Genomic DNA, 121,896 nt, shown 5'->3' with positions numbered 1-121,896 from the left:
ATAAAGTGAGGTGCATGGCATGTGCATGCCATCATGTACTGTGCTTGTGCCAAGTTTGAACAAAATCGGTTCATGCATGTCGATAAATGGTTGGGGACATGCTAAAGTAATAAAATGGCTGCCAGTCAGCCATATTGGATCTGATCTTGAAAAGAAATGACGTACATATGTAAGCCTTCATTCTTTATCTATGTACAAAGTTTCATCAAGACCAGTAAATGCATGTACCGAGAAATGGTTGAGGACATGTTCGATATTGGGTTTTTTACAACTAAATTGGCTGTCAGTCTACCAGTCGGCCATCTTTGATCAGATCCCAAAATAAAGTGAATTGCACTTGTATGCCATCACGTACTGTGCTTGTGCGAAGGTTGAACGGAATCAGACAATGCATGTTCAATAAATTGTTGGGAACATGTTTAAGTAACAAAATGGCCGCCAGTCAGCCATCTTGGATCTGATCTCTAAAGAAAATGAGGTGCATATGTCATTAGTTATCCATCATTTGTCCCATCATTAGTTATCTGTGTGCCAAGTTTGAGCATCAGTAAATGCATGTCCGAGAAATGATTGAGGACATGTTTAACATCGAATTTTTTACAACCAAAATGGCTGCCAGTCGGCCATCTTTGATCGCATCACGAAACAAAATGATGTGCATATGTATACCGTCATGCATTGTCTTTATGCCAATTATGAACAAAATTGGTCCATACATGTCTGATATTTGTTTGTGGAAGCACGGACCGACGAGACACAAGTCCAACTTTTTTTTTTTTTTTTTTTTTTTTTTTTTTTTTTGGTATACAAGATCGAGGCTCGTGAAAGAGCAAACATTAATCACACAAAAAGACAAACCGACACACAAAACACAAAAAACAAGGGGAGCGGCAGACAAGATGGGGAGAGAGGGGGGAGGACACAAAAGAGAGGGGGAAGAAGGGGAAGGACACAAACACAACATTTGAGAGCAGGGACATCGGGAGGACTTGGGGGGAGGTGGGAGAGGATTAAAACATATGAACACTGCAAGGACTCTGGGGTGAATTACCGGGGGTAGAAAAGATCAAGGTTATTGATGGGGGAAGATAAGAGATGGTGGTGAACAGCTGTTTTAAAGACCTGGAGGGAGGAGTGGGATTGAAGGGAGTGGGGGAGTTTGTTCCAGAGGCGGGAGAAAAGGGGAATGAAAGAGTGAAGGTGAGCAGAGAGCCTAGACTTTGGCAGTTTAACCATAAGAGGATTGCAGGCAGATCTTGTGCGACCTGAAGGAATATTGGGGGGACAGAGCACAGAGAGAGCTGGGGGAGCAAGGCCGGAGAGGAGTCGGTAGAAGACAGAAAGACCACCAACCTGCCTGCGGTGAGTGAGTGAAAGGCCCTCGGCGTTGACTACATCGCAGGAGATTCCAATGATTCTGAAAGCTTTGGCCTCAACAGCGTGAAGCCGAGCAAGGTGTGAGGCAGGAGCACCAGCCCAGAGGGGGGAACAGTATTCCATTGAGCTGCGGATGAAAGCCTTGTATGTGGTGAGGAGCTCAGGTGTGCCAAGGAAGGACTTCGCACGATGGAGGATGCCCAGTCGGCGACTGGCTTTGGAGGCCAGCTTGGAAATGTGGTTTTCCCAAGAAAGATCATGGCAGATAGTGAGACCCAAAAGCTTGAGCGACAGAACTTCTTGGAGAGGATTGTTGAGAAAGTAGATGGGAGGGTTGTCCAGTCGGTCCTTTCGGAGAGACATTGTAAGAGTGTGAGATTTGTCAGGATTGAAAGACATGTTCCACTTGTTTGACCAGTCTGTGATTTTGTCCAGGTCTGCAGAGAGTGAGGAGGCTGCAGACTGCCGATCTGAGGGATGAGGAATGGAGCGACAGAGAGTAGAGTCGTCAGCAAAGAGATAGAGAGGATTTTCAAGAGAGTCAGAGAGATCATTGATGAAGACCAGAAAAAGCACAGGGCCCAGAACACTACCTTGGGGAACTCCAGCCTGAACAGGAAGAGGAGATGAGAGAAACCCATTCAGGGCCACACGTTGACTACGACCAGAGAGGAAGTCCGCCAGCCATGCGTGGAGATTTCCATGGATACCAAAGGAGGAGAGTTTGGAGAGCAGAGCAGGGTGCCAGACCGTATCGAAGGCACGTGAAATGTCAAGGGAGACAGCTCTAATTTCCTGTTTGGCGTTGAGGACCTCCATCCATTGTTGAGAAAGCAGAAGCAGCATGTCCAGAGTAGAGTGACCAGGTCTGAAACCAAATTGATGATCAGAGATCAAGCCATTGGAGAAGAGGAAAGATTTAATATCTGAAGCAATGATGGATTCCATGACTTTGCTGATAATTGGGAGAAGGCTGATTGGTCTGTAGTTGCTGGGATCTGTTTTTGCACCTTTTTTGTGCAAAGCGGTGATGTTGGCTGATTTCCAAGCAGATGGCAGATGACCTTGAGCAAAAGAGAGGGTGAAGAGAACAGAAAGAGGGAGTGAAAGAGCAGAAGAACATGATTTTAGGACCCGTGGGCTGATGCCGTCAGGACCAGTTGCAGAATCAGAGTCGAGGGTTGACAGAAACTTTTCCACCTTGTCAGGAGGAAAGGACACAGAGTCCAGGAGCAGCTGGGTACGACTGGGTACGGTGGGTACAGAGAGGGATGGGTTTGGGACACAAGATTTAGAGGCAAACACAGAGTTGAGGCATTCAGCTTTTTCACGTGCGGAGTCAGCCGTTAAGCCGTTTGAGGTGAGGGAGGGGATGGAGGGGGAACAAACACCAGAAACAGATTTGACCAGACGCCACCAGGATTTGGAAGAGGGAGACAGATAAGAGAGTTCGGTCTTGAGAATGGTGAGATATTGTTTCCTGGCTCTCCTGAGGGTGGACACACACTTGTTTCGGGCTTTGTGAAAGGAAATGAGATTTCCTTCCGTTGGATTTGCTTTCCAGGCTAAAAAGGGAATAACTCTGTGAATAATTGTCGAAACGCCCCGAAACTCGAACTTATTCTGTAACTTATGATAATAGCGGGTGAAGCCGGTGTTGTGAATGAACGCGTACATATTATGTTGAAAAGCCAGATTTTGCTGGATCCCTTGAGAATTTCGAAGCTTTGACGCACCAAATCGCTCAATGGAGGCCGCCATCTTGCGGATGCGGAAGTATGCATTAAAAAATTGCGAAAAAGTTCAATTGGAGGTTGTTTCACCCGTCTTTGTTTGATTCACATTCTTATGCACCTCTAATTTGTAATTAAAATACTTTAAGACCAACCTCGTTCCCTGGGCCCACACGGGCTCTTGTTACCTTCAACGAAAATCGTCACCAATAACCGGAACCAATGAGATTCGAGCATTTGAAAAAATATTTCAAAAAAGCTTTTTACCACATTTCGGACGCTGAAAACGACGTCAAATATTCTAAAATTGACGAAGAATTATTTATTAGAAATCTCGCGGCCATAGGGGATAGTTTTTCACGGCCGGAAATATCCGAAGTTGAGACGGAATTCACCGAATTAATCAAGATGGAAATTTTATAAATTTTAATCTCATCCAGAATGCAAATGGTGTCATTTTGAACTAGGTACGGTACCTACTACACCTACCTAATACCAACTACCTAACCTACTGATGCCATAGTGATGGGTAAAATAGTGGCAAGAGGCTTTGGCTTCGCCGGCTCATTGCGGCTTTGCAGTCGGGTACGAGTAAAGCCATGTACCAAATTTCAGTTGAATATGTTAAAGGGTAAGGGCGGGAAGTCTGGAAAACCACAGGTGGGATGAACGGCTGGACAGACCGGTAGGGCACCAATTAATAACCACGGAAACGAAAAGAGCGCGAACACAAACACACGAACACACACACACACACACACACACACACACACACACACACACACACACACACACACACACACACACACACACTACAGTTGGTTGCCAGAGGATGTTATTGTACAGTGCACCGGAAAAGGAAGTACAATAAGCAATGAGTACAATAAACTTAACTGTTGCAAATAATTACCTGAGTTAATCTTAAATAAGTTATTGTCGTACAGAATTATTGTTAATAATTTGAGCGTTTTAAAACAAGCAAGCCGCTTGGCGAGCGGAAAGCAAGCCGCTTGCTAACGGAACACACCCTGGGTCTCGAAGTATCCACCTATGTTTCAGGACAGGATCATGATTATCATGGAACAAGCAATGAACAAGCAATGATGAAATGATGTTTCAGGACAGGATCATGATTATCATGGAACAAGCAATGATGTTTTCTTCTTCTCAAAGGTTTGGTACGCACGTGTTCGTTCTGCCTGGGTCATATTGGGCGGTGTATAGAAACGGCTCGCCTACCTCCATTCACATGACGAATAGTTTTTCAATAATTGTGTGTGAATCGCATAGATTCTTGTGTTTTGTTTCAGCACTTGATGGGTAAACGAAAGGAGGAAAGGTCGGCGGGATGATGTGCCCTTATGGCTTTCCGCGCGTATTTTCGATCTTCGTCATCTGATTGCGTCTTTACGGTGTGGAAGGGTTAGGCGGTGTATGCTCCAGCGCCCTTTCGTGGTGTCAATGAGCAGATGAGAGCGTTGGATTCTCTGTCTGGATTTGGCAAATGCGCGATTTGTCCCCGAGGCATTATACCCAAGGTTTCCGAGAAACGAGCAGGTGAGGAGGTGGTGTGAATTTGTGAGTACCTCAGAGTGTGGTACGTGCGAGTCGATGGTCAGGTAAAACGTTGTGTTCGTTATGGAGGAGATTCCTGGCCCGTGGGCTACAATTCATTGGATAACTGGGGTGTTCCATTACCAACCAGCATAAAGGAGGAGAGGAAGGAGAAGAATAGGGGAGGACAAGATGAAGAGGGGAGCAAGGAGGAAACGAAGAGGGGAGGTGGAGGATAAGGAAAAGAGGGGAGGTGGTGGTGGTGGAGGAGAAGAAGGGGGGTGGGAGAGGAGAGGAGAAGAGCAGAGGGGAGGCGGAGAAGAAGAAGAGAAGAGGGGAGGCGGAGAAGAAGAAGAGGGAAGTAGGAAGAGGAGAAGACTATTTCACATTTAGATGACACTTATTTCACCGCTTCGAGTTTGATCCAAAATTACACCAAAGTTGCATAAGTAATAAATACATAGGCCCAATGTAACTTTGTGAAAAGTAAAAACCTTTTTGTGGATTATTTCCTTTTTTTAGCACTTACCTGCACTCTGGTAGTTTATTCCACCTGTCCGCCATCTCACTGTAGAAGAATTTCATGACATTCAGACAAAACATGTTGCCTTTTTTTGTTGTTTCGGGGAATGACCCTTCGTAACTGCATATTTTTCTTTTTCTAAGAGTTGTTTATTTATGGTGTCTACCTGGTGGAAGACGTCATAAATTTGATGCATGTCTCCATGTCGTCCTCCAGTTTCTGATGTTCACTTTAATTCCCTTGGGCAGACCATATTTCCAAGATTGCCTCCAAAGCCAGCCACCGACTGGGCATGCTTCCTCTTTGGCCAATTTGAACTGTTGACAACCGTCAACAACCTACACAACTTAATGTAGTAATGTAGCACAACCTGCTCGCCGCTTTGTGCTGACACCTCTACCTCACACCACCTTTATGCCATGGAAAGCAAGACCCTCAAAATCGATTTTATTGGCGTTCTTTGGAGTCATTTAATTTTAATAATTATTTTGAGTTCCATGAAGCAGTTTATGTCTGGGTGGATGAGGGAAGGGGAACGGATGCAGTATATCTAGATTTTCAGAAGGTATTTGATAAGGTACCACAAAGGAGGGTGTTAGCCAAGGTAAGATCTTGCGGAGCGGCTGGTAGACTGGATTGGAAACTGGTTTAGTGGTAGGAAGCAAAGAGTGGCTGTGAGTGGGAGGATGTAAGTAGTGGGTACTTCAGGGATTAATATGAGGACCATTGTTATTCACAATTTACATCAATGATCTCGATAGTGGAGTGAATCATCGGCTTTCCAAATTTGCAGATGACAACGCTTGCAGGTAATGTAGATAGCAGAGGATGGTGATCAGATTCAAGAAAGTCTTGATACTTTCATAGATTGGGCAACATATTGGCAGATGCAGTTCAACATGAAGTGGAAGGTGCTGAGGACGGGTAATAATAAAATAAAAATAGAGATTATATAATGCAAGGGGTAGTCTTGGAGCCAGAAATTCGCTATAGGTAAATCTAATAAGGTTTTAGATTGTAAGGAAAAGTTAGGAATGTGTAAGTTTTAGTATGGACTGTGTGACGCGAAGAAGAAGCCCACCTCAATGTAACTAAGTAGGGAATCTGTGTGGAATAAGATCATATGTGTCCATACGAGGGGTGGAGGTTAAACCCCAGTGTGTAATTGCCCTGTGATTTTTTTCCCCTTAATTGTTATTGCATCAAAAAGGGCCGCCATTACAACAACCCTAATCGCCGACAGTATGACCGGACATGTCGATCGGCAAAGGAACCCCGCCCAGCCGAACATTCCCAAAGGACGACTAGACTGTACCCCCCAACGACTAGACTGCACCCCCTAAAGAAAAAGCCACGCCCCGGCCTTCATGATTGGTGGAGGCACGATGGGATGATTGAGTGGAGCTCGGTGATTGGACAGAGTGTGACGTCATCGTGGGACATTAGAGAGTGAAGGGGAAAAGACGCGGTCGCACCATCTTGCTCTTTCTCTCTCTGTCCTGGCGCTGGTTGAAGGCAGTCACATTTCCTCCTTGTTCCGGAGCGGGCGTGTGGTCTTTGGTTCATGTGCGCTCTTGGGAAAGGGCTGGTGAGAAACAGCTGTTCGGGACAGTCGGAACTACAAGGCACAGGATCGACGTCGGCGATGGATCATTCCCCTGTCTGTATACGAGTCTGAGTGGAGACGCCTCGCATTAGGATATTAGTTTTTACCTCACCTTTCATTGTTATTTGCATTTATTTTCATTAAATCATTATTTGTCGAATCTTACTTTTCTTGTATTGTGGATTTTGCTGTCCAGTCTTTGTGGGTTTGGATTAACCCCTGCGTGTGTTTCCGATCAGATAAGGCCTCGAGCCCTCCCGCGTGCGCGGAAAGATAATACCGCCAAGTTGGGTATACGCCTCAGAGTTAATAATAATAATAATGCATTTATTTTATATAGCGCTTTTCAGGAAGCCCAAAGACGCTTTGACAGAGTGCAAAACATAATGCATAGCAAAACATAAAAACAATTGCAAAAAAGAAGAATCAATAGGGAAATATTCAAAGCACAAAGGAGGGAGAAGGAGAGGAGATAGTCAGGGGTTAGATGCTGTGGGTTAAATGTTGAATGCAGTGTTGAACAGGTGGGTCTTGAGTGATGTTTTGAATGTGGTGAGTGAGGAGGAGTCTCTGATGGTGTGAGGTAGCGAGTTCCAGAGGGTGGGAGCAGCGATGGAGAAGGCCCTGTCCCCCCAGGATCTAAATTTGGTCCGGATGGGGGGGGGGTCAGGAGGTTGGTACCAGCAGAGCAGAGGTTGCGGGTGGGAGTGTGTCTGGAGAGGAGGTCAGCCAGGTAGGATGGGGCCAGGTTATGGAGGGCTTTGTAGGTCAAGAGGAGGATTTTGTACTGGATTCTCTGGGAGATGGGGAGCCAGTGAAGCTTGTAAAGGACGGGGGTGATGTGGTCACGGGTCCGGGAATGGGTGAGTAGACGGGCAGCGGAGTTCTGAATGTATTGGAGTTTATTGGTGATTGTTGAGGGTGAACCATAAAGGAGGCTATTGCAGTAGTCCAGACGGGAAGTGATGAAGGCGTGGATGAGGGTTTCTGCAGCCACGGAGGAGAGGGATGGACGGAGACGGGCGATGTTTTTCAGGTGAAAGAAGGCTGTCTTTGTGATCTGTTTAGTGTATTTGTCGAAGGAGAGGGTTTGGTCAAAGATGATGCCAAGATTCCGGATGTGAGGGGAGGTGGATACTGGGAAACCGTCGATGTTGAGGGCAAAGTTATGGGTGGACTTGGTGAGCGTTTTTCGGCCAATGATGATTATTTCAGATTTATCACAGTTAAGTTTGAGGAAGTTGATTTGAAGCCAGGATTTTATTTCAGTGATGCAGTTTGTCAGGATAGAGTGGGTGGCGGTGGAGATGGACTTGGTGGAGATGAAAAGCTGGATGTCATCGGCGAAGCAGTGGAATTGGAGACCATGACGGCGGATTAAGTGACCGAGGGGGGACAGGTAAAGGATGAAGAGGAGGGGGCCAAGAACTGAACCTTGGGGGACACCTTGGGGGAGGGGAGCAGTGGGGGATTTGCAGTTATTGATGGTGATGAACTGACGTCTGTCAGAGAGGTATGATTTAATCCAAGAGAGGGCAGTGCCGGTAACGTTAAAGGTGGTTTCAAGTCGGGTGAGGAGGATGGTGTGATCGATGGTGTCAAAGGCGGCGCTGAGGTCGAGGAGAGTTAAGCTCGTTTTGGTCATTCGTCCTCTTGGGGTCTTAACCCTGGGGACACGACAGAGGGAAGCTAATTAGACTTTCCTGATGGATTTTGATTGGTAATGGTAATTGGGGTCGGGGTTTAGAAACACAAAGGCTAACACTCATTAAGATTAAGGTATACCTGTTGCATAATTAACCACAGAGTCATTTTATGTGATGTCTGTGCAACGTTCCTCCATAAGTCTACGTCACAGGTTCTCACCATTTACCTAGGTGGCACGGATACAGTGAGCGGTGAAACGGGCAACAGTGTTCTCGACATGGTTGATGAGAATTCTCACGGGTTTTCATTTCCACGAGTGCAAGATGAAAACGGAGGTGAGATTCGACGGATCTTAACCAGTGTAAGAAAAATATCACTTTTATCCATTTTCTTGTTTTGTGAAAGATATTTATACGACTCGTGTGTCAGGATAAGTCGGTTGTTGTTTTCAGTAATTCATAAAATCCGAGCGAGCTGCTCGATTGCATGGACTGTGCTTTGTCCAGTTATTGCGATTATTTGTCATCCTCGAGTGCTGCTAGGCCCAAAGCCTACGGTCTCCTGCTTCCTTTTTAAACTTGTATTTTTTGTGCATGTATTTGTCCTTTTTCTTTGTTCTTCCTTTTCCTCCCTGTTGTCATCTGCTTGCTTTTTTAACCAACATCCCCCACCTAAACAACATCTCGGTCTTTTGTTTTTTCAGATCTGGTGCTGGTGGTTAAAATGGAGCCTTCAGGTTTGGAGTTGACAGTTTTCACAATTTAAGACAACACACATGGGTGTTGGCAAATTTTCTGGGAAATGGGTACAACGATTGATGCCCCCATCGTATATAAATGCTCCGAAGAGCCATAAGGACAGCAAAAAAAAGTTTTGTATTCCGCTGAACCAAACAGCCCGATTTGTTGCGGCTAGTCATAAAATGCCAAGAACTTCATGTTATATTGTAAAATCCAACCATGCATTATATGAGGTGTACAAGGAATTTCGAGGTAGGAGGAGGCCATTTGGCCCATCATGCCTGTAACCACCTTGAGGCCATTTTTCCCCGCAAGCGGGGGTTGGCCTTTTTCGGGAACCGTGGTTGTTGTTGTTTTTTGGTCCCCTTTTTGAAGCAATGTTTTACGGCCGGATGCCCTTCCTGACGCCAACCCTTTTTGCCGCCTTTAACGACACACAGGGAATTACCAGTGAACTGGTACTCAATTAGCCGACCTTGGAAGGATGACAGGCTGAGTCAACCCCCCTGGCGTTAATTCAGCGATCGACCGGGATTCGATCGCTGAATTAACGCCAGGGGGGTTGACTCAGCCTGTCATCCTTCCGAGGTCGGCTAATTGAGTACCAGTACCAGCCTGTGCTCTATCAATATCTGAATTCGATTTGTTTGTTTAGTGACATAATTTAACTGGAGGGGATGGGTAAGTGAGAGAACAGTGGGGAATGCACAGGGACACTGAGGGTTATATTTCAAAAAAAATTTTTTTTTTTTAAATTTGGAGTGGGGTAGGGGGTAGAGTGTCGTCACATGAGGGATGAAAAATGCTGACAGCACATTCGCATTTTGATAATATCCTCTCGCAAACATCGCTACACATATATGTGTATATATATGTACATTGCCCTCCATAATTATTGGAACAGTTAGGTCAAATTTGTTATTGTTGCTATATACTCAAATAAATTTGGATTTCAGATCAAAAGATGAATATGGGGTAAGAGCACAGAAGGTCATCTTTTATTTCTCGGTATTTCTATGCATATATGTTTTACCATTGTAGAACAAGAGCACTTTCTATGTTCAGTCCCTGCATTTTAGGTATGTATTGCAACATATGACTGACAGGTGTTTCATGGTGCTCAGGTGATCGTTCACACATAAAAGAGCTGTGAATGTCTGGTCTTGGTTTTAGCCTTTGCTTTTGCCCTGAGAGTCTGCCTTTGGATTCAGTCGGCATAAACCAACATTAAGACTAGAGAAATGTCTATTATGGAAAAGCAAACAATTTGGAATCTGAAAGAACAGAATAATTCAATTAGAGCCATGGCACAAAAATTGGGCAAAGCAAATAACAATTTGGAATGTCTTGAAAAAGAAAGAAACCACTCGTGTACTTTTAATAGACAATGGCCAGGTCGGCCAAGTAAAACAACTGTAGTTGATGACCGAAAACCATCAGAGCTGTGAAGGCAAACCCTAAAACAATTAACTGTCAGTGACATCACCAACAACATCCAGAGTGCAGGAGTGAAAGTATCACAATCTAACGTTCGCAAAAGACCTTGACAGCAGATTTTCAAAGGCTACACCACACGATGTAAACCTCTCATCAGCACCAAACACAAAAAGGCCAGATTAGAATTTGCCAAGGAGTACAGAGGTGAGCCAGTGAGTTCTGGAACAAAGTTTTATGGACAGATGAAACCAAGATAAACCTTTACCAAAGTGATGTAAAGGCGAAAGTGTAGAGAAAGGAAGGAACTACATATGATCCAAGGCATACCATCTCATCTGTGAAGCATGGTGGATGTCGTGTCAAGGCTTGGGCTTGCATGGCTGCCTCTGTAACTGGCTCGCTCATCTTTATTGATGATGTAACTAATGACGGCAGCAGCAGAATTAATTTGAAATGTACAGAAACATTTTGTCCGTCTATGTACAAGAAGATGTCTCCAAACTCATTGGGCGGCGCTTCACCATGCAGCAAGAGAATGACCCAAAACACACTAACAACTCAACCAAAGAGTTTATTGGAGAGGAAAAGTGGAAGGTTTTTAGACTGACCAAGTAGATCTGATTTAAATTCAATGTAGCATGCGTTCCACTTGATGAAGAGGAGACTAAAGTCAGAAACCCACAAAAAAAACAACAACTGAAAACGGCTGCAGTAAAGACTTAGCAAAGCATCTCACAGGAAGATACCAAGAGTTTGGTGATGTCGATGGGTCACACATGCCCGATGCATTTCTTGCATGCTAGCGATGTGTAACCAAATACTAACTATTATACGACTAATTTACTTTAAGTTAATCTGTTCCAATACTTATGCTCACCTAAAATGGGGGGACTGAACAGAGAGTGCTATTGTTCTACAATGGTAAAACCTATATATATATACATAGAAATACCAAGAAATAAAACCTGACCTTCTGTACTCTTGCCTCGTATTCATCTTTTTCTCTCAAATCCAAATTTATCGAGTGCAATATCTTGAGCAATAATAACAAATTGATCTTCACCGTTCCAATACTTATGGAGAGCACTGTATATACATTGAGGCCTGATCAGAAAGTTCCTAGACTAAATTTATTCTTCCAAAACTAAAGGACAACACAGTTAATCCAATGTATCCCCTTCAAAGTAGTCTCACTCCTGATTGAATACAATGATTCCACCGGTCGGTCCTGCCATTTTTGAAGCATCTCTGGTACTCTTCTTTTGTGATGGCTTTCAGTTCCCAGGTCGCATTTTGAATGATGGTTGGCACATCTTGAAATCCTTCCTTTTCGGGTGCGTTTCAGTAGCTGGAACAAAAAAAGTTGTTTGGTGGCAAATCTGGTGAATTTGGGTGGGTGGAGAACCAGCGGAATGTTCTTGGCCAAATTTTTATTGTGTGGAGAGTGCTGAATGTGCTGGCACATTGTAAATCTCCCATCCATAGGTGATCTATCTACCAATCCTGTATGTCCATGTACCCTTCTGTACCCAATACTTGTAGGTACCTATCCAATTCCAGTTTATATGCATCTACTGTTTAGCCTGTTTGTTTAGCCTTAGTTAGTTAGGTATACTTAGTTACTTAGTTATGTTTAGCCTGTTTGGCTAACCCCCGCTCTAGCAGGGAAAATGGCCTTTAAAATGCATGTTGTTGTTGTTGTTGTTGTTGTTGTTGTTGTATGCATCTACTGTTTCTGTGTGTTGATTTCCCCCTCCCTGATTTTTATTTCTTCTCTCCATTCCCTCCACCTGCCCCACAAATATAAATCCTTCTACGTCACACACTCCAATACTGCCCCTTACATTCATATTATTCTTACTCATGCCTAACACCTTTTTTTTTCCTGTAATTTTCAAACGATGTACCTACTCTACCAACCACTCTGAGAGCACTCAATTCGGTTAACAGGCTTCTACGGTACCTTATCAAATGCCTTCTGAAATTCGAGATTTTGATACTTAAGTAAATCCATGCTGACTACCTTTAATTAGTTTGTATTTGTCTAATGGTTCCTCATCGCGTTCCTAATAAACGTCTCAAACACCTTCACTACAACTGAAGTCAAACTAACATATCTCTAGTTCCTCAATTTCTCTTTGGATCCTTTCTAAAATAAGTTTCCTTTGCAAGCCTCTGGTACCTGTCCTGACTCCGAACTGTTATAGATATCCACTAACACCATGCTCTGGTTCTGCACCCCTCCCTCAATACTCGTGGATGCATATTATCTGTCCCTAGGGCTTTATGTTGTCTTGGCTTTCCCAGAAACCCGCACAGACATGGAGCAGAGTGTGGCGCACACACACACACACACACACACACACACACACACACACACACACACACACACACACACACACACACACCATATAATAGTAAATAATTTTAAAATCTGTTACGTGCTGCTTTCTCGTCAAGAATAAGAGAATAGTTTCAGAGCAACTGCCTCACCATAGAATTCGGTGTACCATGGGCAGGAAGAAGAGTAGGATAACTGAAGTTGAGATGGGATTAATCTGTGCATGAGAGAGAGATGGCTGCTTGCCGTCTCTGCCAATCTGCTTGAGTGAACTGCCCGACTTCGCGGCACCGAAGCAGCTCTCTGAGAATAGCCAGAGATATTTTGACTCTCACAAACATATGATCAGATGAACCAAAATGGTGCAGAGGAAGAGCAGGAGACATTTGCAGGGAAATTTGTCATTACTAAGTCCAGGAAGGAGGATTTGCCATCGCCTCTGAACGTTTAATTTGCTTCAACGCAGCAGGAGTCTTCATCATAAAACCGATTTCTATTTATTTTATGTTTATTTCAATTGCGGTGTTTTTATTTTTGGCTGCCGCTGACCTATATTTTCTCGAAGCCCAGGAATGTAACCCCCTTTTTCACATGGGAAATTGGTTTTAACTGTCACGGTCTTGAATAATTTCCAGGAATGTAACCCCCGCGATATTTAAGGGTTTACTGCATATCGTTTTTGGCCCTATCAATGATGAAGAATCACTTTTTAAAAAACTGGAGTGTTCATAGAATATTATACCCCGCACAGTGTTCAAGTATATACAGTAAACCCATAAATATCGCGGGGGTTACGTTCCTGGAAAATGCTGCAATATTCAAAACCGCAATGGTTAAAACCAATTTCCTATGAGAATAAGGGAGTTAGTTTCCTGGGCTTTGAGAAAATACAGAGGAAGGTGGGTGGCAGCCAAAAATAAACACGAAAAATCCGAGTCAAGACTAGACAGCTTAGAAGCGAGTGTGCATACCTCTCTCTCGAGTCTAGACCATCCTACCAACCCCAAAGCCCCCGCCACTCCTCCCCCATTACCATAATATCTTAAATTGGTTCCCTTTGTAATCTGTCTGTTTCTTTTATAAATTGTTGTGCAGCTCCTAAAACCTGCAAATAAAATAATCACTTTTTGTGCATAAAATAATCGTACGAGTTCGTCAATACCCTTGCCATCTCTAATCCAGCCTTATCCTGTCATAGGATGGCGAATGATGATCTCTAATCTCTTTGCATTCAATTGTCCACATTAGTTCCTTCCTTTCTCTCGATACAATTTCTTTTTTTTTTAACCCACAATACTACACCTCCTCCACTTTTCTATCACACCTTTATATCTTGCAGCCTTCTAGTCCTGCCCTCCAATTTCGTCCTCATTAAAACCACGTTTCTCTTACTGCAACTATATTGCATTCCTCGTTATCCACTTTCACCACCTTGTTACGTAATCTCCTAGCATTGGTATGGATAAAAAAAATTTTAAATTAACTTTTCCCTTTCTGTTATTTTTTTTTTCCCTGCTTGCTCTTTCTAATCATGTTATGAGTTGCAGACCTTCTCTTTTTATAATCTAAAACCCTCTAGCCTAAAAAGCCCTAATTTCATCCTCAATTCCCACTGTAAACCTTTCTGACCTTCTGTTTCGCCTAAACCATCTCCCTGGATTCATGCCCACCTATCTCCACCCTGAATGCGGTTTTACATCTTCAGATGTTTACTGATCTGAAATTTGAAATATTCTACAGGTATGGAAGAGGAATACACCGATGTTGCATTTTCTGCTCAAGAAGATTCTTTGAGTAGTGGAGCTGTGGTCATGGTTCAACCTCAACTGAAACAGGAGGCCATTGGCAGAGACCCTCCATATCAAACTGGTAAGGTGGAATGAGGTTTCTGTCAAGATGATTGCTTCCTAGTTTTAATCAGTTCTGTAGATTTCAGAACTGAGCCCTTAAAGTATTGTTGCTGATACATTTTAAGTTAAAAGATCTTGGATGCTGTAGTTCAACTTTTGTTTCGAGCAAAGACATACATCATTTTATTGTTTTGGTTTTTTTGCACATGTATAGAGCTAAAAGTTCAACTCAACTGTTCAGAAAGCGACCTTGTCCTGGAAGAGGTAGTACAGCATGCTGCAGACGAAGTGCAAAGTCATCACAAGTACTGCAAGCTTGACAAGAAGCAATCAACAATTTCTGCACTGTTGCTGATGAAAGGTTCAAAAAAAGGTTACGCCTGTCAGGTGTGCGCCAAGGTTTGCAAGACCAAAGCCAGCCTCGAGATACACCTCAGGTGCCACACTGGAGAGAAACCGTTCCATTGCATAGAGTGTGGAAAAGCTTTCATGTACAGATCGAGCCTCGCAATTCATCGCAGGACTCACACGGGCGAAACACCTTATGGGTGCAAGGAGTGTGGGAGGGCTTTTATGCACAAGTCCAGCTTGGCAGCTCATAAACGAAGTCACAGTGGTGAAAGGCCCTGTGCTTGTCCAGAATGCGGGAAGGCATTTACGGAGCGATCCCATCTTACCATTCACTTGAGGACGCATACAGGCGAAAGGCCCTACAAGTGCAAAGAGTGTGGGAAAGGTTTCAAAAGCAAAACCAGCCTGGATTCTCACATTAAGAGTGAATCGCATAAAGGGCCGCACAAGTGCAGAGAATGTGGAAAGATATTTATGTACAAATCTCGTTTTCTGCGGCATATCAAAAATCACGCAAGCAACCAGGAGGGAAAACCCTTTGAATGCAAAAATTGTGGCAAGAGCTTCGGACTGGAATCAAACTTTGTGCGGCACCAGAAGTTCCATACAGATGAACGTCCATTTGTGTGCCATGAATGCGGCAAAGCTTTTCACGAGCATTCAAGCTTGATGAAGCACAATCGGTGTCACTTCGGAGAAAAGGGGGCAAGAAAGAACCCTCTAAAGTGCGAAGAATGTGGCAAATCATTTCGCCAGAAGTGGAAACTGGTTGTCCATCAGAGGTTTCATTTTGGCGAACGTCCTTTTGAGTGCGTGGAATGCGGCAAGGCCTTCCATCAGAAGTCGGGCCTGATCACTCACATTCGCTGTCACACGGGAGAAAAGCCGTTCAAGTGCACAGAATGTGGAAAGAGCTTCTGTCGTAAAACAGTTCTGGATATACATAAAAGCTGTCATTCCAACGAAAAACCATTCGAATGCAAGGAGTGCGGTAAAGCCTTCAGTCGCAAGTCTGTCCTTCAAAAACACCTCAAGTACCACAACAGGCTCGAACGAGCAAGTGCTCGTCGGAAATTGGCTGAATCCGAGAATATATAGGACCGAAAAGGCCTCTTTGCAGACACGTTTGCACGCAGCTCTCATCAAAACAAACGGCAACAAATAGGTGCGGTGATGCCAATGACAACATGGCAATTTCTTCACCATTTCCATATCGGAATGTTGAAAGTTGTTCCCCTTTTTAAAGTTTAAGTTTCTGTTTGGATGTCCACTGTGCAATGTATATGATAGTAGAGGTGTGTATGCTTCTGTGACAGAAAAAAATCTTAAATTTATCATGCCTGAAGGTGTTTGCTCAGCCTTAAGGGCACGTTATCTCAATGGTGGCATTTTTGAATGGTGTGTACAGGTTTTTTGAAAGGCCAGAATCAAATGGGACCATGTTTGAAAGATGTAATCTCAAAAATGCTTTACCAATGAGGCTAAAATTTGGTGTTGAAATGTTTAAAGAGCAGCTTTCGCTGTTTCACTGTACAGATGGTGTTTATACCTGATGTTGGCCTAATGGATAGGGGTGGTGGGTTTAGGATCCTAAGGTCCTGAGTTAGAATCCCATTCAGCTGTTGAATTAATACCAGGTGGGGTTGACTCAGCCTGTCATCCTTCCGAGGTCGGCGAAATGAGTACCAGGGTGCTGGGTGCTGGGCCCTCCTAGGGAGGTTGGTGGCAGGATTTGCACTCCGGCCGCCGTAAAAACAACTCATTCCTTAGCGCACACAGTGGTGTGTGCTGAGGAGGTGTCCAAGGACGCAGCGACATGCTGATCCAGCATACGCTCAAGTATATATATATATATATATATATATATATATATATATATATATATATATATATATATATACACACACATCTCCAACGTACGCTCCAGATCCAGCATATATATATATATTTCACTGTTTCATAAACATTTGAGGGTAGCGAGTGTAAAACTGCAGTTTTCTGTGTTTTAAGATGGAATGATCCAATGAATGCAACTTGTATTAATAAAAGTATCTACCATCTAAGTTGTAAACGGTTTCATTTTTATGCGAGGCATTATGTTTTCGGGTTGTCTGTCTGGCTGTCCGTTCGTCCCCGTCCGTGATGGGTTTTCGTTACCGCGATAACTTGAGAACGCCTGAAGTGATCTAATTCAAACTTGGTACAGGTGTGTATAATGATGTAAAGATGAACTGATTAAATTTCGCGGTCAAAGTCTAATAGGTCTATAACTTGAACGGCTAAAGGGATCCAATTCAAACTTGGTACAGATATGTATAATGATGGAAAGATTAACTTATTAGATTTTGGGGTCAAGAGGTCAAAGGCCAGAGGTCATGTCAGGTAAAAATGTGTAACGAGAGCAGCTGAATGGATTTAAATCAAACTTGGTGCAAGTATTATAATGATGTACTAATGTGGGCAGAGGCACATCTGGTGACGTTGAAGAGTGTTCTAGTTTTAATATATGTTTCCTAGCAGGAAAGGGATGTGAGGGAAATTAAAGGGAAAGAATAAATGAGGGTATCACAAGTTCAGTCATGCACCATGCTCTATGCAGTGTCAGTTCCTGTCGAAGCAGTTTCTTAACTAGGGTTACAATCTATGGCTAAAATGGATGACGTGAGGGCTATGCACATAACAATGAGATACTGTACTCAAAAAAAGTGTTAACGAGAAACCATATTCAACTATAAGAAACCCAGAACTGACTTTATAGCTTCAACCAAACACAGAAGAAAAACCTTGACAATCAGAGTGAAATACAAGCACAGTGGTGTTAAAAAATAAAAAATAAAGCAATTTGCTCGAGCAATTATACAACCGTGGACATATAATACAAATGGTCAATTCATGAAATTCCCTATCAATGGCACATTAGGCTTTCATAAACCTCAACAAAATGGACAACCTTTGGCACACATACTTTACATTAAATTACAACACCAATTTTTTTTACATTTCTAACTCGGTCCCAAACCACTCAACCACATGCTCGGTGAACTTCCAAACCGTGTGGTTGTTTTTCTCAGATTTACCCGAAGCCAAAATCTGTACCACGTCAGTCAAATGGTTTACTTAACAAGGCCCACAGGCAAAGCACCCGGGACCTGGATCACAGCGTTAATGGCCGCCACGTTTGATGCCAATGCAATTGATTGGTTCTGCAGTACCAAATGGAGGTAGCTCCAATGAAAACAGCCCGAGTACCTGAAAACAAAACATGTACAGCACATTCACAAAGCAGATGAACCCTAAATATTCCTACACAACCCACACTGGAGGTAAACAGCTGGGAAACGGTCCATAAATATCCCTTGGCTGATTCATCCGTCAGGTTCCCTTTTCATGTGCGATTCAAACACAAATTGTTAAATACTTCAACGAGTTTCATTAATTACAAGGTTTCAAGTGTCAGACTCTGCAACTCAAAGTTAAAATCCAAACGAGCATGGAAAAAAAATGTTATGGTATTTTGTAATACTGTACCAGAATTCACTTTTTTATCACATTGATGAGGGATATCACAAGTTTAAATGGACGAATCGTCTCGAGTTAAAACAATCCAAATCTCAAAGCCATTTTCTCTGAGGCAGATCATTCATCGTGAAAGGCAGCGGTACGAGACCACAGGCGGGTTTTTTTTTGTTTGTTTCGATTCTGCTGCAGCACGTTGTATACAGTACAAGGACCCACCACTTCTAAACATATAAATTGCTTCCCAGACACCGCTGCTCGTGTTCCAAGCAAGTCCTCTGGAATAAGCTCAGAAAGCAACCCGACAGCTCTAAACACACCATTTGTAACGAGAAGCATCGTTGCTGCAAAATAAGGTGTCTACCCATGGCAGCCATTGCACTGCTTACACCAACAAATTGCAGACACATGCTCACAATGACTTCCCATTAAACGCTGGGCTCCTGTGCTGGGGTTAATACGCTCCGCAATGCCCCCTTTTTCTTCACAAACTCGGGGGCATCCTGCTGCTCCTGCTCTGCCTGAAGCGTCTCCAGCTCCATCTGTTCCACATTCGGGAGAACACGGTTAGCACTTCAATGGAATCTGTCACAATTGGAGAGGAGGCCCCATCATCAGGCCCTTACAGAAGATGCTCAAAACTGCATCAACCGATGCAGCAGGTTGTGCCATGATGGTCACTTAATGTGGTATTTGCTTTCAGAGGAAGACGTACGACGACACTCCCACCCTCAACCAACCTCTCCACCCACCTGCCTTCATCACCCTCAATCCTCTACTCTTGCCAACATCTCGAGCTGTGTCCATTTATTTCTACAGCACGTCAGATCCTGCCCTAGTAGCAGCAAGGATACCACGCAATGGAACACCACCATGATGTTATGAGCCAACGCCCCCGAAAGGTTTACAATAATGAAGCAAATGTTGATTAAAAACAAAGGTCTTTTTTGACAAAAGGAAGAGTAAGGAATGGTTTGCAGTGTTCAAAATTACGGGTACATACATGCACAAATGCACCTGCATTTTTAACGGTGCATTTACAACTTCCTAACCAAAACACCAATTCTGTTGATACGTAACCAATTAACCAATTGGTGTTAGTGCTTCCCCCTTTTTCCTACTGTTCCTTTTGTTCTGTTGCGTCCTGATCCGTTCCATGTTCTCGCTCTTCCACGAGCCTTGAATTTGTATTTAAAAAAATAAAAAGAATGTACAAAATTATAAGCAAACCCACTGTACAGTCATCTCACACTGAAGAGAATGAGGAATTGGCATTTGCCATTTTACCAAGGCTAATCAGACTCATACCTTGCAGGAGGAGATTGTAATATTTATTGCATGAGGTGTGACGTATTGAAGGTCGTCAGTTTATTAACAAGGTCGCAAATTGAAAATGACAGTTATCAAGTTTTTATGACTTATTACAAAACTGGAGAGTTCATAGAACAGTTTACCCGACAGTCTTGAGAAAAAGGACAAGGGAAGGGTTTTTTTTTCAAATCTTGCTTTGCGTTTCCGAGCACGATCTTTATTTTCTACGAGCCGCGATTTTGTCTGAATCTCAACCTCCTCCAACGTTGAGAGCATGAGCGGTAAATTTGATTCATAGAGATGGTGTAATATTTTGTCCACGTACTGTTAAACTGAAGGTTTTTGAAAGTGCCTTAAGGCGTTTGTGTTCCAGTGTTCTAGTATATCATCCAATTGAAAAAAACAAACTTTTGAGGCTGCAGAAAGAAAATAATAATAATAATAAAATAAATAAATAAACCTTCTCACCGCCATTGATGTACCCTCTTTTACACCACCTTATATAACACGTTACACGAGTTATCCATGCCCATTTGTGTCCTTTATGACATCCATAAAAACAGCAAGCTTCCAATTTTGTATGATTTTAGATTTGTTTTGACTTCCAAACAGGCAGAGTAAAAAAAATAAAAAATAATATGTACAAAATCGCACCCGTCTCTGAAGGAAGTGGTTCAGTTTGGAATTTTAAATATAAAATAGGAAAGGCCTCCAAACGAACAAAACCCTTTAGAACCCAATCAAATTACTCTTACCCTTTAGTACCAATTAACATTACCCTTTATAACTCCTTAGAATTACCCTTTATAATAAAAAACGGTGGGTTAGAAAGGTTCTTCTTCTTCATTTTTTGACGGACGGGTGGAAAGAAGGACATTGAAGCGGTTTCACCACTTAAAAATGACCTTGCTCCTCTCCACAGATGCATGATCGGGGCAAGATTCCGTACAATTTGCCAAATTCAAAGCCAAAGTACTACTAAACTGCAGGTTTGTGTTCCGATTTGTGTTCAACAAATAACATTCAATTGAAATCAAGTAGTTTCCTCATCATCAGCTGACATCTGGAGACAGAGTGAACCGCCGGCATAACCCAGCTCTGCACTTTGGACGTGGGGTAATAAATATGTATTTAATAAGAGTTTAACAAATACGTATTTAATAAGAGTATGCAGTATATTTAATCACCAATATGAAATTGACCAGGATTGGCGTCAACCCAGAAGTGGCGTGCACCACGTATTACAAATATCCCTCCGATGCAATCTCGATGTTGCATTCAAGACAAAGGTTAAAATTTAAAGTGGATTTTACCTTGTGTGTGATGGCCTTAAAATAATCCCACAAATTTTAACCAACATTTTTGGTAGTCTTTGGGTACCCCTATTGAACCTATTGAACCATGTCACCCTGTATTTGCAGTTTTACATCTACCCTGTACATGTTTTTTTTGTTTTTTTTATTAAATCCTTGGTTTGGAGTTTGGGGAGGAAGGGGGTGTGGGGGGCTTAAAAAGTTTACAAAGTAAATAAATGGTAAATAAGGAAGGATATTTTAATTCCCACCTGCTGCAGCTTCATTTGTCGTTTCTGCAACTCGAGCTCAAGCGGCGAACACTTTTGCTCCTTTTCCTCGACTCTCCGCCGTGTCTCCTGTTCCCACTTGCGCTTCTCCAGCACCTTCTGCAGTTCAGGCTTTTTAATTGGCAAGTTTCCCCTGAGCGTGCATTCGCAGAAAGGACCAGAAAATTAGAAAAGGGTGGAAGGTTGTACAGCGGGGCTCTAGGCACATGTTAAAACAGGTGGCATTACACGATAACGGTGTGACGCATGGACAAAACCATACTTTCGTAACAATTTGCAGAAAGCCACGACTTTGCTTTGGCTATGCATGAATAGGTGGCAGCAGTGTCATATCCTTCATTGTAAAGCATTCTATGCTACTCAGGGTCACACCTCGAGAACAAGAACAGATCCTTTAATTACAGGACCCACAAAACTATTTTTTGCCAAAATAACCTCATCACTGAGGGAAGGGCACAAAGGCACTGCAATGATTATAAACCACAAAGGGCTTTAATGTCGCAAGGTGGTCAACCACACGCCAATCCAATAGGAAATGTGGAAAGGGTACTGCCCATAAACACTTTTGTTAAATAGACCGTGGTATTTTTAACCCCACATACTGAGATAATCATTACAATATGAACAGAGTCTCCATTGTTAAAAATTTGATGTTTGGTCTGCATTTGATTCCCGAGCAGACTATAAACTCGGATTGGTGTTTCGCAGGCCGGAAGTTGCATCACAAAGTGCACATTCCCTCGGATAGTGGTTAAGGTGCGTATCCCGTCTGCGAGCATTACTTGGTGGACGTCAGAAGATCCCACAGTGTCTTCTACGAAGAGTAGGGGAGTTGTCGCCGGCACCCCGCTATAAGCAAGCGATAAATTGCTACCCAAGTCAGCTCCAGCCAAACGTCAGGCCTGGCCAGCTGTTTCGCAAAAAACGTAGGCCGAAAACCTACCCTGGCTGACACGACAGCGTGAGGATAATTTGGACCATTGAAGTAATCGTATTACAGATGCGGCGTCATGCAGAACAAGTTATAACTAGATATCTGCGATCATAAAGCGATTCACAAGGACAAGCCTCTCCCGACCGGGGAGATTTACCCTAAACGACCGCCCGCAACTTACCCTTGACCCGCGATCCGATGATGGCCTTATTTTTTTCGGACCATCATATGACCTTGTCCTTTAACATTTAGGGGTTGAGTGTAAATTAAGAAAACGTGTCCCGATACACAATCTATCCATAAAACTCAACATCATGAAAATCGGAGGAAAATTATTCAAGTAATGATCTAAAAGGTGTTTTTTTTGTTAATTAGGCCACAATCCGAAAAGTGTAGGTGAAGAACATGAATCAAATATCAGGTGTACAACATCAGCACATGAGTACAAGTACGTTATCATGATGCAAGAACATTCGCAAAAATTCAGCAATGACAAAAAACGCGCGTTTTGTTTTCTTTTCCAGACCATCATTTGATCTTTAACCCAGAGGGATATGATGTAAATCAAGCACACATGCATCTTTATCTAGGTCTAGGCTATCTAGAAAGGTCAATTTCGTTAAGATCAGGTCAATGTATTCCAGAGCATTAACACCTACATTGCAGGTGGGACAGAGGAAGATGTTTGCTTCATATTATGAGTGTATCCTCCATGATACAGCACCTCTGACACTGTACATTTTTGTCCAATTAGATTCTTCAGACTTCAATGAATTTCACGAAGTAAGAGACTTCAATAAACAGTCATGTACCCGTTATGGTGTAAAAGATGGTGTCAAGTTAAGGGTGTAAAATATTTCAATAAATTCAAGCATCAAATGGGATTTCCTCACTGGGGCTGTTGAAGCATCACACTTGTACGCAACTCACGTTTTGTAGTTCGAGATGAGCTCACGGTGTAGCGTTTGGTGTTCCCGGGAGTTCTGAACGGGGTTAGGAAGTTTCTGTGGCCAAATCAGGTCCGAGTGACCACAAGAGGCCAGAACAGGATTGTCGGACTCCTTCAGCTCTTCTGCCATGACACTGAAGACAAACGACCTCGGTAACTTTTACCGAGTGCTGCCAGTTCAACACAAGCACATTGTACAAGAGCTCCTAAAGGGCTCTTGATAAATGTATGCATATAAAGTTGGGCAGGGCGAATGGAAGAGAGTGGGTTGTAGATATGGGGCTGGGGTGGGGAAGAGTGGAGGGGGTAAGCATGAAGCACAGTGCTCGGCATCTACAAGAGAATATGGTTTTAGGATCGATTCCCAGTATAAATCAAAAACCTGGATATATTGGACAGATGGTGAGATAGGTATAGGATATATTGATTTATGTGCATGATAGGTACAGGTAGCCTGTATGTGGATGGGTGATGATACTGGGGTTGGTGCAGCACAGGCATGATGGGGCGAATGTCCTCCTGCGCCAAAGTTCCTTGTGGGTAATCCTCAATATCTCCCCTGGTTTTCCTTCAGTTCCTCGAAGATAAAAGTGCTTTTTCTGTTATCAGTCGGAACAGCAGCTCAAGTCAAGCCAGAGCAGATAAACAGTCGGTCGGAACGTAAAGGGGAAATAATCTGCGATGACGCCGACTTTTCCATGAGGAATGAAAATAAAAACCGCTTTCTATTACCAAGAACTAGACAACGACGTGCGCGTCTTTGTTCCCCAATTTAACTTAAAGCCGGACGATGGAAATCGCTCAAGCGAACAAGCGACGATATCGAAGTTATACACCGCACAATAGAACGCGACCTCAGTGCACAACACACGATGCGCGCTAAAAAGCGGGATAAACGGTGGTTAATTAAAATAGCAGGTGCATTAAAATTAAGCCGTCCATGGCCTGCACAACACCACAGAGAAAGAGTGGGTTAAAGAGCCACGCCCGTCGCCGCATTCTCGTTCATCACATATTCCTGTACGTTTAAATCTCCAATCTCGCGATACTATCTTCACGATCCGCGACTCCGCGTGCTCATCTACGTGTCTCAAGTCGTGCGAAACTGTCTCTATAGAGACTATATGTACGCCCATTATTGAGACCCCAGTCCCACACGGCTCCACCCGTACACTCCACATTTCCTCAAAACATTTCATTTACATAAATCCCGCTTGGACAAAGAGGACACGCCGCGCACATGTGAGACAAATACCGTCCAAAGGAAAAGGACGGTGGTCGGTGTAGGCGAGGCGGCGAGCCTTTTATACAAAACCCCACGACCCTTGAGCACAACAGCTTACCGTGTCAATCTGTCCCGACGCACGCTGACCAAACGAGACGCGGAAGATGTTCGTAATTTTGGATTATTTCTTCTGGAAGTTTTCGTGCTCTTGCACAAATTTGATGACGTATATAGTAAAAATACACGATATTACTTAAGATTAGCCACATTAGATTTCAAAATGGTAATGAAAAAGACCAGCCGATTAAATAATACATTGACGTACATCACAATGAGCTATCGCCTGCTACACCGCCTAATTCAGACGTCAGAGACAATTACAAGAGAGATGCAAGATTGACGTGAATTACAACAAAAATACACACACACGTACACGTATACACACATAGATATAGATACACCACACTCACATGTATACAAACACCACACACACACGTACAGACACATACACACGTACATACACATCCACACACCCACGTACAGACACACACACACACACCCACACCCACGTAGAGACATATACACACACATGTGCACACGTATACACACATGCACACACATGTATTGCACTTATTTCTGACTTTTTTTTCCCTCTCATTCAGGTGTGTGTGTGTGTGTGTGTGTGTATATATATATATATATGTGTGTGTGTGTGTGTGTGTATACATTTGTCGTTGGTTATCTCCAAATACGGGTTTGAGAAGGTGGAACGGAGCCCTACCAGGTATTGATGTATCCACCTTCGTGTGTGTGTGTGTGTGTGTGTGTGTGTGTGTATATATATATATATATATATATATATATATATATATATATGTATATATATATATATATATATATATATATATATATATATATATATATATATATGTGTACATGGGTGTGTATATATGTGTACATGTGTGTATATATATGTGTACATGTGTGTATATATATGTGTACATGTGTGTATATATATGTGTACATGTGTGTATATATATATATATATATATATATATATATACATACATATATGTGTGTGTGTGTGTGTGTGTGTGTGTGTGTGTGTGTGTGTGTGTGTGTGTGTGTGTGTGTGTGTGTGTGTGTGTGTGTGCACGTTGGTATCTCCATATGTGGGTTTCAGGAGGTGGAGTACGGACGGAATCCTCCCAGGTCTCGAAACGTCCACCTCCATTTCAGTAAGGAATTGATTCATGGACCAGTTTGTGAAGTTTTCTTGTCTCAGAGTTTTGTTCCAAAGACTCTTTTCAGGATTATCACTGAGCCCTCCCTGTACAGCCTTCAACTCTAGTTCGTTTGTGGTAATGTTCCCAGGGATGGTTTTTAAGATCTCTCTAAGGTTCTTCTTTGTCATTCCCATTGCCCCATTATCACTGGTACAATGTCGGCACTCTTCAACTTCCAGAATATTTTCACTTCATTCGTGAGGTCCTGGTATTTGGTCATTTTCTTGAGTTCCGCGTTGCTTCGGCCAAAATCGCTGGGGACTAACACCTCAATTATCAATGCTGTCTTTTCCTTTTTGTACCTCAGATTATATCCAGTCGCAATGCTTTGTTTTCTATGTTCACGCTTGATGGGATCATTAGGTCATAGGTGAAAATTACTTCCTTGTTTTCAATTATTGCTTTTGGTTCATATTTCCATGAGTTTTCTGGAACTGGGATATTGAAGTTTTTGCAGATGTGCCAGTGGATCCCTTGACATATCTTGTTGTGCCTTTGGGTGTACAGCTGTTCTGACATGAGTTTTTTTACATCCCAATTGGTGGTGACTCGTGCTTTCTGTTTCTACCTTGCAGAACCTACACCTATCCAATTAGCTCAGTCCCACAATCTTCCCTAAAGCCATTGGTGTGGTGTCCTTGGTCTTGAGCATTTATAATGATTCGTTCTTCATCCGAGTTCATCTGACCTCTTCTCTATAGCCATTCCAGTGATCCTTCTTTGTCTAAGCCCAATCTGTCCAACACTTTTTTTATACCTTCCTGCTCTTTTATCGTTTTCCCAGTTGTCAGTGTATATCTCTTGATATTTCGTTTTATATTTGTCTTTTGTCTTTTTTGCAATCATTGGAGCTGTATTTGTAGCTGTTTTGGTTTATTGTGTGACATCTTCCATTCGCACCTATCTTTAGAAATATTTTCCTCGGAGGTTTAATAATACTGTTGCGGAATATGGGATTTGGCCTCCATCCATATCCGCTTGTAAATATTCCCCTATTTCCCCAATACTTCCCAACTATCCCCAATCCCCCATTCCCTAGTCCCATTGTCTGTAAACAACACTCTGTAGCCCCGACCTTCCCCTATTTCCCCCATTAAATGTCGCATCCAGGTTCACCGCATCTCACGTAGACAACTATAGGACATCTTGCTAGTTATTCTTAGTCTATGTCAGTTAAGGACTCGTTTCCATTAATTCTGACTCTTCGTTGCACCAGAATGTGATTGTATGGCACCGTTAGAAAGTTTAGGACCTCCAAATACCTCCCCGCAGCTCTTCCTCATGGTACAACAACAACAACAACAACAACAACAGCGGCGGCGGCGCGGGGAGTGTGCGTCCTCACTCCGGCTTGGTTAGCCGCCATCGAACATGTGCTCCGACGGGGTTACCACGCAGGGGCTCGCTGTCAGCTCCACGTCAAGGGCGGAGCCCGGTAACCCCCCGCACCCAATGGAGGCAGCGGACCGATTCCATCTGGGGCGGAGCTAACGAGCCGAGGGCGTGTCACTCCCCGCGGGACATGCGCAGGAAGAGGGAGGTGACGTCAGATGCGCCCCCAGCACGGAGAGAGAAGACGCCACCTCCAAGCGCTGAATACCTCCCCGCATCTCTGGACCGGACCGCGTTTGATTCTGCCCCTGAGCCAAGGTGCACCTTGTGCTATCGACTGCCTGCCCTTCCTTGCCATCAATCCCTGTGTAAGTCAGTCTTGTCCCGTTTGTCTGTGGTCTGTCAGGGATAAGATAAGACTGTGTCTAAGTGCCCATTTTTCTGTGCTTTACCTCTTACCGTGTAATCTACCCGTTTCTGCATCACCAATATTATATCCTCCTCCTCCGGTCTTGAGAACTGTACCCCTTGTGTCGTTGCATTAATCCCAGCCGTTGTGTCCTTTCCTTCATTGATTTAGCGTAGCGCGATTCGGCCAACGTTCGAGTGTAATCGGGTAAACTGTGCGAACACGGCGGCCATTCCGCTCGGTCAAGCAACATCTAAGTCGTGTCCGTAACAATTGGTTGTCAGGAGTTGGATTCGAACCTGGGACTAAATTTATTTAGCCCAAATTTTGGAACACCAATTGTGTTAGTACTGTAACAATTGGTGTCGGGAAGTGAGATCGGACCCGAAGCGCGCTTCACGCGCTCGAAATTATTAACGGCGAAATTTGATTGTGTTTTACAAAAATAAAAACCCGAATTTTGAAAGTCGCGCTATGGCAGATCAAGACGGCTGGGTTCCGGTAGAGGAGAGTGAGGCAGGTTCGATCCAGGACCAAATTGAGGGACAAGAGGGGAGCGAAGCAGTGAGGGTGGCAGGTTCGCAAAATAGCGTCGTCGCGCACGAGGTTACGGGCGCGCAAAATGGCGCCTCGCACATGGCCACGGCGACCGCGCCCGCGACCGTAGTAGCGCCACCGGTGGATTTGAACCTTTTTTTTATGCAAATGAAGGCCCTTATGGACAAGAATAATGAAGAAATGGAAAACAGAATGATGGGGGCCCTTATGGGACAAATGGGAGACCAAATTGGAGGTTTGAAAAACAGTATAGAGGCTCAGAGTGAGCAAATGGGGGTAATGAGGGACGAAGCGAGGGGTACCGGTGAGGGGTTAGACAATAATTTTAAGGGATTAGACAAGAAATTTGGGAAGTTAGACGACAAATTTGAGGGGTTAGACAACGGGATAAAAGAGGTGAAAAATGGGTTAATGGGGGTAGAAAACAGAATGGCCGCTCAAGAGAATCAAATGGAAGGGATGCAAAAGGGGTTAGAGGGGTTAGAAAACAGTATGGAAGGCAAATTGAGGGACATGAGGGACCAAGCGGAAAGGGAAGTTAAAAAAATGGGGCAGCAGATAGAGGGGGTCAGAATGGGGGTAGAAACTAAATTGGATGCTCACAGGGAGGAAATGGAGCAGATGAGGGTGGCATCTGGGCAGGAGATGCAAGTGATGGGAGAAGAGATCAGAAGAGGTGTGAGTGAGGAGGTCGGAGGAGTGCGCGAGGAGGTGAGGCACTGTAAGGAGCGCATGGAGAAGGAGGTGAGAAAGGGGACTGTAAAATTGCAAGGTGGTATAGAGGAGTTGACGCTGGGAGTGGAACAGCTGACGGAGGGACAAAAAGAACTAACGGACCAGGTAAAGAAGAACACAGCGGTAATAGGAGGGTTAAAAGCGACACAAAATGACCTAAAAAATGACTTGATAGCGACACAGAGGCAATGTCAGATGGTACGTGAGGGACTGACAACGAGGTTGGACGAGGTGATAGAGGTAATGGAGACGAAGGACCGGCAGGTGAGGACGCACATGGAAACGGTCAAGGTAGCCTTAGAGGATGAACTTGAGGAGACGTACCGGGAAATAAAAGAGGTGAAGCAGAAATTAGAAGAAGTGGAAGAAGGGGGTGAGCGAAATTAAGAAGCGACGGAGAGGGGATAAGAAAGAGATAAAAGAGGAGGTAAAAGAATTGGTCCAAAGTCTGTGTTTGGATCGTGATGATGTGCTCATTAACCGGATGAGGGATTCGCAGGTGATGGAGGAGAAGCGAAGAGGAAGAGGACCCGGTGTAAGTGGTGACCAATATGGTCGTGCGTATGATGCGCCAGGTGATTTAAGAAGCTTGGGGGTCGAGATGGACCCGGGTGTTCGTGAGAGGCCGTTGGTGAAGTGTGCGACAGGTCTGGTGTGCGAAAAAGGAGGTGTGCGAGAAAGTCTGACTCTGGGGTGTGTGAGGAAAAAGTGCGTGCCAAGGAGTGAGGGTGCTGTCGAGAGTGAGTCGGTCGTAGCGCGTGTGCGAGGGAGCACCTGGAAGCGCGTAGTGAGGAGTGTTACGGAGGGTGTAAAGGGAGAATGCACGCCTGTGGTGAGTGTTACAGAGGATGTAACGGGAGAGGGTGTGCGAGAAAGATGTGTGACGGACAGGGGCATGGAGAAAGAGTGCGCTGTCAAAAGTAAGGAAGAATGCACGCCTGTGGTGAGTGTTACAGAGGGTGTAACGGGAGAGTGTGCGCGAGAAAGGTGTGTAACGGACGGGTGCATGAGGAAGGAGTGTGCTGTCGAGAGTAAGGGTGAGTGCGCGACCAAGAGTGGAGGTGAGAGTAGTGAGAGTGACATGGAGCGTGAGTTAGTTGTGACAGGTGAGCGAGGATGTACACCTGGAATGGAAGGATGCACACCTGGAATGGTAGAGCGTGTGTGGGAATGCACGCTGGAATTGGTAGTGAGGCACGTGGTTGGGTGTGCGAGTGAGGGCACACCTGTGATTGTCACAGAAGAGGTGACCGTGGAGGGGGCGTGAAGAGGTGTGTTGGTGAGGTGTGCGAGCGACGAATGTGTGCCAAGGTGTTCGGTGGGCAGGTGTGTGACCAAGTCGGTGAGCGGAATGAGTGTACCTGGGTGTGTAAGGAAAGGTACGAGGAGCATGGGAACAGCAGGAGGTATGAGCAAGAAAGGGGTAGCGTATGCTTGTGAGCATGCAGGTGAAGCATCGACGGTAACCGGGTTAGAGGTTAGAACGACTTATAGCCGAATCGGGCCCTCGGTCCGCGTCGGGCAGCTTCGCGTGCCGCGAGGACCAGCGGGGATCCGAGCCACGGCGGGTTCGAAAGGACCGCCGTGCGCGATCCACGCTGGGCCTCGCGTGGAACGGCCGCATCCGGGCTCCACTAGGCGGAACGGGCAGCCCGATAGGAAGGGTCGTCATGGCGACCACTTTCTATTGAGACGTGCCGGCAGGTCGAGATCGGGACATTGGATGGCTCCACGCCGAGGTGGTGCGTGGGATCTCGGCCCGGGTAAGCCCCCGTCCCTGCCCCGAATGCGGGACGTATCCAGCCGCTGGCACCAAACAACCCGCATTCATTGCTCGGCTTTACGAAGCCGGGCTTTGGACAGGAATTGGCGCACCGAGAGGCATTAGTGAGTAGACTGTGTGATGAGGTTAGTGTTTTGGACCCAAAATTAGAGAAAAACAAAATTTGATGATTGGCAAAGGATTGGCAGTAATGATTGGCAGATGATGAGTAGTGATTGGCAAATTTTTGATTTGTTGAAATTTGATGTGCCAAATTGGTATTGGGAGATGCCCGATGTGGTGGGATGGCAACTCTGTCATCCCTCACAAAGGGGGGCAAATGCGCTATAGATTATGGGGTGTATGGCAGTGGAAACTAGCCCGGGTGGGTTAGGTTATATTGATAGGGAGCTAGCGAAGATGACAGTAGGTAACGTTAAGTTTAGTTAGTGACTGATACCTGTAGTGGGGATGCAGGTAGTTTAGTGTGGATGATAATGACGTGGTATGTGCTTAGTTTAAAGGGAAGACGGGGAGCACTAAGTTAGCAGGGTAACAGGTAGTTCAGATGATGCTGTGTGAGAACTGGACAGGTGTGTGGAGCAGTGGATGAGTAGTGAGTGTTGTGGATCAGCGCGAATGCGCTTGGGGAGAGAAGGGTGCAGGTGGCACCAGGTGTGAGAGCACAGGTGTGCAAGTACAGGTGTGTGGAATACATGGAGTAAGTGGTACGGAGTGGTGTGCATGGTGCGAAGGTGTGAATGGGGGAAGAGTGGACCCCCATCACGGATAACCGGGGCGGGTAGTGTAAGTGTTAGGTAGAGGGTATAGGTAAATTGTGGTTGGATATTGGCATCTGTGGTGCGGTTGCAGAATGGTATTGTGGATGGGTGCATTAGTGTTGTGGAAATGGCTGGGCGTGTAGCCTGTTAGTGTGTGTAGTTGGTTGGGCACTCCACCACTGTGAGGATGTCGGCCAGGTGAGGCCGCAGGTGGGCTCTGGGAGCCGTTAGTGTCAGTGGGTGCCTGAGGATCCCGGGTGTGGATCGGGCAGCCCGTGCCAGAGAGGGCACTGAGGGGGTGAGAGTGCGAGAGGGCCTTCCCCAGTTAGTTAGGTTAGGGTGAGGAGCAGGTAAGCTCGGGTGGCAACTACAGTGGTGGAGGTGTGCAGGTGGGTAGACCTGCTGGGAGAGCTACACGTCACAGCCCAGAAATTGTGCGAGAGCACCGAGTGTTGAATCGGGGGAGTGAGACCCCAAATTGAGAAGCACCACAGTTTGGTCAATGGGAATTGGTTTTTAGAACCCATAGTGTAAGTTGGCCAATGGATTGGCAGGGAAAGACCCCGGGTAATGTAAAGTTGTTAAAGTCATTTAGGAAATAGTTAGGATTGATGAACCTGTCGCACCATACGCAGCCACTTACCTGAGGTGATGATGATGACTCCACACCTGTGTTTTCTTTGTTCTGTGTTGCAGGAAATGAGAATTGCTGTTGGATTCGTGAGACGCATCACGACGTGGATAAGACATTGGGGTGATTCCATCTCTCCCTCCTTAGGAGGGACTGATGATGAATTGGTGATGGCAAATTTTGATGTTAAGTTGGAGATGGCAAATTTTGATGAGAGTTGGAAATGGCAAATTTGATTGGTTAGGAGGGAGAGAAGACGAATTTGGTTTATGGGAGGAACGGGGAAGACAGTAGGGACGTTTGTTGATGTGTAAAGTAGATGTTTATGGGTAGTGTTGTGTTTTGTGGATACAGTAAGGGGTAAGGGAGGGGCAATGTAGGTTACCTGGTGGGGGGGGGGGGGCGTACGGTAGGAACGTACCTGTCTCACCTGGTTCCCATGTGCCCCCAGTGTGCATCACCTTGTATTGCGTGCACTTTTGCGCCCTTACCACCTTACTCACTTGTCTTCTTCTTTTGTCTCCCACCTCCGAGGATCTGGCTTTGGGGCAGAGAGAGAGGAGAGAGAGGTGCTGGCTCTGCAGTTGTGGGCCTGTACTTTCGCTGCTTGCTGCCTGGATCGATACACCATATGGACCGCAATTTTTGTGGCCGCCCACCATGGACCGCAGTTCTTTTGCGGGCAAGCACCACCCGTTGATGGACATCTGGGTCAACGTGGCACCTATGCCATACAGGTGAACCACTTATAGTTGGCCCCCTGACGGCCACAATTCAGAAATGGACGCGGTTGGCGCCTTTCTTTATTTTTAAAGAAGCCAGAAGGCCAAGTACACCACATGAAGGCAAGACCAGCGGCAGAACATCGGCCGGCTGCGACACCACCGGTGACTATGAACACTTTATTGGTGCACCGGATGGTGCTGACTGTATGTATGGGGTGGTGCTTTTGGTGCTTGGATGGGGTGCTCTGCACATTATTAAAGGCCGTAAGGCCACAGAGCACTCGTGGGTTGGTGTATCGATGCTGGCATGCGTGCTCTCTCTATGCATAACATCTGCATGTGTTCCTCCAAAAACAGGTCCTGGATCGTAGTGTAAATATCAGTGTAGTCTTGTATAAATGATGCTCCCTACCGGCTGTATGTTTAGTTTGAGGATTCTTTCCACGATTTGGTTATCCTGTGGGTGTGTTTCTGTGAGGAGAAGGGTGCAACGTCGCAGGGGGACATATTTACTCATTTGTGAACATCTGTAAAACTGTCGCACTCAGGGTTGAGTTAATAGTAGAGGGAACTACATCTGAGTGCCACACTAACGTAGGTAAAAATTTATCGGGTCGGGGCGCCCCGAGGTAGAGAAGGGTGCAATGTTGCGGATATGGGATTTGGCCTCCATCCATATCCGCTTGTAAATATTCCCCTATTTCCCCAATACTTCCCAACTATCCCCAATCCCCCATTCCCTAGTCCCATTGTCTGTAAACAACACTCTGTAGCCCCGACCTTCCCCTATTTCCCCCATTAAATGTCGCATCCAGGTTCACCGCATCTCACGTAGACAACTATAGGACATCTTGCTAGTTATTCTTAGTCTATGTCAGTTAAGGACTCGTTTCCATTAATTCTGACTCTTCGTTGCACCAGAATGTGATTGTATGGCACCGTTAGAAAGTTTAGGACCTCCAAATACCTCCCCGCAGCTCTTCCTCATGGTACAACAACAACAACAACAACAACAACAACAGCGGCGGCGGCGCGGGGAGTGTGCGTCCTCACTCCGGCTTGGTTAGCCGCCATCGAGCATGTGCTCCGACGGGGTTACCACGCAGGGGCTCGCTGTCAGCTCCTCGTCAAGGGCGGAGCCCGGTAACCCCCCGCACCCAATGGAGGCGGCGGACCGATTCCATCTGGGGCGGAGCTAACGAGCCGAGGGCGTGTCACTCCCCGCGGGACATGCGCAGGAAGAGGGAGGTGACGTCAGATGCGCCCCCAGCACGGAGAGAGAAGACGCCACCTCCAAGCGCTGAATACCTCCCCGCATCTCTGGACCGGACCGCGTTTGATTCTGCCCCTGAGCCAAGGTGCACCTTGTGCTATCGACTGCCTGCCCTTCCTTGCCATCAATCCCTGTGTAAGTCAGTCTTGTCCCGTTTGTCTGTGGTCTGTCAGGGATAAGATAAGACTGTGTCTAAGTGCCCATTTTTCTGTGCTTTACCTCTTACCGTGTAATCTACCCGTTTCTGCATCACCAATATTATATCCTCCTCTGGAGGTCTTGAGAACTGTACCCCTTGTGTCGTTGCATTAATCCCAGCCGTTGTGTCCTTTCCTTCATTGATTTAGCGTAGCGCGATTCGGCCAACGTTCGAGTGTAATCGGGTAAACTGTGCGAACACGGTGGCCATTCCGCTCGGTCAAGCAACATCTAAGTCGTGTCCGTAACAATACCTTTTCTGGTTTGCCGTTTCCGTGTTTGATACAAATTGGATTAGGTAGTCTGTTCAACTTCTCACATGATCAGCCAATCTGACAGTTGTCACTCTGTGCACTTGGTTAAGCTCCATCAGTCTACTACCTCCACCTTGTCTTGGCCGGTACATTCTCAGGATGCACTGATTTTTGTGGAACATTTTGTGGATGGTGAGGAGTTTCCTTGTTTTGATATCTCGTTTGTTGATTTCTGCTTGTGGCCAGTTTACTATTCCGCAGCTGTATTGGAACACTGGCACTGTGAGTTGTTTTATGGCTTTGATTTTGTTTCTTGGGGAGATGTACAGTATGTTTGTGATTTTGCCTGTCTAGCAATCAAACAAAATTTAAAATCTATCCAAATGACTTACTATTAAGAATGTCATAAAGGACACAAACAACAGGCCATAAATAACTAATGTAAAATGTTAAATAAAGTGGTGTATAAGACACTGCATCAATATCCGTAAACTTCTGGATTTATTTTTCTACGACCTTTAAATTTCCATTTTTTATTTTATTTCAATTTAATCATATACTTGAACAAGAACACAAATCACCTTCTTGGAACTTTTAAAACCCTTCCATTTCGCAATACTTGGCCAAAATATTACGGCATTTTACATCACCACGACATTTTACATCAAATTTGCCGCATATAGGCCCCACCATGTCTTGCTGTTTTATAGTTTTCCTCTAGTTATATTATTACTTCCGTCACCAAAGGTGGATGTCGGTTATGTTTTCACCCCTGTCTGTCTGTCTGTTTGTTTGTCCGTTTGTTTGTGAACAAAATATCTCAAAAAGTTGGGGACGGATTCGGACGAAATTTGGCAGAGAGTTAGGTATGTGACATGGACTAAATGATTAGATGTTGGTGAAGATCCGGATTCAGATCCGGCTAGTATAATTTTTTAAGTGATTCTTTACCATTGAGTGATATGGCCAACCAGGTGGAGGTATGCTCTCTACTGAGTGCCATTCTAATTATTACATTTATCTCAAGACTGTGTGGGGTAAAATGTTCTATGAACTCTCTAGTTATTTAAGAAAGGCCTCAGAGAAGAATTGTGGAACCATAAACCTGCTTGCTTGACTTCAGTTGGCAAGAAGATGTTTGAGCCGTTAATTAAAGAACAGGTAGAAAACCATTTGAACAATTTCAAACTAATTGAAGGTAGTGAGCACGGAACTACTAAGGGAGGTCATGTTTAACAAATTAATTAACTTAATTAAAATTAACTCAGAGCAGTGAATGCATGGAATGGTCTTCTGCCAGGGTAATGACAGTAGTGTCAGTGGGTAGTTTTGAAATTGAGTTGGATATGTATGTGGAAGTAGTGAGGATGAGGGAGTACTATGATGTTTTCATGATTTGTTCAGGCTTGATGGGCTTAATGGCCGCCTCCTGCATTGAAGTTTCTTGTATTTCCTCATGTTTCTGGGAGGAGTATGAGCCACTATAGATGTGATGAGCCTTGTGGGAAGGGGGCGTAGAGGAGGAAGTGATATGTTAGTTGACAAAAGGGAGAAATGAGAGGGAGAACGAAGGGGGAGGGTAGCGTTTGCGTGAAAAAAAAAAAAAAAGGATTCATCATAACAGACATGCGGCAGGTACATCATAACGGGCACATGACATGTTCATCATTACAAGGACGTGACTGGTGGCTGGTGACTGGTGACTGGTGGCATTACAAGGACGTGACTGGTTCATAATCACGGGCGTGTGTCGAGTTCACCATAACAAGTGCATGTCAGGTTCATAATCACAAGCATGTATCGGTTACACCATTGAGGGTGAGTTATGGTTTCCTAGTAACGGGTGAGTGAAGTTCACCATAACGGGTGCGTGGTGGGTTCATCATAATGGGTGCATGACAGATTCACCATAACGGGTGCGTGACGGATTCACCATAACGGGTGCGTGACGGATTCACCATAACGGGTGCGTGATGGATTCACCATAACGGGTGCGTGATGGGTTCATCATAACGCATGCGTTACGGATCCATCATAACAGGTGCATGACAGGTTCATCATAACGCATGCGTTATGGATCCATCATAATGGGTGCATGATGGGTTTATCACAACGGGTGTGTGACGGGTTCATCATAACGGGTGCGTGATGGGTTCATCATAACAGGTGCGTGATGGGTTCATCATAACAGGTGCATGACGGGTTCATCATAACGGGTGCGTGACGGGTTCATCATAACGGGTGCTTGACGGATTCACCAGAACGGTTGCATGATGGGTTCATCATAACGGGTGCGTGACGGGTTCACTGGGACGGGTTTACGGGTGCGTGATGGGTTCATCATAACGCATGCATTACGGATCCATCATAACAGGTGTGTGACGGGTTCATCATAACGGGTGCGTGACGGGTTCATCATAAAAGGTGCGTGACGGGTTCATCATAACGGGTGCGTGACGGGTTCATCAAAACGGGTGCGTGACGGGTTCATCAAAACGGGTGCGTGACGGGTTCATCAAAACGGGTGCGTGACGGGTTCATCAAAACGGGTGCGTGATGGGTTCATCATAACGGGTGCGTGACGGGTTCATGATAACAGGTGCGTGATGGATTCATCATAACGCGTGCGTGGGGGGTTCATCATAACTGCCGCATGAAGGGTTTATTCTAATGGACACATGATGGTACATTGTGCACAATGATTTAAGCACTGAAGCATTATGGGGTGGGGAGAAAAGAGGATCTGTTTTGCACCGATGAAGCATATTATGGGATGTGCATTCAATACAATTGCAATAAGTTGTGAAAATATTTTTTGGGTGGAGGGTTGTCTTTTTAAAATGTAGTATTAGTAAAAACCATATTCCTTTAACATGAAACAGTAAAACATGGTATTCTTTGTTTTGAAGAAAATATTTAACTCCGGCCCTAGCATTAGCAAATGATACCTAATAAAGATCAGATTAAAATTTTCCCATTCGCCAAACAAAACCCATTAAAATCTGTTTCAAATTTCGAGTCCTTGGTTGTTTTGTGCTTCTGACATCAGATACAACTCATGACATGGGACACCCTATTAGCCTGGAAACGTCAGCCAATCAATGCCCACTTTTATTCAAACATAAAATAACATTGCATGGATTTATATTTGTATTTATCTTTACAAGTTGCTCACATTAAAACTACCCACTTAGCATTTCACTTTGACATTATTGATGCTACAAATACGTTAGATATTTCACATTCTACAGGAAACCTCGTTGGTTCGTCGCCTTTGAAAGAGAACGGCACCTTTGCAATTGCCAATGGAGATCAAGGAAGGAATTCTTAATGTTCATGGAATAATCAAGTGGCAGATAATGGACGCCATTCAAGGACAAGTACAATAACACACACCAGGCATTTTAAGGCCATTTTCCCTGCTAGAGCGGGGGTTAGCCTTGCGGGCCCCATGACAATCTTCTTCATTTTGCCCTATTTTCTGCATCTCCCCTTGTTAACCCCCTTGCCCGCATTTCTTCTTCCACCATCTTTAGCCAAGTCTTTCTCGGTCTTCCCCGTCCTCTACTTCCTTCTACATTCATTTCCATCACTCTTCTCAACCAGTCACTTTCATCCTTCCTCAACACATGACCAAACCATCTCAACCTGTTCCTCTTCACAGCATCCATCACAGGCTCTATTCCCATCATCTTTCACAATTCATAATTTGTCTTCCTCTCTCTCAACGATACTCCGCACATTCACCGAACCATTCGCATTTCCACCCTTTCCAGCCTTCGTTGCTGCTCTACATTCATTACCCATGTCTCGCTCCCATAAATCATAACACTTCTCACACATGCAGCATACACCTTTCCCTGATTCAAGGAAATACGTTGATACATTCAAGGACAAGTGAAAGGTGCATTCTTATTCTAGGCCTGATTCATTACCTAAGGTTTCAACTCGTGCGAAGGGATTCACATTATAACAGCAGGTTCTCCTTCAGACAGACCATTCAGCTAGCTGGTCCTTGTGGTCCAATTACTGTACTTCGTTCATGGATCTCATAATCTCTGCCTAAACCGAAGCTGTTTTTTTTTTTTGTTTTTTTTTTTTTTACATTCCTGGGAAGATCTGTTGGTTTAGGAAATGACACTTTTTCTCCTGCCTCGTTTCTTTTCCCCATTCTCATCGTCCTCACTACACAAGTGTGCCGGCCTCGGGGTCCACCACTCCACTCCAAGCCATATGATGCAATTCTGGTGGAGATGTCAAGGCCGTATGACAATCCTCCTCAGGACTTGCGCTGCGGGCAGGGTGAAAGGGGAGGAAAGGGGAGCTTGTTTTTGATTTTGTTTCCAAGGAATTTCACGCAAGCCAATACAGTCCACCCTCCCTCCCCAAGACACGTGAAATGTCCCTGGACAAAAGCAAAACAAAAAGATTTCTAACATTTACTCCGACTTATCTTGAGACCACATTTTGGCCAAAAAAAAAGGAGATTGTACATTCAACTGTATTAACGGGCAAAGTTTCACATGTATAAGCTTCTTGGAAATACTAAGTTATTGTTGGGGAAGTGATTGCAAAACGGAACCGCAACATTGCAAGGCAAATGGTTATTGTCAATTACTGAAGAAATGCTGCTCATTCGTAATCATTTCATTGTTTGACCATATTTGACCAATAAATCTTACCCTTTGCGGCATCTAATTACCTCCACCACCAAAGGTGGACGGGGGTTATGTTTTCACCCCTGCCTGTTTGTGAGAAGGATATCTAAAAAGGCTGTGGACAGATTTTGGCGAAATGTGGTGGATACGTTGGGTGTGACAAGGACGAATTGATTAGATTTTGATGAAAATCCGGATTTTTCGAGGATTTCTAGGATTCTATGATTTTCCGTAAAATCCGGAAAATCTTAGACTGTGATTCTTCACCATTGAGAGATAGGGCCAAAAACGATACATACATAGCACGATATCGCAAACAACTGTGGACCGATTTAGATGAATCTTGGTGGACAGGTTGGATGTGTCATAAGGAAAAATTCATTCGATTTTGTTGAAGATTAGGAGCCGGATATATGATAATTACTCCTGCTAGGGAGTAATGCATTCACTCGTGTCCGTGTGTGTGTGTGTGTTCGTGTGTTTGTGAACAAGATATCTGGAAAAGTTCTGAACGGATTTGGATGAAAGTTGGTGGGATGATTGCCCTTGGGATAAGGAAGAATTGATTAGTTTTTGGTGAAGCTCAGGATATTATTCCCGATCCAGGAATTTTTTGAAGGATTTTTTTACCATTGGAAGATAGGGCTCATGTTTTTTAAACATTATCTTCTATATATTCTATATTTAACATTGTGATATGAAAATAGTTTTCATATTTGTTGTAAATGTAGTTTAAACTCGTGGTTATGCGTTAGAGCGGTGTATTTTTTTTAGCAGCGTCGTCTTCAATGTTCATTTATTTTTTTTATAATAAAGATATATTCTGTCATTTTAAAACCACCAAAGTGTGTATTAGGTTTCCCCGTTTCATAAAATGTATTGTTTGATACGTATAATGCTTTAAAACTTTTGTTTTTTTTAACCTCAGAAGAGATATCAACATTTAGCTCAGTGAATGTCATTTGCGGTGTCAGTATTTGATGAACTTATAAAGACTTAGTTCCAGATTTGTCAATGGCTGCGGTATATTAACAAACGAATAAAACAGATTTGGCAAAATTCCAACTTTTTAAAAAAAAGATCGCATATTCACCCAGGGTTGTGAGAGGCTGAAGAAGAAGAAACCTCGCATGGGCTTCCCAGACCAAATAAATAATTCTGGTTCTGGCTCTGCGATTTTCAGGTTTATTACTCCCGCTAGGGAGTAACGCATTCGATCGTGTCTGTCCGTGTGTGTGTGTGTTCGTATGTTCGTGTGTTTGTGAACAAGATATCTGGAAAAGTTCTGAACGGATTTGGATGAAAGTTGGTGGGATGATTGCCCTTGGGATAAGGAAGAATTGATTAGTTTTTGGTGAAGCTCAGGATATTATTCCCGATCCAGGAATTTTTTGAAGGATTTTTTTACCATTGGAAGACAGGGCTCAATTTTTTTTAACATTATCTTCTATATATTCTATATTTAACATTGTGATATGAAAATAGTTTTCATATTTGTTGTAAATGTAGTTTAAACTCGTGGTTATGCGTAAGAGCGGTGTATTTTTTTTAGCAGCGTCGTCTTCAATGTTAATTTTTTTTTTTTTCTAATAAAGACATATTCTGTCATTTTAAAACCACCAAAATGTGTATTAGGTTTCCCCGTTTCATAAAATGTATTGTTTGATACGTATAATGCTTTAAAACTGTTTTTTTTTTTAACCTCAGAAGAGATATCAACATTTAGCTCAGTGAATGTCATTTGCGGTGTCAGTATTTGATGAACTTATATAGACTTAGTTCCAGATTTGTCAACGGCTGAGGTATATTAACAAACGAATAAAACAGATTTGGCAAAATTCCAACTTTTAAAAAAAAGATCGCATATTCACCCAGGGTTGTGAGAGGCTGAAGAAGAAGAAACCTCGCATGAGCTTCCCAGACCAAATAAATAATTCCAGTTCTGGCTCTGCGATTTTCAGGTTTATTACTCCCGCTAGGGAGTAATGCATTCGATCGTGTCCGTCCATGTGTGTGTGTGTGTGTTCGTGTGATTGTGAACAAGATATCTGGAAAAGTTCTGAACGGATTTGGATGAAAGTTGGTGGGATGATTGCCCTTGGGATAAGGAAGAATTGATTAGTTTTTGGTGAAGCTCAGGATATTATTCCGGATCCAGGAAAAAATTTTGGAATTTTTTTTGGGAAAGATTTTTTCTGTTTTACTGCATGAAAGCTTTTATTCTTATTCTTAAATGATGTTTTTCTCCTCTAATTCCGAGATATATCAAAAGAAATTCTCTGACAGTTAGGGCTTACTTTCTTTTTCATTTATTGTTTTGGGGAGAGGGGATGTTAAACAAAACATATTATTCTAACTAAACCCACGGCGGGAGTATGCGCTCTACTGAGTGGCGTTCTAGTTTCATTTGTGATTCTTCACCATTGAATTACAGGGCTAAAAACGACATATGGCACAATATCTCAAAAAGTCATGGACAGATTCGGACGAAACTTAAATGTTCTTCACCATTGAGGGATTGAGCCAAAAACGATATACCCGTATCACATAATGTCTCAAAAAGGTGTAGACGAGTTATGACAAAATTACGTGGATGAGTTGGTCAGGTGACAAGAACAAGCCGATTAGATTTTGGTTAAGGTCCAGATCCAGCCTATCAGTGGATACAAAACGTAAACTGTTCAGCTTGGTGGGGGTATGCACTCTACCGAGGGCCATTCTAGTTAACAAATAGATCAAAATGTCTTAAAGTGCAAGAGGAAGTGAATTAGAAGTGAAATCACCATTGCTCATTCTCAATTTGTATGACATCTCTGGTATTTTGCTGAATCATGACTGATCGCCAGCCAGCGCCCAGCTGGCCTTGCTACAGTATTTGAGGTAAAAAGGGGACCTCTTGATCCTACTCAATATTTATATGAAGAATCTTAACTAGTAAAGACTGTGTAGGGTATCCCCTCTTTTGTACATCTGTGTCCCTCATCGATGTATACAGAGATAAAGGTGCGAACAGATTTCACCTATTGTAAATTAGCAATAACAAATTGGCACCAATTTGGTCGTACAGAGAGATTGTGAAGACAAACCTTTTTGCCAGAAGAAAGGAGCTCAGGTCCAAAGTCTCGTATTCGTCCAAAGAATGCATGACAATAGGTCGCCGCCGGCTTGAGGCCTGTAGATCTGTGTAGAAAGTCAGAAGAAGACAGGTTACAATTGATGAGGTGGCGACAGATACCCCATTGCCTGATACAGTTCTGGAACTTAGTTGTCAAGTTAGTGAAGTGTTGAACGAATTGATAAGCAGAATTGATAATTCATCCTCTTACCATTGTTATGGAGGGCAAAATGTCTGTGGGCCGCTTGTGTCTGAGGTCCAGTGTAGAAGCACGATGGCACATCCAAAGATGACACTCCATCTTCCAGTTGTTGCGGTTTCCCCGACTGCTGATTCTCAAACCATTGGCGCAGTTTCACCATTACGAGACCTTGCTCTTGGGCTGCCATGTCCACTGACTCCGACCTGCACCTCTCTGGTTGAGTTAATGATTCCTTTCTTAGCTCAAAATTTGGAGAACATAGATTTCTAGTGTTTTGGTAGAAAGGAAGAACTGTAACCTTTTTCTGAGATGTCCCATCATTGTGCACGTCAAAATTGGTATCATTGTCCCCAAATTGTTGAAATGTGATTGGTCGACGAGGCGACTGAACGATGTGTTTCATCACACCGCCTTTAGGATTCTGGTCAGGCCATTCAAATCCAGAAGGTGCAACATTATTCTGTTTGCCAGCACAATCAACTCTCACATTGCTGCCTGTCAGGTCGGGCACACTGCCTGAAGGTACGGCCCCCAGCCGAGGTGGCATGGAGTCGACAGAATCGAAGTCAGATTCGTGCCATTGCCGACGCCGTGGAAATAGTCTGGGAGTCAAAGTAAAGGCCGGATGTCGTGGTTTGGTTAATGCCGACTGCACCTCGCTACGGTGACTATCACTGCTGTAGCCGGAACTTCGGTGGCCCGGCTGCTCGTTACACCCGAGCACTTCAGGTAGCCACCAATCCGTGCTTGAATGGCTGCTCGTTGTGGAGCAACTGTCAGGACAAACAGAGCTTCTACCACTCTCACTACCTGATAAGTCAGAACATGTGGGATAACTCGTCCCATCAGTCCAATGTGATGCGCATTGGCTACTTGGGCCTACCACTCTGCCGGATTCCTTCAGAGCAAATTTCGAAAAGGTCCAGACATCACTACCCGAGTTATTCGGCGGCAAATAGGCTTGTGAAGGTGCTGCACAAGTGGGCACGACGGGGTAGCGATTGGATTGGGAATCCAGCAAACTGGAAAATGCAACACAACAATGGTACATTGCATAGATATGTTAAAAAAACAAAACAATAAAGTGAGATAAAATTACAAATCAAAACCAACACTGAGAAAATGTGTACAGACCCCATTTGACCCAGCCTTCCCTGGTAAGCACTTTTTAACAACCCCACAACTGCCTCTAGCTCAGGATGTTCACACTACACAATGTTAAGAATACTATCAACCCATTAACAAAGACCAACGATGGTATAAATCTGTCATAAAGAAACTGTTAATTTCGGAAAAGGACAAAATACAGCTTCTCAAAAGGTAACTTAGAATGAAAAGAAAGAAATTAGATCCTTGGGTAATGGATCATACCTGCATTTTGGGTTGTGCTTTCCACGTCGCTCATTTTGCCGACCAATGGACAGCGAAGAAAAGTTGGCGTGAAGATTGTTCTGACATTCCTTTTCACGTGGTGCAGAATGGCTGTTATGCTCTTTGGGAAGCCCATTGCATGTGGAAAAACCTTTCATGAAGGAAGGGTTATCTACAAAGAAGAGCGACAAGAGGTTTGGCTGCTTGGTGGAGCACAAGTATGACGGCGGCGTATTTAGGTTGTCAAGCATTTCGAAAACAATTACATTACTGTGACTAGGCTTACGAGTACTGACTAGGTTATCAAAAGTGTTGTATGGAAGTGACCGAGTGTAGAGAAGGTTGGTTGTACCTAGCAGGGAACCAGTACTGCGGCGGGTGACACACTGTTTTCTCGCCTGGTGCTCCAGCTTCCGCAGGTGCTTGTACGCTTCTTGAAGTTCATCCTCTCGTTGGCGACGAATATTTTTTGCGAGTCCAGGCTCAGATGCTAAGCGTTGAGTTGCTCGTACAATCTGACGGGCTAGCAGTATCTCCTGCAGTTGTCCCTGCCTGCTGTCGTCCACCGTCTGGAGAGACAAAGGATGACAGTTAGACAAAGCGCTAGTGAGAACAGGACCTGGGGGTAGGGACGGCGAGAGTGTTTGCAGATGTTCCGACATTTCACATTTTTGCCATATATCAGAGGCTTTACTTAGTGGACATCACTATATAATGTGCATGTGGGGAAGGATGGAGTTGTAAGTTGAGAAAATCATTGAAAATGAGAAGGTGAGCATAGTTTAGGTGAGTGAATATGCGACATGCTGAATGTGGGAGGAATGGAGAGGAATATAAGGAAATTTGTAGTGAAAGAGGGAAAGGACATGTATAACCACCCTCCCTCCACTCCCATGTCTCCCTGGCCCTCCCCGGCCTTGATTGCATTTGTAATAAATAGAAGACAGACCGTCGAATAAATTGTTCCAGCCCGTCATTTTTGTTGTGCTTTTATACTAGTACTGAATAATGCTTGTACATTGTCATGAGAAGTTTGTATTCATTGATATAGAGAAGGCTTGTGACCAGGCGCCTCGGGAGGTAGTCTGGAGATGTGCAAGACTTATTGGAGTCTCTAAGAAGTTTGTACGACTATTGCAAGACGTGTATAAGGAGTGCCAGACAAGAGTAAGAATCAGCGTGGAAGAGAGTGAGAGTTTTGATGTTCGACTTTGATTTCACGAATGATCATCACTGAGCATCTTCCTTTTCCTGATTGTCATGGATGTTCTAACTGAGCACGTGAGATTAGGAAGTGCCATGATCAATGGTGTTTGCAGATGATGAGCTGTGTGGTGGAGATAATGATAATATGACTGAGTATCTGGATAAATGAAGAGAAGTGCTGGAAGATATGGATATGAAGATCAGTTGACCAAAGATTCAATATATGGATTGTCAGTTTGAGCCTATGGAAGAGGATCGGGCTGGAAGTATAAAGATTATAGGTGAAGATATGGAGAAAGCGAGTAGCTTAAATTAACTATCTGGGGTCAGTGGCGGAAAAAGATGGAAATACGTAAATGAAGCAAAGGATTAGTTAGAGGAAGTGCAGTGGAATGTTGTGTGATAGAAAAATATCGCTGAAACTTGAAGGAAGAATTTACAAGACAGTTGTGACGCCGGCTTTGTTATATAGTGCGGAAACCTGGGCAACATCAAAGAAAGAGCAACAGAAATTGGATACAAATGAGATGCAGATGCTGAGATGGATGTGTGGAGTGACAAGGACAAGATTGGGAACCAGGACATCAGAGAGTCAGTGAAGATTGTGGAGGTATTGAAGTACCCGAGAAGAGATCAAGTTGGTTTGATCATGTGATGAGGAGAGAGAAGGAGTATGTGGTGAGGTGAGTGATGCAGATGGAACTGCCAAGAAGAACAAGAGGAAGGCCAAAACCCGATAGAAAGATGCGGTGACGAGAGATTTAGAAGTTGTGGGAATGTAAGAAGAATGAGCGATCGACAGGAGGGGATGGAGAATGGTGATCAACCAGCATTGTAGCGACCCCAACTAAAAATGGAGGAAGAAGAAGAAGAAGAAGAAAAAAGAGTTCTGAGATCCCTAATTATTAAAGTAGGTACTGTATTTACTTAACTTTTTTAAAAAGAGGCATTTTCTGTGTCGTATGTATGCTTTAACATAACTTCATCTGTTTGTACCCAAGTTGATGACGTATATGTTGGGGGTTTGGAGGGCTCCACACATGCGCATTGAGGAGTTTGGAGGCCGAGAATAAACCCGCCTGATTCACGTACTTGTGGTGATTTAAGAGTCTACCAGTGCGACATAACGCATTATATCATAACGTTATGTTCACGTCATGGTTTACGACATGGTTGTAACATAACGCATTACATCATGACGTTATGTTCACGTCATGGTTTACGGCATGTTCACGACACCATGACGAATAAACGGCAGTCCGTTGGCCCGCCATCTTGTTGACTTGTTTGTGTCTGAATAACCAAACGTTACATGGTGTCAGAAGTGGGATTCGAACCCACGCCTCCATATGGAGCGAACGAGTGATGAAAATATCATTCTTATATCTACGTAGACAAGAAAGTCATTTGTGCATTATTGGTCCTCCTTTTGCTCGTTGAAGTTCGCGTGCGCCCCGCGAATCCTACAAACACGGGATCCGGCTGCGTCAACCGTCCACATCGTTGTCAACGCAAGTGAGTTGCACTATTTTGTCGCCATGGCGGATGCTTCAGAAAAGCCACGTATGAACTGGCAAGCGTCAGATCTTGAAAAGGAGTTCAGACGTTTTAAACAACATTGTGTGTTTACGTTCAACGGACCGTTATCCACGGCCACGGAAATTGTCAAAGTAAACTATCTCATGACATACATAGGCGACAAAGGCAGAGAAATTTACAACACATTCACATGGACTCCTGCAACCGAAGGTGTGCCTGCAGAAAATGAAACCTTAACTGGAGTACTTGACAAGTACACTGCATACGTGGCTCCCAAGAAAAATGAAATCAGAGCAACAGTAAACTTCAACAGGCGTAAACAGCTGCCCGGTGAACGCTTTGACAACTTTGTAACTGACCTGCGGCTGCTGGTGACAGACTGTGGATATGGCGTCAACACGGACCGCATGCTGCGGGATGCCATTGTCCTGCGATCCGCTAATCCAGCGGTGACTGAACGTTGCCTTCAGGAAGGAGACGAGCTCACACTGAACAAGGCCACCAGCATCGGTCAGAACTACGAGACCTCACAGGAGAGCTGGCGAGTTATTGCTGCGGACGAAGACAGTAAGGTGTATGCCATTAACAAACAGCAGCCACCCCGTCACAAGACACCCACCAGAAAACAGTGGACAGACAACCAAAACTGCTGGTACTGCGGATACTCATCATCACACGACAAGTGTCCCGCCAGGGAGGCCCCCTGCAAATTCTGTAAGAAGGTAGGCCATTTCGCCCGTGTGTGTAGACAGAAGTTGAAAGAGCAGTCAAGATCTGCTGCGCATGCTGTTGATTGTGACTACGAGTCTGATGACACGACCCTGACGCACAGTGTCAACAACATTCATGGAACAAATGCAGCAACAGAATGGTGGACTGATGTCAAGATTGGAACAAAGGTCGTGAAGACACAGATTGACACAGGTGCAACAGTATCCATAATGCCGCTTGAGCTGTTTCACAGTCTAAAGACCCACATGTCATTGTCTGCCACCGATAGCAAGTTAAAGAGTTATTCGGAGCATGACCTTGCTGTTGAGGGATGCATCACATTGCCTGTGACGCACAAACAAAACACTGTTGACGTCAAGTTTTATGTCGTCAGAGTAAAGCAACGACCACTTCTCTCCGGCCAAGCCAGCACAGCACTCGGGTTGATTGAGAGAATTCACAAGGTCAGTGACCTTAGTGATTATCCTGATCTTCTCCACACAACAGGTGTACTGCCAGGCAAGTATTCTCTGAAAATCGACCCCACTGTGCCCCCTGCTGTCCATGGACCACGTCGGCAACCAAAAGCTCTCTCTGTACGACAAGGTTAAAGCCAAGCTAATAGAAATGCAAAAAGATGGGCACATTGCTCGTGTCACTGAACCGACAGACTGGGTGAGCTCCATGGTCACCGTAGTTAAGAAAGACAAAATCAGAATCTGCATTGACCCAAAAGACCTAAACAAGGCAATTAGGAGAGAACACTATTACATTCCAACAGTTGAAGAAGTGGTTGCATCAATGATACCAGGTTCAAAGTATTTCTCTGTACTTGACGCCAAATCCGGATTCTTACAGATCCCGCTCACATATGAGTCCAGTCTTCTCACCACCTTCAACACCCCAATTGGCCGTTTCCGTTGGCTGAGGCTCCCTTTCGGGGTCCGATCCGCTCCTGAAATCTACCAGCGTATCATGGACAACATGCTGGAGGGCATAGAAGGCGCTCGTGCCATAATGGACGACATTTTGGTGGCGGGTAAGACCCCAGAGGAACATGACTCCATCATGCGACAAGTTGTCAACAGAGCTACAGCTTTCAACCTCAAACTCAACTTTGACAAATGTCATGTGAAACAATCATCCGTGAAATATGCAGGGCATATTTTGACAGGGAGTGGTCTGAAACCTGATGATGACAAAGTGAGGGCCGTGAAAGCAATGCCAGAGCCCAAGAACAAAGAAGATGTCCGAAGAATACTTGGCTTCATCCAGTATTTGGCAAAATTTCTACCAGAATTAAGTACAGTGGATGCACCACTTCGTGCCCTATTGCCCAAAGATGTCCTCTTCCATTGGGACAAACCTCAAGCCGAGAGCTTTGAAAAGATGAAACAGTTGTGCTGCAATGCACCGGTGCTGGCCTATTACGACGCCAAGAAAGGCTGTACCATTCAATGTGATGCCAGCAGTTACGCTCTCGGAGGAGTGCTTCTGCAAGATGACCACCCTGTAGCATATACATCCCGTGCGCTCACACCGACTGAGCAGAGATACTCGCAATTGGAGAAGGAAATGTAGGCCATTGTACATGCCTGCAAGAAGTTCCATTACTACATATTTGGGACATCAAACATCACCGTCGAGTCCGACCACAAGCCGTTGCAGTCAATTCACACCAAGCCCCTACTAGCAGCACCTATGAGGCTACAATCAATGCTCCTGAAGTTGCAGCCGTATGACTTGACAATCACGTACAAACCAGGGAAGGACATTCCACTGGACGACACCCTGAGCCGTGCTAACCTCCCAGATACTACACCAGAGATGGACATTGAGCTAATCAATATGGTAGACTTCATATCAGTGGTGCCGTCTCGCTACACGCAGTTCCAGCAGAGAACTGCTGAAGAGTTGAATGAACTGCACACCATGGTTCTGAAAGGATGGCCAGACACCAAAGCTGAAACACCTCACAGCATCCGTGCATACTGGCAGTACCGTGACGAGCTGTCGGTGATGGATGGAATTGTTTACAAAGGCATGAGAATCGTTGTACCCACAACAATGCGGCCAGACATGATGCGACAAATACATGGCTCACACATGGGAATCAGCAAATGCAAACAGAGAGCCCGAGAAGCTCTGTTCTGGCCAGGCATGACTGCACAAATTGAAGACGTCGTCAGTGATTGCCCACAGTGCAGTTTGTACCAAAGTCAGCAGCACGCAGAAACTCTGATGCCCCTGAAAACACCTCTGTTACCTTGGATTGAGGTGGCTGCTGATATCTTCGAATATGAAGGGAATCAATACTTACTCACAACCGACTGTTTCTCCAAATTCATCGAGGTGGATGCTCTGACAAACCTCAGCACAGCAGTCACTGTCAACGCCCTCAAATCACAAATGTGTCGACACGGCATCGCAGAGACACTCAGAACAGATAACGGACCTCAGTTCAGCTCGCAAGAATTTTCCCAGTTTTGTGCTGACTATCACATCAATCACCAGACGTCTTCGCCCCGATACCCTCAGTCAAATGGTGCAGCTGAGAGAGCCATACAGACGGTAAAGCGACTCTGGTCTAAGTGCAGTGATAAACATCTGGCCCTCCTTGACTACAGGACCACGCCGCTGGAAAGTTGCAACATGTCACCTGCCACGCTTTGCATGTCTCGCAGACCCTGCAACCTGCTGCCAACCTCTCGTGAGTTGTTGCGTCCAATTACTCTGAACTGTGATGAGGTCAGGAAGAAACTCGATCAGAGCAAGGAGAAGCAACGGGTCCACCACGACAAACATGTCCAAAGAGACCTGCCCGCCCTCCTCCCAGGAGACCCAGTAAGGATGACTCCACTCCCAGGTACAAACAACTGGCTGCCTGCAACAGTTGTAGCCCATCACAGTGTGCCCAGATCATATATCGTTGAAAGTAATGGCAGGAAGTATCGCCGAAACAGGAAACACCTCCGCCTCTCAACATACGGTGCTCATCAGCCAAGCTCCACAGCACTGACGTATGCAACCCGGCAACCGACCAGACCGACCCCACACTGTGCTACTGCTCCAGCTGGTCTGCCAGCTCCCAGCTCAGCTCAGACCACACAGCACTGCCCGTGCAGCAGCAGCCTGCACTCTACAGCCCGTACAGGGCAACCCTCGCCAGTCACACACACGCCATCCTCTCTGCCGCCTGAACAGGGTCAGAATCCTCTCACCACGAAGTCAGGCCGCGTCATCAACAGACCCAAACATCTAGAGGATTATGTGACAAACTGAGGGCAGACTAACCCTTCTTCTAGCACCTTGTAACTCAGGGTAGTCTACCCCTGTTTTACTGTTGTGACAGTATGTTCTAAATGTTTACACTTATTTTGTTCATGTTCGTTCATGCATCAGCTACATCTTTTATTACTTGCTGTGCCATGCTTCACTTAATTTTCCGTTTGTTGTTTGTCAAAGGGAGATGCGACATAACGCATTATATCATAACGTTATGTTCACGTCATGGTTTACGACATGGTTGTAACATAACGCATTACATCATGACGTTATGTTCACGTCATGGTTTACGGCATGTTCACGACACCATGACGAATAAACGGCAGTCCGTTGGCCCGCCATCTTGTTGACTTGTTTGTGTCTGAATAACCAAACGTTACAACCAGCATTAGTTGGTGGACGATAAAGATCCCACGGTGTCTATCGCAAAAAGTAGGCGAGCTATCACAAACACACTGAACAAAGTATACATTTTTGCCTAACCTCCAGAGGGCAGTGATCTCACCCCTTACAGAGTTGGGAGAGTAGAGCAAGCCTGTCGGTTAGGGTGCTGGCTTGGCATCCTCGGAGCGTGAGTTTGAATCTCAGTCAATCATTGAATTAACACCAGGGGGGTTGATTCAGCCAGCTCATCCTTCCAAGGTCGGCAAATTGAGTACCAGCTCACTGGTAATTGGGGCACTGCATCAGCAGCATAAACGTGCTTCCAGAAAAATGATGCAACCAGCAGCCACAGGCTGCATACTGTTATGTTTGTAGGGGGTAGACAATGATTACCTTAGAACCAGGTAGAGTGTATAGATTAGCATGCTCCGATTGTCATGAAGAAGAAGAACAACCATATAATAAGTATAAGGAATTTGTTTTAGCCCGGATGTCGTGTAAGGTGCATCTTCGTCCCCATTACGAGGAGTGGGGTATGTTAATTAGCTCAGGGATTATGGGCAATTTATCCCTTGGATCTCGTTATCTCTGTAATTCATTTCCTATGTCCCTTTTGGCACCACACCATAGACACATAGCCAAGCCACGCAATCGCCCGCATTTAAACTCACTAATTAAAAAGCTAACCAGAAGTCATGCATCAAGCACTACCACTGACAACCCTGACTTGGGAAGCGCACAGGTCGGGTAGGCCGAGGCCACGCCCCGAGGAGCCGTGATTGGGCGGGGTTTTGATTGACGGGAAGGACTGGTGGGAAGCAACTCGCCAATTGGTGAAGCACCCCAGATGACGTCAGAGCCTGGACGATAAAGAAACGCGATGGCGGACATTTTCTTTTGTTTTCTTCTTGGCTTCTCGCTTTGTTTTTGGCTTTTTTTTTGTATACAGAATCGAGGCTCGTGAAAGAGCTAACATTTATCACACAAGCAAAATATATAAAAAGAGGGAGCGGTAGACAAGATGGGGAGGGAAGGGGAAGCACACAAACACAACATTTGAGAGCAGGGACATCAGGAGATGTGTGGGAGGGAGAGGGCTTGGGGGAAGGAGGCGTGGGAATGGGGGTCGGGGGTGGGAGAAGTATAAAACACAAGGACACCAAGGACTTCCAGGAAAGAAGTTGGTCTTTCAAAAAGTGGATTTGGGGTGAAATTAGCGGAGGTAGAAAAGGTCAAGGTTTTGGATGGGGGAAGATAAGAGATGGTGGTGAACAGCTGTTTTAAAAACCTGGAGGGAGGAGTGGGATTGAAGAGAGTGAGGGAGTTTGTTCCAGATGCGGGCTTGAGCGGACATTCTCTCCTCCGCTTCTCCTTGGCTTCTCGCTCTGACCGACCTTTATCGCTCTTGTGTGCCTTCTCTTACCAAAGACGATAGGGAACAGTCGCGATTCCCTCTTCTGCATTCTCGTCCTGAACCTCGTACAAACGGTGGCATTTTGCTTTCGGGCTCAAGGAAGTGAACGGACCGGCCGTCTCCCAAGATTTTGCTGGTGGTCGTGCAGAGGCAGAGCTACAAACCGAGGGCTACAGTTTCACGCACGAGGATGACAAAGACGGGCACGGCTGGAGGAGCGAGCTGCATGCCTGCTCGTTTGCTTCGCACGGGAGGCTTACGTCACGCACACGGGCATGGCCTAGTGAATAAGGGCATACTGAGGCCTAGCAACACGGGAGCGAGCGGATTTCCTGCCAACACCAGAGCCGCATTCAGATGGCGCGCTCGGGGCCTGGACGAGTACTGACGAGACGCACCGGTCGAGTCGAGCTAAGTGCAATTAAATACCACGTTTTGCTTTTAGGGTTCTATTTCCCATTGTCCGTATTTGATTCTGTGTGTGGGAGTGCTCCATATATAAATTTTAGTGTTACCGTGTTTTATTTTGTACCAGCAATTTCCTAATAAATCCGGTATTTATTTTTGTACATTTTAAATCCATTTCGTTTGAGTTGTTTTTTTCAGGTGTGGAGACGTCGCGTGCAAGCCGTTCAGGTAAGGCTTCAGTTTCTCCCCCTCCCCCTTGCTTCCCCATGCGTATTCTCCGCCATTTGAACTGAACGCCTCGGAGTAACAGCTCGTTTGGTCATCTGTGCTACCCTAGGGTGTTCACCAAGGGTAGTCACGTGACAATACGAAACAACAACAACAACAACAACTTGTGTTTAAAATAACAAATAAATAAAACTGGAAGGGGTTTAGGCAGACTGTGTGATCAAGTTTTTCTCAAATTGTACTTTTTAAAGTTTTTCCTACCCCTTGAGAAATAAAGCTCCCACTATTTCCTCATCTGCTTGGAACTAACATCGCAACAATGTCGAGGACTCTAGAGTGATAAAGAGTAAATCCCATTTCATACCACCACATGGGGAGGGAGGGGGAATCCAAATGTTTTTCCCTGACCATAAAGCAAAACTAATCACAGATGTTTGTCTTCTCTATGCAATTTTAAGCTTGGGTCACATTTTTCCAATTGGTGGAGGACAGTTTCCTGAGGGCATTGGAAATGTTTTTGGCTATGACACGATTAGAACAGGGAAAACTTTCGACTCCTCTCGTATATTTTATTTGTGCATTTATTTTCCACTTCACTGTTAAAAGTCCTAATAATCTCCGCTCTTGTCACCACTTTCGGTGGCAGAGGTTATGTTTTCATCCCTGTCTGTTTGTCTGTCTCTGTGTTTGTCTGTTTGTGAACAGGATATCTCAAAAACTTGTGGACAGATTCAGACGAAATTTGGTGGAGAGGTTTGGAATGTGACAACGACGAAATGTTTAGATTTTGGTGAAGATTTGGATCTGGATATGGATCCAAATTTTTTAAAGTGACTTCACCATTGAGAGATTGGGCAAAAATGATAAATAGCACGACATCTCAAAAAGTTATGGACGGATTCGGACGAAACCTGTTGGACAGGTTGGGTGTGTGACAAGGATGAATAGATTTGATTTTGGTGAATATTCGAATGTGGATCAGGATACGACAGTTTGTTAAATTTTCTTCAATGATTCTTCACCATTGAGTGAAAGGACCAAAAACGATTTATAGCATGATATTTCAAAAAGTTGTGGATGACTTATGATAAAACTAGGTGAATGAGTTGGTCCTGCAACAAGAACAAGCAATTATATATTGGTTCAGGTCCAGATCCAGATCTGGCCTATTAGTGTTGTTTTGTATGCCTGGCAGAGCTAGGTATGCGCTCTTCCGAGTCCCGTTATAGTTAAATCCGCCACCAAAGGTGTATGGAGGTTGTTTTCACCCATCTGTCTGTGCGTTTGTGAACAAAATATCTCAAAAAGTTGTGGACGGATTCGGACGAAACCTGTTGGACAGGTCGGGTGTGCGACAAGGACGAAATGATTAGATTTTGGTGAAGATCCGGATTCGGATCCGGCTACTAGAATTTTAAAAGTGATTCTTCACCATTGGGAGGTAGGGCCAAAAACTATACATAGCGGGATATCTCAAAAAGTTGCAGACGGATTTGTACGAACCTTGGTGGACCGGTTGGGTGTCTGACAAGGATGATTCGATTCGATTTTAGTGAAGATCTGAATATGGATTCGGATATGAGAATTATTTAATTTTTTAAAGTGATTCTTCACCATTGAGAGATTGGATCAAAAACGATACGTAGCATTAGTGGCGGAGTGATGGTTTGTGGTGCTCGGGGCGAAGGTCAAAAATATCGCCCACTGCAGGCACTGACAGTCAGAAATTCCTCTTGAGGTGGCATATGAAACTGAAAGAGCTTAAGCTTCCCCAGCGGGCTCAGCAGCAGAGCCCTGTTACCTGTTCAAAATGAGAATATATTTAGATATGATCTCTTGAGATGATTCGGCGAATTAACTATGAAGAATCCGGAAGAATTCCTCTGTTTCTAAACACACGCCACGTTAAGGTGTATAGAGCAGTTTAATAGGTCCTTCCATGGCATGGAAATCCTTTTACAAAATAAATAACAAAAACAATGATAACATTGTAACAAAGCATTTATTAATACTAATAATATTAACAACAATAATACTATCAGTACCATTTGCCAATAATAAAACGAACATATGATCCCCACCCTGGTGCAAGCATACCTGGGCTTGGTGAAAGGTAAACTAATGCTGAAGCAGTAGAGCAGGCAGGTATGATCCAAGGTAGTTAACAACAACTACATCAAACATGCATGCAGCAAGGTGTGGTATTTCTATGCAGCAAGGTGTGGTATTTCTATGCAGCAAGGTGTGGTATTTCTATGCAGCAAGGTGTGGTATTTCTATGCAGCATGGTGTGGTATTTCTATGCAGCAAGGTGTGGTATTTCTATGCAGCAAGGTGTGGTATTTCTATGCAGCAAGGTGTGGTATTTCTATGGCCGAGAGACTAGAGCTGATGAGACAGAGCAGCAGAGGAAGGCAAGGAGTTTAAGAACTCACTTGACACGTAATCCTGGTCGTCGCTGATTGGGACATAACACCTGAAATATCTACATTTGATAGACATAATTACACAACAAACATCCAACAGTTACACCCCTCCATCCCTTGGGCCGATGGGTGGTCTCTATGTTACCAAGTGCATATTAAACCTCATTATACAAGATAAGAGATCTATGCAGCAACACCTGAACACGGATTTATTTACTGTGAGATGTGATAGAAGTAGGAATTAGGAAAAAAAAGTTAATCCGGATGGAAAGGAGTTTGTAAACATCGACCTGACACATTGATATGTAACACGGAGTTTAAACTGTAAAACGTGGTTCTGAAAGTTGCTTCTCGTGATCTCACGAGTTCGTTGTATTATAATTTTAATAAAATGCAACCAAATGGAGCATTAAAACTTTTTTCCGAGGGTGTCATTTAGCGCCCCATCCACTTCACGCCTGGTATGGTATGGTCGCCCTTTCCACCCCCCCCCCCTCCCGCACCCCCATCATGACGCCACTGCATAGCAGGATATCTCAAAAAGTTATAGATGGATTTGGATGAAACTTGGACAGGTTGTGTGTGTGACAAGGAAGAATAGATTCAATTTTGGTGAATATCCGGATCTGGATCCAGCTAGTGGATTTTTAAAAGTGATTCTTCACCATTGATTGATATGGCCAACCAGGTGGAGGTGTTGTTCTGTACTGAGTGCCGTTCTAGTTGAAACTGTGACAATCTTGTGACGTAAACCACTGTGGGTCTGAGTTTTATTGGACTAATCAAGTGCGCCCCATGCATAAAGAAAAATCTGCCACCCCGACCCCTCCCCACAAACTGGTCAACCCCTCCACACCTCTCTACTACACGTGAGTAACAGCAGACCCAGGCAATGCATTATTATTTCACCTGAGAATACAATAAGTATATTATAAACACAAACCAAACAAAAAAGCATCTGAGAATGCAAAGCCCAACACCTCCGCTTTGTATTCAGACTACTTATTCTTCTGTATTTTAAACATGAAAAAAAAACAGCTAAAAAAATTTGACGATTTCAGGTGACCTTGACCTCTTGACCTCAACAGTAAAAGGCTTGAGTGACGCAATATGCAAACCCTGCTCAAATTTCAAGTCAATCAGATGAAAACTGACAATTTTCTGCACCTTTGACCTTTTGATCTAAAAAAAACATTTGGCTTATAGATTTCGATTGGTGAACCAATTACAGACTTGGCATTTAATATTGAATTTTTTTTTTCTTGACTTGGGTTTAGTTTCTGAAACTCAGAAACTCACCAGATTGATATACTTTTACCCTTCGGTGATGTCTTTGTTGAAAGAACCATGTCACTGATTGTCTTTCGCAGCAAGAAGTCAATAACAGGATTATATCACAGGTGGCATGACAAAATGTAAGGACAGGTACATTTGACGATTGGCTTCACAATCGGGTATATAAGGTTTGTTGCGTTCTGTATTAGTGGAAAACAACTGCTGCACGTCTACAAAAGTTATTGCCGCTTCCTCTCGAGATGGTCCGTCAACTTGACAATGCTGTTTGTCATGGAGTGGTGGCTTTACGAAATTCTGGCATGAAACAGCGTGCTATTGCTCGGCAGTATGGCATCACTCAAGGTCAGGTGTCAAAGATCCTGAAACGAAATGCTCAGAGGGGTGTCCCTACTCCAATACCGAGGCCAGGACGTCCACGCAGAACCACAAGGAGAGATGATCGCCAGCTGCACCGGTTAGTCTGCAATGGCCGTACCGAGTCAGCTAATCGGCTTAGGAATGAGTGGCAGCAACTGACAAATGTGCCTGTATCCAGAAGGCTAGTCAACCAACGACTGGTTCAAGCAGGCTATCGTGCCAGGCGTCCCCTGAGAAAGCCACGCCTGACCAGACAACACAGCCAGCGCCGATTGCAGTGGGCCAGAGAGCACCGTCAATGGCAGCCAGGACACTGGAATCACGTGACCTTCAGTGACGAGTCTAGATTTCTGGTCTATCGTCAAGATGGCCGCGTCCGAGTGCGCAGACAAGTGCATGAAGCCCACAACGAAGATTGTATAGTGCCAAGAGTCCAAGCTGGAGGTGGTGGGGTGACCGTTTGGGCTGCTTTTCATGCAGGGGGCAAAACTGACCTGGTTGTTCTGAATGGAAACCTGAACCAGTTCAAGTACAGGGTCATTCTGGAAGAAACATTGCTTCCATTTGCTCGTGCAGCCTTTCGAGGAAACTTTGTCTTCCAAGATGACGATGCACGGCCTCATCGTGCTCGCATGATCCAACACTTTCTTGCTGACCGTGGTGTAGAGCATATGGAGTGGCCTGCCATGTCCCCGGATATGAATCCGACAGAGAACTTGTGGGCAGAATTAACGCGTCAAATCGACCACTTGGACCAGCAGCCGACCTCTGTGCGTGAATTGCAGCAGACTATTGTCACTGCATGGCAAGCGATTCCTGTCCAAACCTTGGCAAATCTCGTGAACAGCATGCCTCAACGTGTACGTGCTCTCCTGGATGCTCGTGGGGGTTACACGAAGTACTGAACTGTAATTTTACTATCCGTAATCCCAGTCATAATTTAGCTTTTGTTTTTGTTGAATTTTTTTTGGCTAATGTGCAAAATAGAGATACTTCTGGAAAACGTACAGAAGTTTAACACAGTACTGTCCGTGAATTGAGTTCAATATCAGTTTACATCACTTTCAAGGATCAATTTATTTGCTTCGAAATGTCAAATGTGGTTTTTGTTTCTTTTAAAGGTCACATTAACAAAATCTAGAATAATTTCAACATAATGCCAATTAACTTTTGGTTCTAAGTCATCTTGAAAAGTAAGTTCACCCCCACAAAAAAAATATTCCATATTAAATGCCAAGTCTGTAAGTTACCACATATACAAATTCTTAAAATTTCAGGTTAATCGGATGTAAATTGACGATTTCATGCAACCTTGGCCTTTCACCTTTTGATCTAAAAAAAACAGTTGGGTTTTATCTTTTGATTGGTGAAGCAATTCAGTCACCCGATATGCAAATTCTAAAAATTTCAGGTCAATTTGATGATTTTATGTGATGCTGACCTTTGACCTTTTGACCAAATTATTAATTTGTCTTCTCCCTATTCTCATAAAAAGATTTTTTGAAAATTTGATGACAAAAGCTCAAATGGTAAAAAGGTTACGGCCCGGACAGACGCACAGACAGAAGTGATTGCAAAATCTGCGCAGTGGGAGACGGGCTAATTAAAATATGTCTCTATAAGCTGCAAATACTCCAGCTTGAATAAGTATATGGTGTTTGGGACATATTTTCATCGTCAACAATGGCAGATGATCTGGCAGTGTGGTATTACAATGAATACTTACTTCTTTTTTTTCTTTTTTTTCTTTTTTTGTACATATACAAGATCGAGGCTCATGTAAGAGCTAACATTAATGACCAAAAAAAAACAAACAAAAAACAAAAAACGGGCACATAAGACGAAATAAAGGGAGCGGGAGACAAGATGGGGAGAGAGGGGCAAGCACGCAAGTACAACATTTGAGAGCAGGGACATCGGGAGATCTGTGGGAGGGAGAGGGCTTGGGAGGGGCTTAAGTGGAGAGGTGCACTTGGAGCAGTGTGTGATTGGTGCATAAAAAAGGCGAGCGGTAGTGGGGAGGGAGGGGGAGCCACGGGATTGAGCATAATAAATATATGATCTAACAAACGATTTCGAATTGTCAATCGCCAAATCATTAATTTTGCACCTGATTTGGTAAGGTGGTGAGGCCATTGAGAGGGAAGGTCGCTCCCACCCTGCGCCGTACTTGGGGAGGTCGCTCTCCATCAGCCAGAGGAAACTCCTTGGGTAGCTGTCCAGTAAGCTGCTGAACTCACAGCAACACAATGGCGAAACGAATGAGAACTTAAACAAAAACACCGCGTTCCCAAATCAGCAGACGAGGCAAGACACGTCATATTGAGCTTTAATGAATGAACAATCTCAATGAATAAGAATAATTATATAAATATTCATTCATTGATGTATCACGCTCTACGCAGAGCGTCTGTAAAGCAGAATAAGTTTATTGGCTGGGGTTACGATCCTGGATGGATCACCACTCCCATACAGGAAATCAGGGCAGGAACTTGGAACTTAGCCAGAGTGCCGGCGACAGCTCACCTACTCCTCGCGAAGGACACCATGGGATCTTTAAGATCCATCAATTAATGCCCTGGTGCTGGAGCCCTGGTGTTGGGCTAGCGGCTAGGGTGCCAGCTTAGGATCCAAGGATCCTGGGTTCGAATCCCGGTCGATCGCTGAATTAACGCCAGGGGGATTGACTCAGCCTGTCGTCCTTCCGAGGTCGGCTAATTGAGTACCAGTTCACTGGTAATTCCCTGCTTGTCGTAAAAAGGCTACAAAAAGGGTTGGCGTCAGGAAGGGCATCCGGCCGTAAAACATTGCTTCAAAAAGGGGACCAAAAAACAACAACAACCACGGTCCCCGAAAAGGCCAACCCCCGCTTTGCGGGGAAAAATGGCCTCTAAACGGTGGTTTTAATTAATGCCAGAAGACAGGACACCGGTTTAACACCAATCCGAGCGCGGCACACACATTAATGAATCACTGGATGGACATTTTATAGGTGTGTCAAGATTCTAACCCAGGACAGACAGCTTTGAGGCAAGTGTGCGTACATCTAGTTTAGGCTATCAGGTCAGACTACTACAACGACTATTGCTGCTGCTGTGACTCACGTTTACATTTCGTCTTTATTTTATCCTCTTTATCCATTTCCTGATTATTCCATTCTCTGCCATGACATCCTTCATCCTTCAGGCAGGCAGGCCGCAGCCTCTTTCTTCCCTCTCTTTAGACCACAAAATCACAAGATTGTCAACACTTGGAACATGTCTTTCTGAAAGGACCGTATGACATACCATCCCATCTACTCTCTTAACAATCCTCTTGAGGAAGTTCAGTCATTCAAACACTTGGGTCTCACTATCAGCCATGATCTTTCTTGGGAAAACCACATTCCAAAGTTGGCCTCCAAAGCCAGTCGCCGACTGGGCATCCTCCATCATACAAAGTCCTTCCTTGGTACACCTGAACTCGTATCCACCTACAAGGCCTTCGTCCACAGCTTGATGGAGTACTTGCTTTCTCCTCTGGGCTGAACTCCTGTCTAAGACCTTGCCTGGCTTGACGCAGTGGAAAACAAGACCTTCAATATTATTGGTATATCCCATGATGAAGCTGAGTTTATGAGTCTATCACTTCACCATCACAGACAGGTCTGTGGTTTCTGTCTTCTAACACCTCCTTTCTGGTCTTGCACCATCTCTTGTTTCCTTGCTTTGTCCCCAGTAGGTTTCTGCAGGGTACACACGGTCCACCACCAACTCCCGTCTGGTTAAATACCCAAATCCAGGAACACTACTCACCTCCACTCATTCTTTCCTCTGTCTGCCTGCCTGTTGAACAAACTTCCACATTCTCTTCAATCTCATTCTTCCCTCCAGGTATTCAAGATAGCTGTTCACCTCAGATCGTCCCCAATCCAAAACCATGATCTTTTATACCCTCGTTAACCCACCACACCCCAATCCTTCTTCTATATAAATTTCCCGTTTTTCCTCCTGAGAATTTCCTTCTGTATCCATCTTGTCCACCCCAATTTCCTTATGTATCCATCTTGCATCTACTCCTGCCCCTCATTCCTCCCCACACCCATTGCTCGTCTGCCTCTCTCTATCTTGGCATTCAACTCTGCTGTTGGTGTTTCCCCCTTCTCTCTTTGCTGTTCCCTTTGTACTGATCCTGCCAGTGGACTAATTATAGCTCTTCCACAAGCCTCAACTATATATGTATATATATATATATTGCTACGGTTTTGAGATTTGCACATATTGATCATTAAAGGTTAAAGGGATGCACCCCATAGTTAGTCCATGAGCAACACGTAGGCCACCTGTAGTATTAGTTATGTCATAGTATGTGTAAGTATAGGCCATTTCCCCTAGTAATATCTGCGTTGTGTAAAGACATGAGTTTAGGTCCCTTCATTTTGCGTCCACCCTCCAAGTTCCACCTCCATGGGCATAATTGATCCCGCGCCACATTTGGCTGATCCACTCAGTTTGTTACGCTTTGGCTGCCAGCAGCATTTGTTACGCTTTGGCTGCCAGCAGCATTCGCTGCCCTTTGTTCGCTCACTAGTCGAGTAACACGAGGTAGGCCTGAGAAGGAGGAGGAGCGCGGGGTCGGGGTGGGGCGGTGTCAAGGCAGCGCGTCAGAGGCGATGACGGTAAGGGCCACCAGCCAACCAGGGCTCTAACGGCAGGGCGTGGTAAGGCGCGTCTGGTAAGTGCTAGAAGGTTCGTGGGGCGTGCCTATAAAAGTCACTGCACGAAGGACTTGAGAGAGACTTGTTACAAGGAGCACGAGAGAGAGCACGAGTGAGTGGTGAACAGGACTCGACTGAAGCAGTGCTCGCTTTGGGGGCATTGCGCTATATCTCAGTATTACGTACACGCCGAAGGAAAGGCAGCCAGACACACCGGTGGCGAATATCGCCTATTCAGCCACGCGAGTGAACGCGGCAATAGCCGCCAGTGTTAACCGCCAACCGCCAGAGCTCAGACCCTACCGTTCGCCCCATATTAACCCTTGTGCACCAAACGACACGCGGAGAGCTCCTACCCCTCTACTTACCATCTGCCCGGGACGAACCAGAGGCCAGAGGGAGCTGCACGAGAGCCATCCCTGGACGTGGTGAACATCATCCTGCAGCTGCAAACCCCGTGTGAGTGTGTCTGTGTGTGAGAAGGGCCCGTTTGTCCTGGGGTTTAAGTTAAGACTGTTTTTAAGGCTGCACTGTGTCCTCTTTTCTAAAATCATTGTAAATAGTGAAAATAAATCTTGTTATTCCTTTTCCCAATTCGATCGCCTGTGTGATTTCTCAATTGGCTAAGTGTGGTAGTACGTAACGAGTAAGATTGTACAAGTAAGATCGCTAGAACCGGGTTCACCAACTAAATGGCACTGATTGCGTGTACGCACCGCTCGGCGTCTCAGCACACGTGATTCATGCGGGGCTTATTTCCTCGTTTCTGTGCAGCGCGAGTAATTAGGTAATAGTGATTCTAGTCCTACGACCCTACTTCGCGCTGTCCGGGAAGGACGTCATAGGTCCCGGGTCCCGTCGGCCAGTCAAAGACAAGGGACTAATCCCCCCTTGGTAAGGGGAGAAGGCCGGCGCTGAGATCCGCAATATATATATATATATATATATATATATATATATATATATATATATATATATATATATATATATATATATATATATATATATAATATATATATATATATGTATATATATATATGTACATATATATATATATATGTACTTATATATATTATATATATATATATATACTGTATATATATATATATATATGTATATATGAAGAGTTCAGATGCAAAACAGATATATCCATTTTTGCTGAATGGAAAATCAAGATTTCTGCTGTGCATTCCAGGTGAAACCCATCAAAATGACATGGGCTGTATCTTAAAATACGTGGACACGATCGGGTTTTGGGAGAAAATGATTTGCCTACTGAAACGGAGGTATTGAAACATATACTTCGGTAAACATAGTTCAGTTTCATCAAAAATGGCGTTTATCGGTTTTTGCGCCTGAACTCTTCATATTATATATATATATATATATATATATATATATATATATATATATATATATATACTGTATATATATATATATGTATATATATATATATATATATATATATATATATATATATATATATATATGTATGTATATATATATATATATATATATATATATACAGACTTGGCATTTAATATGGAATATTTTTTTGTGGGTGTGAACTTACTTTTCAAGATGTCCTAGAACCAAAAGTTCATTGGAATTATGTTGAAATTATTCTAGATTTTGTTAATGTGACCTTTAAAAGAAACAAAAACCACATTTGACATTTCGAAACAAATAAATTGATCCTTGAAAGTGATGTAAACTGATATCGAACTCAATTCATGGACAGTACTGTGTTAAACTTCTGTACGTTTTCCAGAAGTATCTCTATTTTGCACATTAGCCAAAAATTTTTTTTACTAAAACAAAAGTTAAATTACGCCTGGGATTACGGACAGTAAAATTACAGTTCAGTACTTAGTGTAACCCCCACAAGCATTCAGGAGAGCACGTACACGTTGAGGCATGCTGTTCATGAGATTTGCCAAGGTTTGGACAGGAATCGCTTGCCATGCAGTGACAATAGCCTGCTGCAATTCATGCACAGAGGTCGGCTGCTGGTCCAAGTGGTCGATTTGATGGGTTAATTCTGCCCACAAGTTCTCCATCGGATTCATATCCGGGGACATGGCAGGCCACTCCATATGCTCCACACCACGGTCAGCAAGAAAGTGTTGGATCATGCGAGCACAATGAGGCCATGCATTGTCATCTTGGAAGACAAAGTTTCCTCGAAAGGCTGCACGAGCAAATGGAAGCAATGTTTCTTCCAGAATGGCCCTGTACTTGAACTGGTTCAGGTTTCCATTCAGAACAACCAGGTCAGTTTTGCTCCCTGCATGAAAAGCAGCCCAAACGGTCACCCCACCACCTCCAGCTTGGACTCTTGGCACTATACAATCTTTGTTGTAGGCTTCATGCACTTGTCTGCGCACTCGGACGTGGCCATCTTGACGATAGACCAGAAATCTAGACTCGTCACTGAAGATCACGTGATTCCAGTGTCCTGGCTGCCATTGACGGTGCTCTCTGGCTCACTGCAATCGGCGCTGGCGGTGTTGTCTGGTCAGGCGTGGCTTTCTCAGGGGACGCCTGGCACGATAGCCTGCTTGAACCAGTCGTTGGTTGACTTGCCTTCTGGATACAGGCACATTTGTCAGTTGCTGCCATTCAGCCCTAAGCCGATTAGCTGACTCGGTACGGCCATTGCGTGACTAACCGGTGCAGCTGGCGATCATCCCTCCTTGTGGTTCTGCGGGGACGTCCTGGCCTCGGTATTGGAGTAGGTACACCCCTCTGAGCATTTCGTTTCAGGATCTTTGACACCTGACCTTGAGTGATGCCATACTGCCGAGCAATAGCACGCTGTTTCATGCCGTAATTTCGTAAAGCCGCCACTCTATGACAAACAGCATTGTCGAGTTGACGGACCATTTCCAGAGGAACCGGCAATAACTTTTGGAGACGTGCAGCAGATGTTTTCCACTAATACAGAACGCAACAACCCTTGTATACCCGACTGTGAAGCCAATCATCAAATGCACCTGTCCGTACATTTTGCCATGCCACCTGTGATATAATCCTGTTGTTGACTTCTTGCTGCGACAGACAATCAGTGACATGGTTCTTTTAATTATAAATCACCAAAGTGTAAAGGAAACTCACCAGATTGATATACTGAGTTAAGAAAGTAAACCCAAGTCAAGAAAAAAATATATATTCATATTAAATGCCAAGTCGGTCTATATATATATTTATATATATATATGTATATATATATATATATATATATATATATATATATATATATATATATATATATATATATATATATATATATAATTATATATACAGTATATATATATATATATATATATATATATATATATATATATATATATATATATATATATATATATATATATATATATATACAGTCACGTGAAAAGTAAGTACACCCCATGTAAAGTTCTGACCTTTTCAACATATTTTCAACATACAGCTATTTGATCTTCATTTCAACAATATTGATAGATAAAGGTGATATAATATAACAAATATGATGAAACATTTACATTTTGTAGTCCATTGTATAATTTAAATAAACAATGCAAATTTCGCATGTGGAAAAAGTAAGTACAACCCTTGGCTCTAATAGGTGGTATTGCCCCCTTGGCAGAAACAATCTCAAGTAGGCGTTTCTTATAACTGTCTACCAGTCTCTGACATCGACTGAGAGAAAATTTGCCCACTCCTACATGCAGAATTCTTTCAGCTATGCGATGTTTGAGGGGTTTCTTGCATGCATAGCTCGTTTCAAATCCCCCCACAACATCCTCGATGGGATTTGGATCCGGGCTTTGACTTGGCCATTCCAGAACCCTCCATTTCTTTCTTTTCAGCCATTCCTTGGTGGATTTACTGGTATGTTTAGGGTCATTGTCATGTTGAAAGGTCCACCTTCGGTTGAAGCTTCAACTTTCTGACAGATAGCCTCACATTATCCTCAAGCACCCTCTGGTACAATGAAGAATTCATATTGGATTATATTATGGTGAGCTGCCCCAGGCCCTGATGCAGCAAAGCTGCCCCAACCATAATATTTCACCACCATGCTTTACAGTTGGTATCAGGTTCTTGTGGTCAAATGCTGTCTTTGGTCTTCGCCAAACATGTCTTCTGGTACTGTGGCCAAATAGCTCTACCTTTGACTCATCTGTCCAGAGCACATTGTTTCCAGAAGTGCTGGTCTTTGCCTCGGTGTTCATTGGCAAACTTGAGTCTTGCCCTGATGTTCTTTCTGGACAGTAAAGGTTTCCTCCGGGCACACCTCCCATGTAGATCAAATATGTGCAGCCTCTTTCTAATGGTAGGACTCGTGCACTTTGACATCAACAGTGGCAAGAGCTACCTGTAGGTCCCGTGATGACATTCTGGGGTTCTCAGAGACTTCTTTCAGCATCTTGCGGTCTGCTCTCGGGCTGAACTTGCTGGGGTGGCCTGGCCTGAACAAGTTGGCAGTTGTTTGGAATCTTCTCCACTTGTAGATGATCTTCCGGACAGTCGAATGATTGATTTCAAATTGTTTGGAGATCTTTGTAAATCCCTTCCCAGACTCGTAGGCATCTATAACCTTCTTTCTGAAGGCCTCAGAGAGCTCTTTTGATCTAGGCATGGTGACGCTGCACACTTCAACAACAAAGAGCAAACCAAACTAAATGTCCGAGGTTTAAATTAGACTGGTTCCTCCAAGATCCTCTCCAACGATGTTCTAATCATTTGCACCTGAGCTGGTGCACCTCATTCTAATTTTAGGTATTTGAAGTAGTGATAAATGTGGGGGTGTACTTACTTTTTCCACATGCGAAATTTGCATTTATGTTTTTTAAATTATACAATGGACTACAAAATGTAAATGTTTCATGATCTTTGTTATATTATATCACCTTTATCTATCAATATTGTTGAAATGAAGATCAAATAGCTGTATGTTGAATTATGTTGAAAAAATCAAAACTTTACATGGGGTGTACTTACTTTTTCACGTGACTGTATATATATCTGTGCAGTGTCTGTCTTGTGTTGTGCTGTGTTGTCACTGAACTACTCCCTCAAACTTTTGTGAAATCGTACCAAACTTCTGGTATGCACTTATCTCTCCCGTCGGTATGTCTTAAGGGTATTTTCTTTTGAAAAATTTTCCAATTATTATTTTTTTGGGGGGGGGATTTTTTTGGGGAAACATTTTTTTTTCCAACTTAAGTTTTCAACTTCAATTGCTTATAAAACGTAATATCACGTATATTACAAATACATTTGTGCATTATGATTGTTTGAATTATGATCGGTGTAAACCATGACAAAACAGCAACTCAGGTACAGTCATCTATCTATATATCTGCATATCTGGCCAGTCTCTGTTGTCACTGAACTACTTCCTGAAACTTTTGTTTCCGTGGTTGTGGTGTTTTTAATAACGTGGTGATGGTTTTGAATCATGTGGTGGTGAGGTATTTTGAATTATGTGGTGGTGAGGTGTTTTTAATTACATTGTGGTGAGGTGTTTTAAATTAGGTGGGGTGAGGTGATTTTAAATTAGGTGGGGTGAGGTGTTTTAAATTACATGGGGGTGAGGTGTTTTGAATTACGTGGGGGTGAGGTGTTTTGAATTACTAGGTGGTGAGGTGTTTTAAATTACTTGGTGGTGAGGTGTTTTGAATTACGTGGTGGTGAGGTGTAATCGTCCCAAATTTAGTCTGCACCTACCCCTCCCGTATGTATGTGTTGAGGGGCCCTTTTTTGAATTTTATATATTTTTTCAACCTAAATTGCTTATAAAAATGTTATATCACAAACACTTCAAATAAATTTGTGCAAAATAATTGTTTGTATTATGATTGGTGTAAATCATGACAACACAGCAACTCAGCTACAGTCATTATCCTCAGCTTAAATAAGCCTGTTCCTCAGTATCGACGCTTGGTGAGGCGAGCGCAGCGACCCAAGCCAAGCTAGCGGTGTTACCTTGTTAGACATGGTGTTGCCTTGTTGGACGTGGTGAATTCACAAGGCACTTGCACAGAACTTGTGGTAATAATAATTATTTATTGATTATTATAATAATATACGAAGATTCAATGGCAGAAAGTACAGTACGGTGCAGTATACAAAGAGCTTAACGTTTGAAGCACGGCAGCAATGGCACCCATAGTGCCCAATTGGGTTTTCGTTGATGGGATGTCGACTGATCGGAGACGTTGTTGGATATTCAACATTCATAAAAAATAATAATAAGAGTTCCTTCAACGCAGGAGGAGGCCCCACGGCCCATAAAACCCGTGCTATGATTGCTGAGCTGTGGTCGTTATGTTGGTGTGAGCTGGTTAGCAGTTTGAATGATCGGTGTTTTTTAACTCTTCTTGTTTCTGCAAAGTTTGCTGTTATTGCATAAAAGAAAAATCGTTATTTCATGATACATATGTTTTCATAACCTTTATTTGAAGTGTAATGCTTTGGAGAATTGCTTCAAGTTTTCTTTGTACCTGCAGCAGTTCATCTCCACACATGCACACTACACAGTAATCCTGTGTTAGTTAATACGGGACTTTCTAAATAACGTAATCTGCCCCAGAATGCTCCGTGCACATGCGCTGGTCCCCTTTGCAGAAGTGTTGTTGAGGGCACGTTTCCGTATATCATGTGTGTGAGAGAGGGGTCGATTCCCAAAATGGCTCGCAAAGCTTCTGGAAGAATCTGAAAATACTTGGGAAAGTATCTGAGAGAAAGAAATATATATATATTTCCTGTGCTCATGAGCAACGTCATGGACTTTGCTGTGCAAGCACAAATTACCTGTCCCTTTATAGTGACCAGACTCGTGTAGAAGTTGATGCAATCTGCGCCCAAACCTGGGCTTTCCACAGCATGTACCAGGACATGTTTTTATTGCAAACACAAGACCGAGACACGGATCATGTGTAGCAAATTTAGGTCCAGAGTTACAAAGTGAAAATAAAGTGTGTCATAATATGAATCATTCACATTTGCTAACATTACTTCATTAGACACAAAATTGTCAGTCTGGAAATGTTGGGTGAGTTCAACCATATTTTGGTTTCACCAAGAATAACCCAGACATTAAATCATAAAAGTGGGAGTGGAAAGTAGGCTCAGCAGTCGTACAACTTTGATTCCCGAGACAGCTATAAACTGTCATCCTGGTGTTTAACAGGGAGGATTATTCATCAATGCTTGTGCCGTTCCCCAGAGGACGATAAACAGGAATCTTGCCTGCATTAGTTGGTGGATGTTGAAGATCCCACAGTGTTGTTCGTGAAGAGTATTTTAGGTAAGCTACGCCGGCACCCCAGCCAAATTGCAAATTCCTGTCCTAACCTATAGAGGGCACTGCATCAGCAGCATAGCCGCACATTCAGCCAATGGTGTCCTCTGCAGCCTTGGCTGAATAAGAAACAAGAAAGAGCAATCAGAGATTGCAGCCAGGATGTGTTTTCAGTGGTTTTTAAGGCTTTTGTGTTAAAAACAAATATGGCGCCGAACCACGTGACCGATGACGTCATCATTATTCTTTTTTTTCTCCACCAATTTATCCCAAGATGATGCTCCAAGAAATTTCATCTTGATCGGATGAAGTTTTGTACTTGTCGAATTATGATGTCATTGAAGGAACTGCGCTCCAACGCGAGTCAAAAGAATTGACGCGACCAAAGACGGAATTCGTCCGAGTTGCTTTATTGAAACAAAACAGCTCAGGTATTCTGACAAGCCCGTTTTTCGGGCAACAATATATATACACATTTATGTCGGGAAGTTTGCCCGGCAAAAGCTATACCGGGCATGCCCGGGTATCAAGGGCGAGCCTTGGAAAGGCGAGTCTGGACCTGCCCGGGCGTGTTTGGCTGCGGCCTGGCAAGTCGAGGCTGGGCGTGCCCGGGCGCTCTGGGCGAGCACTGGAAAGGCGATAGCGGGCATGCCCGGACGCTCTGGGCGAGCCCTGGAAAGGCGATAGCGGGCATGCCCGGACGCTCTGGGCGAGCCCTGGAAAGGCGATAGCGGGCATGCCCGGACACTCTGGGCGAGCCCTGGAAAGGCGAGAGCGGGCATGCCCGGGAAAGACGAGACCGGGCGTGCCCGGGAGGTTCGGGCGTGCCCGAGAACAGTGAGTCCGGGCATGCCCGGGAGAGGCGCGTCTGGCCGTGTTCTGGCCGGTGCAAGGCGATTATGTACATCCAGCGGTAACCGCTACACACGCCCCTCCAGAATCGACCTGCACCGGCAGGGTCAATTTAAGGGGGGTCCGGATGACCCGGCCGAAGCGACCCCTGGAGGGTCGTGGGGAGGGGTCTGACGTGGTGGTGGGTGGTCGAGCGGGGGGAACTGTGGACGGGGGGCGGCCTCGCCGCGGAGGAAGGGCCAACCGTGGTGGTCGGTCGACGTCCATGTGCGCCGGTTTGAGGCGGTCCACAGAAATCCGGTCCGGCCGGCCGCCGAAGTCGACGATGAAAGACTTGTCGCCCCGTCGCAGGACCCGGAAGGGCCCGTCGTACGGCGGCCGGAGTGGCCCCCGGTGCGCGTCATGACGCACAAAGACGTACTCCGCTGTGCGAAGCGCCGGGGGGACGTAGGACTGGGGGCCACCATGGCGGGACGTCGGCACGGGGGCAAATCGTCGGGCGGCCTCCTGGAGGTCCGAGCGCTGGCGAGCGGCGGACCAGGGACTGGTAGCGTCAGGCACTAATTCGCCCGGGACGCGGAGTGGCTGGCCGTAGACGAGCTCGGCGGCGGACGCCTGGAGGTCTTCCTTGGGGGCCGTGCGAAGGCCCAAAAGGACCCACGGCAGCCTGTCGGCCCAACCGTCGTCCTGAAGGCCGGCCATGAGTGCGGCCTTCATGGAGCGGTGAAACCGCTCGCACAACCCATTGGCTTGGGGGTGGTAGGCCGTGGTGCGGTGCAGCGTGACCCCCAACGAACGGGCGACCGCGCCCCAAAGCTCAGACGTGAACTGTGGGCCGCGGTCGGACGAGATGTCCGCTGGTGCGCCGAAGCGCGCGACCCAGGTGGCGATGAACGCCTGCGCCACGTCGGCGGTGGTGGTGGAGGTGAGGGGCACGGCCTCCGGCCACCTGGTGGTCCTGTCCACCATGGTGAGCAGGTGGGTGAACCCCCGCGAGGGGGGCAGGGGACCCACCAGGTCCACGTGGACGTGGTCGAAACGCCGTTCAGGCACGGCGAAAGGTGCCAGCGGGGCCTGGGTGTGGCGGTGGACCTTGGCTCGCTGGCAGGCCGTGCAGGCGTTGGCCCAGTCGCGGATGTTTCGTCGAAGGCCGTGCCAGACGAAACGTGCCGACACCAGCTTCTGAGAAGCTTTCCGGCCCGGGTGAGAAAGGCCGTGGATGGAGGCGAAGATGCGGCGCTGCCAGGAAACGGGCACGATGGGGCGAGGCTGGCCCTGGGAGACGTCGCAGAGCAGGACGGTGCCCGCGAAGGGGATGTCGGCCAGGCGGAGGCCCGTGTCCGCCATGCGGAGTGCCTGCACCGAGGCGTCGGTGGTCTGGTCAGCCGCCATGAGCGTGAAGTCCACGCCGAGGTGGACCACGTTCGCGCTGGCCCGCGAAAGGCAGTCGGCCACGGCGTTGTCTTTGCCGGCGACGTGCTGGATGTCCGTGGTGAACTCCGACACGGCGGAGAGGTGGCGCTGCTGGCGGGCCGACCACGGCTCCGTGACCTTAGCCATTGCGTAGACCAACGGCTTGTGGTCGACGAAAGCCGTGAACGGGCGGCCCTCCAGGAGGTGTCGGAAATGGCGAACGGCCAGGAATAGCCCGAGCAGCTCGCGGTCGAACGTGCTGTAGTTTAACTCGTTCGGCCGGAGTTGCCGGCTGAAAAAAGCGAGTGGCTGCCAAACCCCGTCCACCCATTGCTCATGGACGGCGCCCACCGCGTAGTTGGAGGCGTCCGTAGTGAGGGCGATGGGCGCGTTGAGCACCGGGTGAGCCAGCAGCGTTGCGTCGACGAGGGCCCGTTTGGCACTGGCGAAGGCCGCGTCCATGGCCGCGGACCAAACAATGTCATGCTTGGCCGGCTTGCCCCGCAGGGCCTCGTAAAGGGGCCGCATGAGCTGAGCAGCGCGGGGCACGAATCGGTGATAAAAATTCACCATGCCGAGGAACTCTTGGAGGGCCTTGATGGAACGGGGACGCGGGAACGTGGTGATGGCCTCGACCTTGGTCGGCAGCGGCACGGCCCCGGTCTTGGTGATGCGGTGGCCCAAAACGTCAACGGTCGTCGCGCCGAAGTGGCATTTGACCGGGTTGACAATTAAGCCGTGCTCGCTGAGGCGACCGAACAGTGTTCGGAGGTGGAGGAGGTGCTCGGCGCGGGACGTGCTGGCGACGAGGATGTCGTCCAGATAGACGAAAAGAAACGGCAGGTCGCGCAGCACGCCGTCCAACAAGCGCTGGAACGCCTGGGCCGCGTTTTTGAGGCCAAACGGCATCCGCAAAAATTCGAACAGGCCGAACGGCGTGATGACGGCCGTCTTCGGGACGTCGGTCGCCCGGACAGGTACCTGGTGGTAGCCCCGTATCAGGTCAATTTTCGAAAAGATGACCCGTCCCGCCAAATGGGCGGAAAAGTCCTGAATATGCGGGATCGGGTACCTGTCGGGGCTGGTAGCGTCATTGAGACGGCGGTAGTCGCCACACGGGCGCCATCCACCCCCCGGCTTTGGCACGATGTGCAGTGGCGAGGCCCACGCGCTATTGGAGCGCCGCACGATGCCGAGGTGCTCCAACGCGTCGAATTCGGCCTTTGCCACGGCGAGCTTGGCTGGGTCGAGGCGGCGGGCCCTGGCGTAGACCGGCGGGCCCGTAGTGGGTATGTGGTGCTCGATCCCGTGCCGCACCACGACGGCCGAAAACGTCGGCCGCGTGAGGGCCGGGAATTCCACGAGCAGGCGAGCGAACTCGTTCGTTGCCGGGAGGGCGCACGCCAGTTCGGTCGGCGCGGAGCTGCTCATTGTGCACGCCAGGGAGCTGAAGGTCTTGGCGTGGACAAGGCGACGTCGTTTGACGTCGACCAGCAGCCCGTGCGCGCAGAGGAAGTCGGCGCCCAGCAAAGCCACGGGGACGCTGGCGGTAACAAAAGTCCATTGAAAGCACTGGCTGCCGAAGCAGAGGGTGACGACGCGTGGGCCGAAAGTGCGTATGGCCGAGCCATTAGCAGCAACCAAAGAGGGGCCGCAAACTGCGTCCAGCCTGTCCTGCTCGGAGGCAGGTATGACGCTCAGTTGGGCGCCGGTGTCGCACAGGAAACGCCGTCCAGACGCTTTGTCCCGAATAAACAGCAAGTTGCCCGAGTGGCCGGCGCTCATGGCTGGGAATGAACGCCGGCCCGGCCGTTTCCCGACCTGCCGAAAGTGCACGGGGGCCGGCACGTCCGAGCCTTGTGTCCAAACCTGGCGTGGTAATAACACCACGCCCGGTCAGGTGGAGGCCCCGGCCGTCGTGTCGGAAGCGGGCGGTGCGGCGTGGCGGCCGCCAGTTGCACCGGCAGTTCGGCCTCCAACCGCGCAGGGCGCTCGGGCGTCGTGGGCGTCACCTCGGACGGCGGCGGGCTCCAGGTAACCGCGCCGATGTGCTGGCCCGCCGAGGAGATCTTATCGGCTTCCCTGGCGAGGGCGCGGGAATCCGTGATCAACGTGCCAGCCAGGGCGAGGCGTACCGGGTTAGGCAGCTGACGGAGGAACAGCTCCCGGAACAGGAATGCCGGAGAGTGCTCGCCGAGCAACGAGAGCATATAGTCCATGCGCTCGGACGGGCGCGTGTCGCCGAGCTCAGGCAGGTCAAGCAGGCGCCGTGCGCGTGCTGCCGGTGAGAGGGCGAAAGCGCCGAGGAGGAGCGTCTTCAGCGCGTCGTATTTGTCAGCAGCCGGCGGGTGCTGGAGGAGGCTCAAGGCGCGGGCGGCGGTGGCGGAACCGAGCGCCGCCACAACATGGTGGAAGCGGGTGTCGTCCGCGGTGATGCCTCGCAGGGCGAACTGGGAGTCCGCCTGGGCGAACCAAACAGCCGCGTGAGCCTCCCAGAAGGTAGGCAGTTTAAGCGTCACTGCCGTATCCATGTCGGTAGGTCACCAACGAAGGAACTGCGCTCCAACGCGAGTCGAAAGAATTGACGCGACCAAAGACGGAATTCGTCCGAGTTGCTTTATTGAAACAAAACAGCTCAGGTATTCTGACAAGCCCGTTTTTCGGGCAACAATATATATACACATTTATGTCGGGAAGTTTGCCCGGCAAAAGCTATACCGGGCATGCCCGGGTATCAAGGGCGAGCCTTGGAAAGGCGAGTCTGGACCTGCCCGGGCGTGTTTGGCTGCGGCCTGGCAAGTCGAGGCTGGGCGTGCCCGGGCGCTCTGGGCGAGCACTGGAAAGGCGATAGCGGGCATGCCCGGACGCTCTGGGCGAGCCCTGGAAAGGCGATAGCGGGCATGCCCGGACGCTCTGGGCGAGCCCTGGAAAGGCGATAGCGGGCATGCCCGGACGCTCTGGGCGAGCCCTGGAAAGGCGAGAGCGGGCATGCCCGGGAAAGACGAGACCGGGCGTGCCCGGGAGGTTCGGGCGTGCCCGGGAACAGTGAGTCCGGGCATGCCCGGGAGAGGCGCGTCTGGCCGTGTTCTGGCCGGTGCAAGGCGATTATGTACATCCAGCGGTAACCGCTACATCATAATGGAGGCACCTATGACATCATCATTAGCATATTTTATTCCCCATGGAGTTCTTTACAATGAGCTATGTCTCAATTTTTTCCATGCAGCACTTTCAGAGATATAGAGGTGCAATTTTTTTTCTGTTTTTTCAAGATGGCGGCCATACCACATGACCTATGACATCATAGTTATTAAAAAATTATACAGGTGGAGTTGCACCTATGGTGGAAATTTCCTGTCAATCGGACCAACGGTTGCCGAGAAAATCGTATTTATTCTGTGCGGACAAACAGACAAACAAACAAACGGACCCAAATGCAACACCCTCTCCTCCTGCGAGGGTGATAAGAAGAAGAATGTAATGTAACTCGACAAACGATGATCAATTGTCGTACATTTATTAACTCTCGGCATACAGGGTCGTTTCAAGCTGGCGCCATCTGAACTCTGACGTAACTCCCAGAAACAGAAAGAGACCCGTTTTAACACGGGGAACATTTTGGAGCAGGAGCATCATTGATAGCTCGGACTTTCTCATCTGTAGGGTGTAGACCCTCGGCATAAATTTTATGACCAGTTAAGTGACAACTTTTCTTTTTCTTTTCTTCTTTTTTGTATACAAGATCGAGGTTCATGTAAGAGCCAACATGAATCACAAAAAGACAAACTGACATAAAACATAAGATAAAGGGAGCGGGAGACAAGATGGGGAGAGAGAGGGAAGCACACAAGTACAACATTTGAGAGCAGGGACATCGGGAGATCTGTGGGAGGGTGAGGGCTTGGGGGGAGGAAGCACGGGAAGGGGTGTGGGGATGGGAGAAGTATAAAACACATGGACACTGCTAGGACTTCCAGGAAAGAAGTCGGAATTTCAAAACAGTGGATCTGGGGTGAATTAACGGGGGTAGAAAAGATCAAGGTTTTGGATGGGGGAAGATAAGAGATGGTGGTGAACAGCTGTTTCAAAAACCTGGAGGGATGAGTGGGATTGAAGAGAGTGAGGGAGTTTGTTCCAGAGGCGGGAGAAAAGAGGAATGAAGGAGTGAAGGAGTGAAGGTGAATAGAGAGTTTTGATTTTGGAAGTTTCACCATAAGAGGGTTGCTGGCAGATCTTGTGCGACCTGTAGGAATATTTGGGGAACAGAGCTGGGGGAGCTAGGCCGGAGAGGAGTCGGTAGAAGACAGGGAGACCACCAACCTATGGCACCATAAACCATAAACATGCATTTGTTTCGATGCAGGCAGAGGCCGGAGTCCGATATCTTCTTCAGAACTCGATCCAGGTTTTGTAGATGTTCAGCATCCATATGACCGGTAACCAGAATATCATCCTGGTAACAAACGACATTGCATCCAGCGGAAAATAAACTGTCCATGACACGTTTATAGATGCCAGGCGCAGAGTTCACTTCGAAACTAAGTCAATGGTACCTGTACAACCCACGATGCATGGATGCAAGGAAAAAGGGACTGGGTGAGCTCTGCAAAATACAAGTTTGGCATTCTGGTCAACACTGAGTTTAGCCGTCTGTCCTTTCAAAGTTTCAAGCTCATCTTTGAAGACGTCCAGATACATATCCAGCACATTTTAAAGTGTTTTTGTAGCCATAAGATAAATGTTGGCTGCCCAGAGTTGATGAATGCTTTCCCACTTCACCTGAATTACACTCAAGCAGTCCCTGCCTAGTAAGGAAGGCCCCTTTCCAGGAATGACGATCAGGGGTAGGTGAAACTCGCGATCATCGTAGCCCACCGTGACATCACAGGTTCCATGGGGAACAATCTTCTCACTTGTATAGGCGAAGAGTCCATAGGTAGGAGGTTTCAGGTCGGGTCTGTCAGCATTACTCCACAGGTTTGTGAAAACAGCACGGCCGATAAGCGAGACAGCCGCACCAGTGACGACCTCCATTTGCAATGGTCGATTGTTAACAACAGTGGCAAGAAGAGGGTCCCGCTTGTCGCGAGAATCAATAGAAGCAGGTCATGCGATTGTGAGTTATCGTAAACAGAGCTTACCTGGTCAAGCCGATAAACTGATGTAGCTTCTTATCGCCAGCTTTCTCTTTCCCCCATTTGCTAGTGATGCAAGCTGGAGCAATATGGCCAGTTTTAAAACAAAAATGGCAGGTTGCATCTGTTAACCGACTCATCTCCTGAGGGTACTTTCCATTGCCCTGGAAACATTTGTGGTTTTGAGACTGCACTGGCTTCTGACTAGCAGACTTGTTTCAACACTTTGGCTGATCATGATGTAACGATTCACAGCAGGGCTGGTACCAGACGAACGAGTAGTAACGATGCTTGAAGCGTTGCGTTGCGTTCAGCACTTTCCATGGAAATTGCGGTGTCTCTGGCATTTTGGAACATCAGTCTTCTCTCAGCAAGCAGGCGTCTACGAGTGCGGTCATCGGACATGCCAACCACCAGCAAATCACGGAGCATGTCATCAATCGTGTCCCCAAACTCACACAGATGTGAGTTTTTTGAGGTGTGCAATGAAGTCTGCGATCGACTGACCTTGCTGCTGTCTGCACGTGTAGAAATTGAACCGACACAGGATGACTGAAGGAGACGGATTGCAATGTTTCTTCATAGTGGACTTGAGCTCTGCATACATGAGCTCCTGGATTACCCAAGGACAAATCGGGTTTTTAACGAGTGTAATCGCCTCTACCCCACAAATGGACAGGAATACGGCCTTCATCCAGGCTTCCGTCATGACGCCGTTCGCCTCAGAATAGAAAAGCAACCGCTCAGCATACGTGTCAAAATCTGGCATTCTAAATAAAGGATTCCAGTTAAAATCTAGTATTCAGAATCATACAAGCAAAATTTTGCGAGCAGTGGAAGTGGTTTAATGGGTGTAGAAAATATGGGCCTGAGACTGTGGTGAATTGCTGTCTTGAAGACCTGGAGAGAAGAGTTGGATAAAGCAAGTGTGGAAGGCAATTCCACAGGTGGGATAAAAGGAGGAATACATGAGTGGAGGTGAGCAGTGGTTCTGGATTTAGGCAGTTTAACTAGGAGGGGGTTGCTGGTGGACCGCGTGCTTCCAGGAGATAGGCAGATACTTGGGGGGGGAACAGAGCACGGAGAGGGCAGAGGGTGCAATAGCAGAAATGAGGCAGAGGAAGACAGAGAGACCACCGACTTGTAGGTGATGGCGAAGTGATAGGCCCATAGACCCAGCTGCATTGCAAAATATTCCAACGAGTCAAAGCGAGAGATTTCAGTGAAAGCACGGTATTTAGGTTTGCTCATTTCAGATTACATCGATCCAAGGCTCATAGTAGAGCTTGTACATAAAACACGTACAGGCCAAATATATTGTAAGACACCAGTGTACTTCGTGAGTAGACAATGGGCGTATGCATAGACTATATGGGATTTAAACCTGGGTTCCGAGCATCATGAACCATAGGTTCATATCAGAACACTAAACAGGCCAAATCAGAACATGTTACATCAGTAATCCGTTAAACCAGCTTTCCCACAAAAGTTTTCTCACTAAAATACTCTGTTTCAACTTCATTTCAACTCACCGCTTCTCGAAGACACAGTGTCCTCAGCTCCTGCAATCGCTGTGCGAGTTGCTGACCCAACACCCGTTGCCTCCTCTGTAGGACACCTAGATGAGACTTGTGCTTGGTCACATCTCCAGTGACGTTTTCTCGCTTCTCGAACACGTCGCCAGTGTGCGCATCCATTACTACCCCTCACTGGAGGAGCATAATTGCTGCCTGAACAGGTCTCCTGGTTACACAGATGCACACACACAAAACATAACAATTACCAAACAATTACCAAAAAACATAACCATTACCAAATTGGAAATAATAACAATTACCAAACACAAGAAATCAGCCCAAGTGTGATGGACTTTTAAAATGAGGGTTCAAAACTGCGGAAGACATGTTTTAGATTAATGAAGAAATGAAAAGCCCCTTGTACTCTGCGTACTTGATGCACAATCTAATGACTACGCTTTTCTCTCTGCAGTCAGCAGGTCTTTCAAAATGATGTAATCCACCCCAGAATGCTCGGCACGCACGCGCATAGCCCCATACCAGCAATGCTGATTAGGGCATGTTCCTGTATATCATGCGTACACGACATGGTTTGTCACCTAAAATTAATCAGAAAGCTTCTACAATAATCTGAAAATACTTGGAAGAGTACTTGAGAAAAATGGTTGTGCCTCCACACAACAAAAGAGTTGGAAAACTATCTAAATTCAGCCAAAAAGCTGATACCTTGCAGCTTTCCATACTGCAATATCTGGACGACATAGGCAGATCTTGTGCGACCTGTAGGAGTACTTGGGGAACAGAGCACAGACAGGGCTGGGGGGGGGGGGGGGGCTAGCCCAGAGAGGAGTCGGTAGAAGACAAAGACCACCAACCTGCATGCGGTGAGTAAGTGAAAGTCCCTCGCAATCGGCAACATCGCGGGAGATTCCAATGATTCTGAAAGCTTTGGTTTCAACAGCGTGAAGCCGAGTGAGGTGTGAGGCAGGAGCACCAGCCCAGAGGGGAGAGCAGTATTCCATTGAGCTTCGGATGAAAGCCTTGTATGTGGTGAGGAGCTCAGGTGTGCCAAGGAAAGACTTCGCACGATGGAGAATGCCCAGTTGGCGACTGGCTTTGGAGGTGAGCTTGGAAATGTGTTTTTCCCAGGAAAGATCATGGCAGATTGTGAGACCCAAGAGATTGAGTGACAGAACTTCTTGGAGAGGATTGTTGAGAAAGTAGATGGGAGGGTTGTCCAGACAGTTTTTTTCGAAGAGACATAGTGAGAGTGTGAGATTTGTCAGGATTGAAAGACATGTTCCACTTGTTTGACCAGTCTGTGATTTTGACCAGGTCTGCTGAGAGTGAGGGGGCTGCGGACTGCCAATCTGAGGGATGAGGTATGGAGCGGCAGAGGGTGGAGTCATCAGGAAAGAGATAGAGAGGATTTTCCAGAGAGTCAGATAGATCATTGATGAAGACCAGAAAAAGCACAGGGCCCAGAACACTGCCTTGGGGAACTCCAGCCTGAACAGGAAGGGTAGATGAGAGAAATCCATTCAGGGCCACACGTTGACTACGACCAGAGAGGAAATCTGCAAGCCATGCGTGGAGATTTCCATGGATACCATAGGAGGGGAGTTTGGTGAGCAGAACGGGGTGCCAGACCGTATCGAAGGCATGTGATATGTCAAGGGAGACAGCTCGAATTTCCTGTTTGACATTGAGGACCTCCATCCATTGTTGAGACAGCAGAAGCAGCATGTCCAGAGTAGAGTGACCTGGTCTGAATCCAAATTGATGATCAGAGATCAAGCCATTGGAGTGGTCTGTAGTTGCAAGGATCTGTTTTTGCACCTTTTTTGTGTACAGCCGTGATGTGGGCTGATTTCCAAGCTGAAGGCAGATGACCTTGAGCAAAAGAGAGAGTGAAGAGAACTGAGAGAGGTTGTGAAACAGAGTTGTCAAGGAGCGGCAGAGCAGGATTTTAGGACCTGTGGACTGATGTCATCAGGTCCAGTTGCAGAGTCAGAGTGGAGGATTGATAAACTGCTCCACCTTGTCAGGTGCCTACATTCCGGAATTTGATAGAGAACTCAGAACTCAGAACAGAATTCTTTACAATGAGCCATGTTTAAATTTTTTCAATGGAGCGGTTTCAAAGATATGGAGGTGCAACATTTTTCGATTTTTCCAAGATGGCACCTGTACCACGTGACGTCATAATTACCATTAAAATATTCAACTGGAGGAGGCGCTCCTATGGTACAAATTTCGTGTCCATCAGACTAACAGTTGAAGAAGAAAAAAATATTTTCATACCGATCATATCAAGCGTTGTACTTGTCGAATTATAACGTCATAATGCAGGCACCAATGACATCATCAACATACTGTATCTTATTCCCCATGGTGAGTACTTGACAATGAGCCTTGTTTCAACTTCTCCCATTGAGTAGTTTGGGGGATATAGAGGTGTAACGTTTTTCCAATATGGCGTCCGTACCACGTGACCTATGACATCATAATTATGACAAAATATTATACAGGCAGAGGCGCTCCTATGGTATAATTTTGTGTTAATTGGACCAACGGTTGCTGAGAAAATGACTTTTAAAGATGCAGACACGTACGCCACATGTACACACGTAGGGACGCAAGCGAATGCCTAACCCTGCTTTTCGCTTCGCAAGCGCAGGGTAATTAGTCAAACCTCATGGCTCCTACAAGAAAGACAATGACAAATCCTCCACAATATACTTCTGCCTAAAACTACTTCCCGTTGCGGCTGCGGTCCCCGTTGCGGCTGCATGGCGCGGCTACGGCCCCGTTACGGTTGCATGGCGCAGCTCCGGTCCCCCGTTGCGGCTGCATGGCGCAGCTCTGATCCCACGTTGCGGCTGCATGGCGCAGCTCCAGTTCCCCATTGCGGCTGCATGGCGCAGCTCCGGTCCCCCATTGCGGCTGCATGGTGCAGCTCCGGTCCCCCGTTGCGGCTGCATGGCGCAGCTCCGGTCCCCCGTTGCGGCTGCATGGCACAGCTCCTCCGGTTCCCCGTTGCGGCTGCATGGCGTGGCTCTGGTCCCCCGTTGCGGCTGCATGGCGCGGCTCCGGTCCCCCGTTGTGGTTGCATGGCGCGGTTCCGGTCCCCATTGTGGCTGCATGGCGCGGCTCCGGTCCAGTCCCCCGTTGTGGCTGCATGGCGTGGCTCTGATCCCCCTGTTGTGGCTGCATGGCGCGGCTCCTGTCATCCCTTTGCGGCTCTGGTCACCGTTGCGGCTCCGGTCCCCATTCTGGTTCAACGGCGTGGCTCTAGACACTGCTGCAGGCGGGGTGCAGCTCTGGGCCTGGCTCAATGGCGAGACACTGGTCGTGGGTCAATTGCACAGCTCCACATCGCGTCTCCAGTCCCTGCTCCACAGCACGGCCCTGGTTCCAGCTCCCCGGTATGGCTCCGGTCCCAGCTCAACCCTGTGCTCTGGTCCCATTCTTGCGAATGTCTACGGTGATGGCTCAATGCATGCCGTGCCAGGTAGAGAAGAAGGTTTTTCATCCTTAAATAGCCTTAGTGTTACAGCTCGGGTTTTATTAACAACAATCCATAGAAATAGAGAAAGACAAAATATAGAAATATAGAAAATATATAGAAAATATATAGAATATATAGAATATATATAGAAAATATAGAAATAGAGAAATATAGAAATAGGTTAATAGAGAGTTTTTTTTTTAATCCATAGAAATAGAGAAAGACATTTCCCCACTATATGAGCAAAATTCCATTTACCCTCAATTCAGCAAAATCTCAGTTTGATGACTCTTCATCTTTGAATGAAAACTAGAGCAGGTTTGTTGTCATCCGAAGGAGAAACTTATATTTACCCTTGAAATATTTGAGTTCTCTATCAAATCATTGTAGCTTCCACGGGTTTGCAAAATAATGAATATAAAACAAATCAACTTTTATCACAACTAATAACAAGAAAAATAGAACATACTTGTGAGAATCAAAATGGAAATCGTTTGGATTTACTGAAATTTTCTGCCACTTTAAAGACATCGCAACTACAAATCAGTACAAATCCTCTCCCACACGTTGAGATCGAACAATAGAGAATAAATTGTGGACTTCAAAGAAGCCAAACAATAACGCATTTATTACCTCCACCACCGAAGGCCGATGGAGATTATGTTTTCACCCCTGTCTGTCTGTCTGTGAACAGGATACCTCAAAAGGTTGGACAGATTCCGACGAAACTTGGTAGACAGATTGGGTATATGACAAGGATGAAATGATTAGGTTTTGGTGAAGTTCTGGATCTGGATTTTTATTTTTATTTAAAGTGATTCTTCACCATTGAGTGATCGGGCCAAAAATAATAAATAACAGGATATTTCAAAAAGATTTGGACGGATTATGCCAAAACTTTGGTGGATGAGTTGGGTAGGTGACAAGAACAAGCCAATTATATGTTGGTTCAGGTCCAAATCCAGATCTGGAATATTAGTGGATACAAAATGTAAACTATTCAGCTTGGAGGAGGTATGCGCTCTACCGCGTGCTGTTCTAGTTTGGAATGTTTTCTGTAGAAAAGCAACAGCAGAGATGCCGTTCCAATAAGTAAATAAAAGCCGGAAACGCTCGAGGAATGAACAAGAACGAGTTTTTCAGGATGGGGTTTTTTTTGTACTGAAGGAATGAAATGTCTGACTCAAGTATGAAACAGCACAAAAATGTGCTTTGAATGCATTCCTTTTGCTCAGCATTAGTCAAATACCATTCCGTGTACCTGCAGAACAGGTCGTTACCTTCTCCTTTACCACGTCATTCACGCATACCTTGTACAAGTGAATGACAAAACGGTCGGAAGGACCAGCAACGAGCACAAGACGCAAACATCGAGTGTCCTGCTATTTGGACAGGGTACCGGGCGCACAGTGGCCTACTGTTTTCTCAAAAGCTATTGCAAAATATTTTCCATCCAAAGCGAGTACAAACACATGGGATAGCCGATTTAATATCCCCTCTGAAACGAGAGGGTACTTTGAGATGCATTGCCTGCAGAATACTTGGGTGAGTTTGTAGTCGAATCCATTCCATAGTTGAATGAGACGGAAATAGCAAGTTCTGCCCTGTTCAAAGTATGGTATTACATTAACACCCATGCTGGGTGTTCATCACCAACTTTACTCGTGGATACAACACAATATTTACCAGCATCTCCTCTTCCATTCTCCACTGAAAAAGTAAACACACACACACACTGTGTGTGTATGTATGTATGTATGTATGTATGTATGTATGTATGTATGTACAGTCACGTGAAAAAGTAAGTACACCCCATGTAAAGTTTTGACTTTTTCAACATATTTCAACATACAGCTATTTGATCTTCATTTCAACAATATTGATAGATAAAGGTGATATAATATAACAAATATCATGAAACATTTACATTTTGTAGTCCATTGTATAATTTAAATAAACATAAATGCAAATTTCACATGTGGAAAAAGTAAGTACACCCTTGGCTCTAATAGGTGGTATTGCCCCCTTTGGCATAAACAACCTCAAGTAGGCGTTTCTTATAACTGTCTACCAGTCTCTGACATCGACTGGGAGAAATTGTTGCCCACTCCTCCATGCAGAATTCTTTCAGCTGTGCGATGTTTGAGGGGTTTCTTGCATGCACAGATCGTTTCAAATCCCCCCACAACATCTCGATGGGATTTAGATCCGGGCTTTGACTTGGCCATTCCAGAACCCTCCATTTCTTTCTTTTCAGCCATTCCTTGGTGGATTTACTGGTATGTTTAGGGTCATTGTCATCTTGCAAGTTCCACCTTCGGTTGAGCTTCAACTTTCCGACAGATGGCATCACATTATCCTCAAGCTCCCTCTGGTACAATGAGGAATTCATAGTGGATTATATGATGGTGAGCTGCCCAGTCCCTGATGCAGCAAAGCTGCGCCAAACCATAATATTTCCACCACGATGCTTTACAGTTGGTATCAGGTTCTTGTGGTCAAATGCTGTCTTTGGTCTTCACCAAACATGTCTTCTGGTACTGTGGACAAATAGCTCTCCCTTTGACTCATCTGTCCAGAGCACATTGTTCCAGAAGTGCTGGACTTTGCCTCTGTGTTCATTGGCAAACTTTAGTCTTGCCCTGATGTTCTTTCTGGACAGCAAAGGTTTCCTCCTGGCACACCTCCCATGTAGACCAAAATTGTGCAGCCTCTTTCTAATGGTAGACTCGTGCACTTTGACATCAACAGTGGCAAGAGCTACCTGTAGGTGCCGTGATGACATTCTGGGGTTCTTAGAGACTTCTTTCAGCATCTTGCGGTCTGCTCTCGGCTGAACTTGCTGGGGCGGCCTGGCCTGAACAAGCTGGCAGTTGTTAGGAATCTTCTCCACTTGTCGTTGATCTTCTGGACAGTCGAATGATTGATTTCAAATTGTTTGGAGATCTTTTTAAATCCCTTCCCAGACTCGTAGGCATCTATAACCTTCTTTCTGAAGGCCTCGGAGAGCTCTTTTGATCTCGGCATGGTGACGCCGCACACTTCAACAACAAAGAGCAAACCAAACTAAATGTCTGAGGTTTAAATAAGACAGGTTCCTCCAAGATCCTCTCTGACGATGTTCTAATCATTTGCACCTGAGCTGGTGCACCTGATTCTAATTTTAGGTATTTGAAGTAGTGATAAATGGGGTGTACTTACTTTTTCCACATGCGAAATTTGCATTTATGTTATTTAAATTATACAATGGACTACAAAATGTAAATGTTTCATGATATTTGTTATATTATATCACCTTTATCTATCAATATTGTAGAAATGAAGATCAAATATCTGTATGTTGAAATATGTTGAAAAAGTCAAAAGTTTACATGGGGTGTACTTACTTTATCACGTGACTGTATGTATATATGTATGTGTATATATATATATATATATATATATATATATATATATATATATATATATATATATATATATATATATACACACACACACACACACACACACACACACACACACACACACACACACACACACACACACACACACACACACACACACACACACACACACACACACACGCGCGTAGTGTTATGGATGGGAAGAGGCAGCATTGGATTGGTTACCAGAGGAAAAAGGAAATATGGAGCTCCGGAAAATGGAGATGCAATAGCAGAGCCAGGAAAGATTGGAAGAGAGGAGGCAGCAACGAGAGGAAAGGAAAGCAGAAAAGGAACGAGGACTCGAGGAGAAAAGAGCAGAGGAAAGGAGAGCTGAAAGGGAGTTAAAGGAACAGGACATGGAGTATCAGAGGGAAATTAAACTCAAGGAGCTTGAATCACTGGGAAGACGGAGAGAAATCTAATCTGTGCTGGATAGTTCGACAACAAGTCAGAACCCTTGGGACATTGGTGGGCATGTAAGACTGGTTCCACCCGGAAATGAAAAGGAGTTAGGCAAGTTCTTTTTAAACTTTGAAAAGGTGTCTCAGATGTTAAAATGGCCGGTGGAGTCATGGACTATGTTAGTACAAAGTGTTCTGGTGGGAAAAGCTCAAGATATCTATTCGGCTTTACCGATTGACCAATGTGCAGATTATGAGACAGTTAAGAAAGCCATTCTCAAAGCCTATGAATTGGTCCCTGAAGCTTACCGGCAAAAATTTAAGAATGCCAGGAAGCGGGAGAGTGAGACTCATGTGGAGTTTGCCAGAGAGAAGGAAACTATGTTTGATAGGTGGTGTGACTCGAAAGAGATTGGGGAAAACTTTAACCGTTTACGATAATTAATTTTGGTGAAAGAATTTAAACTGTGTCCACGCGGACATTAAAGTTCATTTGGATGAAAGAAAAGAACCTGAATTGTATGAGGCAGCAACAGTGGCAGATGACTATGCCTTGACACACAGGATCGGGTTCCACAAACCTAACTTCCCGCCTCGAGGTAGCCAGGGGAGTTACATTAAATCAGGTTTGGAGAGCAAATTCTCATTGAGGCGGCCCAGAGAGGAGCATCGAGCAAAATCTGGTACCTCAAATTTTAGTGATCAAAAGATTGACTGTCCATGGCAGACCTACCTTCCAGGGGATCCGAAGCAGACCACGGGATTTTCCTCCGGGCCCACTTGCGCTTTTTCTAATAAACCTGGGCATTTGATGTCCCAATGTTATGCCCTGAAAAGGAGAAATCAGCATCGGAATCAGATTAGTTCAACTCAGTGCGTTGGCCAGTGCGAGAAATCATCCTTGGAGGACAGAGACTTGTGAAGGTCCCCGTGCCAAACTTACTGCATCAGAGAACGACCTTGTCCAAGAGGGTTACAAACCTTTCATTTCTGAGGGGGGTTTGTCACTGGATGGGGACTGAACTAACCAGAGACCTGTTATGGTATTGAGGGACATGGGAGCACATCAATCTCTGATGTTCGAGGGCAGTTTGCCATTGTCGGAAAAAAACTGCAACTGGGCCTAGTGTCTTCTTACAGGGGGTTGGTGGCTTCATTGAAGCTCCTCTTCATGTGCTCCATTTAAAGTCTGAGTTGGTGTCAGGACCGGTCACCGTAGGTTTACAAGCCACTCTTCCTGTGGAGAGAATTTCTTTTATTATCGGGAACGATTTGGCCGGTGGTCGAGTTTCAGGTAATCAAAGGTTGGTTGAAAAGCCCAGTATGGAAAATAACAGCACAGGTAGAGCTGGAGATTCCGGGTATCTTTCCATCCTGTGCAGTGACTCATGCTATGGGTAGGAAGCGCTCTGAAGAGAATGAGAAGGAAGGTGATGTGGATTTGTGTTCCATGGTCCGTCGGAGACATCTGGGAACGAAGCTGAACAAACGGTGCTTGTCCGAAAAAGACTTGTTGAAGAACAACACAGAGATTCGGAGCTCCAGAGTTTGATTGGTAAAGCCATTACAGAGGAAGAGGCTATGAAGATACCTGTTGGTTACTTCATGAAAGGGGAAATACTCATGAGAAAATAGAGACCACCGGAGGTGCCAGCAAATGACGAGTGGAAAGTTCATTACCAAATTGTGGTGCCACAACCGTACCCGAAGGAGATATTGAGTTTGGCACATGAGACACCTTTGGCCGGGCACCTTGGAGTGAACAAGACACGTGACAGAATTTTGGTACATTTTTTCTGGCCAGGATTGCGACGTGATGTGGCGGAATTCTGTAAATCTTGCCATTGTTCCCAGCTGGTGGGAAAACCTAATCAGAAAGTCCCATCCGCACCTTTAAAACCCATTCCAGCTTTTGAAGAGCCATTCAGCCGTGTCATTATTGACTGTGTAGGCCCTTTACCTAAAACTAAGGCTGGCCATCAGTATCTGCTGACCATCATGTGCGCTTCCACTGGGTTCCCAGAAGCCGTGCCTCTTAGGAAAATTACTGCGGCAGTTATTGCGAAGGCTTTGATTAAATTTTTCACTTTGGTTGGCCTACCTAATGTCATCCAGTCTGATCAGGGTTCCAATTTCATGTCAACGCTTTTTCAGCAAGTGGTACACCTGTTGGGAGTGGAGCAAGTAAGATCAAGTATTTACCATCCCGAGAGCCAAGGGGCCTTGGAAAGGTTTCACCAGACATTGAAGAATATGATCAGAACGTATTGTTTTGAATGTGACAAGGATTGGGATGAAGGAATACCCTTATTGTTGTTTGCTATGAGGGAATCTGTTCAGGAGTAATTGGGATTCCTTCCTTTTGAACTTGTGTTTGAACACGCAGTTCGAGGACCATTGAAATTGGTGAAAGAACAGTGGCTACAGGAGGAGTCGCAGTCAACAGTGGTAGAGTATGTGTCAACGGTTAGGCACAGATTGGCAAAGGCTTGTGAAGTTGCGAGAGGAAACTTGAAAGTGACACAGGATAAAATGAAAGTGAGACATGACAAGAAATCTCAGATAAGAAATTTCAGTCCTGAGGACCGGGTGTTAGTGTTGCTTCCTGCTTCCTGTTCATGTCAGCTTCATTGTCTGGTGAACGGAAGGTGTGAATTCCCAGTTGCATTTTTGGTGGACTATTACCGGACCAACGTCGGCCCGAACTCTCACCAAGCGGCTCTTCTGCAGCGTCGACTGTCAGCCGTCCTGTGTTCAGGTCTCAGTACGACTTTTTCTTGTGATCACCGGAGCGGGGATCGACTTTGGCCTGGTGTCGTGACACAGTGACTTTGGGGAATGTTGCAGTTCGCTCACGTTGGAGTACTGCGAGTTATTGATTCAGGAATATATTGGTGGTTCTACCATTGGTCATTGGGCCACCCACATAATAGCACATCTTTCTGCCGTGACTCCTTTCGGGGCTCGGAGGTACACCGTGACCGGGGTTTGGGGAGGAGCACGTAACAATATATATATACACAAAGAATTAAGTTAAGCACCCCCCCCGTTTTTTTACAACCTCGCACATTACAAGTTTGTTGTCGTCAAAACAGTGTAATATACCCATGATATTGCTATATTTTCTGGAGAAGTGATATTATGGTCACATAAAAACATAACAATCATGCCGTTTTCAATATTTTATTCTGAATAATTTAAGGTGAAATTTTTTGGGAATTTTAGGCATATTTTCACCTCAATTTAAGTATGGAGCTATAGGTCCATCACGGACAGTGTGGATGACGTTTATGTTTTCTAACGTACAGTCAATGTTCTGAGAAGACCTCTAGCGATCTTTGCGTCAATAACGTGTGTAGGACCCACGTGATCGGATCACTGACTCAACCCTACGTCTCATAGACCCTGTAAGCCGTCGTATGCGTTGCTGTGGCAGGTTGTTCCATTCCCGATGTAATGCACGTTCCAATTCATCCAGATTGGCTATTGGAGGGACCATCTTCCCTCCATGGTCCCTCCAATAGCCAATCTGGATGAATTGGAACGTGCATTACATCGGGAATGGAACAACCTGCCACAGCAACGCATACGACGGCTTACAGGGTCTATGAGACGTAGGGTTGAGTCAGTGATCCGATCACGTGGGTCCTACACACGTTATTGACGCAAAGATCGCTAGAGGTCTTCTCAGAACATTGACTGTACGTTAGAAAACATAAACGTCATCCACACTGTCCGTGATGGACCTATAGCTCCATACTTAAATTGAGGTGAAAATATGCCTAAAATTCCCCAACAAATTTCACCTTAAATTTATTCAGAATAAAATATTGAAAACGGCATGATTGTTATGTTTTTATGTGACCATAATATCACTTCTCCAGAAAATATAGCAATATCATGGGTATATTACACTGTTTTGACGACAACAAACTTGTAATGTGCGAGGTTGTAAAAAAACGGGGGGGGTGCTTAACTTAATTCTTTGTGTATATATATATATATATATATATATATATATATATATATATATATATATATATATATATATATATATATATATATATACATATATATATATACATATATATATATATATATATATACATATATATATATATTGTTATGGATACGGAGTACGGCTCTTCCCTCTTAGCAAGGGGTGGTTAGTCCCTTGTCTTGTTAAGCTGACCGTCTCCGCTCCTGGCACTTGTAACGCTATCCCGTGGGATGGAACGGATCAGGGTTATGGGCCCAGGGTTTATCCCGAATACCTTTATCCGTCCCTCCGCAGACTAGGGAGACAAGTACCGCTCGAACCCCGGTTTGGATGGTCTAGTTAGTTGCCGAGCGGTTTTTAGCAACCCGAAGTTCGAGTCATTAGCCTTCACTAAACCCGATCCTGAACGTTGGCCGAATCGCGCCACGTACACTCAATATTGAAACCACTAAAGCGACCGAACGAGAATGAAGAAGAAGAATAAGTACGGAGGAATAACAGGATTTATTAATGATTTACACAAGCCAAAGCAAAGAGAGCAGTCAAGGTTATATACAGGGAAATGGAAGGAGCAGGAGACAGTGAAATCATTAGCTTACCTATACAAGCTTAATTAATAAACCCCAGGACAACGTGGAAGACGGACAAACATTCACACTTACACGGGGAAATGATGGCAGGAACGAATGGCTTGGAGATGGATGGCTTTGAGAGGCAAGGAAGGTTCAACGGGGACTGGGCACGGTCGGGCCGGAAGGCACCGCCGTCAAGAAACCGAGCCGCGGTCGTGCGAACTCCCGCGGTCCCAAACTGCGCGGGCGAAGTTCCTTTCCCCGCACTGCTGCTTCGCGCGCTCCTTGCGTTGCCTCGGTCCGTTTCTCCTGCAGCGCGGCACGTGTCACAGCGGCTTGGTCACACCTGCTCATCTCCTGGACTCAGAACTCATCTCTCCTCTCAGCTCAGCTCATCTCTCCTCTCAGCTCATCTGCGTGGAGCGTCCCGCTGCGGGTTATATAGGCCACGCCCTTCAACCTTTGCGAACCTCCCCCAAGTGTTCTCTCTCCGCCCTCTCAAGCCAAACCCCTCGTTCTGGGTTGGTTGAGCGGGGCCGACTCACTCCTCCCCTCTATGATGAGGTGGAGAACCGCCTTTCTTCTTCGTGGTTACCTCGTGCGTAATGGAGTCAAATGCAGCAAACCTGGCAAACCTGGCACTTGGAAGATGCCATGGGGCGTCGGAGGGACCTACTCTTATTTAATTCGGTGCAATGAAGAGTCAAACTATTGGGAAACACATCCTTAACCTACATAGAATAAGGGACTAACTATTTAAAAGGATATATGGTGTCCTGTGTGTAGGTTTATGGAGTTAACTAAGAGGACGAGCTTCGACCTTTCTTTACTTACGGAGGGTGCCATTTACACACAACAAAACCATAATTCTCACATTCTTTACATTTTCTCAAATTCGTTACACTTCTCAAATTCGTTATATATATATATATATATATATATATATATATATATATATATATATATATATATATACATATATATATATATATATATATATATATTGAAGTGTGGTGCTGCGCACACACGACTCGATTGCCAGAGAGGTAAGCCACAACGCGTTTGTTATAACAAAGAGTCTTTATTCCAAAGCTCTTACTGCAGCACTGGGCGGGCTCAGGATTAGAGCCCGCATATATGTGCTGAGGCCACGCCTAGTCCCCGGGCGTGGCCGATTGATCGAAGGGCGGGGCATGTGCCTTCGATCCCTGCCTGGGCACTCGCGCCACCCACTGGTGCGTGGAATTATTTCCCCTTTTGCCCGCCACACGCGCCCCCCCAAGAATTCCCGCGCACCTGAAGGGTGAGTTTGCGGGGAAGCCGGATGACCCGGCCGAAACGCCCCCTGGCGATGGGTGCAGGGCTGGGGGGTAGCGGGGCTGGGGGTTGCCGGGGGTCCGACCGCCGGGAGGTGGCCTCGACGCGGAGGCAGAGCTGCTGGCGGGGGTGGTCCAGATCGATGTGGGCCGGCTTGAGGCGGTCCACGGAAATGCGATCCGGGGCACCGCCGATGTTGATGGTGAAAAATTTGTCCCCGGTCTCCAGCACGCGGAAGGGCCCATCGTACGGGGGCCGTAGCGGTGCCCGGTGGGCGTCGTGCCAGATGAAGACGTACTTTGCCGTGCGAAGCTCCGGGGCGACGTGGGAAGGCGGGCAACCGTGGTGTACCGTTGGCACCGGGGCGAACCTCCGGGTGGTCTCTTGGAGGGCGGAGCACTGTTGCGCCGCGGACCAAGGAGCCGTGGAGTCAGGGATAAATTCACCCGGTACCCGCAGTGGTTGCCCGAAGACCAGCTCCGCCGAGGATGCGCGCAGGTCGTCCTTGGGCGCCGTCCTGAGGCCCAGCAGGACCCAGGGGAGTCTGTCGACCCAGCCGCCATCGCGGAGGCTGGCCCGGAGCACGGCCTTCATTGAGCGATGAAAGCGCTCGCACAGGCCATTGGCCTGGGGGTGGTAGGCCGTGGTGCGGTGTAGTTTCACCCTGAGCCCTTACGCCACCGCGGCCCAGAGCTCCGAGGTGAACTGGGGGCCGCGGTCGGACGAGATGTCTGAGGGGGCACCGAACCGGGCAACCCAAGTGGTGATAAAGGCTTGCGCCACCTCAGCCGCAGACGTCACCACCAATGGGACGGCCTCCGGCCACCGTGTGGTGCGGTCGACCATGGTGAGGAGGTGGGTGAACCCCTGCGAGAGGGGCAGAGGTCCCACCAAGTTGACATGCACGTGGTCGAACCGACGCTCGGGCACCGCAAACGGGTCCAATGGGGCCTGGGTGTGGTGGTGGACCTTTGCGCGCTGGCACGCGAGGCACGTCCTGGCCCAGTAGCGGACGTCCTTCCGGAGGCCATGCCAGACGAACTTCGCCGCGACGAGCTTCTGGGATGCCTTCGTGCCCGGGTGGGACAGGCCGTGGATGGCGTCGAAAACGGGGCGCCGCCAGCCAGCGGGCACGATGGGGCGAGGCCGGCCGAGGGAGACGGGAAACTGGCGAGGAGGCGGGTAAAGTTGTCCGCTGCCAGAAGCGTGCAAACTAAACTTGCCGGGACGGAACCTTCCAGCAAGCCGCTTGGCAAGCCGCCCAGTGAGCCGCTCAGCGAGCCGCTCAACGAGCCGCTCAACGAGCCGCTCAGCGAACAAGCGAGCGAGCTAAAGGTTTCGGCCTGGATGAGCCGTCTGCGCTTCATGTCAACCAACAACCCATTCGCACATAGGAGGTCCACACCAAGCAGTGCCATTGGCACGCTGGCGGTCACGAACGACCATTGAAAGCGCTGCCCTCCGAACCGCAGGGAGAGGCAACGCTTCCCGAATGTGCGGATGGATGTACCGTTGGCGGCAAGCAAAGCGGGGCCCGGCCCACGGTTCGCTTGTCGGACGTGGAGGCGGGGAGGACGCTTACCTGCGCTCCTGTATCGCAAAGGAAACGGCGCCCGGACAAGGTGTCCGTAATGAACAGGAGGCTGCCGGAATGACCGACGCTCAGGGCCGCTAATGAGTGCCGGCCCGGTCGTTTCCCGACCTGTCAAAAGAGCACGGCAGGCGACACGTTTTAGCCTTGCGGCCGAACCTGGCGTGTAGTAGCACCAGGTTTGCGGCAGCGGCGGCCGCGACGGCCATGGTGATGGCGGCGGCGGTGGTGGGCGGGGCGCAGCAGCGGCCACGAGCGAAGCCGGGGGCGCTGTAGCCGCTGCCCCGGGATCCACGACGGCAGCACCGTAACCCGACCGCTTGTCGCAGGCCGCGAAAAACTTGTCGGCCTCTACGGCCAGGGCGCGGGGTTCCTTTATCTTGGAACCGGCCAGCGCGAGGCGTACCTGTGCGGGTAGCTGGCGTAGGAAAAGCGCCCGGAATAAGAAATCCGGGGGCTGGTCTCCAAGCAGCGACAGCATAAAATCCATCCGCACGGATGGTCGTGTGTCGCCGATTTCGGGAAGGTCCAGGAGGCGGTCGGCCCGTTCGGACTCCGTGAGCCCGAACGTGGCGAGAAGGAGACGTTTAAGCGCCTCGTACTTGTTGTCGCCCGGCGGGCGCCGAAGGATGGACATGACTCGGGCGGCAGTGCCGGGCCCGAGGGCAGCGACCACGTGGTAGTACCGGGTCTCGTCCGCCGTTATGCCTCGGAGCTGAAATTGAGCTTCGGCCTGCACGAACCAAACGTCGGCCTGTGCTTCCCAAAACTCTGGGAGTTTGACTGCGACGGTGTTGGTGGCCATGGCTCGTTCGGTGGTCAGCAACGGCTGAACCAATCGGGGTCACCAGTGAAGTGTGGTGCTGCGCACACACGACTCGATTGCCAGAGAGGTAAGCCACAACGCGTTTGTTATAACAAAGAGTCTTTATTCCAAAGCTCGTACTGCAGCACTGGGCGGGCTCGAGCTTAGAGCCCGCATATATGTGCCGAGGCCATGCCTAGTCCCCGGGCGTGGCCGATCGGTCGAAGGGCGGGGCATGTGCCTTCGATCCCCGCCTAGGCGCTCGCGCCACCCACTGGTGCGCGGAATTATTGCCCCTTATGCCCGCCACAATTATATATATATATATATATATATATATATATATATATATATATATATATATATATATATGATTGACCCCCACTCGTGATTAAATAATAGGTTCCACAAGACGTGAGACAAAATGGCTCCATAATTCATTTTTTTCACTCTTTTAAAGGTAATCATTGTACGCCCTATTTTATTTTAAGCTGTCCAAGAACATCAGTCTTTTTGGATTTGGATTCTACTTGTATTATACATTTTTAACGCATAGTAATACATACCGGTACAAAATGGAATGGCAGTTTGTTTATCGATAGTGCATTCAGGGACGACTTCGGCTGAAAGGATGACTGAGGTTCCCACACTCTCCTCTAAGCTGTCTCACCTGGGTTCGAATCCCGACCCAGGTATAAACTATCCCTCCGATGGAAGTTAAACTGGATGTCCCATCTTCCGACATTAGTTGTTGGGTGTTAAAGATCCCACACTATCCTTCATGAAGGGCAAGCTATCACCGGCACCCTGGCCAAATTACAAATTCCTGCCCGAACTACAGCTGGGAGGGCAATGGCGTAAAGCTTCGAGATAAACCACCCAATATAACAATTGCTCAGGAAACTGCTTTGGCAGCACAGACACTCTAACGAGTATGGTACATCAGATAAAAGTAACAACTGAATAGCGAAAGCGGAAAAAACCGAAAAGGAAATTAAAGCCGTTTAAAAAGGATAGAGCACAAAACAAAAAGGATAGAGTAGGGAGGGAAGTGGGGGAGAAGAGAGTGGAGGTGGGAGAGGGCTGTGAGGGGGGATGTGGGTGTGAGGAGGGAGAGAGGGGAGCAGGATGTGAAGGGGGAGGATGTGAGGGGAGAGCGCAGTGTGTGAGGGGAGGAGAATGGAGTGAGGGAGAGACAGGGAGTGGGGAGAGAGAGTGGGGAGGGAGAGGAGTGGGGGAAGGAGTGGCGAAGACATGGGAGAGAGAGGGAGTGGGGAAGGGAGAGATGAGAGGGAGTGGAGAGAGAGGGAGAGACAAAGGAGTGGGAGGAGAGGGAGTGGAGAAGATATGAGTGGGAGAGTGGGGGAGAAATGGGAGGGAGAGGGGAATGGGGGAGAAATGGGAGGGAGTGTGAGAGAGATGGGAGGGAGCGGGGAGTGGGGGATAAACTGGGAGTAGGGAAGAGACGGAGTGGGGAGAGGGAGAGTGGGGAGTGGGGAGAGGGAGAGTGGGGAGTGGGGAGAGGGAGAGTGGGGAGTGGGGAGAGGGAGAGTGGGGAGTGGGGAGAGTGGGGAGTGGGGAGAGGGAGAGTGGGGAGTGGGGAGAGTGGGGAGTGGGGAGTGGGGAGAGTGGGGAGTGGGGAGAGGGAGAGTGGGGAGAGGGAGAGTGGGGAGTGGGGAGAGTGGGGAGTGGGGAGTGGGGAGAGTGGGGAGTGGGGAGAGGGAGAGTGGGGAGTGGGGAGAGTGGGGAGTGGGGAGAGGGAGAGTGGGGGAGGGGGAGGGGAGGGAGAGTGGGGGAGGGGGAGGGGAGGGAGAGTGGGGGAGGGGAGGGAGAGTGGGGGAGGGGAGGGAGAGTGGGGGAGGGGGAGGGAAAGGAGTGGGCGAGACAGGGGAGTGCGAGGGGAGCAGTGAAGAGAGGAGAGTGAGAAAGGGCCAGAGGAGTGGATGGGGAGGGGGGAGATAAGTGGTGGAGAGAGGGGAGAGACAGGGGAGTGGAGGGACAGGGGAGTGGAGGGACAGGGGGGTGGGGAGATGATTGGAGTAGAGAGGGGAGGGACAGGGGAGATGATTGGTGGAGAGAGGGGAGAGAGAGAGAATAGGGGAGGGAGGGGGAGTTGTCCTGTGTTCAGGTCTCAGTACGAATGAGATATACTACATATACATATTTTAGGGGGGGTGGCTTCGACGGGCTCCTCCGCTTTTGGGGAGCGGGGAAGGGAAGGAGGAAAAATTTACCCGTGCAAAGAGTGCTTTAACCTCAGTGTTGCCCAGGTAAAATAGGAAATTGTAATACCTTCTACCACCATCACCAGGTGGCGCTACACGGTACACATTTACATAGAGAATTGACGCCCCTCTCCTGGTCCCCCACACCCCCGCATGAGGCCGCGGCCACATAGCCTATGTTACCCCCCCCAGCCAAAGTTGTATTTGTGCCCCGAGTAAAGTATAAAAGTGTTTATAGCTGGAGTACCCGGCGTTGCTCAAACGAATAAGAAACATTAACATCTATCTATAATTCCAGTAATCTGTCTGTACGTTTGTACGTTTGTACGTCTGTTTGTCTGTGACCGCTGTTTCTCGACAACCACGGGTCCGATATACTTTTAACTTGCCAGGTATATTGCTGGGGACCCGAGGATGTGCCTTTTCAAGGTTTCATATTAATCGGACAATTACTTACCGAGCTATGTCCAAAAAACGATTCAACCAATCAGAGAGCAGCGAACGATCGCGTGTGCCGAACGTGGAGGACACACTCTGCCTCGGATGGCACATTTGAGAGCGTATTCATTTATTTCACGTTTGCAAACTATGTTGGCGTTAAACTATGTTTTAAAACTAATAAAACCGAATTTGCGATTCATTCGCTTTCCTGCGCGTTTGTGCACGCGATGGCGATTTCTTTACCAAACTCCGGAAGCCGTTCGCTTTGGACCAAACCATTGCATGTAAATAGAGGGGGGGGATTGTCACCGTACTCGCAAGCCGTTCGCTTTGGACCAAACCATTTCATGTAAATAGAGGGGGGGGGATATAATTTTAGATATAGATATAGTACGGGCAATGCCCTAGTATTTGAAATGAGGATAAATATTGTTGCGGTTTTGAGTCTGTCAAGTGAGTTTCATAAAGGTTAAAGTCTGTCCCCCATAGTTAGTCACACAAGCAACATGTAGCCTCGCAATAGTATAGTTATGTCTTAGTATTTGTGAGCTTAGTTCCCTTCCAGTGTTAATTCTGCATTGAGTAGGAGCCAGGAAAATAGGCCCTACTGCCACCGATCATCCTACGTCCGTAGCCTCAATACCTTTTGCGTTAACGTTGGTTCATATTGGGCGAGTTAACACGAGGCAACACGAGGCAGGCAGAGGAGGATCGGGGCGGAGTCGAGGCAGAGCGGCAGAAGCGATGACGGTAAGCAAGAGCCGCCAAACAGAGCTCAGAGGTGGTGGCGGCGGCATGGCGTCAGAGGGCATGGTGAGAAGAGTCTGGTGAGTTCCAGAAGGTTCGGGGGGCATATCTATAAGAACCGCTGCGCAAAAGCCCTCGACAGGACTCGCAGAGGAGAGAGAGAGATAAGAGGACTTACACCAGAGGACTTTGCTGCGAGAGAGAGAGAGAGAAATAAAGGACCAGCGCGTGGAACACTAATAACGACAGGACTCGCAGAGGAGAGAGAGAGATAAAAGGACTTGCATCGGAGGGCTAAGAGGACGAGCGCGTGGAACACTAATAACGACAGGATTCGCAGAGGAGAGAGAGAGATAAGAGGACTTGCATCGGAGAGCCAAGAGGACTTACACCAGAGGACTTGACTTGCTGCGAGAGAGAGATAAAAGGACTCGCGTTGTAAAGGACTGCTGCCTGATGAACTTGACCATTGCACGAGAACGCGCGCGCTAACCAACACCAAGTGTATTGAAGAAGAGGAGTTGGTCGCTACATATACGCGGGCGCAGCCAGACGCGCTTATGAACGAATAGCGCATTTGAGACACGCGAGTGAACAAGGCTGGGTAACCGCCAGCCACGCTAAAGTCCGCCCTCTACCATTCCGCCCCAACATCTGCTTTGTTCGAGAGACGCGCTACGAGTCCCTGTCTTCGCCTGCCACCATCTTCACGGGACGTGCCGGGGACCATGGAGAGCTGGACGAGGACCATCTCTGGACGCGTTATGGAACACCTGCCCATCTGCAATCCCCTGTGTGAGTGTGAGATGGGTCTGTTGTCCCGGGGATAAGTTAATACTGCCTAAGGATTGCTCTGTGTCTCTTCATCCTTGAACTGTATATACGTGTGGGAATAATTAAACCCTTGTTTTTTTATTTCTGATTCGATCGTTCCTGTGGTTTCCTCAATTGACTAAGCATGGCACGAATAAGATCGCTCCAATCGGGTTCCACTAGTTAAGACTGCGCGGACCACGTGTACGCAATCCGCTCGGCGTACTCACATCACACGTGGTTCGTGCGAGGCTTGTTTCCTCGCTCCCAGGGCAGCGCAGGGACTTAGGTACGAGCGAAAGGTAGTCCTGAAACCCTACGCCGCGTGTGTCCGGGAGGGACGTAATAAGTCTCGGTTCCGCCAGGCCCAGTAAAGACAAGGGGATTAATCCCCCCTTGATAAGGGGAAGAAGGCCGGCGTAGAGAACCGCAACAATATTATGGAAAAACAATTACAATCAAATCAGAATCCATCACAAATGTCAAATCATCATTTTACCTTTTCGTTGAATATATGCTGCTGAGTATGCCGTTCATCACGTTTCTAAGTACGATGACGTTCAGGAAGAAGCCTTACTACCAACTTCGACCGCTTCCGGAATTGTTGTATTATTTGTGTTCAAATGTCTGTTGATTGTTTTGTATTTATTTATGTGAATGTGTACTTATATATAACTGTCATTAATCAAAAAGGCTGAGGCACGACACAGCGATTTTTTTTTAATCCCAAAAAACGAACTTTTTTTTTTCAAAAAAAAAATACATTTTTTGGCTAAAACACCCCCAGGTACTCACTGATGAACCGCTGAACGTTTGACGAAGATCCGTTCAGCCATCTCTGGGACAAATGGCGACACACAGACAGACCAACGGCTCTCTTATATAGTAGATACGTACACACACACACAAACACACATAATTCCATTATATTCCCCACAGATCAGAAACAAACACCCAGTAACAGAAGAGTTCAAACTGCATATCTTCCTCATGAATGTGCGAGAAGTAAGTTCTTTTTTTTTTGGATGTGTAACTCGTTAAAAAAGACACTGTTCCCTTTGGGCATCGCATCGTATTATCGCATGAGCAAAAGCAAAAATATTAATAATAAATAACTCGCATAGTTTATCTCTAAGCTTTAGGCTCGTCATCTCAAAACTACATGGTTGCTATGGATACATTCGGTGCTCGCGTAAATACAAATGGGTATCGCAGGTCCCCAGGGGCTTCTCGGTACCTGCCAATTATTTCGCTAAAATTGACCTTGTGAGATCCACCTGAGAATATAAATGAATAAAAAAAGACCAAAACCCGACAACTGTATTTTTGGAAACGTGAAAATCTCACTGAGAATAAATCTGATTAGAATCGAATTTTTTGCTTTATATCTTGAGGTAAAGACGCTTTTCAAACAGTAAATTCAGCTTCAGACAATTTCCCATTAAATTATCTTCAGACGCCTACACCTTGCCTTGGGAGGGTCTCCGTGATCGTCCACCTTTGTGGGGGGTCTCCGTGATCGTCCACCTTTGTGGGGGGTCTCCGTGATCGTCCACCTTTGTGGGGGGTCTCCGTGATCGTCCACCTTTGTGGGGGGTCTCCGTGATCGTCCACCTTTGTGGGGGGTCTCCGTGATCGTCCACCTTTGTGGGGGGTCTCCGTGATCGTCCACCTTTGTGGGGGGTCTCCGTGATCGTCCACCTTTGTGGGGGGTCTCCGTGATCGTCCACCTTTGTGGGGGGTCTCCGTGATCGTCCACCTTTGTGGGGGGTCTCCGTGATCGTCCACCTTTGTGGGGGGTCTCCGTGATCGTCCACCTTTGTGGGGGGTCTCCGTGATCGTGCACCTTTGTGGGGGTCTCCGTGATCGTCCACCTTTGTGGGGGGTCTCCGTGATCGTCCACCTTTGTGGGGGGTCTCCGTGATCGTCCACCTTTGTGGGGGGTCTCCGTGATCGTCCACCTTTGTGGGGGGTCTCCGTGATCGTCCACCTTTGTGGGGGATCTCCGTGATCGTCCACCTTTGTGGGGAGTCTCCGTGATCGTCCACCTTTGTGGGGGGTCCCCGTGATCGTCCACCTTTGTGGGGGGTCTCCGTAATCGTCCACCTTTGTGAGGGGTCTCCGTGATCGTCCACCTTTGTGGGGGGTCTCCGTGATCGTCCACCTTTGTGGGGGGTCTCCATGATGGTCCACCTTTGTGGGGGGTCTCCGTGATGGTCCACCTTTGTGGGGGGTCTCCGTGATGGTCCACCTTTGTGGGGGGTCTTCGTGATGGTCCACCTTTGTGGGGGGTCTCCGTGATGGTCAAACTTTGTGGGGGGTCTCCGTGATGGTAAACCTTTGTGGGGGGTCTCCGTGATCGTCCACCTTTGTGGGGGGGGGGGTCCGTGGTCGTCCACCTTTGGGGGTGGGGGGGGGGTCTCCATCATAGTCTACCTTGGGGAGGGGGGGTCTCCGTGATAGTCTCCCTTTGGGGGGGGGGTCCCCATGATTGTCTGCCTTTGGGGGGGGGGGCGTCTCCGTGATAGTCTGACCTTTGGGGGGGGGTCTCCGTGACAGTCTGCCTTGGGGGGGGTCTCCGTGATAGTCTACCTTTGGGGGGGGGTCTCCGTGATAGTCTACCTTTGGGGAGGGGGTCTCCGTGATAGTCTACCTTTGGGGGGGTCTCCGTGATAGTCTACCTTTGTGGGGGGGGGGTCTCCGTGATAGTCTGCCTTTGGGGGGGGCGGGTCTCCGTGATAGTCTACCTTTGGGGGGGGGTCTCCGTGATAGTCTACCTTTGGGGAGCGGGTCTCCGTGATAGTCTACCTTTGGGGGGGGGGTCTCCGTGATAGTCTACCTTTGGGGAGGGGGGGTCTCCGTGATAGTCTACCTTTGGGGGGGCTCCGTGATAGTCTACCTTTGGGGGGGGCTCCGTGATAGTCTACCTTTGGGGGGGGTCTCTGTGATAGTCTACCTTTGGGGGGGGTCTCCGTGATAGTCTACCTTTGTGGGGGGGGGGGTGTCTCCGTGATAGTCTACCTTTGTGTGGGGGGGGGGGGGGGTGGGGGTCTCCATGATTGATTGTAAACTTTTTTGGTCTCCGTGAAGTGCAACTTGGAGGTGGTGTTATTCCCACTCTCGTGGTCCTCGATGGTTCGGGTCATGAGGTTGGGAGGAGTTGCTACAATGGGGAAGGTGAGGATCTGGACCACACCCTGTAAATGTCGTCCATATCGCAGCCACCGATCACTGAACACAACAGTTGTCGATTGAAGATTGTGCTGTCATTATGCGAGTTTCCGCCTTGGATCAAGTGTTCTTTTGGATGCTCCGCATTAAGTGACTATTGCATCACACTCCTGGCATGAGCATTGTAGGTGGTGCAGGGCAACTCTTCTCAAAGTGCACACCTTCTGTTCGGCTCATAGTAACCACACTGTCGATTTATCTTCTTCTCGTCAATGGTGGCCACCAGGACATCGACGATGGAAGATTTTGCAAGGTAACCAACTTGCCACTTGTCATTCCATAACCCTGAATGTTATCAGAGTCTTGCTGCATGAGGTGGATGAAACATCCTGCGTGTGATAGGTGCTGAACACGGATTAGTAAAACAGCCCCACACCTGGCCTTATGTTGGTGGTGGGGGAGGTGAATGATGAAGCAACAGAAAATGGTCGGGCCAAGGACGCAGCCTTGAGGAATTCCTGCTGCTTTACCTTGGAACTTGGGACAACCGTTCCCCGTCAAGCACAACAATCTTCCTGCACAGGTCACGACACCTCCTTCATGATTTGTCTATGACATATACATCCAAAACACATCATGATCCATGAAACATGTGCGAAGAGGGACTCGGAGGAAGAGGAACCGTTAGAGAGGAGCAACATTTTGTCACGTCCTTGAGAAAGAACGCGCAACGAAGAACAGCAAGCGTACATAGTGCACGGATGATACGGGAAGAATGATATCTTGGAGATAAAACTATAAAAAAATAACAAGTCTGCTCCACTGTACTTGGGAGGCAAGCAGGTACCGAAACGATGCGTTACGCAGTGCCTTTGATTTGTAAGTTCTGTCCCGGTCAGTGGTTGTCTACCTTTGGGGGTCTGTGATGGGTCAGGCATGGAATCCAGACTCAACCTTCTCTACATTGGCTCCACTGGATTTGAGAATAGCCCCCCCCCTCCTCCTGGAGTTAAAAAGAGTTTAATGTGTCACAAGGTGTAGAATTTACCAGCAGATGCAGAAAAAGGTGAAGGTGATCTAAAGGCAGGGGTAGGTGCTTTGCCCAAAGAGGAGATAAACCACTCACTTACTCTCACCAAAAAACACCTTGGGATCTTGGGAAAGACACAACGGCCCTCTTTGGAATGCAATGGCCTACCTGCGAAGCACGAATCCGACGGTTCATAGTGTGCTACCTGTGCACGATCCTGGGAGGACTTTCTGCACGACAACTATCATAATATGAACAACTCCTGAGTGCTCACGGCCGACTACGTTCGACGTTCTGTATGGAGGTGCTGCTGCTGGACGGAGTACGGAGACGGTAGATTTGCTGCCTTCATGATAGATGAGCCTAAGCAGGTGAAACACCTGCACACCAAACATATGTCCACTCACACCAAAGAACTGCACAGACAACGACGAATTTATCCGAAAAAAAAAATTAAAATATTCCAAAAAATAAGATTAAATAAATTTTAAAGATGTTAAAATCCATCATCCAAAACCATGATCTTTTGCCTTCGTTAACCACCTCCTCCACCCCCCACCAACCCAGTCCCTCCTTCCAAAATTCCAGCTTTTCCGCCTGGGAATTTCCTTCTGTGTCCATCTTGTCCACCCGATGCATCCACTCCTGTCCCCATTCCTCCCCACATCCATCGTTTGTCCAAGTCTCCCACTATCTTGGCCTTAAACTCTGCTGTTGGTGTTTCCCCCTCTTTACTACCTACTCCTTTTGCATCCTGTTATTTCCTGATCTGTTCAGTGTACTAGCTCTTATTAGGGAGTCTAAATCCATACATTACAAGTCTAAATTGCTCCATCGACTATGTATAGAATATGTATATATATATATATACATGAACAGTATAAATATCTCCATTGTTGAGTCAGATCTCAAGTAGGTCCAAGTGCAGACAATTCAGAGAGGTTCGTGCAGCAGCTTGGGACGAGCATGCACATCAGGGGAGGATAATGTGCTTGTAGATGAATGTATCACAAGGACATGAGTAAGAATGAACAAATTGACACAGTATAGAAATTTTGAATGTAAAATTCCAGCATCATATGATGAACGACGTGCTTAGAAGGGAACAGTAAACAGGCCAGAACTGCAGAACAATGGCAATTACAATACTCTGGGATGTACAATACTCTGGGATGTACAATACTCTGGGATGTACAATACTCTGGGATGTACAATACTCTGGGATGTACAATACTCTGGGATGTACAATACTCTGGGATGTACAATACTCTGGGATGTACAATACTCTGGGATGTACAATACTCTGGGATGTACAATACTCTGGGATGTACAATACTCTGGGATGTACAATACTCTGGGATGTACAATACTCTGGGATGTACAATACTCTGGGATGTACAATACTCTGGGATGCACAATACTCTGGGATGTACAATACTCTGGGATGTACAATACTCTGGGATGTACAATACTCTGGGATGTACAATACTCTGGGATGTACAATACTCTGGGATGTACAATACTCTGGGATGCACAATACTCTGGGATGCACAATACTCTGGGATGCACAATACTCTGGGATGCACAATACTCTGGGATGCACAATACTCTGGGATGCACAATACTCTGTGATGTACAATACTCTGTGATGTACAATACTCTGTGATGTACAATACTCTGTGATGTACAATACTCTGGGATGTACAATACTCTGGGATGTACAATACTCTGGGATGTACAATACTCTGGGATGTACAATACTCTGGGATGTACAATACTCTGGGATGTACAATACTCTGGGATGTACAATACTCTGGGATGTACAATACTCTGTGATGCTCTGTGGGTTTTTTTTTTTTCAATAAACAAACTGTACCCTGTTTGTACAGGTGTGATGACGTGTGAACCTGAATTGCTCTACCTGGTGCTGCACACAACTCACTATTCTGTTATCTCGTCACTGCCAGATCGATTCTTCTTTTTCCCTTTATCCAGACTTGCATCTCATTATGTTACCATTTTAAATGAATTTTTAAAGAGTTTAAAAATGTAAAAAGGACAATTATTTTTTAATAGGATGAACCTGGGTTGGCATGTGAGTGTTCCCATCTGAAACCCTGGGAACACGGGTCTTAACCCCACATATGACATCTAATAATGTCGTTGCAATTCACGTTAAAGTCCATTGATTTTCCCATGTTCCCGCTGCCGAAGGCATTAGGTTTTCAGGTTGTCCATCCGTCTGTCCGGTGTCTGATGAAGAAGTTACTGCGATAATATGTGAACCGCCTGAAGGGATTTTCTTTTTTTTTTAACCAAACTTGGTACAAAGGTGTATTGTGACACAAAGATGAACATTTTAGAATTTGGGGTCAAAGGTCATGTGACCTTTATCTCAAAGCGGCAGATTTTCGTTACCGCCCGAAGGGATTTTTACCAAACTTGGCACAACTATGAACTGCAATACAAAGAGCAACTCATTAGATTTTAGATTCAAAAGGTCAAAGGTCAAGGGTCAAGCATCTTTCAAATGAAAATCTGTTTCTGCAATAACTTATGAACCACTCAAGAGATTTCAAGCATACTTAACACAGGTATGGACTGTACGTAATATGTGGATGAACCGACTCAAATTTATACTGAACAGGTCAAAGGTCATTTTGCCCTTTGAAAATTATTTTTCAGACCACAACTTGAGTTTGAAGCATCTGATGTTGTCTCTCTTCTCCCTCGCACATTCTCTCTCTCTCAAGGTACATTTTTTCGTGTGACCTTTAATTGAGATCAAACGTACTAGGTTGACGTCTAACGTGGGCGGAGGTATCTCCAATGACGCAATTCGCATCAAATTCTACCTTCGAACTCCTCGATCAGTATTTAAATCAATGTACAGAAAGGAAAATGAAAAACAAGGACAAATAGTTCCATTCGGCTCAAAGTGCCGGTGCTGGACCTACGTCACATAGAGCGTCACATAGACACGAACATCGCACCTGGAACACTTTCCCAACCACCGATTCCCATGGATTCGATCTCTCGAGGAATCCGATCAAGGCATCAAGATTAAAATGTCATCCCTGGCACTCAGGGGGATATTAAGCCGGCTGTCCTACGCGCACTTAAGTCACCTCGATAGCAGCAGAGGGCGGCGCATCACGGAGCACGCCGTTCTACCAAAGCACGTAAAGCCGGCCGTCCCGTCGGCAGTGCACGCATGAACGTTCCCACGGATTTATTCGCCAAAAAGGTGGTGGCCCCGTTTGAACGTTTCGCCGCACGCCCAGGTATCCGGTTCGATTTGCTTGACGGGCATCGCGAGCGCGGTCACGAGGCCACGCAGGTGCACCGAGGCACACCCACGTGGGACGGCGCACAACGGTTAGAGAGCATGAGCTTTATAGGAGGAACGCTCAATTACATACCTGTTTACTCCGACGTCATCGCTTTAATCGAAATAGGTCCGGTGCTTAAAGCACGTCTCCAGGTACGCAGCACATAACAGAATACGTCACGACTGACATGGAATCGACACTACGTCGAATATCCTGCCCTGCTGTTTATCCGTTCCGTTGCGCTAGTTTCCACATCATTCCTCAAGGACCGTTGAGCCGGATGTCCATGAAATCGTCACGATGCCCTCACCTGTATACCTGTGCGGCAGTCAGCGGTGTCCTGGCCTTGGCGAAGCTCGAGGAGAGAGACAGAGATCTTCCACCTGCCGGATCTTAATGTTATTCCCACGGCAGGACTAACGTTCAAAGCAATCTCTCTGTACAAAGCCTAACGTCACCGGTACCTTCATTACACCGCCCCCTCGACCAGGCCGATCCTGTTCAGCGAGAGGATAATGATGTCAGCACGTTCATCAACCCCGCCCCCTCCGTGCTCACTTGGCAAAAGGTCAGGTTAGCACGGTCATCGCCCCCTCCGCTCCGTGCTCACTTGGCAAAAGGTCAGGTTAGCACGGTCATCGCCCCCTCCGCTCCGTGCTCACTTGGCAAAAGGTCAGGTTAGCACGGTCATCGCCCCGCCCCTCCCCATCAAGTCCCCGCCCCCTCGCTCCGTGCTCACTTGGCAAAGGGTCAGGTTAGCACGGTCATCGCCCCGCCCCTCCCCATCAAGTCCCCGCCCCCTCGCTCCGTGCTCACTTGGCAAAGGGTCAGGTTAGCACGGTCATCGCCCCGCCCCTCCCCATCAAGTCTCCGCCCCCTCCGCTCCACGCTCACATAGTAAAAGGTCAGGCTAGCACTGTCATCGCCCCGCCCCTCCCCTCCCCATCAAGACCCCGCCCCCTCCGCTCCACGCTCACATAGCAAAAGGTCAGGCTCTGATTCTCCCACCTGACCCAGCACTCCTGGTGATAGATAGACATCTCGTGTCTGACTCGCCTTCGGCTCTGGCTGGATTTGCGGACACAAAGTGTCTCTTGTTCCCCCATTTTACCATTCAGTTTGACTTAAACCCCTCGTGCTCTGCACCAAAGACCCACCTGCGGGTAGGTACTGCGTTTGATTTAAACCTAAAGGTGCAATGTTTTAGCGATGTGACCCGAGGTTTGAGCGATCGATTTTACTCAATCCCGTGTGGCTTTGGGGTTAAACCCAAGGAAATCCTAAGGCTCAAATTCCCATATTCTCGTGGGGTCGGCAGGGGAACTTGTTTGGCCCAAGTCTTTCACGAACCGGCTGGCCAGGCCTGATGTTCGTTTGGAGCCGGTTATGGACACCGAAGGTGGACGAGGTCATGTGTTTCTCACCTGTCTGTCTCTTTGTAAACAGCTCAAAACGGTTGTGGACGGATTCAGACAAAACTTGCTGGAACAGTTGGTTAGGTGACAAGAAGAAGCCAATTGGATGTTGTTTCAGGTACGAATCCAGATCCGGCCAATCCAGTGGATACAAAACGTAAACTGGTCAACCTGGCGGAGGTATGCTCTGCACCGAGTGCCGTTCTTGCTCGGGTTTGAATTTGTACAACATGTCGACTGTGCCGGCGAGAACTCGCCTACTCTTCGCGAAGGACACTAAATGATCTTTCACGTCCACCAGCTAATGCCGGTAGACAGGACAGCCGGCTTAACGTGAAGCCATTTAAACCCAAATATTATTGCGAGACCCATTTAAAACCCGAGGTCGACCCCCCAACACTGCCCGTGCAGGTGTTGATCGACCCTTAGATGAGGTTCGAGGTTGTACCCTGACCCACAGGTGCTCGGACAATGCAATGCACGTGCAGTGGGGTTCGTCGCCGGTTGCTCATGACGTCACGCGAAGAGAAGCTCATGACGTCACGGCTCACGCTGATTGGGCGTATCAGCAAACACCGCGCTTGGGTCTTGGATGGATCGAATGTCTGTGTTGGATAAAACATCCATTAGATCCTTTTAAGGGATCCAGGATTGGGTTCACAGCTTCCCGGGACATTTAGCACGATAAACAAAACATGGAGCGTGAAGTGGAGGCATCACCCTTGGGATACCCTCGACCTATTGAGGACGTACCTGCAGAAGTTAGCCAGGTGAATCACCCCCTCCAATCGGATGATACAACTCCAACCTCGACTACTTTAACATCCCCAATCAATCCCACATTATTGTAGGGAGCCGGGTTGGCACGAGTCTTTCACGAACCGGCTGGCCAGGCTTGACGTTCGACAAGGTTGTTGGGAAGGAATTTCTCATTTGTTCAGGTAAGTGATAACTCGCCTATTCTTCGGAAAAGACACAATGGGATCTTTCATGTCCATCAGGTAATGCGAGCAGACAGGACACCCTGCTAAAGGTCCATTGCGTTGGACCTTATTCCAGGTATCTCGTGGTTGTTGTTGCAGCAACAAAATGAACAAAGCACTTCGTGTTGCAACGTCATACCTGCGAAACCACAATCAGACCACACTGCGGTTGGGAATCGAACGCAGGTGAGACTTCTATCAGGTAGGTGCGTTACTTTGGGCGTCACACACTATGGATGTGCACATGTGAGCCTGATGACGTCACACACTATGGATGGACGTCACATAGTATAGACATGTATACTATGACCATCAGATACGATGGCCATCACCTATGGCTGTCACATACTATGGACGTGTATACGTGAGCCTGATGCGGACGTCACATACTGTGGATGTTACATACTATGGACGTGTATACGTGAGCCTGATGTGGACGTCACATACTATGGACCTGTATACGTGAGCCTGATGTGGACGTCACATACAATGGACGTATATACGTGAGCCTGATGTGGACGTTACATACTATGGACGTGTATACGTGAGCCTGATGTGGACGTCACATACTATGGACGTGTATACGTGAGCCTGTGGACGTCACATACTATGGACGTGTATACGTGAGCCTGATGTGGACGTTACATACGATGGACATATATACGTGAGCCTGATGTGGACGTCACATACTATGGACGTGCATACATGAGCCTGATGTGGGCGTCACATACTATGGGCGTTACATACTATAGACGTGTATACGTGAGCCTGATGTGGACGTCACATGCTATGGGCGTTACATACTATGGACGTGTATACGTGAGCCTGATGTGGACGTCACATATTATGAACGTCACATGCTATGGACGTTACATACTATGGACGTGTATACGTGAGCCTTATCTGGACGTCACATACTATAGACGTGTATACGTGAGCCTGATGTGGCCGTCACATACTATGGACGTGTATACGTGAGCCTGATGTGGACGTCACATACTATGAACGTGTATACGTGAGCTTGATGTGGGCGTCACATACTGTGGACGTTACATGCTATGGACGTGTATACGTGAGCCTGATATGGACGTCACATGCTATGGACGTGTATACGTGAGCCTGATGTGGACGTCACATACTATGGACGTGTATACGTGAGCCTATGGTCGTCACATACTATGGACGTCACATACTATGGACGTGTATACGTGAGCCTGATATGGCCGTCACATACTATGGACGTGTATACGTGAGCCTGATATGGCTGTCACATAATATGGACGTCACATGCTATGGACGTGTATACGTGAGCCTGATATGGCCGTCACATACTATGGACGTGTATACGTGAGCCTGATATGGCCGTCACATAACATGGACGTCACATACTATGGACGTGTATACGTGAGCCTGATATGGCCGTCACATACTATGGACGTCACATGCTATGGACGTGTATACGTGAGCCTGATATGGCCGTCACATACTATGGAAGTCACATACTATGGACGTGTATACGTGAGCCTGATGTGGACGTATCTAAAGTTCTTCTTCAGTCTGAGCAGCAGAAGCACCGGTTTCTGGATCTTTCAACGTCCGATTGTCCGGCTTGTCCCAGCTTTACATCATCCGCAGACTTTGTGGAACCAATGTCCACAGGTGCAAGGTAATGTCCATCTCCAGAGGTGTAAGTTTCACCCTACTCCGCTCCCATTCCAACTCCTAGGTTTGTACAGGCAAGGAGAATATACACCGGTGTAAACCTTATACAGGTATCGAGGGTCACAGAAGGGCAGAATGAAGAGCCCAACAAGGTACGTCAACACAGATGATCATGACACCCATCACAGCCTGCGCTGGGCTTGCAAACCCATAATGGTTTGTCCGTACTCGAACCTTGCTGCACGTAGGTACCATTTTTAAAGTCTTATGGTAAGACTCGGCCGGGATTCAAACCGCAGACCTCCGAGACTCGGGGCGGACTCTCTAACCATGATTACGTCTGGTTATAGCCGATAGGGGACAAAGGACACACGTACACAGACAAACAGGGCGGAAAGGAAAAAGTTGAAAGACAACATAAGGGTGCACCACAATATGAGTGAGGGAGTTGTAGGTGAAAGAAGAACAGGGTCTCAGCAGGTGCAGTAAACCTTGAATTTTGAGAGAGGAGACTGATGGTGGTGGTGGTGGTGGTGATAATGGTGATGGTGATGGTGGTGATGATAATGGTGATAATGGTGGTGATGGTGGTGATGGTAGCGGTGATGGTGGTGGTGATAATCGTGGTGGTGATGATGGTGGTGGTGATGATAATGGTGGTGGTGATGATAATGGTGGTGGTGATGATGGTGATGGAGGTGGTGGTGGTGATGGTGGTGGTGGGCAAACGGCTTCGAAATCATGGAAGGAATACCTCAAGCAGATTCAGGAAGATCATGGTTCCATTCAGGAAGACAAGGAAGACAAGATTTCCATTAGATCCTTTTATGGTTGAGGAAGACAAGAGAAGATGAATGAATAAATGGAGGTGAACGTTTTGTGTTGGGGAGACAAACAAGACAAAGGTGTCTGACAGAACACACCTGTGACCTGCATGGAGACCATCCCATGACTCCTTGCAGATACTCACCGAATCGCAAAAACTACGTGCACAAACACACGACCACGTGATACTCGCACATACAAACCCAGCAACCCTGTAGATCGGACTAATGTACCCAAGTGAAAGCCACCACCAGATCCACCACCAGATCAATCACCAGATCCACCACCAGATCAACCACCAGATCCACCACCAGATACATCACCAGATCCACCACAATATCCATCACCAGATGCACCACCAGATCTATCACCAGATGCACCACCAGATCCATCACCAGATGCACCACCAGACCCATCATCAGATGCACCACCAGACCCATCATCAGATGCACCACCAGATCCATCACCAGATGCACCACCAGATCCATCACCAGATCCATCACCAGATGCACCACCAGATCTATCACCAGATGCACCACCAGATCCATCACCAGATGCACCACCAGACCCATCACCAGATGCACCACCAGACCCATCACCAGATGCACCACCAGATCCATCACCAGATGCACCACCAGATCTATCACCAGATGCACCACCAGATCCATCACCAGATGCACCACCAGACCCATCACCAGATGCACCACCAGATCCATCACCAGATGCACCACCAGACCCATCACCAGATGCACCACCAGATCTATCACCAGATGCACCACCAGACCCATCACCAGATGCACCACCAGATCTATCACCAGATGCACCACCAGATCCATCACCAGATGCACCACCAGATACATCACCAGATCCATCACCAGATCCACCACAATATCAAAAGGACTCATTTAGACGTTAATGGAATTTCAGGACAACACAACTCGTCTCTCGAGTTTGTTTGGAATCTTTGTTATTATCTTTGAACCAACATTATCGGGTTTTTAAATGACACCGTTTGTGACGCTCCATGTTGAAGTTTCTCCAACAAGGTGCATTTCAGGAATCCGTAACGGAGTGAACAAGGGGGAGGAGGAAGATACCGAAGAGTGTAAGTTACCCCAGCCCGAGGAAAGCACAACAACCGCGACAATGATAACAAAAAGTGTCATAAAGGTTGTCGTTACTTATGTCAAGGTTGTGGTTGAGCAAACAACCCCAAACCACGTGACAAAAGCAACGACAGGAGATTAACCGGTTTACTGCTGGAGCTGATGGGGGCGGAGCCTGCGCGAGCCAAGGTTACCATACAGGTCACAACACAAGGCTTTTGTACTTTGATGTGAAACATTGCTATGGATGGGGTGGGGGCGGGGGAGCGAAGGGGGGGGGGGCAGCCTCGTGTTTCTGCAAGGCCTTGAGAATTGGAATGCATCATATAAAAACAACTAAGCAGCACAACAACAATAAGCTGGAGAATAATTAACGACACAAAGTCCTTGTTTGACGTTTTCATTATTTTGCTCTTTACCTGCGCCATCGGAGGTGGCCAGGTTATGTTTTCACCTCTGGTTTGTCTATTTGTCTATGAACAGGACATCTCAAAAGGTTGTGGACGGATTCGAATGAAACTTGGTGAGCAGGTTGTGTGTGTGACAAGGAAGCGTTGATTCGATTTTGGTGAAGATCCGAGATTATTTTACATTTTTCATTGATTCTTCACCATTTAGAGTTGGGACCAAAAAACGATAAATGGGACGAGGTTTCAAAAAGGTGAGGACGAGATGTGACAACACTTGGCGGATGAATTGGGTCAGTGATAAGAACAAGGCGATGAGATTTTGCTTCAGGTCCTAATCTAGATCAGGCTTATCAGTGGATACAAAAGGTAAACTGTTCACCTGGTGGAGGTATAATACTCTTTACCCTGCGCTCGCGAAGCCAAAAGCAGGGATAGGTGCACGTGTGTTATTGTACGTGTGTCTGCATTTTTAAAATTAATTTTCACGGGCCAGGGAAGGGCCAAGCACCTCGGGCCATGGAAAGGGAAGGGCCAAGCACCTCGGGCCATGGAAAGGGAAGGGCCAAGCACTTCGGGCCATGTAAAGGGAAGGGCCAAGCACCTCGGGCCATGGAAAGGGAGGGCCAAGCACTTCGGGCCATGGAAAGGGAAGGGCCAAGCACCTCGGGCCATGGAAAGGGAAGGGCCAAGCACTTCGGGCCATGGAAAGGGAAGGGCCAAGCACTTCGGGCCATGGAAAGGGAGGGCCAAGCACTTCGGGCCATGGAAAGGGAAGGGCCAAGCACCTTGGGCCATGGAAAGGGAAGGGCCAAGCACCTCGGGCCATGTAAAGGGAAGGGCCAAGCACCTCGGGCCATGTAAAGGGAAGGGCCAAGCACCTCGGGCCATGTAAAGGGAAGGGCCAAGCACATTGGGCCATGTAAAGGAACGGGTCAAGCACCTCGGGCCATGTAAAGGGAAGGGCCAAGCACCTCGGGTCATGTAAAGGGAAGGGCCAATCACCTCGGGCCATGTAAAGGGAAGGGCCAAGCACATTGGGCCATGTAAAGGAACGGGTCAAGCACCTCGGGCCATGTAAAGGGAAGGGCCAAGCACCTCGGGCCATGTAAAGGAAAGGGCCAAGCACCTCGGGCCATGTAAAGGGAAGGGCCAAGCACCTCGGGCCATGTAAAGGGAAGGGCCAAGCACCTCGGGCCATGTAAAGGGAAGGGCCAAGCACATTGGGCCATGTAAAGGAACGGGTCAAGCACCTCGGGCCATGTAAAGGGAAGGGCCAAGCACCTCGGGTCATGTAAAGGGAAGGGCCAAGCACCTCGGGCCATGTAAAGGGAAGGGCCAAGCACCTCGGGCCATGTAAAGGAAAGGGCCAAGCACCTCGGGCCATGTAAAGGAAAGGGCCAAGCACCTCGGGCCATGTAAAGGGAAGGGCCAAGCACCTTGGGCCATGTAAAGGGAAGGGCCAAGCACCTCGGGCCATGTAAAGGAAAGGGCCAAGCACCTCGGGCCACGTAAAGGGAAGGGCCAAGCACCTTGGGCCATGTAAAGGAAAGGGCCAAGCACCTCGGGCCATGTAAAGGGTATCAAAGAGTCGAGTTTAGGAACTTCAATAAAACAAAACCACAAAAAGGGAAAAGCTGCTTTAACGTTATAACAGATTCCAATCCGACTATAAACTGCACTCCGTAACAGCACACGTGATTCATAGTCACCTGTGGACCCACAAACCCAGTGATATCACATATGTTTCACACCTGATGGTACATAGACCAGCAGGGCCACCCCGTGTCCTGATGCAATCCACTGGTTGCATTTGTCGCTAATAAATCAATTGCATTTGGAGAAGAGTGAATGATACATTTACCTGCCAACTGCCTGAGCAACTTTTGCGATGAGAGCGAATGACAAATTTCAAATGCGTTTGCGTGGGAGTTCAGAGCTCACCTGCAGTGTGATAAAACCTGCATGGGAATCCCACGTTTAACAATTTTCTGACGGCCAGAAGGAAAGGTAATTGAGGTCAAAGGCCAGTGTGTGCACACCTTTATACCATTTTTCCCACGACCTTCCTTTCCCTCCTTATGGATTCCCTGGATTTCTAAAGGTAATCTTCCCAAATTGAGCATCATTTCACGTTTGTGTGTGTAAGATGGTGATGCTTTCGCAGAGGGAAAGACCATTTGGCTTCACCTGGGTATCAAATATCTACTCTGTATATAAAACAGAAATGGCTGTCCGTTCGTCCGTTCGCTGTTCGCGCTGATTGGCTGGTGTGAGGCTCGGGGCAATGTGATTGGCTCCTGGCAAGATTCAATAATAGGCTTATTAAAAGCTCATATTCGGAATCCGATTCCATATTTCACGATCGGAGCTCATGGCCTAAATAATTATGTCGAAATCTCGAGTGAAATCGGAACAAAATTAGTAAAATGGCAGGAAGCTGCTTTGGCCGCTCAGACACTGTAACGTAGTGCGGGAGCCCAGAAACATTTGTTTCACATCTCGAGTACAAAAGGTTTGAGGCCTGGAATATATGCATCTATGATAGGAGACCCCAAAAAGGCAATTCTTAAGTTCTGCAATTCTGCACAGCAACCAGGGGGCGCCACCAAAGACCCCTAAATGTGACTCTTAATTCACAATTTGAGTACATCTTTCAAACTTGTCTTAAAATGTTCTCTATAGGAGTGGAAATCAGAATTCCCAATTCTTAAGTTTTCAATTTGTGTATTAGGTCGCTTAAGAACGACCTAATTAATGCTAATTAACGCTAATTAGCATTTTTAATTCACAATTTGAGTACATCCATGAAACATATGGCAATGTATTCCTTAGGTCATCCTAAATCAAGATCAGTCATTCTTAAGTATCCATTTCATGTATTAACCCACTTAAGAATGCACACTGACAAAAAGGAGAAACATAGATTGTATACAAACACGTTTTATTTTTTTATAAACTACACAAAAATGTACTTAGTATGCATGAATTATGCTTCAAAATCAGATCATAGTAAGTCATGTAGTAAATTGGCGTCCTGGTTCTACCGCCCATCAACAATTAAATCTCAAATCTCGGAACAAAAAACAATTTTTAATGTTAATTTTATAAAAATTAATACCTAATGTCTAACTTTTACTCTATTAGCGATATTGCTGTTTTATCTCTGACTATCGCTTATAAACTATTTAACATGTTTAAGCTAATTACCCTGAACTAAAAACAAATTTTAATGTATGTAAAAACTCAACTAACTATATCAACGAAAAATTATTGAATTTATCTCAAACATCAACATGATTGTATATATGTTGTTTTATCCAACATTCCTAACATTATTTTGCTTAAAATTTCAAAAACATTACAAATTCCCTGTCAGGATGCTTTGGATATGTACCGTACTGAATATAATCGTATGAACAGGTTTGGTCGATTGTAAACCTACACATCACCATCATCACCATCTCCTTCAACGTCCTCTTCATCAGAAGATGACTGCGCTAGGACCTCATCATCGTCAGCATCAGCTAATTCTTCATCATCTGGAACGAGCGACTCCGGAAGTTGGTCTCCCTCAAACCAGATGGGTTTATATTGATCTCCCACTAGTTCCCATCCGTCATCCTCTGATGGGTGTTGCTGGATGATTGGCTGGTCAGCATTGGCCCACATTCTTGAAACAAGCGATACACGCTTTATGTGGGCAGCAACCTCTCTTTCGCATGGAGGAATACTACTGGCATCAGCTCCCTTCAGCTTTTCAAGTGGGTTCTTTCCTCTTAACTTGGGCTTGTAAATTCTTTCAAAGGTCTTGAACCTGTAGGCGTTTAACGTTTCCTTCGACTTCTCTTTGGCTCCATACATTATAGCAGTGAATTTCAAGAGTGTGTCCTTGCATTTCTCGCTTGGCAGTCCATCTGTTGACAAAGCTTTGAAAGCTTGCTGTACATCGGGCATCTTTTCCAGCTTATTAAAGGGCTGAACCTTGCCCTTTCTTACAAATGCTGCGGTGTAATCCGAGCCGGTAAAGGCATGGAAGGCAGGGAGGGAACTGCACAGTTGTGGTCCCAGTGACTTGGATATCGCTGTTAGGTCAATGAGCCTCCGATTACACTTGGATGTAGTACCGACATCCATCCAGATGTGGCTGCTGAATTTCTCACAATGATAGAGCAGAATAACAGCTATGTCCGTGTCTGAGGCGCGTATTACTACATTTCCATTCGAGGTGTCTGCTGCCTTTGCATGCATGCAGATCTTGGTATCCGCTTCTTCATGGTTGTTACTGAGCATGTCTACGGTATCTCGCTTGACCTCTCCTTCGCTTACGTGGAAATGGAAGCACTGGCCTGACGGAACATCTAGGAAGACATCACAGGTCCCAAGTATATGAGCGTATGCTTGATCCTGCCATTCTCTTGCAAGAAAATCAGGAAGTTCCCGTTTGAATGACCTGGACGTTAGCGCTTTGCTGATATCGTTGGGCCTTCTTTGTGCTGGACCAGTAATAATGTAGGATCTGCTGTCCTCGGCTGTTGTCCCCCGTCTGGCTCTTTCTGCATCCTTCAGTGACGGTTGAGGGTAATCATCAAAGGCTACGTGTACCCGGACTTTGGACAATGACAATACTTGGTAGAGTATGCTCCTCGCTAGACCTCCATATGTGGGTGGTAAGTTTGGAGGTAGGGTGTGCAGAAGATATTGTCCATCTACTACGTATGCATTGATCTGTTGAGGTCCGTCTCCTTTGATCTCCTTGCTCTCCAGTAAGTTAAGCAACTTACTTTTATCTGTCTTGACCATGCTCTCATCAGGATTGCACATCGTGAGTGGTACTGGTGTAAGGGGATATTGGAATATATGCTGCAGGTCAACATCACGCTTTGATGCAAGGATTATTAGGCGGCCCATCAAATCACGAGTACACTTCAGAACTGCCACTTTCTTATCCGGTGTTCGTCTATTTCTGGCACATTCGTCTACGAATGTTTTGAGAGGAGCTTTCTTTATGGGTTGTTCAAACCTACTGTCATCGGCCTCGCATGCTGTGATGAATGCCTGGTGTAATGTCCTTCCACTTGCTGGCACATTCAGTAAACTTTCGCGGACTGTTTCACTAGTTGCCCTTCCTGTATGGATGTTGTACAACATGGTATCTGCATCTGTTTCGTTCCCAAACGGATTGCAACTATCCTGGATTTGTTTCACCATGGTTTTCACATCTCTATCGTCACGTTTTATTCGTGCAGGTCTCAGTTCAGCAGTTGTGTCTTCTTTGACTATCAGCCCAGCCATTTCGTGGAGTAGACTAACGAATGAAGCTCTAGTGGATTTCGTAAGCATCCAGCGAAGTCGTGCCGCATAATTATTCGTTGAAGAAGTGAATCCAGTTCTTCTCGAAGCTGCATCCGCGTTAATCGTCTGTTCTAGAGTCAAGTCGACCGGGCATCTACTGAATGGATGTTCTGTTCGTCGTACAGTAAAGACGCTGTAGACTGCAGTGTTTTTGTAACTGAACTTCGTCATCTTTGGTATCTTCCTATATGGCTGGAGTGCAGTATCTGTACTCTCAAAGGTTCTCTTCCTTTTGCCTGTCTTTACTTGCCGAGCACTAGTTGAGGTTGAAACTGCCATGACAGCAGATGCTTCACGTTCTTCATCAGGTGCTGGCACATTTTGGTACAGAATACCCATGGTATCGTGCAGCGAATTGGCTCCAGACATGGTTTGAGTCATCTCATCGAAATTGTCGAAGGCTAATCCGACTGGTTTACCTACGACTGTTCCTTTTGGACAAGCAAGCTTCTGTTCTTGAATGGATTCAGCTGTGGCAGTTTCAACTTCTTCCAATGTGTTGTAGCTTAAACAGTGACCAAACCTGTTCAGGACTTGAACCATTTTTTTTACTGCCAGTGACCGACTTAACACTCATACCAAGAGCTACATGTTTTGCAGGTTTTGCGCGACCCCGTTGTACAATGAACAAGGCATCCTGACTAGACGAATTTGCGTGGCGCTTTACTGACTCTGTATATCGCTCTGGTTTTAGCCCTCCGTACAAAATATTGAAAAAATCTACTACAAGTTTTGGGGGTGACGAGTCCCCGTTTCTTAAATCCTCCAATGTCGGACATTCAGGAAGGTCGACCTTTTCAACCTTGAGCAACTGGTTGCGCAAAAGCAATGCTGCTTTGGCGATTGTTCTCTCATCAGTAGATGTGTAATCATATACAACACGAATTGCATCATCTGCGGTTTCTGCATTATATAAGATGTTTCCAAGCCTTTTCCCAAGTGAACTCTGTATCTTTATGCGCGCTTTGAAGTGACTCATCAATGTCCTAGAGAGGCTGAAGGCGCTTCCCCTGGGCGTTTCTGCGGATGCCGAACAAATATCAAGATAACGTTCATATACAGAATTAAGAAGTTCAGGTCTGTTGTCTATTATTACAGATTGCTCAATGTATGCAAAAATGTCCAACACACTGGTCTCAGAAGGCGTTTTTGTTTCACGTGTGTCCTTTTGGGAAACTCGATTGGCTGACAACAAATACGCACTTTTACATGAATGATGGTAGTGGGCCTCCTTGGCAATTAAATCCGTATCAACTACTTTTGGAATAACCTTACTGTCATTTAATGTCTTTGCTGCATTTTGGATCGATACACCGGCTTCAATGGTTTCACATCTTCCCAACAGTTCGACGCTTCCACCTTTGAGTCGTTTTATCTTTTTCTCACAGAATAGACAAACAGGTGGCAAAATCCCGGCAGATGATGTAGAAGGTGCCGACTCCTTGGATGGACGTAAATGTGGGGCATTGCTACGGTGAACATCACTGGCGGCTTTAACAGGCGGCGTTTGGGATGAGATGGCGGTAAAGTTCTTGTAACAAGAAACATGGTAACCATCCATTTCAGCAGGAGACGTAGGCAATCTCTGAACTACACCACAATAGACAGAGTCCTGGAAATGTTGCTTTTGCCGTCTATTAGCTGCTGCTGTTTCTACTGCTTCCCATTGCGTATCTTTGAAAGGTAGAACGTCTGGACGAGCTTTCTTGTCTGCACTGCGTTGGATGTGAAGAATACATCTGCGTTCCAATGATGAAACAGTAGGCTGGACAGTAGGCTGGACAGTAGGCGTAGTATTGGTGGCCGATTCCATGGTTGCATGTTTCAAATCATTGTCTGAAAAATAAAATCACAGCGGGTGGTCAGTGAGCATGGCGAGTCAGTCAGTTTTGGTCAGTGAAATCCAAAAGAAGTTATTTCAAATTTTGAGGCAATAAGTCATTATTTTCTACTCAGCTGTGGTTCGAACCTGAAATCGGTATGCATACAGAACTTTGGATACCCTCATCTGCCTGGACATTTCCTGCGCGCCACCTAGGCCTAGGGCTACATAATTCTGTATCGGCCCCGAATGCTTATTAGGCCTACAGCATAGTATTGTTTGTTGGGTTAGGGTTAGGGTTAGGGTTGGGTTAGGGTTAGGGTTAGGGTTACCATGTTTCTTGTTACAAGAACTTTACCGCCATCTCATCCCAAACGCCACCTGTTAAAGCCGCCAGTGATGTTCACCATAGCAATGCCCCACATTTATGTCCATCCAAGGAGTCGTCACCTTCTACAACCTCTGCCGGGGTTTTGCCACCTAACCCCAAACCCTAACCCTATTTGTTGACTTACCTAAGCAGTGATCTAGGCATTGCAGGCAACATCAGACATTCTGCAGCCGATTCAGAGAATCTATGGAGGGAAAGAGCAGGAGATTCCCCATGATTAGGTCCTATGATAAACCGACAGCTCCCTCTACAGGGTGTCCCAGAAAGTTCGTCCCTCAAGATAGTGTCACAAACCTGGATTGATAATGTGTTAATATTTCCCTTTAAGTCACTGGTTATTATTCCCCAAACAATGTTGTATATTGGTCCCAGTTATTCACTGCAGGACAGTCATTTCTGTAGAGAGGCACTTCCTGTTTAGGGTGTAATTGGCTCAAGTTAGGGAAGAAGCCTCCCCATTGGCTGGGAGGCCAAAACTCCTTCCTTAACCAAAACTGAACACCCTCGATCCGGCCAGCCAGACAGGTGTGTGCATGCTCAGCACTGGTGTGGGTGTCTACTTGGGGCCTGCCCTCAGGTCAGCACTCCAGCCCCTCCCTTGCATATAAGGGAGGGCCAGCCAGGGAGTGGAGGGGGGATAGCAGCCAGTGACAACCCAAATTCCGTTACAATACTGACTGCATTCTTAAGTGGGTTGATGCATGAAATGGACACATAAGAATTGCTGTTCTTGATTCACGATGATCTACTGAACAGTTTGGGACCAATTTGAAAGATGTACTCAAATTGTGAATTAACACTCACCTTGCCAGGGACGGGGTCAATGAGTACATTTTGCGTTCTTAAGTGGGTTAATACATGAAATGGATACTTAAGAATGACTGATCTTGATTTAGGATGACCTAAGGAATACATTGCCATATGTTTCATGGATGTACTCAAATTGTGAATTAAAAATGCTAATTAGCGTTAATTAGCATTAATTAGGTCGTTCTTAAGCGACCTAATACACAAATTGAAAACTTAAGAATTGGGAATTCTGATTTCCACTCCTATAGAGAACATTTTAAGACAAGTTTGAAAGATGTACTCAAATTGTGAATTAAGAGTCACATTTAGGGGTCTTTGGTGGCGCCCCCTGGTTGCTGTGCAGAATTGCAGAACTTAAGAATTGCCTTTTTGGGGTCTCCTATCATAGATGCATATATTCCAGGCCTCAAACCTTTTGTACTCGAGATGTGAAACAAATGTTTCTGGGCTCCCGCACTAACGAGTCTGGTGCTGTTGGTGCATCAGATAAAGGTGACAACTGGATAGAGAAAGCGAAAAAAACATGAAAAATAAATTAAAGCTGTTTAAAAAGGATAGAGCACGAACATGTGATGTGGGGGAGAGGGGACTGGGAAGTGAGGAGGATGTGAAAGAAAGGTGAGGGGAGTGGAGGAGGGTGGGGGGTGAGGCAGAGGGGGAGAGACAGGAGAGTGGAGGAGAGAGCAGGATGTGGGGGTAGGAAGAGGGAAGTGGGGAGGGAGGGAGAGGGAAGTGGGGAGGGAGAGGGAAGTGGGGAGGGAGAGGGAAGTGGGGAGGGAGAGGGAAGTGGGGAGGGAGGGAGAGGGAAGTGGGGAGGGAGGGAGAGGGAAGTGGGGAGGGAGGGAGATGGAAGTGGGGAGGGAGGGAGAGGGAAGTGGGGAGGGAGGGAGAGGGAAGTGGGAAGGGGAAGTGGGGGGGGGGAGGGAGGGAGAGGGAAGTGGGGAGGGAGAGGGAAGTGGGGAGAGAGGGAAGTGGGGAGGGAGAGGGAAGTGGGGAGGGAGAGGGAAGTGGGGAGGGAGAGAGAGAGGAGAGCAGGGAGGGAGAGAGAGTGGGTAATAGGAGAGTGGGAAGTGAGGAGATGGGAAAGAAAGGTGAGGGGAGTGGAGGAGGCTGAGGGGACGTGAGGAGAAGGAGAGGGGAGAGACAAGAGAGTGGAGGAGGATGGGGGGCGTGAGGAGGAGAGGGGAGAGACAGGAGAGTGGAGGAGGGTGGGGGGACGTGAGAATAAGAAGAAGAGGGAAGAGACAGGAGAGTGGAGGAGAGAGCAGGATGTGATGGGAGGGAGAAGGGAGCGGGGAGGGAGGGAGAAGGGAGCGGGGAGGGAGGGAGAGGGGAGCGGGGAGGGAGGGAGAGGGGAGCGGGGAGGGAGGGAGGGAGATGGGAGCGGGGAGGGAGGGAGGGAGGGAGATGGGAGCGGGGAGGGAGGGAGAGGGGAGCGGGGAGGGAGGGAGAGGGGAGCGGGGAGGGAGGGAGAGGAGAGAAGGGAGGGGGAAGGGAGGGGGAAGGGAGGGGGAAGGGAGGGGGGAGGGAGGAGGAAGGGAGGGGGGAGGGAGGGGGAAGGGAGGGGGAAGGGAGGGGGAGGGAGGGGGA

The 121,896-nt window shown here is 46.6% G+C and overlaps 3 protein-coding genes across 11 annotated transcripts; 1 reads left to right on the top strand and 2 right to left on the bottom strand.

The window, feature by feature from the left end:
• Positions 1-4,207: 4,207 nt before the first annotated feature.
• Positions 4,208-17,217, top strand: LOC137438009 (uncharacterized). 4 transcript variants are annotated; one of them, XM_078766662.1, is made up of 5 exons: positions 4,208-4,283; positions 8,671-8,775; positions 9,144-9,176; positions 14,699-14,827; positions 15,023-17,217. In XM_078766662.1, exons 2-5 carry the CDS (start codon positions 8,718-8,720, stop codon positions 16,255-16,257), a joined length of 1,455 nt encoding a protein of 484 aa, XP_078622788.1. In that variant the 5' UTR covers positions 4,208-4,283; positions 8,671-8,717; the 3' UTR covers positions 16,258-17,217. The 4 variants fall into 4 exon arrangements, with proteins under 4 accessions (XP_078622788.1, XP_078622785.1, XP_067988955.1 ...); XM_078766659.1 differs by lacking the exon at positions 4,208-4,283 and adding an exon at positions 4,351-4,667; XM_078766661.1 differs by lacking the exon at positions 4,208-4,283 and adding an exon at positions 7,660-8,192.
• A 666-nt stretch (positions 17,218-17,883) lies between these two features.
• On the bottom strand, positions 17,884-38,815 carry FAM107B (family with sequence similarity 107 member B). Of its 3 annotated transcripts, none has more exons than XM_068132864.2 (4): positions 38,727-38,815; positions 23,433-23,585; positions 21,551-21,701; positions 17,884-19,217 (listed from the first exon to the last, which is right to left on the bottom strand). In XM_068132864.2, exons 2-4 carry the CDS (start codon positions 23,579-23,581, stop codon positions 19,104-19,106), a joined length of 414 nt encoding a protein of 137 aa, XP_067988965.1. In that variant the 5' UTR covers positions 23,582-23,585; positions 38,727-38,815; the 3' UTR covers positions 17,884-19,103. The 3 variants fall into 3 exon arrangements, with proteins under 3 accessions (XP_067988965.1, XP_067988964.1, XP_067988963.2); XM_068132863.2 differs by lacking the exon at positions 38,727-38,815 and adding an exon at positions 38,557-38,689; XM_068132862.2 differs by lacking the exon at positions 38,727-38,815 and adding an exon at positions 24,795-25,276.
• On the bottom strand, positions 37,698-106,016 carry LOC137438012 (uncharacterized). 4 transcript variants are annotated; one of them, XM_068132859.2, is made up of 9 exons: positions 104,791-105,137; positions 102,404-102,578; positions 78,144-78,354; positions 59,332-59,451; positions 44,320-44,536; positions 43,968-44,139; positions 42,606-43,618; positions 42,366-42,459; positions 37,698-38,912 (listed from the first exon to the last, which is right to left on the bottom strand). In XM_068132859.2, exons 3-9 carry the CDS (start codon positions 78,306-78,308, stop codon positions 38,807-38,809), a joined length of 1,887 nt encoding a protein of 628 aa, XP_067988960.2. In that variant the 5' UTR covers positions 78,309-78,354; positions 102,404-102,578; positions 104,791-105,137; the 3' UTR covers positions 37,698-38,806. The 4 variants fall into 4 exon arrangements, with proteins under 4 accessions (XP_067988960.2, XP_067988958.2, XP_067988959.2 ...); XM_068132857.2 differs by lacking the exons at positions 102,404-102,578; positions 104,791-105,137 and adding an exon at positions 105,841-106,016; XM_068132858.2 differs by lacking the exons at positions 102,404-102,578; positions 104,791-105,137 and adding an exon at positions 105,849-106,016.
• Between the last annotated feature and the right edge of the window lie 15,880 nt (positions 106,017-121,896).

This window comes from Myxine glutinosa, chromosome 12, assembly GCF_964187855.1.
Source record: "Myxine glutinosa chromosome 12, kmMyxGlut1.1, whole genome shotgun sequence".
Classification (NCBI taxonomy): Eukaryota; Metazoa; Chordata; class Myxini; order Myxiniformes; family Myxinidae; genus Myxine; species Myxine glutinosa.
The sequence above is the reverse complement of the archived record's forward strand: the minus strand, read 5'-3'. Positions and strand labels throughout refer to the sequence as shown.

Excerpts from the sequence above, each read along its gene's own strand:
- LOC137438009 (XM_078766659.1), top strand. The coding sequence starts at position 4,580 with ATGAGAGCGTTGGATTCTCTGTCTGGATTTGGCAAATGCGCGATTTGT. Across the intron at positions 9,177-14,698 it reads GGTTAAAATGGAGCCTTCAG|GTATGGAAGAGGAATACACC; the intron begins GTTTGGAGTTGA and ends AATATTCTACAG. Across the intron at positions 14,828-15,022 it reads AGACCCTCCATATCAAACTG|AGCTAAAAGTTCAACTCAAC; the intron begins GTAAGGTGGAAT and ends GCACATGTATAG.
- FAM107B (XM_068132864.2), bottom strand. The coding sequence starts at position 23,581 with ATGGCAGAAGAGCTGAAGGAGTCCGACAATCCTGTTCTGGCCTCTTGT. Across the intron at positions 21,702-23,432 it reads CTCATCTCGAACTACAAAAC|GGGAAACTTGCCAATTAAAA; the intron begins GTGAGTTGCGTA and ends ATGCACGCTCAG. Across the intron at positions 19,218-21,550 it reads GACAAATGAAGCTGCAGCAG|ATGGAGCTGGAGACGCTTCA; the intron begins GTGGGAATTAAA and ends AATGTGGAACAG.
- LOC137438012 (XM_068132857.2), bottom strand. The coding sequence starts at position 78,308 with ATGGATGCGCACACTGGCGACGTGTTCGAGAAGCGAGAAAACGTCACT. Across the intron at positions 59,452-78,143 it reads CACTGTGTCTTCGAGAAGCG|CAGCTTACTGGACAGCTACC; the intron begins GTGAGTTGAAAT and ends CTGTGAGTTCAG. Across the intron at positions 43,619-43,967 it reads AAGCACAACCCAAAATGCAG|TTTGCTGGATTCCCAATCCA; the intron begins GTATGATCCATT and ends TGCATTTTCCAG.